At 43.7% G+C, this 144179-nt stretch overlaps 2 protein-coding genes across 6 annotated transcripts; one reads left to right on the forward strand and one right to left on the reverse strand.

Annotated features, from left to right (window-relative positions):
* Positions 1 to 16553: 16553 nt before the first annotated feature.
* Positions 16554 to 89723, forward strand: CNNM1 (cyclin and CBS domain divalent metal cation transport mediator 1). Of its 5 annotated transcripts, XM_086377182.1 has the most exons (12): positions 16644 to 18246; positions 45895 to 46038; positions 49497 to 49637; positions 51857 to 52026; positions 53937 to 54036; positions 54381 to 54428; positions 57849 to 57911; positions 70013 to 70176; positions 83269 to 83425; positions 83585 to 83734; positions 85798 to 85899; positions 87093 to 89723. In XM_086377182.1, exons 1-12 carry the CDS (start codon positions 16683 to 16685, stop codon positions 87170 to 87172), a joined length of 2883 nt encoding a protein of 960 aa, XP_086233308.1. In that variant the 5' UTR covers positions 16644 to 16682; the 3' UTR covers positions 87173 to 89723. The 5 variants fall into 5 exon arrangements, 4 of the variants coding, with proteins under 4 accessions (XP_086233311.1, XP_086233310.1, XP_086233307.1 ...); XM_086377181.1 differs by lacking the exon at positions 57849 to 57911 and having other exon boundaries at positions 16556 to 18246; XR_015155165.1 differs by lacking the exons at positions 53937 to 54036; positions 57849 to 57911 and having other exon boundaries at positions 16554 to 18246.
* Positions 89724 to 96141: 6418 nt separating this feature from the next.
* On the reverse strand, positions 96142 to 120518 carry GOT1 (glutamic-oxaloacetic transaminase 1). Its single transcript, XM_086377186.1, has 9 exons — positions 120329 to 120518; positions 111041 to 111222; positions 103180 to 103303; positions 102616 to 102728; positions 102288 to 102392; positions 100971 to 101121; positions 100720 to 100885; positions 99860 to 100002; positions 96142 to 96952 (listed from the first exon to the last, which is right to left on the reverse strand). The coding sequence occupies exons 1-9, from the start codon at positions 120444 to 120446 to the stop codon at positions 96813 to 96815; spliced, it is 1242 nt and encodes a 413-aa protein (XP_086233312.1). The 5' UTR covers positions 120447 to 120518; the 3' UTR covers positions 96142 to 96812.
* Positions 120519 to 144179: the final 23661 nt, after the last annotated feature.

A 144179-nucleotide genomic window follows, 5' to 3' on the forward strand; every position in this document is an offset into this window, starting at 1 on the left:
GGGATTTTCTTCTGGGGGGGGCTTAAATACACTGTGAAATCAGGTAATGTTGATGGTAACACAACTCTGTGAATATATTTATAACCACTGTATTGTATACTTTTTTAAAGGCTGAATCTGATAGTATGTGGATTATATCTCACATTATATCTCACATTTTAAAAATTAGCAAAACACTCGAACGGCCCTTCACAAAAGTGTATATATAAATGTTCAACACCTGAAAAGATGCTTCACCTGAAAAGATGCTCAACATCAGAGATGTGTGATTTTTTTAATAAAACCATAATGAGATGCCACTACACACTACCAGAATGGCTAAAATGAATAGGACAGAAAATACCAAGTGTTAGTGAAGACAAAGAGCAAGGGTCAACAAAATAAGACTCATTACTGCCTTATTCATAAATAAAGTTTTATAAGAATGCAACCATACTCATTCATTTATATACTGTCCATGGCTTCTTTGGTGGCTCAGAGGGGCTTCCCTGGTGGCTCAGATGGTAAATCATCTGCCTGCAACGCGGGAGACCCAGGTTCGTTCCCTGGGTCGGGAAGATCCCCTGGAGAAGGAAATGGCAACCCACTCCAGTACTCTTGCCTGGAAAATTCCACGGACAGAGGAGTCTGGTAGGCTACAGTCCATGGGTTGCAAAGAGTCAGACACAACTGAGCAACTTCACTTTCTTTATTTCTTTCTATGGCTTCTTTCATGCTACAATAGCAGACCTGAGTGTCTGCCATAGGATCACATGGCCCATAAAGCCTAAAATACTTACTATCCAGTTATTCAATATATAACCCCCAACCCTTGACGTAGAGCAACCAGAGCTCTCATACATTGCTCCTGGGAGTGTAAATTGGTACAACCACTCTGGAAAACTATTTGGTTTATCTACAAAAACTGAACAAATATATACACTACAAACCCCTACAGACCATGGGGTCGCAGTATCAAACCCAACTTAGCAACTAAACAACAACAACGAACAATTTCCTGTGGCTGCTGTAACAGATGATCATAGCTTTGTTGGCTTAAAACAAAATAAACTTATCCTCTCATAGCTCTGAAGGCTCAGAGCATTAAAACTTTCTTCTGAATTACACTGTCATTACAATTAGTATCAGCATGCAATTGAACAAAACAGTATAAACATAATAAAATTTATGTAGATACAAAACCTAAGAAAAATTGTATTTGCATCATATTTCTTAGTGAGATGAATGTAGCTTTTATTTTATGACTTCATGCTTTTACCCACAGTAACAATTGCTTTGGGCTTCCCTAGTAGCAAAGTCGGTAATCGTTGCTCTACAAAATCAATCCCTTTCCTATATTTATTTATTTTTAAATATAAATTCTGAAAAAGCTTGTTTACATAAGTAATTAGGAATAATCATTTTGCTATGGCAACAGCACGTAATTCTTTGATCTCCAGACTTATTTGCCAAAAATCCTATAGTGACCTATTACTAAAAATTACTTCTAATTATCTATCAGTTAACAGCTACATTAGGTCCTCCTTCTACTTTGTTGAAAGAAAGAACTGCAAACCAACTAAATCAGAAAAAGATTTGTGGTCGAGTGATTTGGGTCATTCACTTTCTCAAGATCATCAATTTACCTTCTAAGCACCATAGCAAGATCAGGAATGGATTAAAAGTATGCAAAGGCAATGAATTATATTGTACTACAGTCCATAGGGTCCCAAAGAGTCAGACACGACAGAAGTGACTGAGCATGCACACATAGTTGTCAAAATATTTTTTAAATTAATGAAAAAAACATTAAATATGTTTCAGTGTCAATGTATTGAATAAAAGATAAGGTGGCAAGTCAAATAACTCAATTTTATAGTAGTGAGCAAAAATATTTCTACATACCACAAAATGAATGACATCTGTGATTTGTGATAAAGGTACAGGCACTTTTAATATCACTTGATTTCTATTGATGACAGTCTGGGTACTGCTAATATTCCTGTGGTTACAATCACTTTCATAATTGATAAAGATTAAATATTCTATTTATATGTTAAACAAATGTGATTTTCTTTCCACAATAGTTCACAGGACCCCCAGAATTCTAAGGTTAAGAACTCCTGGTTTGATGGAAGGAAGGAGGTAGTGAGGAGGAGGAGATGAAGCAAGGAGAGGAGTGAAAATCGAGGGCAGGAAGACAGGATGGAGGACAAAACTGAATGAAGAGGAGCAAAAAATAAATACAGCTACATCTCTGGACTCCGGCTAAGCAAATACGCTTGGAGATTCGCAGACAGTACTTGGAGTTACTTCTAAGGTGATTTTATACTAACGTTTTACAAGTTGTTTCTTCAGCTGAGTTCTATCCACTTAGTCCCATAAAGGGTCACCCGATTGCATCACATCTAAGTCTAAATACAACCACTATTTTCCATGATCTTCCAGAATGGTGAGTATAAATTTGATCCCCTCAGGGCCACACCCCAAATCTTGTGCCCTCAGTCCCCATCCCCTTCACTAACAGGGAGTCCATATTTTCTTGGTATACCCCCTCTTCCATTAGTCCCTCTCGGAGTCCTCAAAAGAGGGTGCTGCTCACCTGTCTTCTGAGTCGCCACTTGCTGCTCTCGGACCTCAGCCCAGGGTCCCTCAGCCTACGGTCGGGTGTCGGCTCATGCCCTCCTCTGTCCACCGACCGTGGGACTCTTCACCACTGCTGACAGGGAAAAATACCCGCCTCGCGGGTTCCTCTTTTTCGCTCCCCTACGCCGGCTTTCCCTTTTGTTCTCAGCCCAAGGGAGAGCAGAGGGTGAGGTCCGAGTCAAGCGTGGGGTGGCCGCTTGCAGCAACGCCCGCAAGGCTCGGTGGGCTCTTCCTCACTCACCGGGTTTCTTCCCCTCAGGGGGCGCCAATTAGAGGACCATCGTTCTTCCGCAGGCTTCCTCGGATTCAGTTCCATGTTCTGGGCGCCCCAGAAAGTCAAGCAGAGGCGGAACACGTGTTGGAAAGTCACCACATGTTCGACGACCTGTGGAAAGTTCCTGCACTTTCAGTGACACGACGCAGGACCGTTGTTGGCTGTGAGGAGGCTCTGCGCTGCTCTCGCCGATGATGAGGCACCGCGAGATATTCTGGGCTGTGAGGGGGCTTCTGGCTCCGCCCAGCCAAAAAAAACTGGTCCACCCGCAAAGAAAGGCCACGGAGAGAAAACCGTAGGAGCAAAGCAGCGCCAAATTCCGCTCATCCCAGATCTCTCTCTCTCCTGAGCATCATGACTGCCTTTGAGTTCTTTTTAGGTTGTGCTTTGAACCTCCCCAGCAAGAGATCCAAACAGGAAAATGACAGCAGTACTCCTTTCTCAACCCCCAGTATTAAGTTTCTAAAACTTGCAGAATAGGATCTTTTTGTTCGTTTATACAAGATATCTTACCAGTGCCTCCTATATGCACTGGGGATGTAATGATGTATAAAATAGACCAGCCTCTGAAAATCACAGAATTAAAAATCTCATTAAAGAGGTAAATAAACTGGAACTTATAATACAACAAATAAGCTACATGTCAGAGGAAGAGAAAGCCTTTATAGGACTATAAGACAAGGGCTTTTAACCCAGACTTGGGGAATCTCATAAAGCTTAGAGAAACTTGAAAGATAAAATATGAAAGATAATAAAAAGGGCTTTTCCAAGCCAAGAGAGTGGACAGAGAAAGTTTCAAGCATAAGCAACTGCTTGTCATAAAGCCTAGAGACAAGAAAAATCATAGCTCCCTGGAGACAATAAAGGACATTCAGTATGCCTGACTGCTGGGGCAATGCAAGCAAGCCATTAAGAATATTGGCTCTGGAAGTAAATCATCTGAGTTCAAACCCCAGCTCTGCCACTTATCATCATGGAGAAGCAGGGTGACAAAGCAAAGAGAAGGCAGTTCATGAAGGACTTTGATAAGCCACATATGAAAAATAGAGAGCCTTTGGAATCAGAGGGTTGATGTAATCAGATTTGTTTTATGAATACCTATCTCTTCCCAAACAAAAGCTAAGGCAATTCATCACCACTACACCTTCCTTACAAGAGTTGCTAAAGGAATTTGTTTAAGCTGAAATGAAAAGACACTAATAAGTAATCAGAAAACATGAAAGCTTAAAATTAATAGGTAAAAGAAAGCATATAGTGAGATTTATTATACTCTAATACTGTAATGATGGTATAAATCACTTTGAACTGTAAAATGACTGTAGGGAATGGTATTTGATATCCTGTGATAAATAATAATGGGAAAAATATGAAAAAGAAAGTATGCATGTATAACTGAAGCACTTTGCTGTACCATAGAAATTAACACAACATTGTAAATCAACTATAATTCAATATAATAATTTTTTTAAGATAAAATTTTAAAAATATCAATCTCTGATTTGTGAAGACTAGAGTCAGGGAAAAAGGAGTTGAAAAATCCAAGGTTATCAAGATTGAACCAATGAAAGCTCTCGTAGGTATGTTTTTATTCAGGCTAATAAAGCTGTTAAGGCTGTTAACGTTAACATTCACCTCAGTTCAGTTCAGTTCAGTCACTCAGTCGTGTCCGACTCTTTGCAACCCCATGAGCTACAGCATGCCAGGCCTCCCTGTCCAACACCAACTCCCGGAGCCTACCTAAACTCATGTCCATTGAATCAGTGATGCCATCCAACCATCTCATCCTCTGTCGTCCCCTTCTCCTCCTGCCTTCAATCTTTCCCAACATCAGGGTCTTTTCCAATGAGTCAGCTCTTCGCATCAGGTGGCCAAAATATTGGAGTTTCAGCTTCAACATCAGTCCTTCCAATGAACACCCAGGACTGATCTCCTTTAGGATGGACTGGTTGGATCCCTTTGCTGTCCAAGGGACTCTCAAGAGTCTTCTCCAACACCACAGTTCAAAAGCATCAATTCTTCGATGCTCAACTTTCTTCACAGTCCAACTCTAACATCCATACATGACCACTGGAAAAACCATAGCCTTGACTAGACGGACCTTTGTTGGCAATGTCTCTGCTTTTGAATATGCTGTCTAGGTTGGTCATAACTTTCCTTCCAAGGAGTAAGCATCTTTTAATTTCATGGCTGCAATCACCATCTGCAGTGATTTTGGAGCCCAAAAAAAACAAAGTCTCACTGTTTCCACTGTTTCCCCATCTATTTCCCATGAAGTGATGGGACCAGATGCCATGATCTTAATTTTCTGAATGTTGAGTTTTAAGCCAACTTTTTCACTCTCCTCTTTCACTTTCATCAAGAGGCTCTTTAGTTCTTCACTTTCTGCCATAAGGATGGTGTCATCTGCATATCTGAGGTTATTGATATTTCTCCCGGCAATCTTGATTCCAGCTTGTGCTTCATCCAGCCCAGCGTTTCTCATGATGTACTCTGCATATAAGTTAAATAAGCAGGGTGACAATATACAGCCTTGACATACTCCTTTTTCTATCTGGAACCAGTCCATGGTTCCATGCCCAGTTCTAACTGTTGCTTCCTGACCTGCATACAGGTTTCTCAAGAGGCAGATCAGGTGGTCTGGTATTCCCATCTCTTTCAGAATTTTCCAGTTTATTGTGATCCACACAGCCAAAGGCTTTGGAATAGTCAATAAAGCAGAAGTAGACATTTTTCTGGAACTCTCCTGACATTCACCTCACATCTATGAATAATAGTGATGTTGTTGTTCATTGTTGTTCAGTCACCCAGTTGTTTCTGACTCTTTGTGACCCCATGGACTGCAGCACGCCAGGCCTCCCTGTTCCTCACCATCTCCTGAAGTTTGCCCAAGTTCATGTCCATTGCATCGGTGATGCCATCCAGCCATCTCATTCTCTGACACCCTTCTCTCCTTCTGTCCTCAAACTTTCCCAACATCAGGGACTTTTCCAATGAGTCACCTGTTTGCATCAGATGACCAAAATACAGGGCAGTTATCCCCTTCACGGATCACTGCCTTTTTGTGGTGAAGAAGTTTGTGTCACTCAAGTTATGAGCCATGCCATGTAAGGGCACCCAAGATGGACAGGTCATAGTGGAGAGTTCTGACAAAACGTGATCCACTTGTAGGAAGGAATGGCAAACCACCCCAGTATACTTGCTGTGAGAACCTCATGAACTGTATAAATAATAGTGATATGTCCAAATAATTTCAGTGTAATTGAAATTACACTGTGTGCTAAAATTACCATGCGTGCTAAAACTTTCCAGTTTGTTTTTGGCTGGCTTGGAATTTGGTTTGTTTGGTAAGAGATAATCTGAAAATTAAGAAAATGTTGTCCCTGTTGGCTCTATCCAAACATGCCTTTCTCATTTTGTAACACCAGGTTGTCACTGACTCCCACATTCTTGATCTCACAGTTTCACAGAGACTGCGGCACTTGGATGCTCAATGCAAAAAGTCCTTTGACATATTTTGTTTAGTCTGTTTGGTCTAGCTAAAAGGTATTTCTCAATTGTCTCTCTAAAATATGGGGTTATATAGGTCTTGTTTTGGCCCATATTAAATTTCTGCCAAAGCATATGCCCTTAATTATTCTTATCCCAGCTCACTTCCCTGCTTCCTAATGGTCCAGAAAAATATGTCCTTGCTTTACTTCCTCTTAGCTTCCTTTGCCTCTCACAAGACTATATCACAGAAAGTTCAAATCTCATTTCACCACATATTTAACCTTCTGTTTTTGTTCCTGTCCCTCTTCCTATATTGCCTCTTTTCCTCATTATCCCCAAAAGGAATGACTAAAGATCACACATTCTCAAATATGGAAGCAAATTCTCATTTACTAGAATTTCTCATAGAGGAAAAGGTTATAGTGTATAACTATCCAAGTAATTAATCCATTGCCAATTTTCCAGGCAGATGAGCACAAGGCAGTCAAAAGTATTGGATGCTATCTTTGACTATTCCATTAACTTCTCAGACCCTGAGCAAGTCACACTGCCAAAATTCAAATCCTGTCCCTAGAACTTTCTGTTTAATCTTGGGCAATTTAACTTAACTTCTTTGCACTTCATTTTCCCCATTTGGAAGGTGGAGATAATCATAGTTTAATTTCATAGGGTTGTTGTGGGGATTAAATGAGCTGATACATGTCAGACACTGAACAGTTTCAGAAATAAAATAAGAACTCAATATACGTTAGCTACTACTTCATTCAAGGCACTGGACATATAAGAATGGGTGAGATAGAAAAGGTCCTTACTCTCCTGCATTCTACGTCCTTATAGAAGAAAAAGATAACAAACAAGTAACTAAATGCAAATAATTACAAATTGTGATAACACTATTAGCAGGATGATGGAGTGGGGATGGAGCCTTTAGACAACATGGTTATGGAAGGAAGAAAGATGAGAAGGAATCAATAATGCAAGGAACTGGAGAAATAAACAGGAAATGCAAAGGCCTTGAGGTTGAAAAGATCTTGGAGAGTTCTAGAAACAGCAGGAGGTGGAGGAGGAAGGCACATTGTGGCTGAACATTGGTGAGCTCAGTGGAGAGTAGTACAAGTCAAGATTTAGGTAAAGGCCAGATTCAGTAGAACAGTTTGGGCCCTGATAAAAAGCTGAATTTATGCTAAATGCTGTGGAATCCATTGGAGGGTTTTAATTAGGAGAATAATATCAGATCTATATTTTAAGAGGAACCTTTCTAGATCTCTGTGGGATCCATAGCTCAACAGCAACCTGCCTAGCTAAAATCTTGGCACTGCCCAGAAATTTAATTAAAGGTCAGCAAAAGTCATCTCCAAAGTCCCTCCCAGCTCCAATAATCAGTGGTTCTATGCTGAACTTGAAATGAAGAGACTTTTGATTTCTCAGCAGCATAATCTAAGTGCAGCTTCCTTATTCCTTTTTCTCTCTTTACTGTTGGCTTTGAATGGTTGAGTCATTTCAAATGTATGCTTTTAATTGTTTCTTGTTTCTTGCCTCCAAATTCCCAAATGCTAATCAACAATTTTCCACTAATGAAGTGTCCAAAACTAAACACAGCATCCCAGGTGCTATCTCACTAGGGCCAAACAGAAAGAGCCATTATCTCCCTGCTTTGTGACAAGAGGTCAGTGTCTTATTTTTCTCACAATATTATACAACAGACATGTATCTAATTTGCCATTTAGCACCACCCTTGGGCCTTCTATAGACATTACTATTTTCCAGGTGTTGCCCTCCCCATGAAAAATTTTCTTTCTGATTACTTTTCCCTAGATACTTCAACTTGAAATTTTCCCAAGCTGAGGGTCATTCTATTTGCCATATTGCTAATGTTTTCTGTAATTTCTTTGGCTTTCCTGGTGTTTGGAGCATATCCTCTTTTGGAGTCATCTGCAGATTTCATTAGCATGTTTGTGGACAGGATGTAGCTAGAAGGGAATTGTTGAGGGATCCATCTTCTGTCCCTTATTAATTAGGAACTGCTTCTAGAAATAGAGAAGGAGCCCCGTCATCAAAAGTAGAAATTGCCTCTGCTCTTTTCTTTCACACACACCCATGCACACATGAATGCCCCCACTTGAAATTCTTCTCAATTCTATGAATTTCCCTCTCTTAAAATAAAAACTCCTTGCCATGATATAGAACAAAACCTCTACATCAGGGTCCCTGACATAAGAAACATGGATGGCATAATGCCACCAGAATGGCACGAATGCCTGCAGTTGTATTCACCACATATTCACATGATTATGTCCTTGAGTACAGGTGCAGTTCTCTAGGGAAAAGGCCCATAGCTTTCATTAGAAATTCACAGGAGTGTGTAAATCCAAACAAGAATAAAAGCCACTCTTATATCATCTTTTGTCAAAAAGTGAACCAACAGTCAGCTATATTGGAACCACAGGAGATGCTTGTTAAAATGCAGATTCTTGGGTCCTATTCCAGACTCACAGAATCAAAATAGGGACGTGCATTTTTTAATAAAATGTAAATTATTTTTGAATAGAAAATGTATATTAACTGTACAAAATTTAAAAGGTCAAAAGGGAAAGGTCTCTCCTATCCCTGTTTCCCAGCGACCAGTTTCTCTTCAGGGAGGCAACCACTGTTAACAGTTTCCTATCTATTCTGCTGCTGCTGCTGCTAAGTCACTTCAGTCGTGTCCAACTCTGTGCGACCCCATAGACGGCAGCCCACCAGGCTCCCCTGTCCCTGAGATTCTCCAGGCAAGAACACTGGAGTGGGTTGCCATTTCCTTCTCCAATACATGAAAGTGAAAAGTGAAAGTGAAGTCGCTCAGTCGTGTTCGACTCTTAGTGACCCCATGGACTGCAGCCTACCAGGCTCCTCTGTCCATGGGATTTTCCAGGCAAGAGTACTGGAGTGGGGTGCCATTGCCTTCTCCGATCTATTCTTCCAGAACCTGTCCAAAAAAAAAAAAACACTCCCAAGAGATTTTTATGCATAAAAAATTTGAGAATCATTGAGCTACGAAAAAAATTAATGTTTGAGTGCATTAAAGACTATCTTAATAAGATTTACTTTCTCTCCTGCCCATCTGAGAACCAGGTTATCCTGGAAAGCAACATCAAGCCAATCACATATAAGTAACTTTCAATCCGCATCCCCACTCAGTAAAGGAAATACCTTCAATATTAATAATATTTTTTTCTGTTTGACTGAAGGTTATTGCCCCTGGGTCCAACTCTTTGTGACCCAGGCTGGTACCCCGCCACTGTATTACTTGATTCAGGTGTTGAATGAACTGATCAGCTGACTAATCAGTTAAGCCTCTGACTGCCCAGAGGCTGTGTAATCATTCCCCTCAAAAGCTCTTGACATTTTTAGGGGGATAAATCTCTCTTTGCCCTGCAAAGGGGCTTCTCTTATTAACTTTTAGAAATGCCTCTATCTGAGAAATGCTGTGCACACAATTAACTGTTTATTATAGATATTAACAAATCCAGGCTGTTTTACCCCTGCTCTATCAGGGAGCTCCCTCTCCATGTGGGTTGGTGCAGGGCTTCAAGCCAAGTAAAGCGTGAGTTAGTGTTTTCAGATATGAAGCACTGTTGAATATATGTCCTAGAAAAGAGCAGGTGTACTTTAATGCCAGCCTCAAACTTCAGCCCCAATCCATTCAATTTCACACTGAAAGGCTAACAAATATATAAAGAGATGCTTAAATTTGTTAGAAATAAAAGACAGGCAAGTTGATGTTGTTGTTGTTGTTGTTTTTATGAAAAAATACTTCATGCCCATTAGCTTGGCCGGATTTGAAAAGTGAATGATACTAAGTGTAGGCTAAGATGTAGGAAAACAGAAAACTTCAGACATTACTGGTTAAGGGAAATCTGGCTGTACTGAGTAAAACTGAGTATATGTATACACTGTGACCCAACAGTCCCACAGTGGGTACATATCAGAGGAAACCCCCACTGATCCAGAAGGCAATGGTAAGGATGTCACTGTGGCATTGTTGGTGGTAGATAAAAATTGATGGCAATCTAAGTGTCCCTCTCTAAGGGACATTAGAATGAAATTAATGTTGTGGCAATGCAGTGTGGAAGAGCATTGAGAACCATCATATCAGTCATAATTCAGCAACATGGACAGATTTTACAAATGTAGTGTTGAGTGAAAACGTGATAAGCAGAACAAGTTCTACAGCACTTCTAATGAAAATTAAAAGCACAGGCAGAAAGTGGACCAGTGGTTGCTAAAGGCTGGGTGAGGGGGAGAGAAGCATCTAATAAATAAGGGCCTCTTTGGGGAGGTTTCTGAAAATATTCTGGAATTAGGTAATGATGATGGTTGCACAGCTTTATGAATATACTAAAAACCACAGAATTGTATATCCTAAAAGGGTGAATTTTATGGTATGGGAACCATATTACAATAAAAGAAAAAAACACACAAACCAGTATTTTCTAAAAGATTTATTTAGTTACGGCTATACTGGGTCTTCGTTGTTGCTCAAGGGCTTTCTCTAGTTGTGAAGAGCAAGGGTTACTCTCTAGTTGTGGTACACGGGCTTCTTACCGCAGTGGCCTCTCCTGCTGTGAAGCACAGGCTCTAGGGTGCTGGCTTAGTCATTGTGACACACAGGCTTAGTTGCTCTGTCCATGGCATGTGGGATCTTCCTGGAGCAGGGATTGAACCCGTGTCTCCTGCATTAGCAGATGGATTCTCAATCACTGGATGACCAAGGAAGCCCCAAACAATATTTTATACTTGTTTTAAGGACACATCAAAAAAGTTGGAATGGCTGCCTGAAGCAGGAGGAGATGGGATTGGGATTAGAATGTAGTGTTTTTGTTGTTAAGTTGCTAAATCGTGTCCAGCTCTTTGCCAACCCCATGGACTACAGCCCCCTGGGCTCCTCCATGGGATTTCCCAGGCAAGAATACTGGAGTGCATTTTCATTTCCTTCTCCGGACATCTTCCAGACACATGGATTGAACTCATGTCTCCTGCATTGGCAAGCAGATTCTTTACCACTGAGCCACCAGGGAACTTTCAGGATGGCGTGGAGGAGGACTTTACAAAGCCCATGAACTGAAAAAGATGATTTACTCAATCCTCTGTGCTTGTGGTAAAACCAACAAATAATCAACAATAACAACAGAATTCAGAGGTGGGATGCAGGAGGAAATGGCAACCCACTCCAGCATTCTTGTCTGGAAAATCTCACAGACCGAGGAGTCTGGCGGGCTACAGTTCATAGGGTCGCAAAGAGTCAGACATGACTGAGCACATATGGACTTGGAGGTGGGGAGGAAAAAGGAAAAACATGTTTACAATTAGTTTTAATGAGGGAAAACATGTTATAATGATGAATGAAAAGAAACAGAATACTATAGTTGTAGAAATATATGTGACTATGTAAGACGGTGTATGTAAATGGGCAAAGATACGACAGGTAGCTGTAGTAGAGTATTGTGTAAAATTGTGTGGTACAGTGGCAGGCATCTGCCCTTGGTTGTATAATCTTGGCTAACATGGTATTTAATCTCTCTGTAGTTTAGCTTCCTCATATAAAGTGGAAATAATAATAACACCTACTTCCAAAGGTTCTTCTGAGAATTAAATGAGTTAGTTTATGCCTAATACATAGTAAGGGTTAACTGGTACCGTTTTCTTAACTTTTTAAGCTGTACTCTCTGAACTCAAACTGTGTATCCAACTGAGCACCACTACCCACCAGCAACAGGAATTTCGCAAAGTTACCCAATCTGAGCCTAAGTTGTCTCATCTGTTGTGAGAATTAAAAGGGATAATGTACTTGGCACATGGTAAGCACTTGATAAATGTCAACAAATTATATTCTTCAGTTCAGTCAGTTCAGTTCAGTCACTCAGATCAGATCAGATCAGTCGCTCAGTCGTGTCCGACTCTTTGCGACCCCATGAATCTCAGCACGCCAGGCCTCCCTGTCCATCACCAACTCCCGGAGTTCACTCAGACTCACGTCCATCGAGTCAGTGATGCCATCCAGCCATCTTATCCTCTGTTGTCCCCTTCTCCTCCTGCCCCCAATCCCTCCCAGCATCAGAGTCTTTTCCAATGAGTCAACTCTTCGCATGAGGTGGCCAAAGTACTGGAGTTTCAGCTTGAGCATCATTCCTTCCAAAGAAATCCCAGGGCTGATCTCCTTCACAATGGACTGGTTGGATCTCCTTGCAGTCCAAGGGACTCTCAAGAGTCTTCTCCAACACCACAGTTCAAAAGCATCAATTCTTCAGCACTCAGCCTTCTTCACAGTCCAACTCTCACATCCATACATGACCACTGGAAAAACCATAGCCTTGACTAGACGAACCTTTGTTGGCAAAGTAATGTCTCTGCTTTTGAATATGCTATCTAGGTTGGTCATAACTTTCCTTCCAAGGAGTAAGCGTCTTTTAATTTCATGGCTGCAGTCACCATCTATAGTGACTCAGTCATGTCCAATTCTTTGTGACCATTCTCAAGGATATTATTAATACATTGTCATAGTTTTAAAAGTATTACAAAAAAGAAGATACAAAATATATGTTTCATGTTCTTCCTAATGTTTAAGTTCTTCCACTTTCATTTTATTTCATCTTGGGTATAATCTGCCCAGGCTTTCCTCTTTGGCCTAGGTTATATACTTGCATGCACTTTGAACATCTCTTTCATAGGAATAACTAACTAATTAGATAGGTAAGCAATTTCTGGTTCACATCTGTCATTCTTAGGAGAATCTAAACTCAGTGATGGCAAGGATTATTGAATATTAACAAGTATTTATTGAATGAATGAACAAGTAATTAAGCAAATAAAAGCATTTTAATACATATATTCTGAAATATCTTAGTCATGAGGTTAAAGGCAAGTATCATTTCCTCCATCTCTCTGAGAACTGAGGAGTTGCCCACTTTATAAGCTAGAAAGATAATCAACATCCAGATTCTGGAGAACTGTTTTTGGCAGCTCTTCCTTACTAGAATCACACTGCCTGAATCTGTCCCCAGGAATCGTTTCAGCTACAGTAAAGCTTTTGAAACCCAGTACTTTTCCAGAACCTCTTGTTCAGAAAAGGAAAAGTACTCAGTCTCTTTAGATTATCTTCACCTGGTGTACATTAGTCCGTACTCACTGATTCATGAAAGGATAAGGACCTTAAAACTGTCTTTCATTTCACAGATAAAGAAATGGGTCCAGAATTGTGAGTTGACTTTCTGAAGCCTAATACCTGTTAATATTAAAAAAATATGCTTATCAAAGAATTTTTATTACATTAGGGAAAATGTTCCTGATATGTTAAGTGATAGAAGCAGACTAAAATTGTATGCATAATATGTATTCAATTATAGATGTATGTGTTCTTCTCAGTTATCTATGTGGAAAATAAAAAAGGAAATGTGTCAAAATATTAACTGTTTATCTCTGCTTGGTAGGGTTATAGTTTATTTTTATGTAAGCTTTTCTGTATTAAAACTTTGTTTTCAATGGGAATGTAATACTTTATATTAGACATTTAGGTTTTTTAATTCCTAATTGAATATTTTTGATAGCTTCTATTTTGGCACATGTCAGCCCTATGGAGCGAGGGAGCATCAACCTAGAATTCAAAGTTTTACCAGTCATTTCACCCGATCTGTAAAATGGGTACAATTACATCTACTTCACAAGGCTGTGTGCATGTATGTGTGTGTGTGTGTGAGATAATAAATATGGAATCCCTTTGTAACTCTAAAGCTTGCTAAAGGTGTCAGCTGGTATTATAATGATGATAAAGTCCTGTGACCTAAAAGAGGTGAGAGAACCCTTATGATAACAGGTAACTTTGTGCTGAGAGAGGAGGGAGATCTAAGTGTGAGGACAAAAGTGAGAATGTGTTTTTTTGCCTTAAACAATCACATGCCTGACACCTCCACCCTTTCCTCTACATTTCCAATAAATGCTTCAATGTTCCTTCTCTAGATTAAACGTTTCTTCAGTTCTCTAAGCAGTCCATGCAAGAGGCAGCTTGTAGCACACAGGATCTATGTATTTTAAGGCAATGGCAGCTTTGCTTCACACTCCCTCCCTGCAGAGTGTGAAAAGCAGCCTATGAGACCAGAATGTGAGCAGCAGCCCACTAAGGCCTATGTAGTCACAGACAAGGAAGGAGGGGGGCTATTTCCACTCTGGATGATAAGAGTTTGTTATGAAAAGAAGGTAACTTTGAGTCTGCACCATATTGAGCTTCATCTTTTGCAAGTCTTTCTCAATCAGTATCTTTGAAATTCGATGAAATATTTCATATATGATTTTTTTTAATTAGAGGTGCCAAAGGTAGTATGCCAAAGTATTGTTACTTTTATATTTTAAAAGGTAATACAGACCTGTGGCAAATTTACCCAAGAGAAATGATAACATATGTTCACACAAAAATTTGCATACAAACATTTGTAGCAGCTTTATTCACAACTGTCAAAAGCTGGAACTAACTCAAATGTTTTTTAACCGGTAAATGGATAAACTGTGATACATCTATGTAATAGAATATGGTTGGTCACTCAGTCGTTTCTGACTCTTTGTGACCCCATGAACAGTAGCCCACCAGGCTCCTCTGTTCATGGGATTCTCCAGGCAAGAATACTAGAGTGGTTTGCCATTTCCTTCTGCAATGTAATAGAATACTACCCAGCTATAAAAAGGAATGAACTATTGATAAACACAGCAACATGTGTGACTCTCAACTGCATATTGCTAAGTAAGTAAAGGAAGCTAGAGCCAGAAGGCCATATTCTGTATTATTTCATTAATATGACATTCTGGAAAATAAAGCTAAGGAGATAACAAATCAGATCAGTAGCTGCTAGATGATTAATAGAAGTGGGGTGGGGGGAGGGCAGAGTTAACCACAAAGAAAAAGAGTGAAAGTTGGAGGATGATGGCACTATTTTTTTTCTTAAATATTTATTTATTTGGCTGCCTCTGGTCTTAGTTGCCACTTGTTATCATGTGGGATATTTTGTTGCACCCAGCGGGCTCCAGAGTGCACGAGGTCAGTAGCTAAAGTATGCTGGTTTAGTTGCTCCGCAGCATGTGGGATCTTAGAACCCACGTCCCCTGCATTACGAGGCCGATTCTTAGCCACTGGACCACCAGGAAGTCCCCATGGCACTAGTATTTATTGTGGTCATTATATGAACATATGTCAAAACTCATAGAATAGTACACCAGGGGATGAATTTTACTATATAATTGTTTTCAAAATGCATAAAAGTAAAATAAGGTAACAAGCCCATGGTAAATTCAAACAATACAAGGAATTCAGTAAAAAGTCTCGCTCCTAGCTCTTTATGGTGATAGAATAGTTCTGCATTTTGATTCAGAAATGATTATATAAATCTATACATGCAGTAAAATGAGACAAAACTCTTCAATGCCAATTTCCTGCTTTTGGCATTGTATTGTAGGCTTGCTCCCCTGAGTTGAACTCTGTTACAAATTTCTTGTGTATCCTCTGCATACTAAATCTATTATTTTATATATGTATATGTGTACATAAACATTTATACTTATATATTTTTAATACAAACAGTAGCATATGACACACACTGTTCTGCACCTTGATATTTTCAACTATTACTTCAGAGGTATTTCCATATCACGAACACGTGGAGCCACATCAATATTTTTCCTGCTGCATAGTATTCCATCACACAGTGGAATCACAACTTTATTCCACAATTTCCAATCAATGGACATTGGGATCTTAAAAAGGATTTAACCTACGTAATCTGTAAATTTTTAAAACATGAAAGGTCAGCTGAAATTGAGACGAAACACACAGATTCAAGACTTGTCTCCAGAATATCTTTTCACCAGGAGGGGGAACGCAAGAGGCAGGAGGAGAAGCGAAATGCTGGGAAATTTCCCTGGCCAATGGTGAAGTGGAAGGACCAGCCGGAAATTACTGCCGGGTAGGAGTTCGCCCAGGGGTGCCCTAATGCTCTAGTAGGAGGCCATGCTCCAAGACCAGCTTTCCCTAGGCTGCGACTCTGGGTACTCAAGTGGGTCGGGGTCACAGTGCAATGATGCATGACCATCTCCAGCTTCTCGTGGGGACCCACGGCCCGGGCTGGGTCTGAACCCCCACGGCCTCCGGTTCACGCGCGCGGGGGGGCATACACGTGGTGACCTGCCCGGGGCCGGGTTCCCGGCTTCGGCTCCTCCTCCCTCCAGCTCTCGTTCGGCTTTCTGCAGTATCACGTGCAGCCGCGCCGGGTGCAGGATGGCGGCGGCCGCTGCAGCGGTGGGTGTCAGGCTCCGAGACTGCTGCAGCCGGGGCGCTGTGCTCCTGCTCTTCTTTTCCCTATCCCCTCGGCCCCCGGCCGCCGCCGCCTGGCTACTGGGCCTGCGGCCCGAGGACACCGCCGGAGGCCGCGTGTCCCTAGAGGGGGGCACCCTGCGCGCCGCCGAAGGCACCAGCTTCCTCCTGCGCGTCTATTTCCAGCCCGGGCCCGCGGCGCCCGCGGCGCCGGTACCTGCACCCACCTTTTCCCCGGGGGAGAACAGCACCGGAGACTGGGCTCCACGGCTCGTGTTTATCGAGGAGCCTCCGGGAGGGAGCGGCGCGGCGCCCAGCGCTGTGCCCACGCGCCCCCCGGGGCCGCAGCGCTGCCGCGAGCAGAGCGACTGGGCATCGGACGTGGAGGTCCTGGGGCCCCTGCGACCCGGAGGCGTGGCGGGCTCAGCCCTAGTCCAGGTGCGGGTGCGGGAACTCCGCAAGGGTGAGGCGGAGCGAGGCGGCGCGGGCGGTGGCGGGAAGCTCTTCTCCCTGTGCGCCTGGGACGGGCGCGCCTGGCACCACCACGGCGCCGCCGGCGGCTTCCTGCTGCGCGTCCGCCCGCGGTTGTACGGCCCCGGCGGGGACCTGCTGCCCCCCGCTTGGCTGCGGGCGCTTGGAGCACTCCTGCTGCTCGCCCTGTCTGCCCTGTTCAGCGGCCTACGCCTGAGCCTGCTCTCGCTGGACCCGGTGGAGTTACGGGTGCTGCGGAACAGCGGCTCGGCCGCCGAGCAGGAGCAGGCGCGCCGAGTGCAGGCCGTGCGCGGCAGGGGGACCCATCTGCTCTGCACCCTGCTCCTGGGCCAAGCCGGAGCCAACGCGGCCCTGGCGGGCTGGCTGTACGCCTCGCTGCCGCCGGGGGTCGAGGGCACGGGGGAGGACTACGGCGACGCGGGAATTCACTTCCCGTGGCTGCCGGCACTCGTGTGCACCGGCGCGGTGTTCCTGGGAGCCGAGATCTGCCCCTACTCAGTGTGTTCGCGGCACGGGCTGGCCATCGCCTCGCACAGCGTGTGCCTGACCCGGCTTCTGATGGCGGCCGCCTTCCCCGTGTGCTACCCACTGGGCCGCCTGCTCGACTGGGCGCTGCGCCAGGAGATCAGCACTTTCTACACGCGGGAGAAGCTGCTGGAGACGCTGCGAGCTGCGGACCCTTACAGCGACCTGGTCAAAGAGGAGCTCAACATCATCCAGGGCGCCCTGGAGCTGCGCACCAAAGTGGTGGAGGAGGTGCTGACCCCCCTTGGGGACTGCTTCATGCTGCGCTCCGACGCGGTGCTGGATTTCGCGACAGTCTCCGAGATCCTGCGCAGCGGCTACACGCGCATCCCCGTATACGAGGGCGACCAGCGGCACAACATTGTGGACATTCTGTTTGTCAAGGACTTGGCCTTCGTGGACCCCGACGACTGCACGCCGCTCCTCACCGTCACCCGCTTCTACAACCGGCCCCTGCACTGCGTCTTCAACGATACCCGGCTGGACACAGTGCTGGAGGAATTTAAGAAGGGTGAGCATGTGGTCTATCTCCTCCCTCCACTCTTCCCCCCTTTAAAAGTATTGGAGTGCTTGCGTGCTCAGTCGTGCCCGACTCGGTGCGACCCCCCAGGGATCGTAACCTTTCGTAAACACGTGAGGCTTCAGGTACCCAGAGCAGCTTCTCTCCTATGGTACCAAAAACTCGAGGAAGGTCCTACCTCATGGCTCCCTGGGTCTTTTCATTGCACTTCTCCCTACCTTCCTTGAGGCTGATTGAGTCCCTGCCTCTTCCCCTTTATGTGGTTCACACGATTCACTGCATGCCTCATTCATTCCATTCCAGTATTTTTTCAGGGCCCACCAATTGTCAGGTATTGTGCAGGTAGGACTCAGGGCTAATCCTTGGGGGACACTGCATAGCTCCCCATTGCAGGAGAAACTTCTAAAGGTTCCTGTAACAAGTAGTCTTTGCCTTGAACTCTACACTCTGGGTGGAAGTTCGCCATTTCCAATTCCAGAGCAAACTCCATTGCTGGACAGCTCCAGCAGCTGACAATGTATTTCTTACTAGGAGCAGAAATTTATGTCTCCAGAGCTTCTTTCTGGGTCCTAGTTTTGCCCTTTGAATCACATAGCGCAAGCCCCAGGCATCTTAGCTATTCTTCCCCCATATTGATCTTTCCATCAGCTGTCTTGGACACAGACCAAGTACCCAGGTTGGAGATTAAAAGTTAACTAAGGTAGTGACATCCTTGGACTTCTGGAAACTGTGGTCTCATGAAGTAAATTAAAGTAGATCTAGATCTGAGGAAATATTCTGGTAAAAGAAACCACTAAAAAACTTGCATATCCAAATGAATGGAGTTTCCTTCAGAGCAGTCACATCCCCTGCCCTTGTTGTCATGCCTGTAACATATTTACTATGTATCTGGCGTTTGCCTTTGGAAACTGTCTTCTGAGGTTGAGAATGATTCACTCCAGAAAAATCAGCCTGGAAGCTTTAGGGCTGATCTGCTTGACATTACAGTTTGACTGGTCCCCCTGGTTAACCAGAGTTGACCCAGAAGGACCCTGGGTTGTTTTTGAAAGTCAAATCTACCTTCATGAGTCACCACTGAGAGCTTTCAGAAGACCGTCTCACAGACCCTTAAAGCAATTCAAGAAATGATTTGAAAACAGTGACACAGTTAGAATAAGTGTAGAACCTCCCAGAATTTTGAAAGAGGCATTCATCTATACATATGAGTTGGCATGTTTATTGAAAACAAAGCAAAGCAAAAAACTAATCCCTTGACTTTAGAATCTGGTTGCAAATGTAGCTGCCTCTGCCTAGCAGAAATCTCACTTGACTGCGTGTTTTTGATATATTTTTATGTTTGTCAAAAATTCAGTCTCATTACCTATTTTATCAGCACAGGTATTCTTTGTATATGAAGAATTTGCATTCAGAGAGTAATCTGTGGTCTTCCTCCTGCCACAATATTTTTAAACAAGTAAAATTGTATTGAATATCAAAACATAACCTGAGAAGGGGGAAAAAGTCAAAAAAGCTACTTTTGATCTCAGATTTGGAGACAGAACAATCCTACATTTTGTGTTGATCATGAGAAGGGAAAGGAAATGTACATGTATTGCAGCTGTTTTAACCCAATCTGGGCTACTATCTCAGCCTCTTCTGTTTCCCCCCAGTCCTTCCATGACTCAATCCCACTGCACTTGGAGGTTCATCCATCCAGTCTTTGCATTTTTCTGACATTTTGTGTACCCTCCAGAACACAGTCTTGGTTCTGGGCATAAAAGTTATGAAAATTTGTATTAATTTACTACGGTTGCCATAACAAAATACCATAGACTGAGTGGCTTAAACAACAGAAATTTATTATCTCATAGTTCTGGAGGCTGAAAGTCCAAGATTAAGGTATCTTCAAGCTTGATTTCTTCTGAAGTCACTGTTCTTGGCTCACAGATGGCAGCCTTCTTGCTGTGCCCTTACAGAGTGGCCGTTCGGGGTGTGTGTGTGTGTGCTTATCCCTGGAGTCTCTGTGTGCGTGTGAATCTCTTCTTATAAGGACACCAGTCAGATTGGATTAAGGCTCACCCTTGTTGTTGTTTGGTCACTAAGTCGTGTCCAATTCTTTTGCAACCCCATCAACAGTAATCCACCAGGCTCCTGCATAGGATTTTCCAGACAAGAATACTGGAGTGGGTTGCTATTTCTTGCTCCACGGGATCTTCCCAGCCCAGGAATTGAACTCTCATCTCTTGAATTGGCAAGGAGATTCTTCACCACTGAGCCACCTGGGAAGCCCTAGTTCAGTCCAGTTCAGTCACTCAGTCGTGTCCGACTCTTTGCGACCCCATGAACTGCAGCACGCCAGGCCTCCCTGTCCATCACCAACTCCCGGAGTTCACCCAAACTCATGTGCATCGAGTCAGTGATGCCATCCAGCCATCTTCATCCTCTGTCGTCCCCTTCTCCTCCTGCCCCCAATCCCTCCCAGCATCAGAGTCTTTTCCATTGAGTCATCTCTTCGAGTGAGGTGGCCAAAGGTGGAGCGTGAGGTGGAGCTTCAGCTTCAGTCCTTCCAAAGAACACCCAGGACTGATCTCCTTTAGAATGGACTGGGAAGCCCTAAGGCTCACCCTATTAGCCCCTTTTTAATGTAACCACCTCTTACATGTGATTGGGCTTCCCTGGTGACTCAGATGGTAAAGAATCCACCTGCTAGTGCAGGAGACATGGGTTCAATCCCAGGGTCAGGAAGATTCCCTGAAGAAGGGAAATGGCAACCCACTCTAGTATTCTTGCCTGGAGAATTCCATGGACAGAGGAGCCTGGCAGATCCATGGGCTCTCAAAGAATCAGACATGACTGAGCAACTTTCACTTTCTACATGTGATAGCCAAGATAGTGTTCATTGTCATGCACTGCTAGACAAGATTTTTTTTATTGAGGCATAGTTGATATACAATATTATATAAGTTTCAGGCATATAACATAGTGATTCACAATTCTTAGAGATTACATTCCATTTATAGTAATTGTAAAATATTGGCTATAGTCCTTGTTTTGCACTATATATCCTTGTAGCTTATTTATTTTATACATAATAGTTTGTACCTGTTAGTCCTCTGCCCCTATGGGACCCCCTCTCTCTTTTTTCTCCCACTGGAGAAATAAACCCTCAGTTTATTCTCCGTATCTATAAGCCTTGTTTCTTTTTTTTTATAGTCACTACTTTGTTTTATTTTTTAGATTCCACATATAAGTGATATCATATAGCATTTGCCTTTCTCTGCCAGACAACATTTTTAATGAAATTCCTGGGAACTCATTTCTTCATTAATTATTTACTGGGCATCTATATAGAGCTAGGGAACAGGGGAGACAATAAGATTGCCCTAAGAATGGTAACAGTCTCCAAGGAGGACAGTGTTAGAATAAAGGCAGTCTCCTGAAGCAGAAATTGTGCCTTTCTAACCACTGTATCTCTGGCACCTTGCACTGTGCCTTGCGCATAGTAGGTTGCTCGAAAAAGTCAGAATTAATCAGATATGAGTCTTGTTGCAGAATTTCTAAATCTGGTCTTAAAAAGGCCTGGTAGTGTTCTATCAGCAAGTGGTTAGTTTGCAATTAGGTAGATCTCCAAAGAGAAGCAGGTAGTTACACCAAGGAAAATATTTCCATGCCCCCTTAGAACCTCCCTCCTTCCTCAAAGTATGGTCCATGAACCAGAATCATGGGCCTCACCTGGGACCTTTTTAGAAATGCAGATTTTCATGCCTCACTCCAAATCCACTGAATAAAAATCTGCATTTTAGCAAGTCCCCAAGAGACTCACGTGTACATTAAATTTTGAGAATCATTGCCTTATGAGGAGCTTATTAACAATGATTGGTAGATTAACTTAGAATAGAATAAATATAAGGTATAATTATTAAGGTAGGTGTTCTCTGACTGCAAGCCATATAATACAGTGGTAATTTTTTATAAGAATTATGTTTCCATCATAGGTTAGGAGAGGAAAACTGAATTGAACTATCTTTCTTTATCTTTAAAAATAACATTTTAGTCAAGTCATAACAGCCCTTCCATTTCTCTCACTCCCTTGTACTTCAGGGAATTTAACTGCCTAAACAGATCCCTTCGGAGAAGGCAATGGCACTTCACTCCAGTACTTTTGCCTAGAAAATCCCACAGATGGAGGAGCCTGGTAGGCTGCAGTCGATGGGGTCGCTAGAGTCGGACACGACTGAGCGGCTTCACTTTCACTTTTCACTTTCATGCATTGGAGAAGGAAATGGCAACCCACTCCAGTGTTCTTGCCTGGAGAATCCCAGGGACAGGGAAGCCTGGTAGGCTGCTGTCTATGGGGTTGCACAGAGTCGGACACAACTGAAGTGACTTAGCAGTGACTTAGCAAACAAATCCCTTAGGAGGTAGGAGAGGAAAACAGTCAGTTTAATAGGAACAACAGTTACCATTAATTGAGCGACAGCTCTACTAGGCACCACACCAAGCTCTTTATATACTCAGAACAACCCTCCTGGGTAAGAATTATTAACTCCATTTTACAGATGAAGAAACTAGAGCTCAGACTGATTACATGACTTGCTCAACTTTCCAGAGCTAATAATTGCCTGAATCATGATTTGAACCAGATCAAAGGACCGGAAAGCCTATTTTTTCCCCACCACATGTCTTATTTCACTTCCCATCCCAAAACTCCTGCCATCCAAAGAGTTCAAAGCTGGTCTTTCAATTCAGACTTGCTGCCCGTGACTGATTCACCTCCTGTTTCTGCAGGTTGGAAATGCAGCTTTTTATAATTACATTAATTGCTAATATGCATTTTACAAAAAATTTCTACCTCTCTTATCTGTAAAACAACTCTGTAGGTGAGGACCATAAGAATCAGAAGTTACTTGCTCTGCCTAAGATCATCACCTGGTTGGTATATTCCAAGGCCCAGATTCAAGTCTGGGTCTTGTAACTCCAAAGCTCATATCCATTTAAGATTTTCTCTATATATTTCTTAGGAGTTCCAAGTCTTTAGACATAGATGAAAGGAAAGCAAGCATGCTAGCTTTACAAAAAGGAACAATATTTCTCCCCACTAGACTGTGAATTCCTTGAGGGCAGAGAATGAATCTTACTTACTCTATGTACTCAGAACAATCACAGTGGCCCTCATGACTTCTTCTTCTTTAGTCACTAAGTCGTATCTGATTCTGTATGACCCCATGGACTATAGCCAGTTAGGCTCCTCTGTCCATGGAATTCTCAGGCAAGAATACTGGAGTGGATTGCCATTTCCTTCTTCAGGGGATCTTCCCAACCCAGAGATCGAACCCACATCTCCTGCGTTGGCAGGCAAATTCTTTACTGCTGAGCCACCAGGAAAGTCCTGGCCATCATGGCAAGAGCTTGAATAAATATTTATTGAATAAATGATCTTAAATGGCTGATTTCAATTTTATTTCTGTGTTTGAGTGAGGTGAACTTTAAGTACAGAATAATTAGTGTTGTTCCATTGACCGTGACCAATCTTTCCTCCTCCCGGGTTCTCTACCCCAGTTAGTGGCACCACTGTGCCCACAGGCTACCAGGCTAGAAATTCTCTCCTTCCCCCCACCCTCATCCTATTAATCACTGTCTGCCACAGTGATTTCAGGCTGCCACAACAGATGTCAAATTGAATGGCTTAAACAACAGAAATTTATTTTCTCACTTTTCTGGAGGCGAGAAGTTCAAGATCAAGGTTCCAGCTGATTTGGTCTCTGATAAGAGCTGTCTTCCTGGCTTGCCGACAGCTACCTTCTCACTGTGTCCTCACGTGGCCTTTACTTAGTGCACACGCACAGGGAGACAGAGAAACAGCCCCGGTCTCTCTTCTTCTCATGAAATTACCCATCCTTTTGGATTAGGACCTCACCCTTCTGACCTCATTGAACCTTAGAGGCCCACTGGGGGTTGGGGCTTCAACATGTCAATTTGGAGAGGGGAAAGGACACAAGCATTCAGTCCATAATAATCTCCAAAGTCAGCCCCATATTTGAACAAAGTCTGCAAAAAAGTTTGCTAATATTGCATATTTCTTTTACTGAATACCTATGCATAACTTAGTCCACTATTTATTCCACTTAGGTTATTCTTTAATTTTATTAAATAAATAATATTGTGTAGGCACAGTGGAGAATACTACCAACAGGGACCCTGTCTGAATGGAGCTTTCATACTAATACAGGAGACAGAAATTAAACAAATGAGATAGGAATTAAGAGCATAAGCTTTGGTACCAAACCCCACTGGGTTGCATCCTGGCCTTGGGCAATTTATTTAACTCTTTGCTTCATTAGCTGTAAAATAAGGATAATAATAGGATTATTTTTTACTCTATTTTTTTATTGAAGGATAATTGCTTTACAGAATTTTGTTTTCTGTCAAACCTCAACATGAATCAGCCATGAAGTGAAGTGGCTCAGTCGTGTCCGACTCTTAGTGACTCCATGGACTGTAGCCTACCGGGCTCCTCCATCCATGGAATTTTCCAGGCAAGAATATTGGAGTGGGGTGCCATTTCCTTCTCCAGGGAAACTTCCCGACCCAGGGATCAAACCCGGGTCTCCTGCATTGTAGGCAGACGCTTTATTGCCTGAGCCACAAGGGACGACCCATAGGTATACATATACCCCCTCCCTTTTGAACCTCCCTCCCATCTCCCTCCCCATCCCATCCCTTTAGGTTGATACAGAGCACCTGTTTGAGTCAGGATTATTTGAAATATTAAGATAATATTAAGACAATATTGCAGCAGCAGAAAGACAATATTGCATAATACAGCTTATTTAGTAACTGTCATATAATAAGTGCTAAATAAATGTTAGCCCTGATTACTAAATATAAGCACAAATCTATTACATACTCATTTGTGCAAATGCCTCCTGAGAAGTTCTACGTCCTCCAATTTTTTTTCCACCTTCAAATCCATCCTCTCCGGAGCCAATAAATAATGCCTAGTGTCATTATCCTCTGCTTCAAACACTTCTGCAGTCCTCCCCACTGCCTGCAGGATGAGGTCTAAGCTTTCCCCTTAGGACCTGCTCCCAGCCCTCCCCTGCGGACTCATCACTCCCACAGCTTCATGCTCCAGCAAGACCAAACTTCATGGCCACACTGTGCTATTTCTTGCCTTTGTCCCTTTACTCATGCTGTCCTCTTTGACAGAAATATGCATCACCCAACTAGTCCCTACTCCAGGCAAACATACTGGAGTGGGTTGCCATTTCCTACTCCAGGAGATCTTCCCCACCCAGAAATCAAACCCTGGTCTCCCGCATTGCAGGCAGATTCTTTACCATGTAAGCCACCAGGGAAGCCCAATTCCTACTCTAGCCCCTCCTTTAACACACAGCACAAGAGCCACCTTCTCTGTGAAACTTCTGTAAACCTCAGATTTGGCCAACTTAATTCTTCAAAATCTCCATTATTGAACTAACGGGGTATTATTAGTGTCTGTTGAAAAGTGCCAGCCATCCATATAAAGAGCATCTGCAGGGCAGAGGCTGTCATATCTACCTTTGTAGCTGTAGCACCTAACAATGGATATGACACAGTAAGTTTTCAATAAGTCTTTATTGAATGACTGAATGAATGACTGGAAGGAGTTAAACTTCAATATAATGGAAGGGATCTGCAGAGCTCTAGTAAATGAATCATTCATTATCTTCAGTCCAATCACTTTGGACCATGCAGAAGGACAAAGTCAAAGTTTAAATGTTAGGGGAAAAGTGTTATGTATTTGTTTCTTTGAGCTTCCCTGGTGGCTCAGTGGTAAAAGAATCTACCTGCAATGCAGGAGCTGGGTTCAATCCCTGGGTTGGGAAGACCCCCTGATGGAGGGTGTGGCAACCCACTCCAGTACTCTTGCCTGGAGAAATCCATGGACCAGAGGAGCCTGGCAGACTACACTCCATAGGGTTGCACCGTCAGACACAACTGAAGCGACTAAGCAGCAGCAGCATTATGTTTCTTTACTTCTTTAGGTAACAATTTTTTAGCCCTTCCCAAACACTGTGCTAAAAGTTGGGTATATGAGGCACAATCCCTCCTCTCAAGGAGCCTTCAGCCTAATGGGAAAACAGCTTTCCCCTTTGAAAAGCTAGAAAGCAGCCTGAACTGGTCTTTCCCCCCAACTTCCTACAATGTTACATTTCATGAGTCATAGCTTAACATGTAAGTTATGTGGATAAGACAGACCTGTACATAAATCGTTAAAGCAAATGTGAAAGTGAAATTCTCTCAGTCATGTTCGACTCTTTACAACCTCGTAGACTATACAGTCCATGGAATTCTCCAGGCCAGAATTCTGAAGTGGATAACCATTCTCTTCTCCAGGAGATATTCCCAACCCAGGGATTGAACCCAGGTCTCCCACATTGCAGGTGGCTTCTTTACCAGCTGAGCCACCAGAGAAAGCAAAAATGAAATAATAGAAATACTAATGTGCAATGAGACTATGGAGAAGACAGTGATTATGATAGGGTTATTTTGCTTTTATAAAATTTTTACTAAAGTTTTAAGTTTCTATACTTATTCACTCTAGAAAATTGAAAACTGTAGAGCAAAGTATGAAAATTACCAGAAGATAATCATTCTACTGTCTGGAAATAGTAACTTTTAATATTTTGCCATGATAAGCATGTTGCATGCAATAATAACATTAATCAAATTCTTAAACAGGATAAAAGAAAAACCCTCTGGTCTTACCTTCTTCCAGAGATCAAATATCTCATTCTAATCTGAAGAGTGATTTTTTGATGAGGTGGTATTATTTTCACAGTAGTCTCCTTGAGTTGAGTTCTATAATTTGGAAACACTAATTCATAAAACACAGCCCTAGAAATTTATTGAACTTAATTTCTAAAATTTACTCTTCTATGTATTGGATTGTTTTTAGGAGAACACTAATCTTGTATAGATAACACGTGGAAGGAAAAAAGCTTTGTTCCAAAGTTGAAGGCCTCTGGGTACTGTAGCTCCAGTATCTAACTTGGTTAAACAATACAGCTCTGTCTTCCTAAACAAAAGACGGCAAAATCCATGTAATGTTGGGTTACTCGATCTGTAGGCAAGCATAGCCATCTAAAATTATGTAAATGGCCTATTGCTGTTTTCAAAATCGGCCTTTGTTCATTGATTGATTCATTCATTCATTCAATTAATATTGAATTCCTGCTTTGGGCCAGGCACCTGGGTGGGACTTGGGAATATAGACGTGAACAAGAAAGACATTGAGCTGCAATTATGGGGCTGAAAAAGGTCCACTTCAGTTTTTGGTCTACTGCATGTGATTTGTTCCCTAAAGTACATCCAACCAGCCAGTAAGTACTTCTGGCACAGACACACTGTGTAACATTTTCACTGGGGAATAATCTGAAAAGTCAGTATTCTGCGTCATCACTCCAAATTCTATTGTGAGCTATTTTAGCAGAAAGAATAGTCATCCCACTGTTTAATTCTATAAAAAGCTGCCAAAACATTAATGCCCCTTTCTTTGTCTTCTATAGAAGAAAATAAAAAGTTATTTCACTCAAAGGTATATTTCACCGATATAATTAGAGGTAATATGCTTTAAAATGTGTTAAACATTGCTATATAATAATTAGTAAAACTTAGAATAAGATGTTTACCTTCTAAACAATAACTAGAGTAACAGTAAACAAAGCATAGTCCATCATATCCAGGGAGGAAGAACAAAAGAAAAGAAGGAAAAGTGAAAATAATTAATTATACAAGGTGCTAAACTTGCTGATTTATATTTCTTTCTTTACAACTTTTCATTATGATTGTTTTAATACTTTTATGCAGTAGTCTTCTTTTTGGAGAAGGCAATGGCAACCCACTCCAGTACTCTAGCCAGGAAAAAAGGACGGAGGAGCCTGGTAGGCTGCAGTCCATGGGGTCGCTAAGAGTCGGACACAACTGAGCGATTTCACTTTCACTTTTCACTTTCATGCATTGGAGAAGGAAATGGCAACCCACTCCAGTGTTCTTGCCTGGAGAATCCGAGGAACAGCGGAGCCTGGTGGGCTGCCGTCTATGGGGCCACACAGAGTCAGACACGACTGAAGTGACTTAGCAGCAGCAGTCTTCTTTTTTTCTTTGCCTAGCAGTAGATATACCAGGTAACAAGAGAATCTGAACTGAAAGGAGCACTGAAAGACCTGAGAGAGAGTCTAATTCACACTTTTTTTTTTTAGATTTACTTATCCTTTCTAGGACATAACAGCCTTTGTTATCAGACCCTGTTTATATCTAATCTAAACCCCACAGCCTGCAGTCAAATTCTGTTTCCTCTTTTTATCATGTTTTGTGGGTCCTCTTTTACTTGGAGGACATAGTAGCTTGCCTTGATTCTATTTTTTAACAACCAGATAGACTTAGTCATGTTTCTGGCTCCCTTAAAGCATTTGATGTCTCAGGGCAGGGGTTCTGTTGATTTTTCTATTGTTGTTCGGCCACTGAATCATGTCCAACTCTTTGCAACCCCATGAACTGCAGCACACCAGGCTTCCCTGTCCTTCACTATCTTCCGGAGTTCGTTCAAACTCATGTCCATTGAATTGGTGATGCTATATCACCATCTCAACCTTTGTTGTCCCCTTATCCTTTTGGCTTCAATCTTTCCCAGCATCAGGGTCTTTTCCAAAGAGTCAGCTCTTCACATCAGGTGGCCAAAGTATTGGAGTTTCAGCTTCAGCATCAGTCCTTCCAATGAATATTCAGGACTGATTTCCTTTAGGATTGACTGGTTGGATCTACTTGCAGTCCAAAGTACTCTCAAGAGTCTTCTCCAGCACCACAATTCAAAAGCATCAGTTCCTCGGTGTTCAGCCTTCTTTATGGTCCAACTTTCACATCCATGCATAACTACTGGAAAAACCAAAGCTCTGACTATGCAGACCTTTGTTGGCAAAGTGATATCTCTTCTTTTTAATACAACTGTCTAGGTCTGTCACTCAGTTGGTAAAGAATCTGCCTGCAATGTGGGAGACCTGGGTTCAATCCCTGGGCTGGGAATATCCTCTGGAGAAGGGAAAGGCTACCCACACCAGTATTCTGGCCTGGAGAATTCCATGCACTGTATAGTCCATGGGGTCGCAAAGAATTGGACACGACTGAGCTTTCACTTTTTTTTTTCCACTGTTTTTTTCACTTTCACTTTTTCAGGTGTCACAGCTTTCCTTCCAAGGAGCAAGCGTCTTTTAATTTCATGGCTGCAGTCACTGTCCACAGTGATCGTGAAGCCCAAGAAAACTAAAATCTGTCACTGTTTCCACTTTTTCCCCTTCTATTTGCCATGAAATGATGGGATCAGATGCCATGATCTTAGTTTTTTAGTGGTGAATAGATTTTTCTAGTACTCATAAACTGTTTTACCTCTATGTCCATATTTAGAGATTCCTGGACCTTTAATAACAATTTCAATCCCCTATTTCCTGCTATTCCTTTCCAAACTAGATTCTTCTCAATTCTTCCTTCCATTCTTCTCTTTCTCCCTTCCTTCCTTCCATATGACATTATTCTCTATGAGGCCTCCAGTCTTCCTGGTGCTTGCAGTCAAGTAAGGAGATACACACTAATAATAAACAATTACAAAGGAAGACAAGTTATTTGAAGGAAAAGTATAGGGAGCTCTGAGAGCATATAATAGGGGGTCCTGACCTGGTCTTACAGGTAAGGATAAACTACCCCCTCCCCAAGTGATATTTGTGCTGAATCCTAAAGGGTGGAGAGGAGTTCACCAGAGCTTTCCAGAAGGGAACAGACCTGCAAAGGCTCTGAGGAAAGAGGGCCAAGCGGGTGTCCTGCAGGGTTCATGGGCCATTTGACACCCAGTGGGGAAAGCACCACCTCTGCCAACCAGTCTTCTTTCTATCGACGTTATCAGAATGCTGAGCTACCAGGGCTCTGGGAGGTGGATTTGAATATAAATATCCAAGAGCATGAAAAGAGGAAGGACCCTGATGGAAATGATACAGAGCAGCCTGGGGTACAGACAAGGGCATCCAGACAACATCTATGGGTGATTGGGGGCCTCACCCCCTGGGGGTGAGGGGGGTTGGCTGCTAGGGAGAACTGATTCCATGGAAGGATCTGGGAAAACTTCTCTGAGGAAGTGAATGAAGAGGGACTCTCATAAGCAGTTATGAAGGGAAAGAACATTTTAGCTGAGGCAGGAGCTTGAGCGAGAAAAGGAAAGGGAGCCGAGAGGACCTTCAAAAGCTGTTAAAGCTGTGATTATATTGTTCCTTTTCTTCCAGCAAAATGGGAAACTAGGCAGATCGAGACGTTTGTCAAACATAATTTATGTTCTCTCCAAGCGCCAAAACTGTATATGTTAACCATTTTTGGTGGTGATATTTCTAAAATGTTTTAAGCCCATTCCTGCCTGCCTTAATAAAGGATCCTAAATATAACAACCTTTTCTTGATGACGCATGATCATGGTCATGAGAGTGTAGTTATTTTATGCTGCGTTGTAAATCAGTTCTCTGCTCTTTTGTTTTTCTCTGTCCTCTGGCTGTCAGCTGCTGGTTGTTTTTGAGTCAGCCTCAAGCAAAGCCCTGTCCCCACCTTGCTCATCACAAAATCATTCTATTTAACTGAGAAACCAAGTAAATACATGGGTTGGGAATCATATGCCTGACGTACAATAGGCTTCAATAAATATTTGTTGAATAAATGATTAATTAGGCTTGGACTGGGAGTCTCAGGTATGGGGTTGGTGTACAGACCTAGAATAGTTCCTCCTGGGACCAGACTCAAAACCGTGCGAAGTCACCTCCAGATAATGGGTGGTTACGCTGCTATTTTTGCAGTGTTGCTTAGCAAGAACAGACTGCCAACCAGCTTAGAGTCTAGTGACTAACACCTATTTTCTTCAAGGCCTGGTGATGCTGGTTACCATGGTGTTCTGGGTGACATGGCTGGCTTTTTTTATAATTGCCTTTTAGTGGCTCGAGTAGTTTTTTTATGATAAATGCATTGATTATTTCTGATGAAGTAGGGCAGGATTACTACAAAGTACAGACTTTTAAAAAAAAACTAGAAAAAGGGACTGTTTTGCTTTTCCAGATTAAGGTGGTTGCTGCAGGACTGGTAGGATATTTTTTGTGTTGCTCTTCCTGATTTGATAGAAAGTGATTTGATTTGATTGTATAAATTTTTTTTTTAAGTCTAGCTTGTGTCAAGGTAATATTTCTTATCTTATTCTTTAATATTAAAATATAAAACTTAGGAGTTCAAGCTCCTTTGTAAACTTAAGAGGCTATAATTATTGGCACTGTTAAAATTTTGGTATGTCATATATCATCATACCAGAGGAGGACATGGCAACCCACTCCAGTATTCTTGCCTGAAAAATCCCCATGGACAGAGGAGCCTGACAAGCTAGAGTCCATGGGGTTGCAAAGAGTCGGACGTGACTAAGTGATTAAGCAAAGCACATCTCATGACAAAGAAGCACCCTGTTAAGCCAAACTGGTTTTGTGGCCCAGGACTGTTTAGTATAGAATTTTAGAGCATGAAAAATGACCTTGGAGATCACCTGAACCCATCCTTTAATTTTTTTGTAATTTTTATTTATTTATTTTGGCTGTGCTGACTCTTGCAGTGTGTAGGCTTCTCATTTCAGTGGCTTCTCTTGTTGGGGAACACTGGCTCTAGGCATGCGTGCTTCAGTAGCTATGGCTCACTGGCTCTAGAATGGGGGCTCAACAGTTGTGGCGTAAGGGCTTAATTGTTGCAAAGTATGTGGAATCTTCCCAGACCAGGGCTTGAGCCCGTGTCCCCTGCATTGGCAGGAGGATCTTATCAACTGCACTACCAGGTAAATCCCCCCGTCCTTTAATTTTAAGGCAGAGAAAGCTGAGGCCCAGAAAAGACAAATTATAAAAATAGCGATGATAATCCCTTATAGTTGCAAAGCATTTACATTTGCAAAGATCTTTTCAAACAGTAATTCATTTTGTGTTCACCACGCATGTGAAGTCAGTAGAATTTATCCCCATTTTGTTGAAGAGGCACATGGGATCTGGAGACACAAGTGTCCTGTTCAGTGTTAATGACAGAGGCAGAACCAGAAGCCACATCTGTGATTCGCTGTCTCAGACCATGGATCCACAGCCAGACATAGTCACAGGAACCTGGGCCCCGCTCTTCTGTTTACTAGCTGTGTGACTAGTGCAGGTCACTCCACCACTCCAAATGAGGCTTACCTTCCTTCTTAAAATGACAATATTTTAAAAACAATCCTACATTGTAAGATTAACATGAAGGCTAAAGATTATGCTTATATAGTACTTAAGACACTCCCCCACTTGCCTTTCACCTCACTGATCTACCTAAATGAATTCTATCTAGTTAGTTATTTTGTGTAACAAGTGCTTTCCCTGATTCAGCCCATATGGAAGTCATTGTATACAATAAGAAAATAAGAATGACAGCTGTTTACCTTGGATAGGGCCCAGAGACCAAATTGATTGTGGAAATTTCCTTGCATTTCTTTTATCCTGTCATCAGTTAGGTTTCCTTCTGTATCACTGTGACCTTCCTCAGGCACAGTAAATAAAAAAAACATAATCTACAAACAAATATCATACCAGATCAATGAAAGCTCTTAAAGCTGCAGTTCAGTTCAGTTCAGTCACTCAGTCGTGTCCAACTCTTTGCAACCCCATGGACCACAGCACGCCAGACTTCCCTGTCCATCACCAATTCCCGAAGCTTACTCAAACTCATGTCCATCGAGTCGGTGATGCCATCCAACCATCTCATCCTCTGTCATCCCCTTCTCCTCCCGCCTTCAATCTTTCCCAGCATAAGGGTCTTTTCAAATGAGTCAGTTCTTCGCATGAGGTGGCCAAAGTATTGGAGTTTCAGCTTCAGCATCAGTCCTTCCAATGAATATTCAGAACTAATTTTCTTTAGGATGGACTGGTTGATCTCCTTGAAGTCCAAGAGACTCTCGAGAGTCTTCTCCAAAACCACAGTTCAAAAGCCTCAATTCTTTGGCACAACATATTTTGATAGAGTTAGTGGGAAAGAAGGCAACGTATATACCCCAAGCCATGGAGGCCTCTAATGGCAGGAAGAAGAGTTCAGAAATGATCTTCCCCGGTTACCTGTCCATGTTACTGAGATGGGGAATAACCTCATGAATGTAGTGTTTGGGGGCAGTCAATCTGTTTTTACTGGATAGGATTGATTACAGCAGAAAAAAACCAACAGGAGAACTGGGTAGGATATTGGTGCAATTCTCCAGGATACAATGAGAGTATGGAAATTAACTATATACTTGCAATTGGAAAGAGGGAAATATGAGGCTTCATTGCCTTCTGGACACTCCTGCTCAGTCTCCTTTTCTGTTCCTCCTATTTCATATTCACTGATACATTGTCAGCACTTGGGACAGGACCTACCCCTATCAGACACTCAAATATCTATTGCTTGAATGTTGCATTTCTATAACCTCTGAATGTTGGGAGTGCACAGGGCTGAGAAATAAATCTCTTTGTCTTCTCTTACTCCCTTTGTTTATTTCATTCATTCTCCCAAAGATTACCAACCTAAACCAGACTTAAATTTCTAACTGACATTTGACATCTCCACTTGGAGGCTTAAAAGGCATCTCAAACTTCAAACTATCCAGAATTGAACTTCTGCTCTCTTTGCTAAATCTACACTCTGCACAATATGCCCCAACTCCCTAAATTGCAGTTCCATTCTTCTAGATTTTCAGGCCCAAACTTCGCTGTCTCTTTTGCCACACATCCAGTCCCTCATATGTGTTCTGCTTTCAACATATATAGAGAATCTGTCTACATCTCACTACCTCCAATACACCCTGGTCCATGCCATGAGCCATCTCTCATTTGGATGAATACCAGAGCTGTGAGGTCTCTCTGCTTCCACCTCTGTCCACTTTGTGTCCACTCTTCAAACAGCCGCTGGAGAGATTCTTTTAAAATGTAAGTCAGATCATATCACTTTTTTGCCAAAACCAAACATAGACACAAACACAAAACTCTACAATGGCTTTATCTCACCCAGAGTAGGAGCCTAAGTCCTCACAAAGACCTTTCAGGCTCTATCTATCAAAGTGACAGATACCCCACCCCTTTCCTCCTTGACCTTGGCCCACTACTGTCCTCTTTCACTTCTGCAACCGTTCCTCAAGCACATCAGTTACACTTCCAAAATTCAAGGCCTTTGCATCTTATGCTGCTGATATGCTCCAGGTATCCACAGGGCTCCCTAACTCACCGCCTTTAGATCTGTATTTATATACCAGCTTCTCAGGGAATTTATCTGGCATCCCTTGCCTGAAACTGTACTACATGGTCACTCCATCCACACGCTCCCTCACCAGTCTTCCCTGCTGTGCTTCTCCCGTAGCCAGAGCAATAGAGTTCATATATCTATCTGCCTTATTATCTCTCACCCCACGTACTAGAATGTAAGCTACAGGAAGAAGGTGATTTTGTCCATCTGTTCATTGCTGCATGTCCAGTGCCTAGATGAGTGCTTGGCACATAGTAGTATTTAATAAATACCAGTTGAGAGAATGAAGAGGAGAAAGAATTGGAAGTTTTTTGGGATTTTTTTTTTTCTAAATAGGAACAAAGAAAAAGAAGGTAAAAACTGATTCCTGGGTTACAACTCCTGGGTTAGAGCTGAAGGTGCCGTTTGTTATGGTGGAGAGGGAGGGAGAGTGGGGATAGTGGGTCTTGGAAACCGTGTGTTCCTATTTGGATAAGTGATTTTGACAAGACAAGGGGAAAGCTCAGGCACAACGTCTAAAACAAGATGACAGTTCAAAATAGACTCTGATGTTAAGATATAAATTTAGTTCAGGAAAGAAGTGATGGTGACATTGAAAGGCTCTGTTGGGATTTTTTTTTTAATTGATTATTTGGTTGCATCGGGTCTTAGTTGCTGTATGCAGGATCTTCAGTCTCTAGTTGAGGCTCACTGGCTTAGTTGTTTACAGCATGTGGGATCTTAGTTCCCCAACCAGGGATCAAACCCACATTTCCTCCATTGTAAGGTGGATTCTTAACCACTGGACTACAGGGAAGTCCCAGGGATATTTAATCCAGAGGAGAGAGAAGAGCAGAGGATCAGGGATTGGAGTGGAGGTTCTTAACTGCAACTGCCCACTTTAGAGTCACCTGAAGATGTTTTGAACATCCCAATGCCTGGACCACACGCCAGACTGATTAGGTCAGAACTTTCCTGGGTGGGACACAGGTCTCAGTAGGTTTTAAACTCCCCAGCTAATTCCCACAGGCAGCCAGTGTCAAGACTCACTGAGCTAAAGTCTTTAAGATATATTTATCTTTATTGTGCTTGTTGTTTAGTTACTAATTTGTGTCCGACTCTTTTGTGACCCCCTGAACTGCAGCCCGCCAGGCTCTTCTGTCCATGGGATTTTTCCAGGCAAGAATACTGGAGTGGGTTGCCATTTCCTTCTCCAATGTTTACCTTCAGGTGAGGATAAAGTAAAGGAATCCACAATGGGAGCAGAAAAATATTAGTCATAAGGGCAGAAAGAAAAACAGGGTAGTCTTGGCCAGCTCTTCTCATACTCAACTCCATAAGGATCAAAAGAATCACCTGAGATCTTGAGGATCTACAGATCATGACTCAAACTGCCAAGCTCCCAGGTGATCCTGTGACGCCTGGTTCAAGGGCCACACTGAATAGCAAGTGTCAAGAGCAGTGCTTCTCAAACTCTAATGTACATAAGAATCACCTGGGATATCATTAAAGCAGCTGTCTGGACCCCACCCACCAAGATCCAGATTCTGTAAGTCAGGAATAGAACCCAAGAACCTGCATCATTTTTTTAATTCATTTATTTTAATTTAAGAATAACTGCTTTACAATATTGTATTGGTTTCCGCATACATCAGCATGAATCAGCCATAGGTATACATACGTCCTTTCCCTCTGGGACCTCCCTCCCACCCCTTTGGGTTGTCACAGAGCACTGGTTTGAGCTCCCTGAGCCATATCGCAAATCCCCGCTGGCGATCTGTTTCACACATGGTAGTGTACACATTGCCGTGCTACTCTCTCCGTTCATCCCAGCCTCTCTTTCGCCGCTCCCCCATGTTCACAAGTCTATTTTCTATGTCTGCGTCTCCATTGCTGCCCTACAAATAGGTTCCTCAGGACCATCTTTCTAGATTTCACATATATGTGTTAATGTAGGATATTTGGTTTTCTCTTTCTGATTTATTTCACTCTGTATACTAGGCTCTAGGTTCATCCACTTCATTAGAACTGACTCAAATGCAAGAGCCTGCACTTTGAATGAGGTGATATGCAATGCTGCTGGTCCCGCACTTCAAGTGTGAGAGAGTCACCAAGACCACAGAAGGAAGAAGAGGCACTTGGGGCTTCCCTGGTGGTCCAGTGCTCCCAGTGCAGGGGACCCGGTTTCGATCTCTGGTCAGGGAACTGGATCCCTCAGGCTGCAACTGAGACCTGGCACGGCCAAATAAATAAATAAATTTTTGTTTTAAAAAAGGAAGGAAAGAAGAGGCACTCAATACTGCCTACCAAGTGAATAAAAGATATTGTAGGGATACCAGAAAGAATAAGAATGTAGCAAAGCCACTAGATTTTGCAAGGTGAAGGTCATAAGTGAGGCAGAAACCATAAAACCATAAAATGATTTCTGCTTTCCTTGGTTCTCTATTTTCAAGCAGTAAGCTTTCCCCCGGCTTCTGTATTTTATCTTGGGAACAATTACCTTACCAAAGTGCGGTAACTATTTTTGAAAGAGAGAGAAAGCAAATCAATTATTTGATTTTCTTTTCAAGGCATTGGAGGTATGCTAATAGGGTACCTGGGAGCTCTTCTCTGTGGATATGCCTAAACCATCTAGAAGCTACATTTATTAAGGACCTTTGGAGGTTATTCCAACTTCTTCAAATACCAGAGAACAGTTGTAATGTTGCTGACACTTGTAACTTTCTTTAGGGCAAGGTTTCCAACCTTGACACTCCTTATGTTGAGGCTGTTGGAGAGCAACACTACATGCAACCATTAGATGCCAATATCATCTCCTGCCCCAAGTTGTGACAAGCCAGATTGTCTCCAGATATTGCCAAATGTTCCCTGGGAGGCAAAAATCAGCCCCAGTTGAGAACCACTGCTTCAAAAGCAATGTTTGAAAACCTAGTCACCCTTCTAAGAAGTCTGACTTATAGCTTGGGCATGTTGATGCCAGGTGGTAAAGACAGAGCACTACCAGTAACCAGTACTAGGACCACCCTTTGGATTCTTGAGGCAACAGAAAAGACTAGTTTGACTTTCAGAAGTGGGAAATTTTATTGACCTCACTTATACCAAGAGCCTAATAGATGGTGCAGTACTTCAAACTTGTCTCATTGGTACAAAAGCTGGATGTATGATACAGGATGCTTGGGGCTGGTGCGCTGGGATGACCCAGAGGGGTGGTATGGGGAGGGAGGGGGGAGAGGGGTTCAGGATGGGGATCACATGCACACCTATGGCGGATTCATGTTAATGTATGGCAAAACCAATACAATATCGTAATTAGCCTCCAATTAAAATAAATATATATTAAAAAAAAAAAGAAACCTCTTTCCAGGCTCAGCATGAAAGAGTCAGCTGCCACTCTATGCCCTGTAACAAAATACCATAACCACCACATCATATGAGAGAAAGCATTCATCAGCTTGCCACACAACTATCATTTGTCCAGGAGGTTCTTTCCTCTCCTTTCATGAGTACTTAACATCCTGTGACTTAAACCAAGTACACAGAAAAGATGAGGATTGTATTAGAAATCTCAGTGCTTGTTTCTCTTCCTCAGTAGAGGTCATCAGACAAATAACCAGAGTGCCATAGAGCCTACCTATAAACCAGTGGTTTTCAAACTTTAGCCTGCATCATAACCAGCTAAAAGCTTGTTAAACCACTGATCACTGGACTATACCCCCTGAGATTCTGATCTACTAGGTCTAGAGTGGGGCCTAAGAATTTGCATTTCAAGTGATGCTGATAGTCCAGGGACCACACTTTGAGAACGTGACTGGAAAGCAAGTAATAATTCTCAGACTTGGCTGAACATTGGTATTACCTGAGGAATGTTTTTAACTATTGGTGTCATGGCCCCATCCCAAACAAATGAAATCAGAATGTCTGTGCATGAGATCCAGTCTTCAGAGTGTATTTATTAGTTTCTCAGATGATTCTTGTATAGAGCCAGCATTGAGAAACACTGAACTAGGTGGAATGTATTCCAAAGCACTGGGGTACCTCTACCCCAGGTGGCCCTGCTTAATGGAGGGTTTTAGTATGACTTAATCCCATATTCTTACCCATTATGCTTCTTTGAGGATTACTTCTCCAGTTTCACCAAAATCATCCTAACACTGTGGTCCAAACAAGTCTTAAGCCATAGGTGCGTATTCTCTACTGCATGTTTCATTGAGCTGTAGACAGCAATGGAGCTGAAGATTGCAAATCAGAGTCTGAGAGGAAGTAGCCTGCTGCTACTGCTAAGTCACTTCAGTCGTGTCCGACTCTGTGCGACCCCATAGACGGCAGCCTACCAGGCTCCCCCGTCCCTGGGATTTTCCAGGCAAGTAGCCTGCTGCTGCTGCTGCTGCTAAGTCACTTCAGTAGTGTCCGACTCTGTGTGACCCCATAGACAGCAGCCCACCAGGCTCCCCCATCCCTGGGATTCTCCAGGCAAGAGTACTGGAGTGGGTTGCCATTTCCTTCTCCAATGCATGAAAGTGAAAAGTGAAAGTGAAGTCTCTCAGTCGTGTCCGACTCTTAGCGACCCCATGGACTGCAGCCTACCAGGCTCCTCCATCCATGGGATTTTCCAGGCAAGAGTACTGGAGTGGGGTGCCATTGCCTTCTCCCAGGCAAGTAGCCTGCTGCTGCTGCTGCTGCTGCTGCTAAGTCACTTCAGTCGTGTCCGACTCCGTGTGACCCCATAGACAGCAGCCCACCAGGCTCCCCCGTCCCTGGGATTCTCCAGGCAAGAACACTGGAGTGGGTTGCCATTTCCTTCTCCAATGCATGAAAGTGAAAAGTGAAAGTGAAGTCACTCAGTCGTGTCCGACCCTCAGCGATTCCATGGACTGCAGCCTACCAGGCTCCTCTGTCCATGGGATTCTCCAGGCAGGAGTACTGGAGTGGGGTGCCATCGCCTTCTCCGGGCAAGTAGCCTAGAGGGCAGCAATCAAGGCTTAAGGAGTCTACAGCTGCTGGAAGCCAGGAAAGGCATGTCAACAGGCCAAATCATCAGGACAGGACTGGGACTTCTGCTGAGGCTGGATACCAGGAACATGGCAGGGATTCAAGCCAGTAGCTACCAGTTCAGAAGTAGAACGCTACTAAACCAGAATGAAATGTATTCTTACAACAGAGACAGATGTTGCCTTAATTTCTAGAAAATGCATTGCAGTAAGATCCATTGTTTCCTTATCTTTCAATTCAATCCAGAGATTTTCATCTGTTGGTGTTCAGTGCCATGGTAGTATGGTCAAGGGACATGTTAAAATACCTCATCAAGTGGTAGCATTCATGAGTTTTCTGTTTAAAGAATTGCCTTTTGCCTGATTGTATCTTTTTTTTTAAGTGCATGCAGGCTTTCTGTAGTTGCAGTGAACAGGCTTCTCATCTCTCATAAGAGAACATGGCTTCTCTTATTGCAGAGGGAGGGCTCTAGGCACATGGGCTCAGTAGTTGCAGTGGAGAGGCTTAATTACTCTATAGCATATGGGTTCTTCCTGGACCAGGGATCGAACTCGTGTCCCATGTACTGGCAGATGGATTCCTAACCACTGGATCACCAGGTAAGCCCTGAGTCTTTATATCTTAATCAGATCAAATAGGGCCTTGGAATTAGCAAACTTAAATTTTTTCACTTTGACTATTTTTAGCAAAAGGAAGGGTGATTCTTCCAGGGACCCAGTTGCTTTGGACTTACCTATAGGCTGGGAGTGTACAGAGCAAAGTACTGAGCAAAGCGCCCTCTGCAGTTCAACATGGCGTTGCTGTCCTCCATGTACCATCTTGTTTACAGTAACAATCCTAAAGAAATAGTCTTTTTTAATTCTTCAAGTGAAGTGGGCACCCAATGAGAGAGAATCCAGAAGTTGAGAAAGAAGCTATCTTGCTTCAAAATATGCATAAGACACTTGTATATGACACAGTTCCTATTGTCTCTCAATAGATTCTGGAGAAAGCAGGGCCAAACATCTCTAATTCACAAAATGAAGGGTTCTCACAATTCTCAGGAAATCTTCTCACAATGTCCATGACTCTCCTGTACCCTGTGTGAAACATCTTAACAAATTGTTAGTTCTATGGAGAAGGCAGTGGCACCCCACTCCAGTACTCTTGCCTGGAAAATCCCGTGGACAGAGGAGCCTGGTAGGCTGCAGTCCATGGGGTCGCTAAGAGTCGGACATGACTGAGTGACTTCACTTTCACTTTTCACTTTCATGCATTGGAGAAGGAAATGGCAACCCACTCCAGTGTTCTTGCCTGGAGAATCCCAGGGATGGGGGAGCCTGGTGGGCTGTCGTCTATGGGGTCGCACAGAGTCGAACACGACTGAAGCGACTTAGCAGCAGCAGCATATAAATGTTAACGTTCATCATCATTAACCTAAATTGTTTTCACAGTTCAGTTTAGTCGCTCAGTCATGTCTGACCCTTTGCTGCTCCATGGACTGCAGCATGCCAGGCTTCCTGTCCATCACCAACTCCCAGAGCTTACCCAAACTCATGTCCATCAAGTCGATGATTCCTTCCAACCATCTCATCCTCTGTCATCCCCTTCTCCTCCCACCTTCAATCTTTCCCAGTATCAGGGTGTTTTCCAAGGAGTCAGTTTTTGGCATCGGGTGGCCAAAGTATTGGAGTTTCAGCTTCAGCATCAGTCCTTCCCATGAATATTCAGGACTGATTTCCTTTAGGATTGACTGGTTTGATCTCCTTGCAATCCAAGGAACTCTCAAGAGTCTTCTCCAACACTGCAGTTCAAAGGATCAATTCTTTGGCATTCAGCTTTCTTTATAGTCCAATTCTCACATCCATACATGACTACTGGAAAAACCATAGCTTTGACTAGATGGACCTTTGTTGGTAAAGTAATGTCTCTACTTTTTAATAAGCTGTCTAGGTTTGTCATAGCTTTTCTTCCAAGGAGCAAGCATCATTTAATTTCACGGCTGCAGTCACCATCTGCAGTGATTTTGGAGCCCAAGAAAATAAAGTCTCTGGCTGTTTCCATTGTTCCCCCACCCATTTTCCGTGAAGTGATGAGACCAGAATCTATTATCTTAGTTTTTTGAATGTTTTTCACTCTCCTCTTTCACTTTCATCAAGAGGCTCTTTAGTTCTTCACTTTCTGCCTTAAGGGTGATGTCATCTGCATATCTGAGGTCATTGATATTTTAAATTTCTTTCACAGATACCCAAATTTCTAGTAAGTTGGAAGGAAATTGAAATCAATAGGCTAGTGGTTGTTAGAAGGAACTTGAGCAATTCTGCTAGTCTGTAGAGGGACAGCATTCACAGAACCTCATAGAAGGACATCAGAGGGGATTAACCAAGATTGAAGCCACTCCCTCAAGTGTGCCATTTGCAAGTAAACACAGCACTCATCCATGGGAGGAGACATAAAGCATGTTAGAAACAGTTTTTGCCCAGCAAAAGATAGAAACACTTGTGAAATTTGAGCCTCCACTGCCGCAGTTTTGAATACTCATAGGTCATCGCTCAGGGTTGGTAAGATCTCTAAGAGACATGAACCTTCTCCATCCCAGGCCCACAGCTCTAGCACTTCTGGGGCCCAGGAAGAGGAAGAGTGTCAGGAGTTGCGTCTCCAAGGCCAGCTGCTTTGAGGGAGGGACCTGGGGTATGTGTGTCATGGGAACAGCTGGCTTTCTTGTCCCATTGTCAGCTCAGAACAGGGGTATGTGATTATTGATTCCTGTTCCAGTCTGTCCCCAGGAAACAATGACTTCCTTCATTTGTTTGTAGATCTCTACAGGCACTTGACGGAATCATAAAGGCTGATTGTGAATTATAAAATATTTCTAAATAGATTACACAAGTACATTGTCTTGAATATCATATAATTAGGACTTGAAATCATTATTCCCTGATGATCATATAGTTTGTCCTCAAATTGACCTTGAAAGGTGTAGACCAAAGGTGGATTTTCACTTGGAAGTTGGGACACTTCTTGTGAAACAACATAAGATGTTGATTTATTTAATCCCATTATATAAACTAACCTCTGGGTGGCAGGAAGTATGGCTGTATTATATATATTCTGGGCTCCACATAACAAAAAATTATCCAATTATAGAAAATAATTTTAAGAAATCACTTTTCCAACTTTTTCCATTATGCTAGTCATATGCTAGCACGTGTTAGCAGAAAAGTGAGAGCAGGTGCCAGAAGTTTAAGAACATGTGTTTAAAAAAAACAATTTTAAATTGAGCACATCCTAACAATTAACATAATCTAATTTAAGCTACAAAACACTTCAATCCAATTGGGCAGGATGTAGTTGTTTCAAAGGATAATTTTAGAACCACTGATTCAGTTTAAATGTTAATTTAAACACACTGTATTTTAGTTTTTAAAAAGGGTTTTGTCTGGTTTTAATATCATGTATTACATAAACTGTGGACTTTTATTCAGTCTTAGCTCAGTTCATCAGGCACTTATTGACTGCCTGTTGTGTAGAGAAAACCCTGACTAAGTGTATGAGCCTTTGTCCTGAAGAATCTTACAATCTGAGGAAGACACGTAGGCCCAGTAGAGCAGGCGTCCCCAGCCTCCAGGCCGCGGACTGGTACCTCCTGTCAGATCGGTGGCAGCATTAGATTAGAAATAAAATACACCGTAAGTGTAATGCACTTGAATTATCTCAAAACCACCCCCCTCCCCATCCATGGAAAAATTGTCTTCCACGAAACCAGTCCTTGGTACCAAAAAGTTTGGGGACTGCTGCTGTAGAGGACACATACATTTTAAGTTATGAGAAGCAGCAAATTGTGATAAGTGCTTTAATGGAGTTATAAAGGAGACAGAATGGGAAAAGGAGATGGTGTGAGTGAGAACCTGGAAAATGGACGTGGAGGAAGTTAGGAGCTGGAGGTAACAGGGTTCCTCTGGAGTACGGGATATTTGGAGGATGTGGTAGGGCATGCAGTTAGAAAGACAGGGAGGTGCTACATTTTGCAGTCTTGAGAATACCAAACTAATGAGCCTAGATTTGACTTTGTGCGCAATAGGGAGGGTGTTTGAGTGGGGGAGTGGCCTGATCAAGTCAGTTTGGGAGTAAGTCGCAGGATGAGTTGAAGGTGGAGAGGAAATTAGAGACTATTTTTGAGTGATATAGATGCCATCTGTCTCGTTAAAAATCCCAATAAGTAGCTGTCTTGCGATTTGAAGTATTTGATACGTAAATTCATGTTGTTTAAATTTTAATGGTTAATTATGCACTGGCAAGCTTACTAGTCTGATATTTCTAACAGTGGGTGAGCAAAAGCTTATACAGGGTAGCAGTGATAAGGCATGAACTTCCTTTTTTTGGAGAGGGGCAAGAATAACATCTGAATCCGTACCCTAGATAGTCTCCTAATTTAAGAAGATGTTCTCTTAGCCAAGGAAAAGAACCACCCAGATTGTCCTCTGAGAAACAGATCCAGAAAATGCATCTATCAGTGGATGAAAATAAACCAAGGTGAAGCAGGACTCAGGTAAGACAGTCTCTAGATTAGGACCGAAAACCAGTTTACCTGGGTTCACAAAGTGTAGCTTTGCCACTTACAGACTGTAACTTTAGGCTTATTAGTTAACCATCTGTGCCCCAGTTGTTTCGCTTGTAAAATAGGAATAATAATGGTACTTGTCTCAGGGGTTGTTATGAGGATGAAATGAACTGATACATGTAAAGTGCTCCAAATAGTACCTGGCATGTAGTTATCTCAATAAATGTTAACTGTTGTTAGTCAGCTGCTGGGCAGTAAGTTAACTGCCTATGACATATTACAGTTTACACAGTGCCTTGATGGAAAGCACTATGGAAACCTCCCTGCCCCTACTCCCTAGTGACTATCTGTGCAACTGATCCTGGACACATCCACTAGGCCATTTGAACTCCACAATCACTTGATGGAAATTGATTGTCCTAGTTACTGCTGCTATTAACAAGCCACCTCAAAACTTGGAAGCATGAAACAACAGCCATTTTATCATGCTCACAGATTCCTGAGTCAGGAATTCAGTGGGAGTTGCTTATCTCTGCTTCACAGTGATTGTGCCCGTGGTTAGAAACGTCTCAGATGATTGGGGAGAATGCCAGCAGGTGGGGCAGGATCCACCGCCATAGAAGGCTTCTTCTCTAACCTGTCCAGCACTTTGGTGGCATGGTGGAAAGGCCAGGCTTAGCTGGGACTGTCACCTAAGCACCGACATGGGTCCCCTTCACCATGGTGGCCTCACGGTAGTTGTCAGACTTCTTTAGAGTGTTTCTGCAGCAGAAGCTATATGCCTTTTATGATGCATTCTCAGAAGCCTCATTGCAGACATTTCTCTGTTCTCTGGGCTTCCCTGGTGGCTCAAGTGGTAAAGAATCTGCCTGTAAGGCAGGAGACCCGGGCTTGATCCCTGGGTGAGGAAGATCCCTTGGGCTTGGAGAATTTCATGGACAGAGGAGCCTGGTGGGTTACAGTCCATTAGGTCACAAAGAGTCAGACACAACTGAGCGACTAACACTTTCACTTTCCCTGTTCTCGATTGATTGAAGCAGCCACAAGCCCGAGGGAGTTGATTAGACCATGCTTCTCAATGGGAGGCATATCAAAGCCTCTGGGAGCCATATTGAAAATCACCATTTTAGTATTATCTTCTAATGCTGGATGAGAAGCTTGAGATTCAGTACAGGTTTAACATACTGGTTTGTCCAGGGTGAGTTGCACAGATAGTCACTAAGATAGTTAGGGATGGGGGCGAGGAGGTTTGCAGGCTTCTAACCTACTTCTTCTAACTCCAAATTCTAATTCTCTCAATTAGATTATTCATCCTCCTTCAGCTTAGATATACTTCTTAATATAGGAAAATTACAGGAAAAAAAATTAAATGGCGTTGTGTATATCAGGTAACTTTCTATTTATTTATTTATTTGTGGCTATACTGGATCTTTGTTCCCACACATGGGCTTTCTCTAGATGCAGCACGAGGGCTCTAGAGCACAGGCTCAGTGGTTGTGGCACACAGGCTTAGTTGTTTCGAGGTATGTGGAATCTTCCCAGACCATGGATCAAACCCATGTGCCCTGTTAGGCACACAAATTCTTAATCACTGGACTACCAGGGAAGTCCAAGTAACTTGCTTCAAAAGCGATAGTGATATAAAAGTATAAAGTTTGCATTTATAAGAGGTTGTATACAGACTTCATGTTTTAAAGAGATCCTGGAATGGGTTCAGTGGTTCAGTCCCAAGATTGGTCAGAGAGCAATTTAGTATCATTTTCTCAAAAGGAAATTTCTCTGAAAATATCCCAGATGCTTAACTGTGACTTCCTTTGTCTCTAGGAAAGTCTCACCTGGCCATTGTCCAGCGGGTGAATAACGAGGGAGAAGGGGACCCCTTCTATGAGGTGATGGGCATCGTCACACTGGAGGACATCATAGAGGAGATCATCAAGTCAGAGATCCTGGATGAAACTGACCTCTACAGTAAGTGGCTCTTGTCCAAAGCCATCATATTTTCCTGTGAGGTTCTCAGAGCTGGCTTAATTTAATGAACAGTGTGAAAGGGGGTCAGGACAAGCCCCAAGTGTTGCTGTGTGTGCCCCAGGGGCTGGCATGGCAACATGCCCCAGCCTGAACCACCGATGAGTCACTGAGAGTATGCTAGCTAAATGTTTATCAAGAGAGAACCTTTAGGAACAGAGCCAAGACTATGAAAAGGAGACCTCCTGGCCTTTGGATGGAGGAAATGAAGTGCACCTCAGATGACCTCTCTGCCCTTGTTTCTGTCCCCTGTGTTGTTCCTGGCTTGTCTCTTTGTCCACCTGGACATAGACCCCAGCATCCCTGGGGGTTCCACTCATGATTCACTCACAGCAACATCAGCGTGCTGTGGAGACTCATGACATCACCCAGCACAACCTAAGCCAGACCTAAGTCGTCCTTTTAGACGCTGCTCTTGTCCTGTGTATGTTTCAACCCTGCTGCCTGGTTCCCCTCCTCCTCCCTTTCACCCCTGGCTCTGGTCTAGTCTCCTCACCCTCCTCCCCAATCCTCCCAGGAACAACACAGGTTCCTCCCTGCGATAGTGACTGCTTTCGTTACTGAGTCTTATCAAAGCTTTGCTCACAAACATTACAAAGGCCTGCTTTCCTCAAAAATGGGAGTGTTATCAAATCCATGGGAGTCCCTAGGCCAGTAAGTGTCCCCTCCTCCCAGTTTCATCAAGTATAACAGCAGTCCCCATCCTCCCCTCAGAGAACCCACTCCAGATCTGTGTCCTTGGTTTGCTGGGGGCAACTGTTCAGAGACAAGCTCCTAGTAGAAAAAACTTCAAGACGCTAAGGCAGTGAGTGGTGCAGAAAGAGTGCTTCCCTTTGGGGTGAGAAGAGATCAGATCAAGGTGGGCCAAGCCTTGATGAAACTTAGCAGGAGCGTCACAGTGTCTGCTGTTGCAGTGGAGCCCCGGCCCAGCTCATTACCTTAAAATAGGGGCTGATCTCTCCATCCCCCAGTCCTTTTCCCCTTCTCCACCTCTGACTATCACTGTGCTCTAGATTTAGAAATCCCAAGTGTCTCAATAGATATATTGGTGAAAATATTCACACTAAAGTGTTAGTGGCTGATGTTAATAGTAGTGACAGCAGTCTAAGTGAGTAAGCTCTTCCTAGGGCATTTGTTTCAACAACCTGATATTCCAATACTCACTATTAAAATCGAAGGAATGGGGACTTCCCTGGCAGTCCAGTGGGTAAGACTCCATCTTCCAACGCAGGTGGTATGGGTTCAGTCCTTGCTTGGAGAGCTAAGACCCTAAATGCCTCATGGCCAAAAAAACAAAACATAAAACATAAGCAATTTTTAACAAATTCAATAAAGACTTTAAAAATGGTTCACATCAAAAAAAAAGTATTTTAAAAATAAATAGAATAAAATAGAAGGAATGAAGAGGGAGATCAGAGGAAACTGATTCTCCGGTGATTAACTATTTGGTAGCATTCTGATGGAGGATAGAGAGGGAATATTTAGACGAACACGTCATATAAATCAGAAGGTTACTTACCAGTAATGGAAAAGAGTGGTCTGATAGATATCTTTGCTGCTCTCTTGCTAAACCATCCCCTCTCTAAAAGAGAGGGTTATGATTTTCCCATTCTTATAAATAAGCATGAATCCTTAAGAACGGTGAGAAGGCTGAGGAGCCAGGACTACTGTGTTGCTTCTCCCCAGATCCTGACCCCCAGGACAGCTGGGCCTGGATCTCACTGTGGGATCTCACCATTTGTGGCAACCAGACACAAGGAGCCTTAAAGCCGGGGCCGGAAGTCCAAGGCAGGCCCACAAAAGAGCAGTGTGAAGGAGGGCACTTTCTTCCTTCTAGAAGGGAACTCAGTCATGTGGCAGAGCGAAATCAGAAGGAGGGGGAGAGTCCCAGGGAGCCCGTCCCCTGGAGTTCTCTCCCTTTCATTTCCAGTGTGTCTGTTCAGCCTGCACTGAGTTCCCTGAACCGCTGTTTTGCTCCAGGGCAACTTTAGAAAAACCCTAATCTGCTTCTCTGCTTCCCTAGCACAGGTTAAGATAGGTTAAAGTTTCAATATTTTACTCAGTACTAAGGGAAAGCAAGAGACATATGACCAAAGAAAACCTACCCTTTATCCCAAAACAGATTTTTATTGATTTATTTGGCTGTGTCAGGTCTTAGTTGCAGCACTCAGGATCTTTTTAGTTGCAACATGCAAACACTTTGTTGTGGCATGTGGCATCTTAGATCCCTGACCAAGGGTCAAACCTAGGCCCCCTGCCTTGGGAGCGTGGAGTCTTAGCCACTGGACCACCAAGGAAGTCACCCCCTGGAAAAAAAAAAAAAAATATATATATATATATATATATATATATATATTTAGAGAGAGAGAGAGACAAGATTTTAAAAAGCAGAGAGAAAAATTAAACTGGAAAAAGCAGAGATTTTTTTCAATCAATAATCACAATAGTCCTGCCTGAGGCCCACCCGGAGAACTCACCTTTATGGATTATAGAGCTAGTTGCATTTTTCTCCTTTCCTTTATTTCCCCCAATTCTCTCCCGGTGGAGGGGCCAGGGTTGAAGCAAGAGAATTGTGAGTGGAAAGAGGAGTGACCACCCCCCACCTCCTTTGGGTGGCATCCGTCTGTACCGCTCGGAGCATGGTTTAAATCAGTGGGAAGACACGAGGTGAGTCCAGCTCTGGGGACAGGAGTATGGCCGAGGCATAAACCCCCAGGCCCTGCCAGAGTCCCTGATGCTAAGAACACAAGTCCCTCGTGTGTGAAGTCCTTTTTGTAAGCATACAGTTATTTGTAAGCATTTCACAGATAGATTCTGATGGGAGTCTTATAATAACTACCTGAGATGAGCAGAAAAATTACAATTAATCATTAACCTTATGGGGCTTCCCTGGTTGCTCAGACGGTAAAGAATCTGCCTACAATGCAGGAGACCTGAGTTCTATCCCTGAGTTTCGAAGACCCTTGAAGAAGGGAATGGCTACCCACTCCAGTATTCTTGCCTGGAGAATCCCATGGACAGAAGAACCTGGCAGGCTACAGTCCCTGGGGTTGAATACAGTCGGACACGATGGAGTGACTAAGCATGCAGACACTAAACTTATGAGCAGAAGAGTTATGATTAATCACTAACTCTATTGTATAAATTAAAGCACACAAGACTGTGATGCTTAGAGATGCTGCACGGCTCATAAGCAGGGGAGCCAGCCCTAGAAGCCTGAACTTTGGAGCCCCAGGCCAGCCTTCCACTTTTCCACTGTTCACCACTTCAGTGCGATTAATACAGAGACTTGTTGACACTTTCCAGAAATCCCCATGGTCCCAAAGGACCTGTCTCAGGTGAAACCTCCAAAAATCAACAGTGACTCTGAGATAGTTGCGATCTGTCCCCTGTCCCCACAGCAGACAATCGGAAAAAGCAGAGGGTCCCACACAGGGAGAGGAAGCGGCACGACTTCTCCTTGTTTAAGCTTTCCGACTCGGAGATGAGGGTGAAGATCTCGCCACAGCTTCTGCTGGCCACACACCGCTTCATGGCCACAGGTATGATGACCCTGCCCTCCTGCATCTCCACCCCAGGCAGGCAAGGCAGCTCTGGAGGGCGGGACCCAGGCACCAGTCATCCTTAACACCTTGCAACGAGTCCAGTGCAGGGACTAAGAACCTCTGTTCCAGAAGAGGAGGTTATCCTTGGGCAGGGGCAACAGGACCCTACATTTGCTCGTTTTCAGCCTCCGATTTTCTCAGGGTAAGTGAGTATGATGCAACTCTGCTTTTCTCTCTTCTACTTGAGAAAAGAGCTGAGGAATCCACCACTGCACTTTCCCTTCCTCTACCTGCTTCATGGTGGGGGTTGGTGGCCCAGAGGGTTCATCTGGGAGGGACAGGCGATGTCCTATGTAGCTACAAAGCCCTGGGGGCCCGGACTCTCCAGGGGCCATGTAGGCCTGTGAGCTATGAGTTCTTCAAATACAGACATGGATTGTGAATCCCAGAATCTTTAGAGAAAAAAAAAGAGAGGATCCAAAGATAAACTTCTCCTTCTTGTAAGAAGGTAAAATTGTCTTTGAGCTGTCTAATCTCCTCATTCATGCCTAATTATGTGCTGACCTAGAACAATCACACACATTAGTAAGTTCACTATTTAATTAATCCAGCATGTATTTATTGAGTGCATAATGAATGCTAGTACTATTCCAGATGCTAAAAGGTAGAAAATTTTAAATTGGAGCTTCTTTAGGGTTTTAAACGTGTAATATAGTTCTGACTTTATAGTTCTAATATAGTCTTTCAATGACTACAGATGTCAACTGGATATCTGATTTCCTAGAACAAAGCAGATGTATCTGTAAATATAATGATATGCCATAATATAATAGTATAGTATAACATAACATAATAATATAGTATATAATAATATCTATTAATATGTAAAGACAATGCAATGATGCTTCTTATTGAGAACTTTCCACTTAAATAATTAAGTGTTCCTGTTAACTTGAAATTTCATTTCAACTCAACAGATATACATCATACAAATAAGTCAGATTAAATTCTCTGTATTTCATTTGATCATAGCATTAAAACAAAAACATTTTTAGCCATGTTCACATGGCTTACTTATCCATGTCTAACTCCAGCTGCTTTTTAAACCACTTTATTGCAATATAGTTGACATACAAAAAATGGTACATATTTAATGTAAACAACTTGATGAGCTTCGAGATACACATACATTCATAAAACCATCATCATAATCTGTGCCATAAACATCACTTCCAAAAGTTTCCTGCCACTTTCTATATGTGTTATTACTATTCGTGTGTGTGTGTGTGTGTGTGTGTGTGTGTTAATATAAGATCTTAGCAAAATTTTAAGTTCAATTCAGTTCAGTCGCTCAGTCATGTCGGACTCTTTGCGACCCCATGGACTGCAGCACGCCAGGCCTACCTGTCCATCACCAGCTCCCGGAGTTTACCCAAACTCATGTGCATTGAGTAGGTGAAGCCATCCAACCATCTCACCCTCTGTTTTCCCCTCCTCCTCCCACCTTCAATCTTTCCCAGCATCAGGGTCTTTTCAAATGAGTCAGTTCTTGGCATCAGGTGGCCAAAGTATTGGCGTTTCACCTTCAGCATCAGTCCTTCCAGTGAATATTCAGGACTGATTTCCTTTAGGATGGACTAGTTGGATCTCCTTGCTGTCCAAGGGACTCTCAAGAGTCTTCAGTATAGCATTGTTCTTGGGCTCTATATGCTGTGCAGTAGATCTCTAGGATTTATTCATCTGGCACAACTGGAACTCTGTACCCTCTGACTAATATCCCCATTACCTCATTCTCCCAGCCCATTCTACTCTCTGTTTCTATGAATTTGACTATTTTAGATTCATCATATAAATGGTATCGTGTAGTATTTGTCCCTCTGTGCCTGGCTTATGTCACCTAGCATAACATCCTCCAGGTTCATCCATGCTGTCACAAATGGCAGGATTTTCTTCTTTTTTAAGTCTATGTGCAGCTTTAAATAAAGTCAATGAGAAAATTAATAACAAAATTGACACTGTCATAACAGTGACCTGAAATGCCAGTGCAGGTACCCATATCCCCAGAGGGCCCGAAGATGCACACTTGGGCTTAAGACACCCCCCGACCCACCCACCTAAGGGAATTGCAGGATGGAGCGTGGAGCATGAATGGCTCTGGTTATGTCCACCCTGACTCCTCCCTGCTGCTGATTCCTCCTGCCTTCACCCTCCCCTAGAAGTGGAGCCATTTAAGTCTCTGTACCTCTCGGAGAAGATCCTGCTTCGGCTCTTGAAACATCCCAATGTGATCCAGGAGCTGAAGTTTGATGAGAAGAACAAGAAGGCCCCGGAACACTACCTCTACCAGCGCAACCGCCCCGTGGACTACTTTGTGCTGCTTCTGCAGGTGAGTGGGAAAGCCTTGGACCCTCCAAGGGCAAGGTAGGACTTCTCCAGGCTGACGAGGAATGCCCATGCCTCCTCCGAGCCAGGTTCCAAGGCTGCCTTGGGAGCAAGGCCAGTTGGGGCGGGCGTTTGTCCATGACTCACAGAAGGAGACAGGTGTGACTGGCTGGCATCCTAGAGTGATGGGGTCTTGATGGCATTTAGTCTGATGTCAGCAATGTTTGTGGTTGGGGGTGCAGTGGGTAACTCCCAGCCGAGGGGTTCTGCTGCTGAACTTCCTAAACTGGTGTCCTACAAAATCCCTATCACCTCTTGTCTCTGCTTGGCCATGCCCAGGAATGCAACTGTGCAATGCCTCCCAAATTTCAGGCACTCCTTGTTTTAAGCTCTTCTCTCTGTCGAGCTAAAACCTCACCATCTCTGATTTCCACCCACTGGTCCATGCTCTGCTCTCTGGAGGCACATGAAACAGGTCCACTCTCTCTGCCACACTTCAACTGTTGCAGTCCCTTAATCTTCTCCTTAAAGGCGCTATGAGGGAATAAACAAGCAAATGAGAGAGCTGCAGCATCTTCCTGGTACTCACATGAGTACAGTCACCCACCCTGCCCTGAGTGGGTGTAAATAAGCGGAGAGGCCTGTTAATAAATGTCAGGCAAGGTTCCAGCCCCGCCTCCTGGCCTGGCTCCACCATTAGCCCCGCCCCTATTCACAGTCTCTTCCCAGTAGAATCTGGTGAACCCTAAATACAATGATTGTCTTAAAATCTTAATTAAATTCACAGTGACTTAGAAAGGGCCTCTCTGTTACAGTCCCCCTGCCACCTGTCTGCTCGGACATGGTATATGCCTCAAACCCATCCTTCCAGATAACCTCGTTAAAATGCCTTCTTCTCCAGAAATGGAGTCGCATTCTTTACTGTTGGAAATTGAGAAGGGTGTTTACATTGTTTATATAACACAAGGAACGCTAGTAGAGTCTTATGCCTAATATAAACATAACCATTTTCAAATAAATCTTGGCGGGGGTAAAATATAGGGGCAAGAGGGTAGGTTCAGAAATTGGAAAGACCTAGTTTTAAAATTCCAATATTGGTACTTGTTAACTAACCTTGACTCAGTTATTTAATCTTTATGAGCCTCAAAATTGATTCATCTATAAAACTGGGGGTAAAAATAGTACAGGCCTTGTAGGGTCTGGGATGGATCCATGCAGTGCATACACACGGTTTCAGACCCCTAATAGCATACCATATGCTCAAGCTTCTCACAGAATCTGGCTTTATCTCAGCTAGAGATAATAGAGATCGTCTATCGGAGAAGGCAATGGCAACCCACTCCAGTACTCTTGCCTGGAAAATCCCATGGATGGAGGAGCCTGGTAGGCTGCAGTCCATGGGGTCGCTAAGAGTGGGACATGACTGAGAGACTGCACTTTCACTTTTCACTTTCATGCATTGGAGAAGGAAATGGCAACCCACTCCAGTGTTCTTGCCTGGAGAATCCCAGGGTCGGGGAGCCTGGTGGGCTGCCATCTATGGGGTCACACAGAGTTGGACACGACTGAAGTGACTTAGCAGCAGCAGTCTCAGACTATACCACTGGAGCAGTTTATGGGGTTTATGGGGTCCTGAGCTAGCTGGACCTGCCTCAGAAGGAGCCATTAGAATCTTCAAGGAAAGCTTGCATGTTCATGACTGGATACTGCTTTATTAACTAAACAAGAACTTTACTGCCAAGGGCTCCTGAAGTTAAAGCTGCTGTTTCAAAACATATCTGGATGGAATTCACATTCTCCTGTGATAAGATTTTAGGTCCACTTATTATCCAAACAGAAGTACTTAGGGTCATCTTCACTAAAAGAGCTGGAAGTGCTTGTCCACACCCTTAGCACACTACCTTCTTTCTCCAGGGTAAAGTGGAAGTGGAGGTTGGTAAGGAAGGCCTTCGCTTCGAGAACGGAGCCTTCACCTACTATGGTGTCCCAGCCATCATGACCACTGCTTGCTCAGGTATTCCAGTTTCCAAGCCATAGCTTATTGGGGAAGCAGTGGGATAGTGGAGAAAATGCATCTGGGTTCCAAGTCATGACTCCTGTTATGGACCCCGGACAAGCCTTTTACCTTCCCGGACTTTAGAAGTGGAAGTACATAGTAGACTGTAACATTATCCAGTGTTAGGGATGGATAGTGGTAATTTTCAATATGAAAAAACACATTTACTCTTTACTTCCACCTGATTACCTGTTTTTGCAGGGTTGATTGGTGCTGTGGGTGGGGTGGGAGAGGGAGAATTCCTTTAAGAAGGTGTGTTTTCTGAATTGCCTCTGAAACACACTGCATCCTTCTGTCCTTAGATAACGATGTGCGGAAGGTTGGAAGTCTGGCTGGATCCTCTGTCTTTCGTATGTATCTCTCAAACCCCTCCCTCGTCCTCCCTGCCGAGGTCCTGCCTCAGCCCAGGCTGGGGACCCGGACCAACCACTCTCAGCCTGGGCTGGGACTGACACAAATGCTGGCAGCCTCTTTGTATGCTCTGCCAGGAACACTGCTTTCTGCCAGGTACCCGCAGACCACAGGGCAGGGGGCGGGGGAGCTTAGTTTCTGAGAGTCTAGAATGTTTTCTGCTGCTTCTCTGCTCATGTGCAAAATGATGAATGCCCAGCGAGGGAGGTTGTGAGGGGAGGCACCATTTGCTGTCACCTGCCAGGGAATGCAAGCAGGTGGTTTTGTGTGCTCTGCTGGAGGTTGAACCATTCCTTCTCTGCTGTGGTAATTCACCCTCTGTCCTCTACTTGCAAACCGTAATATGCTATTATTGTGTCTGTGGCATTTAGTAAGCAGCAACAGCAAGATCTTAGGATGTAAAGCCCAGGCTGGCACATATATTGCTCATCTGCTTCTCTTTGCTCATTGACCACATCTCAGCAGGTGGGGAGGGGTCTGCGGCTGGCCATGCATGCTGATGGCAGGGGCTGGCACAGGCTTCTGGTGGGTGTTCTCTGCCCCTTCTGTACTCTACCTTCTCTCTGCTGCCTGCATCAGTTATCGTACTTGTGTTTAGAGGGCATGGCATTTGTTGTGATACAAGTGTGATCCAAAAAGCATTATTTCTCTAGATTTGTCTTTGATTGACCAGTCTGAATTTTGCATTGCTTTCAGCTCTTAGTATTTATGGTGGCCATTTTAATGCCAAATGGGTGTTTTTTCTCATCATAAAAAAAAAAAAAGAAAATCTTCCATAGTGCTTTATATTGGGATTTATCAGAGGGTCCCAAAGCTTGAAATCACAATCCACGGCACCTGAAAAGTAGGTACTGTTTTAACAGAGAAACTAAAGAAATGACCTGCTCCGAATCACCTCAATGCAACTATTTACTCAGTGCATTCCAGTGGCCTGACTTGTTCAAACAGCACAATGAAATACAGATCTTAGATCCAACATGTTCCAGGATGTCATTTCTATGTGGGAATATTGGGACAATTTACAGTGTAATTTCCCATCCTGGCCCAACAGAGGACTTAAAAGAAATTGAAATAGCTGCCCACACCCAAGGAGTGGTCCCACATATGTGGAAGGAGGGCTGTAACAAAAAACCCTGGTATGTTGTTATATAAACTGGCAAATGTCAATTAAGGTTGGTGAAGGAAGCATCAGTTCGCAGAACAAGAAGTCAAGATATGGGAGAGGGATGGTCTACAGGACCAAGTAGACCTTGGTTCTCTAAAGGAGGTCTCCACCAGCCATCACATTGGTCCTTGCTCAAGGTAGAGTGACTACTGAGATTCAAAGTGTTACCTAGATGTGTTGGCCTTTACATAAGACCAAAAGAAGTGGGGACTCTAGGGGTAAATTGCTGCGTAAAGGTCCCAAGCCCATCTAATTTACATGACTTTCTTTCTTTAAAAAAAATTTTTTTTAAGTAGTGGGAAAATGTTATTTGGTTCCTCCTTCCTTCCTGTCTCTAGTTCTTCCTATCAAAATCCATTTTATCATTGAGACAGAATAAACCTGCAATAGTAATCTCTCCTTCAAAACTGGTTAACTAAAAAGAAATGTTAACCTCTCTTTCCCTCCCCACACTTCTGAGCATCTTTATTTATCCATCTTCAGGAGGAAAAAGAAATCAAATTAGCTTGTAGGGATATAGAGACATTTTCCTTTCTCCCCCACGAGCCCTCCACATCTAATAGAGTTAGGTGTGGATAACTGCCAAGCCCACCACCACTACCCCCCTGCCCCTGCTTATTCCAGGTCCACCTCTCAGCCCAGGTCCAGCCACCCAGCATCTTTCACTGTCCAAGAACCTTACTTGTAGGTCAAGGAAGAGCTTAAGGCTGGACCACAAAGTGGTGGATTCTTGTAGGGTCTCAGTCTACCTAACTAGTCCTTGATGCCAATCTGGAGCTTTGTCAGCCTTGAGGGTGATAAATGAGATGATGAGTTTGCCAGAACACTGGCCCTGTGACCGATGCCTCAAAGTTGAGTCTGAGGTTATAAGTCAATCCCTCTGCTTTTCCTGTGCTGGGTGAAGGAAACACAATCAGTATTGTCTCCTTTGTCTTGGTTCTGATTGCCAGGGAACCCAGGAGGACCAAAGTGAGCCTGGTAATCTGGAGGAATGGGGTCTGAGCTCAGCGTGACCAGAACAGATGCCCACAGGGGTGTGGAAGTGGGAGAGAACAAGTCTCCTATTTGTTTGACTGAGATATATTTAATTTGTAGGCCAGAAGTACTAGGATTCTTCTCGAGACAATGGGGTTTCTTATTCCAGTGTGTCTTGCAACACTAGGGGCCCATTTAAATATTCCTTGACAAAGAATGTGATTTCTTGACAAAATAAATGATTATCAGGTAGGATAAGGCTCTCCCCTCTCCCCTCTCCCCTTTACACTATTGGGTAATTTCAGGCAAATCATTGGGTGCAGCAACTAAGACTGCCAAAGCCACCTATTTCAGAGTGCTGTCACCTGCAGACTGACTTCAGTTTCTTGGAAGGGACTCTGGGAATGATCAGATAAGAGGGATAAAGACAGATTGCCTCCCGGACTGCTGGATCAGGATCAAGGTCGGTGAAGGACTGGAATATTACTACACATTCCACTCCACCCAGGCCCCAAGTGATAGCCAGCACCATTTCAGACTGTGGGGAAAGAGAGCGAAGGAAAAGGGGATAGGAAGAGAGGTTCTTTGGAGCACTTGTACTGGCTAAGAAGTGACTATGATTTAGTTTATCAAGTTGATTCACATGAAGATTGCTAGAAACTGCCCTTCCTGTGTCCCAAGGCTCCAGCTGTGCACAGTTCCTCCCCAGCACTGTGCCCACAGAGGGAACTCCTATGAGTCCGAGGCAGAAGATAGCCTCCTCTTCCTCGAGGATGCCCCCCCTAGCAGGAGCTTGCACTTTGCTTTCAGCCCTCCCGCAGGTGAGAAACCCTAAGGCAGTCGGGAGGGCCCCGAGGGGATGCAGTGCTGGGCTCCCAACACATGTGCTGGCTCAAAAAGGCGTCTCAGACGGAACACTGCCCACGCGTACTCCCTGCTGGGACACTGCCTTTCTTGTCACTGGTGGGTCTCATCCCCTCTGAGATTATTGTGCATCTTTTTGGAAGAACTTCAGCAAAATCTATTTATTTTCTTCTTTCCGGAGAGTGACTTTGTGAGAAGATGCGATTTCCATGTTTCCAGAGGCAAGACTCCCTTTGGCAGAGAAATGGGATGTTGTGAAGATCCAGGAGCAGACTGTCTCACCCACTTTGCTCTTTGTCTCTCTCCTTTTGTGTTTATCTTCCCCTTCACAACTCACAAATCCTTGACTCTTTAGTGCCCGTCTCTGTGTCTCGTACCTTCGCCTTCAGCAGAGGGGACTCTCTGGCAGGCTCCCCAGGTAAACATGCATGGGGTCTCGGTCTCCATAGATCCATGGGGTCTCCATAGATCCATGGGGTTTACAAGAGGCCTTTGGTCTCTGTCACTGTCCCGCATGAAAACTAGCCTCTCCCAACAGACACGCCCAGGACGTAGGCATAGCACGATGCATTGCTACTACTCACTGGTACTCACTGCCCAAGCGTTGCTGGTGCAGCAGTGTCACTTATGAACTTAGCCCCCAGGGATATGCCTGTGTGCATCCATGTGAGAAATGGGGAGGGCTGGAGAGGAACGGTCTGAGTTTTTCCTTATCGTTTGTCTGACTGCAGAAAGGAGGGATAAGAGGTGCAGCAGATGAAAAATGGGAGAAAACAATGAAAGGCTATGCTTTATTTCCATTTTTCCTCTGTCTTTTCCTCTACGTGGTCTCTGACCTCAGTTAACCACTAACCCCACCTCATCTTCCTTGAAATGTTACTATGTAGTGACCATAATCGCTCTGGCTCTGCTCACACAAAGGATGCTATATTAAAAACTTCAGAACAGCTTTTCATTAGGTTGAACCTCTCCTGTTAATGAAAAGTTACCGATTTCCTTTTAATCAGGTAAAGCAGCTCCATACTATAACTCTAAGATGGAATAGAATAGAATAAATCTGAATAATCGGTTAAGAACTTGTTTCCTTTTTTCATCCCTAGAAGTTGATCTCTTAGTTTCATGGAGGAAATAATGACCAAACTAAGGATTTATTTAAGTTACCCTGAAGTTAAAGCACAATCCACTTCCCCACACCCTCTACATCTGTCTTCCTTATTCCAATGCTATGGTAGTGATTCTGAGGCCCCACCATAGCCTCATCATCAAGAAATCAATTGTATTTCACTGTGTATATAGTAGATTCTCAACATTCAAATAGGCTGAGACCTAAAACCCCCAAATTTGCAACTTCAGAACTATTTATGTTGACTTCTACGTTCTCACAAATCACAGTTTTCCATCAAAAGCCATCTGGTTCCCATGCTTATCTGTATAAAACAAATTAACCACCTTCCCCAATTTTATCAGTTTTCTCTCTTCATGGTGATTTTCCACCAATAAATAAAATTTTTTTTCTCACTTTGTGGGAGCTCATGCCTTTATGATGACTACAGGAGAATGGCCCATCAGAGATGCCATTCTGGTGCCCTCACCAGCTGAGTGGTCACTCCCACATGCCAGCAAAATTAGAAATGACCACATCATGGACCTTCAAGATCCTTCCCACGTGGGGAGTCTTGATGAATGAATAACGTGCTCTTTAGTTTCAGCAGAAAGGGAAGATGCACATTTTTAAAATATTTTCAACTAAAAAGATCAAAGCATTAAAAAAGAAGAAGAATGAAAGCATGAGAGCTGGAATATACTTTTTAAAAATCAACCCTCAGCTCATCAGAAAACCTAGTTAATGAAAACTTCCTACTTAAAAAAAGGTTAGTTCTAGTTCATCAGTATAATCCTATAATTGAGTATTTACAGTCATTCTTACTTCTGTTCCATCTCAGCAGAAGAAGAAGCCTCACTCATTGGATTTACAGAAAGCAGTTCTGGGAACATTCTGGCCCCATACTTGATTTATTATACAGATGCATTAATTTACATATATTATGTCTTCAGTTCAGTTCAGTCGCTCAGTCATGTCTGACTCTCTGTGACCCCATGAATTGCAGCATGCCAGGCCTCCCTGTCCATCACCAACTCCCGGAGTTCACTCAAATTCATGTCCATTGAGTCAGTGATGCCATCCAGCCATCTCATCTTCTGTCGTCCCCTTCTCCTCCTGCCCACAATCCCTCCCAGCATCAGAGTCTTTTCCAATGAGTCAACTCTTCGCATGAGGTGGCCAAAGTACTGGAGTTTCAGCTTTAGCATCATTCCTTCCAAAGAACACCCAGGACAGATCTCCTTCAGAATGGACTGGTTGGATCTTCTCGCACTCCAAGGGACTCTCAAGAGTCTTCTCCAACACCACAGTTCAAAAGCCTCAATTCTTCAGTGCTCAGCTTTCTTCACAGTCCAACTTTCACATCCATACATGACCACTGGAAAAACCATAGCCTTGACTAGACGCACTTTTGTTGGCAAAGTAATGTCTCTGCTTTTGAATATACTATCTAGGTTGGTCATAAATTTCCTTCCAAGGAGTAAGCGTCTTTTAATTTCATGGCTGCAGTCACCATCTGCAGTGATTTGGGAGCTCAAAAAAATAAAGTCTGACACTGTTTCCCCATCTAGTTCCCATGAAGTGATGGGACCAGATGCCATGACCTTAGTTTTCTGAATGTTGAGCTTTAAGCCAACTTTTTCACTCTCCTCTTTCACTTTCATCAAGAGGCTTTTTAGTTCTTCTTCACTTTCTACCATAAGGGTGGTGTCATATGCATATCTGAGGTTATTGATATTTCTCCCAGCAATCTTGATTCCCTCTTGTGCTTGTTCTAGCCCAGCGTTCCTCATGATGTACTCTGCATATAAGTTAAATAAGCAGGGTGACAATATACAGCCTTGACGTACTCCTTTTCCTATTTGGAACCAGTCTGTTGTTTCATGTCCAGTTCTAACTGTTGCTTCCTGACCTGCATATAGGTTTCTCAAGAGGCAGGTCAGGTGGTCTGGTATTCCCATCTCTTTCAGAATTTTCCACAGTTTATTGTGATCCACACAGTCAAAGGCTTTGGCATAGTCAATAAAGCAGAAATAGATGTTTTTCTGGAACTCTCTTGCTTTTTCCATGATCCAGCGGATGTTGACAATTTGATCTCTGGTTCCTCTGCCTTTTCTAAAACCAGCTTGAACATCTGGAAGTTCACAGTTCACGTATTGCTAAAGCCTGGCTTGGAGAATTTTGAGCATTCCTTTACTAGCGTGTGAGTTGAGTGCAATTGTGCAGTAGTTTGAGCATTCTTTGGCATTGCCTTTCTTTGGGATTGGAATGAAAACTGACCTTTTCCAGTCCTGTGGCCACTGCTGAGTTTTCCAAATTTGCTGGCATATTGAGTGCAGCACTTTCACAGCATCATCTTTCAGAATTTGAAATAGCTCAACTGGAATTCCATCACCTCCACTAGCTTTGTTCGTAGTGATGCTTTCTAAGGCCCACTTGACTTCACAGTCCAGGATGTCTGGCTCTAGGACAGTGATTACAGCATCATGATTATCTGGGTTGTGAAGATCTTTTTTGTACAGTTCTTCTGTGTATTCTTGCCACCTCTTCTTAATATCTTCTGCTTCTGTTAGGTCCATACCATTTCTGTCCTTTATCGAGCCCATCTTTGCATGAAATGTTCCCTTGGTATCTCTGATTTTCTTGAAGAGATCTCTAGTCTTTCCCATTCTGTTGTTTTCCTCTATTTGTTTGCATTGATCATTGAGGAAGGCTTTCTTATCTCTCCTTGCTATTCTTTGGAACTCTGCATTCAGATGCTTATAGCTTTCCTTTTCTCCTTTGCTTTTTGCTGCTCTTCTTTTCACAGCTATTTGTAAGGCCTCCCCAGACAGCCATTTTGCTTTTTTGCATTTCTTTTCCATGGGGATGGTCTTGATCCCTGTCTCCTGTACAATGTCACGAACCTCAGTCCATAGTTCATCAGGCACTCTATCAAATCTAATCCCTTAAATCTATTTCTCACTTTCACTGTGTAATCATAAAGAATTTGATTTAGGTCATTCCTGAATGGTCTAGTGGTTTTCCCTACTTTCTTCAATTTAAGTGTGAAACTGGCAGTAAGGAGTTCATGATCTGAGCCACAGTCAGCTCCCAGTCTTGTTTTTGCTGACTGTATAGAGCTTCTCCATCTTTGGCTGCAAAGAATATAATCAATCTGATTTCGGTGTTGACCATCTGGTGATGTCAATGTGTAGAGTCTTCTCTTGTGTTGTTGGAAGAGGATGTTTGCTATGACCAGTGGGTTCTCTTGGCAAAACTCCATTAGCCTTTGCCCTGCTTCATTCCATATTCCAAGGCCAAATTTGCCTGTTACCCCAGGTGTTTCTTGACTTCTTACTCTTGCATTCCAGTCCCCTATAATGAAAAGGACATCTTCTTTGGGTGTTAGTTCTAAAAGGTCTTGGAGGTCTTCATTGTTATGTCTTACTCCCATCTTTTTTTTTTTTTTGGTTACACCACATGGCAGGCGGGATCTTAGTTTCCCTACCAGGGATCGAACTCTTGCCCCCTTCAGTGGAAGCACAGAGTCCTAACCTTTGGACCTCCAGGAGAGTCCCTGGAAATTAAGAGGGCTTTTAAGTTTTAAAAGACCTGGTTATTTTGTTTAAATCCCCACAACCACCTTAGGAGATGGGCAGAAATTGTTTGGGGACAATAGGTAAGAAAACAACTCTAAGAAATTAAGCGGTTGGGTCAGTGTCAGACGTGTAATTAGGATGCGGAGGGCTGAGGACCAGAATCCAACTCTCTTAGGCCTTGTTCTGTTGCCTGGGACCTTACTGTGTTTCTGAATGTGGGCCTGTTGTGCCCTCTAGAGGGCTGTGACTTGTTTGCATTTTGAAAGCAGCTGTGCTAATCAACTATGGTATGTACTCACCTTGGATTGAGGCTGGTGGTCCCTACTCCAAATATTGCCACTATTACTCATAGGCAGTTTCCTTCTAGCTGAGCCTGAGGGTGAAATAAGGAGAGCAGAGTGTGTGGGGATTACCTCCAGAGTATGCTGCGATATGTGATTAGCCAGATTTGCAGGCGTTTTTATTTAAAACCACTGAGAGTACACAGCCCCACTACAGTTACCATTCCCTCTCCCCGGATTCGTTCCTTTTGTCTTCTCCTGATGGTAGAGATGATTTCAAGTTCCCCATGACAGTCCTTCTGAATCCATGAAAGAACAAAAGCAAGAGAGAGGCCGCGAGCAAGAGTCCTTGTTCAAAGCCCAGTTGCATTTGTAATGTACTTTGAGATCAGTGAGGATAGTTTTTTCCCCAGAATATAAAGGAAGAACCTAAAAATAATCTTTTTACTTTGTGAAATGTGGTAAGTGGAAATATTCCTTTGGGTCGGCTCTTGCGTAGTCAACATTTGGGAACCATTAAAGCTCCATGTAATGTGAGCGAGTTCATCTGGGCTCCTAACTTGGGCTGATTTGCAGAGTTCACATTGCAGCTTTGACAGAGAGCTTTTGGCATTTGGTTTTCTGATGTTGAATAGTACCCCAGAATGATGAATTTTAATAATCCTAGTTTGTACTCTTATAAGCCTGTGTAATTAAATTCCCGCATCCAGTTTAGAAAGCACAGATGGCCTGTGGCATAGTGATGATGACCAAATCGGGTTGTTCCTCTCTGTCCCTCAGTGAGACTTGGAAAGATGTAAGCAGGCAGCTGATGAACCCTACCTCTTCTCACATCCCCAGACTGAAAAGGAGAATGAGGCGTTCTTCTGTGTGTGGCTCCTGTTCCTGGGATAGAGTTGTGAGAGCTCTGGGCACAGGTGTCACGAGTAAAGCAAGAGTCGCAGAGGTGTGTCTAGGTTTTCAGGGCCCCTGCCTATCCGTACAGAATGAGGGGAGATTCCATCCAGCCCTGACTTCTCTTTAAAATCCTCTTCCACCCCTTCTCTCACCACAACCCGATTTTACCCCAGTGTCTTCTCCACCCAACCTCAGTAACTCCAACTTGCCATCCAGGACAGATGTACCTTACAGGCAAACCACATGAAGTCTGCAGGATTGAGCTTGCCACACTTCTCCACCCAAATTGAGAGCATGATGTAAGAGCAAGATGGGCGAGGGAGATGTCAACAGCTTGGCCTGAACCCTATTGAGGGATCCTGTGGTCAGTTTCATGCATCACTGCCCAATCCGTCGCCTCTTAGACCTCTTTGCCCTGTGCTTAGAATTTTTCTTCTCTCTTCACTCCCCCAAGCTGCGCCTCTGTGCTCTTAGAAAATGCCAAGGGGAATTATACAACTTGAACTAGTTTGCCATGCTGCTGGGACACTCGTCTGTTACTGATTTCTTCTCTTTTTTTTTTTATTAAAAGCATTTCCATTTCCCTTGCTCAAAAACTTCTGAGTGTATGTGCACAATTACCAAAATGCCGAGTCATCAGCGTCCTACCTATTGAGGAATGTCAGGCTCTGGGACACAAAATCATTGATCTTGCACAACAGTCAGATGAGCTGGGACTTTCTTTGTCATGAAATGAAGATTCCTTTTTCATTCTAAAGATGGCTTTTATAGACCCAACCTTTGTAAGACAGCTGTATCTTTTGCTGTAGAGAATCCTTTGGGATATTATGAATAAACCTTCAATAGCATTGTCTTTACTTAAAAAACCAAGAAACATGTTTTTCCTCCCAGCACAACAGTGATGTTGCTTGTGTTTGACTTGTGGGCCCTATGAGTGACAGCAGGGTGACATGCCTGCCCTGGGTGCCAGTGAAGACGAGAGCTTTGGGAAAAACAGGGGTGAAACTGTTTCCTGTTTTCAACAGCAAGTGGAAGTGATTCAGGCAGAAGTTAATTCTGTTCAGTTCAGTCGCTCAGTCATGTCCAACTCTTTGCAACCCCTTGGACTGCAGCATGCCAGCCTTCCCGGTCCATCACCAATTCCCAGAGCTTGCTCAAATTCATGTCCATCGAGTCGGTGATGCCATCCAACCATCTCATCCTCTGTTGTTCGCTTCTCCTCCTGCCTTCAAGCTTTGCTCAGCATCAGGGTCTTTTCCAGTGAGTCAGTTCTTGGCATCAGGTGGCCAAAGTATTGAAGTTTCAGCTTCAGCGTCAGTCCTTCCAATGAATATTCAGGACTGATTTCCTTTAGGATTGACTGGTTTGATCTTGCAGTCCACGGGACTCTCAAAAGTCTTCTCCAACACCACAGTTCAAAAGCATCAATTTTTCAGTGCTCAGCCTTCTTTATGGTCCAGCTCTCACATCCATACATGACTACTGGAAAAACCACAGCTTTGACTAGACAGACATTTTTCAGCAAAGTAATGTCTCTGCTCTTTAATACGCTGTCTAGGTTTGTCATAGCTTGTAAGTAAGCGGAAGTTGATTAGTAGGCACCATATATTTCCCTATCAGCCTCACTGAAGCTGTCTTGAATGATGACATAAGGGATGAGAATGTAGAACAGAGATGTGGGGTTGTGGGGCACAGGTCCCACCAGGCAAAGTGGAGGATTATCAAGGAGCAGTGGTTATCTCTCAGGGTAACTGAAGCCACAAACCCCTGCTCACACCCACTCTCTTTGTTCCAAACTGAGTTGAGGACAAAACCTACCAGATCAAGGTGTGGTTTTCCAGACTCTTCTTGCACCAAATAAGCCACACTCCTGCAGGGCTGCCTGCCCCCTTTTCCAAGACAACCAGACCTGAGGAAACACTACCAAACGACTTAGTCAGCCACCACCTCAGAACAGCCACAGTGGGTCTGGGCAAGCCAGACCTTGTCCATTTACTTCAAGGGACCAGGACCAAATGTGAAATGCGTCTTTTTCTGCCCAATACTGCTGCTCTTCACAGTCACATTGGTGCTTTATTCTGTTCTCCACATCACCATCACTGTCCCTCTCGGCCCCTGGTCACTCCAGTGTCACCTGGCTGGTAAGTAGGACTCCAGGCCTCCTGGTTTCACACGCTCTTATTAAATAGACAAACAGAAGGTTCTGATGTTTCCTGAGGCCTCTTCCTCGAGTTATGGGGCCGTGGCAGTGCATTCCTGGAGTGTCCTTCTGCCCACCCCTTACTTCAAGAAGTCAGTCTACCAGGAATGACTTAGGTTGCTGGAAAAGGCTTTCTGATTCCAGAGTGACTAAAAGGTCTGAAACCTTTTTAAAAACAAAATTTAGATTCTAAATAAAAACTCCTTCAGGGACTGTTAGGTGCTGATTGTTCATTCCATCCTTCTTTAATGAGCACCTACTCTGGGCCAGGCACTGTGGTAGATACCAGATATACAACAATGACCAGAAAAGACAAGGTCTCTGCCCTCATGGAATTTAGCATTGAACTGAGCAGACATTACAAATAAATACAAACATGTAATTAATTAAAACTTGTGAAAAGTGCTTTAAAGGGATGAACAGGGGACAGTGATAGAGGAAAATAGGGGGAATATTCTTAAGGTGGCCAGACCGGATCTTAGAGAAGAAGAGGAAAATAACAGAATATGAAAGACTAGAGATCTCTTCAAGAAAATCAGAGATACCAAGGGAACATTTCATGCAAAGATGGGCTCGATAAAGGACAGAAATGGTATGGACCTAACAGAAGCAGAAGATATTAAGAAGAGGTGGCAAGAATACACAGAAGAACTGTACAAAAAAGATCTTCACAACCCAGATAATCACGATGCTGTAATCACTGTCCTAGAGCCAGACATCCTGGACTGTGAAGTCAAGTGGGCCTTAGAAAGCATCACTACGAACAAAGCTAGTGGAGGTGATGGAATTCCAGTTGAGCTATTTCAAATTCTGAAAGATGATGCTGTGAAAGTGCTGCACTCAATATGCCAACAAATTTGGAAAACTCAGCAGTGGCCACAGGACTGGAAAGGGTCAGTTTTCATTCCAATCCCAAAGAAAGGCAATGCCAAAGAATGCTCAAACTACTGCACAATTGCATTCATCTCACACGCTAGTAAAGGAATGCTCAAAATTCTCCAAGCCAGGCTTTAGCAATATATGAACCATGAATTTCCAGATGTTCAAGCTGGTTTTAGAAAAGGCAGAGGAACCAGGGATCAAATTGCCAACATCTGCTGGATCGTGGAAAAAGCAAGAGAGTTCCAGAAAAACATCTATTTCTGCTTTATTGACTATGCCAAAGCCTTTGACTGTGTGGATCACAATAAACTGTGGAAAATTCTGAAAGAGATGGGAATACCAGACCACCTGACCTGCCTCTTGAGAAACCTATATGCAGGTCAGGAAGCAACAGTTAGAACTGGACATGAAACAACAGACTGGTTCCAAATAGGAAAAGGAGTACGTCAAGGCTGTATATTGTCACCCTGCTTATTTAACTTCTATGCAGGGTACATCATGAGAAATGCTGGGCTGGAGGAAGCACAAGAGGGAATCAAGATTGCTGGGAGAAATATCAATAACCTCAGATATGCAGATGGACACTACCCTTATGGCAGAAAGTGAAGAGGAACTAAAAAGCCTCTTGATGAAAGTGAAAGTGGAGAGTGAAAAAGTTGGCTTAAAGCTCAACATTCAGAAAACTAAGGTCATGGCATCTGGTCCCATCACTTCACGGGAACTAGATGGGGAAACAGTGTCAGACTTTATTTTTTTGAGCTCCCAAATCACTGCAGATGGTGACTGCAGCCATGAAATTAAAAGACACTTACTCCTTGGAAGGAAAGTTATGACCAACCTAGATAGCATATTCAAAAGCAGAGACATTACTTTGCCAACAAAAGTGCGTCTAGTCAAGGCTATGGTTTTTCCAGTAGTCATGTATGGATGTGAGAGTTGGACTGTGAAGAAAGCTGAGCGCCGAAGAATTGATGCTTTTGAACTGTGGTGTTGGAGAAGACTCTTGAGAGTCCCTTGGACTGCAAGGAGATCCAACCAGTCCATTGTGAAGGAGATCAGCCCTGGGATTTCTTTGGAAGGAATGATGCTAAAGCTGAAACTCCAGTACTTTGGCCACCTCATGCGAAGAGTTGACTCATTGGAAAAGACTCTGATGCTGGGAGGGATTGGGGGCAGGAGGAGAAGGGGACAAGAGGATGAGATGGCTGGATGGCATCACTGACTCGATGGACATGAGTCTGAGTGAACTCCAGGAGTTGGTGATGGACAGGGAGGCCTGGCATGCTGCGATTCATGGGGTCGCGAAGAGTTGGTACGACTGAGCGACTGAACTGAATGACTGAAAAGTGAGTGCAGGGATTGGGGGGTAAAATGAGGGGAGAAAAGGGGGCATGAGGGTAAAATGAGCAGGAGGGGAGAAGGGGAAATGGCATCTACTGAGGTGGGGGAGGCTTACATGATTGAGAATCCCCAAGGGGGCCAGTAGGCTGGAGCAGAACAAGCATGGTGGGAAGGGAGCCCCAGGAGGAGATCAGATGGGAAAGCAGGGGTCAAGCCGTGGCGGGGTTAGTGCTTAGGGTCAAGTCATGGGGGCTTAGATTCAACTGGAAGTTGACTTGTGTATTTTTTTTAATATTTATTTATTTGGCTGCATCAGGTCTTAGTTGTGGCACTCAAGCTCTTTCGTTGCAGCGCACGGACTCTCTAGCTGTGGCATGCGGTCTTGGTTCCTAGTCCCCCACCAGGAATTGACCTGTGTCCTTTACATTGCAAGGCAGATTCTTAACCACTGAACCACCAGGGAAGTCCCCTGATTTGTGTTTTGAAAATGTGCTTTTGACAGCTGAGGTGAGAACAGATTATGAGATTATAAATGGGAAGACCAGACTGTGGTCTAGGCAAGAGTGACGGTAACTGGGACTTGAGCCGAAACAGAGACCTGATGTGGGGCTGATGGATTGGCAGGAGTCGCAGGAGACTCCCAGGTTTCTGGTTCAAGTAACAGTGTATATGCGGATGACACTTAACTGAGAAGGGAAACACTGAAGGTAGAACCCTTAATTCTATACTCTGATCAAGGCAGTGATTATTCTGGCTCTAATGAGAAAATGATTCAACATATTGTCATTTTAATCTTTCCACAACAGTAACAGCTTGACAGCTAATCAGACCGGCAGACCTCCGGAAGACACTCCAAAGAGATGCTAATCATTTTGATGGATGGCAGCATTATCTTAAGAAACAGAATTAAATTCCTAAAGTTCTTCCCTGAAGGAACCAAGGAGCCTAATCTCTTAACAATCAGGCTCTTCATTGGCACCCCTGAACTGACTGTGTCAGGAGAGGGCACAGCTTCCCACTTCTCTTTCTTGGGAAGAAATGCAGAGTGGTGTCAGAGGGATGCAGAGCGGTGGAAAGGGCTTTGCAGTCTCACTCAGGGTTATTCTGTGGTGGAGGTAATGCTAAAGTCACCTTAGAACCTCTCTTCTATTGATCCTGGGAGGGCAGTTCCCAGTCCATTTTGAAACCAAGTGATACGGTCATAATTGAATGTTCCCAAGAAATTGTTCTTGAAAATGGAAAGAGAGACTGACTCAGAATATTCAGGAGGCCTTTGACCAAAGGCCTGGAGCATTGTTCCAGCCTCTGGCCTGTGAGCCTAAAGAAAGCCCTGCCTGAGAACCATCCCGCAGGGGGCTCCACTTTGGCCCTCCCCAGCTCCACCTCCTCTCTGCGGGGTGAGTAGTTCGTGGAGCCAAAGGGATGTACCACCCAGAGCTGTGTTTTTCCTTCTAGACCATATTTCAGATACAAGAATCCTGAATTTTCCACCCAGACAGCTCTAGGAGACCAGGCCGGGAAGCCCTAGGGCAGGGCAGGGTCTCCCCCTACAGCCTATTTTCTGGCACAAAACTCTAAGGAGCCTGACCTGGCCTACTAGGTTGTCAAGACGGTGTTATTTGTCAAGGAGAAGTGTAGAGCATATTTTAACAGTTTATTGATGTGATTTAAATATCTATCCATATGGTTTGTGGGCCTCTGCTGGTCCCTGCCTGGAGGCAGGCCTGATATTCCCTCTGAAATGCTTCACCACAGTGAGGGCTGGTTATCTGTGCTTGCCAGGTGGTTTTTAGGGCAAACCTAAGGCTTCAGCCTTTCTAAAAGAAGGTTTGTGAATGGAGTTTATATAAAATAACTCACTTTGGTAAATAAAGGGTCTCATGGTCTGGGGTCGCCACCCACATTCACAATGGGGTCCTCATCTCCTTCCCTTCCTTACCCCTGAACCAAGAAGGGCAGTGGGCCACCCAGCTCCTCGCTGGTAGAGGTCATGGGGAGGGAAGGAGCCTGAGCCACGTGGAGCCCCGAGGTCTGAATTTGATACTCAGAAACGGAGCAGCAGGGCACTTCCTGGGCTCTGCGGGGAGAGGTGAGGGCCCCATGCTGCCATCACCTAAATGTCCTGCGGGACCTCAGTAAACCACACCCCTTCCTCTCTCTCCCTCCTTCTCCTCCCACCACTGCCTCCCCACCCCACCCTCCTTGCCTTTCCCCCATCTCCTCTCTCGTCTGCAGTAAACCGGTCCCCTTCCCGCTGCAGTGGGTTGAACCGCTCGGAGTCTCCGAACCGTGAGCGCAGCGACTTTGGGGGGAGCAACACCCAGCTGTGCAGCAGCAGCAACAACCTCTACACACCCGACTACTCGGTCCACATCCTCAGCGACGTGCAGTTCGTGAAGGTAACTCTGCAGAGGACCCTCCCCCACCCCAACCCTGCACCCTTCTATTCCCCGTTCCCCATACCTCGGCTTTCTAAAGGCCCTGGTTTTAGTCAGTTGTTGTTTTTTTTTTCCCAGTCAGTTTTATTCTGTTCATTATTTGTCACTATTATCGTTCCTTTGTTCATTTGAACCCTGGTTGTTCATGACTGTCTCCCCATTTTTCATGTGGAGAAACTGAGGCAGGAAGAGATAGGGAATTAGCTTGCCTGAGAGAAGTTGCCAGCAGGACTGTTTCCTTTAGTTGCCCCATCATTGGCACAAGGTTGATGTGGTTTATTCAAGATACATTTGCAGGGGATTAATAAACCAAGCATATAGGAGCGTATCCCTGGCAAAGGAAATGGCAACCCACTCCAGTATTCTTGTCTGGGAAATCCCATGGACAGAGGAGCCTGGCAGGCTACAGTCCATAGGGTCACAAAAGAGTTGGTCACAACTTAGGGACTAATCAACAACAATATAGTCTTGTATAGTGGCTTCCCAGTGCCTCCATGCGTACTCCGTGGTGTTTGACTCTTTGTGACCCCACGGACTCTAGTCCACCAGACTCTTCTTTCTGTGGGGATTCCCAGGCAAGAATACTGGAGTGGGTTGCCATTTCCTCCTCCAGGGGTCTTCCTGACCCAGGGATTAAACCTGCATTGCCTGCATCTACTGCATTGGCAGGCAGATTCTTAACCACTGAGCCACATGGGAATCCCAGCTATGATCTTACATATGTATCAGGTTTCACATATTATTATCTAGAAATCTAAAACACAATGCAGTCTGTGAGCTGAAAATCTTTGTAGTAATTATCATACCACCTTGCCCTGTCCCTGAACTATCTGAAGAGAATCACTTTGCAAGTATGAGAGAGGCAGCAATGCTTATCACCTTGTAATTAAGGAAAGCTGTTTCTTCATACCCCTCATTGAGTTTAATATTAGACAAACACATTCTAAGATTTCCTGCTTTCTCTTGCTTTGATAGGTTTTATGTTGTTGGTTTTGTTTGCTAGCCTTCCACAAATCATTACACACTTGGCCTGAGATCAGAAGGGAACCCATTTACCTGAGTCCAGCTGAACACCCAACGTGCTCACTCGGTGACTGTCGTCCCGGTTACAGGGGATGAGGGTGTGCTGAATCACAAAGGTGGGAAAAGGTCCTTTCCTTCTGTTCAGAACACTCACCCTGATAATTTGAGGGTGGTGTGTGCTGACTGGCTTTCTGTGTTCCATGACTCTGTAGACACCCTGAACTAAAATACACATCGTTGATAAAAGTAACCCTGGAGAGTTACCAGAGGAGGGGCTGTACCTGTGGAATGGGCTGGGGTAATGACTGTTGGTGGCGTGCCCTGTGCCACGCACTTTAAGTCCTTGATCTGAATTATCCACTTAGTCCCACAACCACCTTAAGAGGTAGGTACTCTGTCATCCCCACTTTATAGATGAAGTAGGAGTTTGTGGGGGGCTTCCCAGGTGGTCTTAGTGGTAAAGAACTCACCTGCCAATGCAGGAGACGTAAGAGATGCTGGTTGGATCCCTGGATCAGGACGATCCCCTGGAGACAGAAATGGCAACTCACTTCAGTATTCTTGCCTGGGAAATCCCGCAGATAGAGGAGCCAGGCAGGCTACAGTCCATGGGGTCACAAAGAGTCAGACACAACTGAAGTGACTCAGCACACATACACGTGGGAGTTTGAGGAGTATAACATCTCATAGCTGGGAAGTGGCAGAACCAAGCTGCAAGCTGCAAGATTAAGTCTCTCTGTCTCCAGAGTCCAAGCCCTCAAGTCACTGGGCTTTGAGAGAGTTCGGGGAAATCAGAGCTGATGGAGCCAGGGGAAAGTGCTTTAGTAACTAATCCAACAGTATGCATGGTATGTATGATTGTGGACACTTTAACTAGTCTATCGTGACAATGAGGTTGAACCTCAGAAAACCACAGCCCACGATTCTGCTCCCTTTTGCCTCCAGCCCTGAAGCCCTGTAATTGTAGACCGTCCTCAGAAATGAGGTAAGAAAAAGTGGGAGGAGAGAAATTCTGCTGTGCTAACTCAGTGGTTGGTAGTACTGGGCACATGGTTTGTGGGAAAAGAAATTGAATGTCATGATATGAGTCAGTGGCTCAACAGGTAGCTACTGACTACTTGCTCGTGCTCAGCACTGTCTAGGCATCAACAAGATACTGTGGTCAACAAGACTGCAAGTTCCTGCTTTTCTAGAGCTTCCAGGCTCATAGGAGGAGAAAGGTGATAAACAAGTAACCACATCAGTAACCTAGGTTATTTAGGAGAGTGATGAAGGCTCTGAAGGAAATAAATCAGATCATGGGATAAACAGTGCCTGGGCAGAGTTGGCAAGGAGGCTGCTTTATTTATTTTTTTTTTTTATCTGCATGATAGATTTGCTAAACTGCCTTAATAGCAATTTTATTCATCTTAAAATCACTTCTTTCAATTTTTAAATGTCTCTCCATTCTGCCTTTCCAAATTCTGATATTCTGCAATATACTGAACTCCCTCCCCACCACCATTCCAAACCTTTTGTAAAAAAAGATTTGTTGTGAAATGGAAACACATTTTTTTAAGAACTAGAAGGTCCTCTAATTTCCATTCCACTAACATTTATTTGGATAAATATTAGGAGTTCACTTCTCTGACTTTGTTTCCTCCTCTGAGATGCAGGGATAAATGCTGTCTTCTATGTAAGCTGTTGAAAGCAATTGCTTAACATATGTGAAACTATATGGTAAACTGTAATGGAGTAAAATTAATATGACATATGATAAAAAACAATTGAGTTTTGCACTTCTCTTGGATCTTTGTAGTTTTTTTTTTTTTTTTAATATAATTGATTCACAGTGTTCTTTAGTTTCAGGTATACACCAAAATGATTCAGTTACACATATTATTTTCAGATTCTTTCCCTTATAGGTTATTACAGAATACTGAGTAGAGTTCCCTGTGCTATACAGTAGGACTTTGTTGCTTTTCTGATTTATATATAGGAGTGTATCTATTAATCTAATATCCCTAATTTATCCCTCTCCCTCTTTCCTCTTTGGGAACCATAAGTTTGTTTTCTATGTCTTTGGGTCTGTCCGTTTTGTAAATAAGTTCATTTATATCATTTTTTAAGATTTCACATATGTGATATCATATGTATTTGTCTTTCTCTGACTTTGTTCACTTAGTATGATCATCTCTAGGTCTATCCATGTCGCTGCAAATGGCATTATTTCACTCCTTTTAATGTTCAGTAATATTTCATGGTATACATGTACCACATCTTCTTTATTCATGCTTTCATTTCTTGGCTATTGTAAATAGTATTGCAATGAATATTGGTTTCTTTTTTTTTTTTTTAAGAATAAATTCTTAATATCATCAAATATCCAGTGATGTTTAAATTTCCAGTTGCCTTACACACCTCTTTTTTTTTTCCTTGCTAATTTTCTGTTTAGTTGATCTATCCATAGGTGTGAGTGGGGTATTAAAGTCTCCCACTATTATTGTGTTATTGTTAATTTCTCCTTTCATACTTGTTAGCATTTGTCTTACATACTGCGGTGCTCCCATGTTGGGTGCATATATATTTATAATTGTTATATCTTCTTCTTGGATTTATCCTTTGATCATTATGTAGTGACCTTCTTTGTCTCTTTTCACAGCCTTTGTTTTAGAGTCTAATTTATCTGATACGAGTATTGTGACTCCTGCTTTCTTTTAGTCCCTATTTGCATGGAAAATCTTTTTCCAGCCCTTCACTTTCAGTCTGTATGTGTCCCCTGTTTTGAGGTGGGTCTCTTGTAGACAACATATGTAGGGGTCTTGTTTTTGTATCCATTCAGCCAGTCTTTGTCTTTTGGTTGGGGCATTCAACCCATTTACGTTTAAGGTAATTACTGATAAGTATGATCCCGTTGCCATTTACTTTATTGTTTTGGGTTCGAGTTTATACACCATTTTTGTGTTTCCTGTCTAGAGAATATCCTTTAGTATTTGTTGGAGAGCTGGTTTGGTGGTGCAGAATTCTCTCAGCTTTTGCTTGTCTGAAAAGCTTTTGATTTCTCCTTCATACTTGAATGAGATCCTTGCTGGGTACAATAATCTGGGCTGTAGGTTATTTTCTTTTTTTTTTTTTTTTTTCTCTTTTTTTTTTTTATAGGAGCTTTATTTTTTATTTATTTATTTATTTTTTTGGATAAAATACTTTTATTAAATCTACTGTCTGTATTTTAATACTGTTAACTGACCCTCAGTGTCCTTTTTAGCACTTTTTCCTTCTAGTACAAGATCTAGTCCAGGATCAGATATTGCATTTCATTGTCATGTTGATAAAGTCTCTTTTAATCTGGAACACTTTTACAGCCTTTCTTTGTTTTTTATGATATTACTTATTAGGATTTGTCTTACATACTGTGGTGCTCCCATGTTGGGTGGATATATATTTATAATTGTTATATCTTCTTCTTGGATTGATCCTTTGATCATTATGTAGTGACCTTCTTTGTCTCTTTTCACAGCCTTTGTTTTAAAGTCTAATTTATCTGATACGAGTATTGTGACTCCTGCTTTCTTTTGGTCCCAATTTGCATGGAAAATCTTTTTCCAGCCCTTCACTTTCAGTCTGTATGTGTCCCCTGTTTTGAGGTGGGTCTCTTGTAGACAACATATGTAGGGGTCTTGTTTTTGTATCCATTCAGCCAGTCTTTGTCTTTTGGTTGGGGCATTCAACCCATTTACGTTTAAGGTAATTACTGATAAGTATGATCCCGTTGCCATTTACTTTATTGTTTTGGGTTCGAGTTTATACACCATTTTTGTGTTTCCTGTCTAGAGAATATCCTTTAGTATTTGTTGGAGAGCTGGTTTGGTGGTGCAGAATTCTCTCAGCTTTTGCTTGTCTGAAAAGCTTTTGATTTCTCCTTCATACTTGAATGAGATCCTTGCTGGGTACAATAATCTGGGCTGTAGGTTATTTTCTTTCATCATTTTAAGTATGTCTTGCCATTCCCTCCTGGCTTGAAGAGTTTCTATTGAAAGATCAGCTGTTATCCTTATGGGAATTCCCTGGTGTGTTATTTGTTGTTTTTCCCTTGCTGCTTTTAATATTTGTTCTTGGTGTTTGATCTTTGTTAATTTGATTAATATGTGTCTTGGGGTGTTTCTCCTTGGGTTTATCCTGTTTGGGACTCTCTGGGTTTCTTGGACTTGGGTGATTATTTCCTTCCCCATTTTAGGGAAGTTTTCAACTATTATCTCCTCAAGTATTTTCTCATGGTCTTTCTTTTTGTCTTCTTCTTCTGGAACCCCTATGATTCGAATGTTGTAGCGTTTAATATTGTCCTGGAGGTCTCTGAGATTGTCCTCATTTCTTTTAATTCGTTTTTCTTTTATTCTCTCTGATTCATTTATTTCTACCATTCTATCTTCTAATTCACTAATCCTATCTTCTGCCTCTGTTATTCTACTATTTGTTGCCTCCAGAGTGTTTTTAATTTCATTTATTGCATTATTCATTATATATTGACTCTTTTTTATTTCTTCTAGGTCCTTGTTAAACCTTTCTTGCGTCTTCTCAATCCTTGTCTCCAGGCTATTTATCTGTGATTCCATTTTAATTTCAAGATTTTGGATCAATTGCACTATCATTATTTGGAATTCTTTATCAGGTAGATTCCCTATCTCTTCCTCTTTTGTTTGGTTTAGTGGGCATTTATCCTGTTCCTTTATCTGCTGGGTATTCCTCTGTCTCTTCATCTTGTTTAAATTGCTGAGTTTGGGAGTCCTTTCTGTATTCTGGCAGTTTGTGGAGTTCTCTTTATTGTGGCGTTTCCTCGCTGTGTGTGGGTATGTAGAGGTGGCTTGTCAAGGTTTCCTGGTTAGGGAAGCTTGTGTCGGTGTTCTGGTGGGTGGAGCTGTATTTCTTCTCTTTGTTCAGTCGCGCTGTGGGGAGGGAGGGAGGGATGCTGCAAACAAATGACACTGGCGTGCGCTCGCAGTGCCTCAGCCACACTGGGTCTGCCCCCGCTCACGGCGCGTGTAGCCTCCCTGCCCACACTGCTCAGGCTCTAGATTGTTCCGCCGGGAACAATCCGAGGCTGGCCCTGGGTTGCATGCACCTCCCAGGTCCAAGCCGCTCAGGTTCAGGCACTCAGGTAGTCCTCAGAGGCGCAGACTCAGTTGGGCCTGCGTTTTGTGCTCTTCCCAGGTCCGAGCAGCTCAGGTGATGAAGTGTTGGGCGAGCGCCAATGCTGCGACTTATCGAGGAGGCTGCTTTAGAAATGGTTATTAGAGCAGGCTGAGAAAAGGACATTTTTTGTTGGGACCTGGAAGGGGCTGTGGAGAGAATGTTCAAGACAGAAATGACAGAGCCAGGAAAGAGTTTGGTGGTCCGAGGATATTTGGCCTGGCATGTTATGTGCAGACAGAGGCTGATCTGAGTTGGGAATAGAGTGTGGGTAGCAGTGTTACCTGGCATCTTTAGGCCAGAGCACAGGGTCTGGATTCTGTTTTAAGTGCATTGGGAATTTTTGTTCAGTTCGTTTCTCATGTCTTTCCACTTGTCTTAGTCTATTTTAGCTATTATAACAATTACCATAGACTGGGTGACTAAGACCACCAACATTTATTTCTCGAAGTTCTTGGAAGCTGGATCTCCAAGTTCAAGGTGCTGGTCAATCCAGGTGGTATCTGGTGAGAGTCCAGTTCATGGTTTGAAAATGGCTGTCTTCTCTGTGTATCCTCATATGGTGGGAAGGAGCAGGGAGAGGGAGAGACAGAGGAAGCAGGCTTCCTTCTTATAAGGGCTCCCTGCTCATGACCTAACTACCTCCAAGGCTCTACCTCCTAATGTCATCACCTTCGAAGTTAGAATTTCAGCGTATGAGTTTTGGAGGAACACAAACATCCAGTCCATACACCATTTGTATCATAAGTCGAGAAAATCCATATGAGGCTTTGGAGAGAAAAGTGAAGGAAATTTTGAGGTGTCATGTGTAATGAGCAACTGTGATAAGCCCAGAGTTTTCTGAAAGATCTCTGGGAGTGCACAGCTTAGAGAGCACTTTTAGGAGATGGATTTAGCTATTCCTCAAAATGGAATGTGTTAGGATGAATGAGTGAGTGAGGGAAATTGCTCAGTCATGTCCAACTCTTTGCGACCCCATGGACTGTAGCCTACCAAGCTCCTCTGTCCATGGGATTTTCCAGGCAAGAGTACTGGAGTGGGTTGCCATTTCCTTCTCCAGGGGATCTTCCCGACCCAGGGATCGAGCCTGGGTCTCCCGCATTGTAGGCAGACGCTTTACCATCTGAGCTACCAGGGAAGCCCTGTTAGGATGAATACCCTACACTAAGTTTGTAAGGATTTTCCTAAAACTTACAATTGATCTCACATAGCTCATGTATCCACTCCTAAAAACAAATGAAACATTCTATAAATAACAGGGAACTTAAAAGGAATGTCTCTTTCCTGACAGTGAGCCAGTGGCATGCTGAGAACTCCAAATCCGCGGTCAGTTCTCAGGTACAGGTGTTATCCTTTATCTCAGGCCAGAGGGCCTTGCTGTGACTGGGGCAGCAGGGCATCACTGCACATGGTCCTTTTGTCTACCTAGATATTCTGAAATTGAGAAAGCTACATGTCAGAAGTAGAAATTTAGGGAAGGCTAGAAACCTAGTAAAGTATTATTCAGGAATCTCTTTCAACTTGTGGTTCAAGTCACTTAAAAACTTCAATTGCAATGGGTTGTTCTACGGAAGGGAACATTGTAAGTTCAAGCTCTTGTTTAACATAAGGGTTTGATTTTTCTGTTTTGTTTTTTAATATAAGTTAAGATGACATTTTTCTCCTGACTGAATGGACTTTTAGGGCCATGTTCAGGTTGCTCTTTTACTCACCTCCTCAAACCCACATTTTTTTTTTAATACAAAGAGAGTTTTTGAGAAAGCTCAGGGGTGATTTCACTGGCCAAAGCCCCTGTGACTGGCTGCAGAGGCTTTTCCTGTCCAACGGACTAACTTCTAGAACTGTTCATTAAGTCCAGGAGTAATTTGAGTTCAATATAAAATTAGAAAGAAAGGTATATCCAATATCCAGTGAGTATCTGGGAAAGGTATTAAAGCCATGATTGTGTCTGTGTGTGTTTGTGTGTGTGTGTGTGCATGCGTGCTCAGTTGCTTCAGTCATGTCCAGCTCTTTGTGACCCTACGGACTGAAGCCCACCAGGCTTCTCTGACCATGGGATTATCCAAGCAAGAATATTGGAGTGGGTTGCCATGCCATCCTCCAGGAGATCAACTCAACCCAGGGATCGAACCCTCGTCTCCTAAGTCTCCTGCAGTGCAAGTGGATTTTTTACCACTGAGCCACTGGGAAAGTCCCAAAGCCATGATTAATAGGCGTTAATAAGTTATGAAGGTACCAAAGAATCTTTAGGAATTCTTTAATGTATTCCATAAATATTAATATCATCTTTAAATTAAGAATATTTGGCAGACATTATATAGTGAATTGTAACCATGGCCCAGATGCCCCATCACCATCTGGAGGCAGAATCTCTAAATTGCAAAATTGTGTTTTGAGGAATTAATTTCTGTTGCTGTTTAGTCGCTAAGTTGTGTCCAACTCTTCTGGGACTCCATGGACTGTAGCCCGCCAGGTTCTACTGTCTATGGGATTCCCAGGCAAGAATTCTGGCATGGGTTGCCATTTCCTTCCCCAGGGGATCTTCCTGACCTGGGACTGAACCCTCATCTCGAGTACTGGCAGGTGGATACTTTACCAATGAGCTACCAGGGAAGCCCTTGAGGGATGAATAAACCACCCAAGAGTTGAAAATGTAAGCAGAACATCATAAGAGGATTGGAAACATCACTCTGGCTGAAAGGTGAACTTCTGGACGCGTTGACTGCTAAGTCAAAATGTCCCAAAGGGTACCCTTAACTCCTGTTAGTTTCGAGATCAACTGATCTCCATTTCTTTTGTAATTTAGAGGACAGTTGAGTGGTCATGTATGGATGTGAGAGTTGGACTGTGAAGAAAGCTGAACGCTGAAGAATTGATGCTTTTGAACTGTGGTGCTGGAGAAGACTTTTGCAAGTCCCTTGGACTGCAGGGAAATCCAACCAGTCCATCTTAAAGGAGACCAGTCCTGGGTGTTCATTGGAAGGACTGATGCTGAGGCTAAAACTCCAATACTTTGGCCACCTCATGCGAAGAGTTGACTCATTGGAAAAGACTCTGATGCTGGGAGGGATTGGGGGCAGGAGAAGGGGACAACAGAGGAGGAGATGGTTGGATGGCATCACCGACTCGATGCACATGAGTTAGAGCAAACTCCGGGAGTTGGTGATGGACAGGGAGGCCTGGCGTGCTGCGATTCATGGGGTCGCAAAGAGTTGGACACGACTGAGCAACTGAACTGAACTGAACTGAACTGGGTTCTTAATTGGCTACAGTAAAAGACAACTTGAACTCAAGCTATTGCTAAGAAATGGTAGCTACAGTAGTGAAAAGAGAATAAGAACATGGTGTCCTTTGAACAGTGGTTTCATTCGCTTGGTGCCAATCAGTAAGTATTTGGTAAGCAGTTAACGATGGTTCTAGGCACCATGAGCTGTACTCAAGAAATGTAATTGGGGAAAAGAACCATAAGTCAAACGACAGTGACCAATGCAGGGAAGCATCTAACTGATTATGAAATCCTATGACACTTTAAGCACTGTATTGGCTGGAGAAAGCACTGGGCCTTTAAGAATTAGGAAGGAATAAAAGGTGAGTGAAGGCAAGGCCAAGAGGGAGAAGGAAGGAAGGGGTATGGGAGGCAAGTGAGCATGGCGCACTCAAGGAATGTAAAAGAGGGGCTAAGCCGGACCAGAGGTTCTGTGCTGGCAAGCAGCGGGACACTGGGGCCGTGCCAGGCTGGACTGTCGAAACTGGGCAGAGCTATCTAGTTGATCTGCTGGACCGTCAGTGTCTGATACAGAATCCAGTGGCCATAGGTGGCTGTTGAGCACATGAAATGCGGCTCATCCAAACTGAGGTTTGCTAGAATGTAAAATACATATCGGATTCCAAAGACTTGATACAAAGAAGAATGTAAGATTCCTCATTAATTATTTTATATTGGTGACACATTGAAGTGAAGCTATTTTGGATATGTTAAGCTAAATGAAATATATAAAATTATTTCACCTGTTTGCTTTTACTTTTTTAAAAACGTGACGACTAGAGAATTTTAAATTACCTATGTGGGGGTTTCCCTAGTGGTCCAGTGGTTAAGGCTCTGCACTTTCAATGCAGGAGGCATGGTTTCAATTCTTGGTCAGGCAGCTTAGATCCCACATGCTGCTCGGCCAAAAAAAAATTTACCTATGTGATCTCACATTATCTTTTTCTTGGATAGTACTGTGCTAGGTAGAAAAGGCTCCACAGTTGAACAGGAGGAGGGAACTGACAAAAAGTGATGCTTGGATCTAGAAATGCAGCTGGAGAGATTTGCTGAATACATTTGGCTAGTGCCTTCTCAAATTTCTTTTAAGGTGGCACTTTGACGCAGATGGTAAAAAATCCACCTGCAATGCGGGAGACCTGGGTTCAATCCCTGGGTTGGGAAGATCCCCTGGAGAACGAAACAGCTACCCACTCCAGTATTCTGGCCTGGAGAATTCCATGGACAAAAGAGCATGCAGGCAACAGTCCAGGGCATGGCAGAGTCAGACACAACTGAGCAACTTTCATTTTCGTTGACATCATATTTGTTTGTGACTTTTCTAACTTAAAAGAGAAGCATTGTGAAAGCAAGGCTGTGAGATCCCTAGAGCAGGTAACCAAGGCATTGCCCAATGCCTTTGTCTTGAATAGGCAGTGTGTTTTATACCATAGTTTTTAGGCAAAGAATCATTTGGTCTTTAACTAAAAGTGAAAAAGTAAAAGTGTTAGTTATTTAGCCATGTCCAACTCTTTGGGACCCCATGGACTATATGTAGCCCTCCAGGCTCCTCTGCCCATGGAATTCTCCAGGCAAGAATACTAGAGTGGGCAGCCATTCCCTTCTCCAGATCTTCCTGACCCAGGGATTGATCCCAGGTCTCCTGCATTGCAGGCAGATTCTTTACCATCTGAGTCACCAGGGAACTAAACTGGAAGCCAAATCTAAACTAACTAGTTAAAAGAACCCAAATAGAATAATATCAAGTGCTTTGTTGAGCTTACCAAGAGTCATTTAGGACATTTTCCTGTTGTTTAAGCCAGGAGAAATTTCAAGACTCCAAAGAAAGCGTCACCTTTAGAAACCCATGGTAACATTAGAAGACTGAGTTTTGATAATAACCTTGGCTCAGACCATGTATCCTACTTCTCTTCAGTCATCTGATGCCTGCTGCTGCTGCTGCTAAGTCGCTTCAGTAGTGTCCGACTCTGTGTGACCCCATAGACGGCAGCCCACCAGGCTTCCCCGTCCCTGGGATTCTCCAGGCAAGAACACTGGAGTGGGTTGCCATTTCCTTCTCCAATGCATGAAAGTGAAAAGTGAAAGTGAAATCGCTCAGTTGTGTCCGACTCTTGGCGACCCCAGGGACTTCAGCCTACCAGGCTCCTCCATCCATGGGATTTTCCATGCAAGAGTACTGGAGTGGGTTGCCATTGTCTTCTCCCATCTGATGCCTATGGGCCCCCAAAATAACATAGCAATTTTGGAGGGACCTCCCCTAAAGTTTTGTGAAAGGCAGCCTAATGCAGCCAGATGCATTTACAATGTACAGAGGTGAGCTCAGATGCTTTCCCCTGGACAGCAAGCGTAAAGGCCCTTTAAACTGAAATGACCAGATTGCAAGGGCAGATCCTGCCCATTATCAGACCCTGGAGTTTCTCCTCAGAGAACCTGGAATTCTACAGTCCCACCTCGCTTTCCCTCTCCCTGGCCCCTGAGGATGAGTAGCACTTTCCCAAGCAGAATGCACATCTCAGTGCTGGAACTCTGAAGGCTTGCTAACTGTTAAAGCTTAGGCAAATCCCCAACCTTTCTGAACGTCATTTCCTTATTTGTAAAATGGGCATCACAGGACCTCTCATGCTTACCCCCCTGCAGCCATGGTGCCCAAAGGAGATAACGCATTCCTGAGTGCTCTGTAAGCCATAATGCACTGAATGGATGGAAGGTTTTATTCTCATATTCCAATGTCTGTCTGCAAAAGCAAACTCTTCTGCGTAACATTAGCACTTCACCAACATCTGAAAATCAAATCATCAGTTCCATCTCTTTAGTATATTTATAGCACTTCCAGTAATACATAGGATTTCCAAAAATAAATAACTCAATGATGTTTTAAATAAAAAGTTGAGATTACAAGCCAATTTGGTGCAAATACTATCAGGAATGAGTTTGTTACTGCAAATAAATAAATTTGTGAGCTTCCTGTCATAAAAGGAAAAAAAGGAAACCTAGTGGATATTTGAGTCCTCATTCAATATAAAGAAGTATACAGTGCATCTACAGAAAGGAGCTTCTTCCTGGCACTACTTTCTTGAAGGATTTATCAAATGGATTCCTATATGATTATGGAAGTCATTAGAAAAAACAGTAGTAATAAAGTGACTTCATCCGTGGTTTTGCCAAAGTTTATGTTCTTCATATGGAGGTTTCTTATTTCAGCCTCTACACAAGTTGGGGATCTTGTTCTTGCTGAGTCCCCATTGACTGCCCGTTAAGAAGAGGGCCCTTGGCAACAACATAAGCCTGTGTTTTAAACCTCTCCATGGGCAACCACCTGCTAACTGAAAGGCCTTCCATCCTCTCCTGGGTCTCAGGAGAAGGTTCCTCCATGTGTAAGAGTCCAGAGCCAATAAAAATGAACAGAAGAACGCTGGTGGCAAAGGGGTTCCCTCTTTGCCCCTTAACTGCTGGGCCCCAGAACATGGATCCCAGACCACCAAGGCCAAAGGTTCCAAAGAACCTTACTGGGGGTGCTTCTGAGCTCAGGAAGGTGAGCCAGGTCCAGGGAGGGGTCTGCCCAACTTCTGACCTCGACCCACCTCTCTGCCTCCATCTTCCAGGTCACACGGCAGCAGTACCAGAACGCGCTCACCGCCTGCCACATGGAGAGCTCACCCCAGTCCCCCGACATGGAGGCCTCCACGACCCGGGGCACACCCCAGACTCCCAAGGATGACCCTGCTGCCACCCTCCTGAGCCACCGGAGCAGCCTGCCGTGTAAGCTGGTTGGGAGGTGATGAGCCCGGCCAGGGACTGCCCGCCTCCCTCCTCGGCCCCGCCTCCGTCCTCGGCCCCGCCCAGAGCTGCAGTCTCGTCCGCAGGGAGCCCCAGGTCTCCTCCAGAGCAGGGAGGTGACACACTTACTGTCCTCCCCAGGCAGCCGCTCAGATGGGCTGAGAAGTCCCGGCGAGGTCGTGTACCTGAGGATGGAGGAGATGGCCTTCACCCAGGAGGAAATGACCGACTTTGAGGAGCAGAACACGCAACAGCTCTCGCTGTCTCCTGCCGCTGTGCCCGCTAGAGCAGGTCAGGGAGGGAAACTGAGTCCCGTGGGAGTAAAGGGGGAATGGGTCAAGGCCGTTGGGTCCTGGTATGGCCCTAGGTGATCCAGGTGAGGGAAGTCTGGGACCAGAGCCCCCACGTAAAACTCCCCACTTCCTTATGCTACCAGGGAAGGAACATTAAGGCTTACTATGCCTCTCCCAGGCATCAGATCCGCGGTAGTTTGTTCTCAGAACACTGTTAGCTAGGTTTCCACCTGGATTCAGACCTCGGCTTCCCCATTTAGGAGTTCGGCAACTTTAGGCAAGTTACTTTAACCTGAGACTCGGTTCCGTTAGCTTAATAGATATCTTTCCTTATGTTTGTTTTTTAGTCGCTCAGTCATGTCTGACGTTTTTGCGTCCCCGTGGACTGTAGCCCACCAGGCTCCTCTGACCATGGTGTTTCCTAGGCAAGAATACTGGAGTGGGTTGCCATTTCCTTTTCCAGGGGAACTTCCCAACCCAGAATCAAACTTCCCTGCATTAGCAGATGGGTACTTTACCACTGAGCATCCAAGGAAACCAATTCTTCCTTATGTTAATAGATAAAAATCACGGTGGCTACTTCATGAAGTAGTTTTGAGCAGAAATGAAATAACATTTATAGGAGGGCGCATCCCAGTACTGATACTGTGCTCCCTAAATATTAGGAAGTTATTATTCGGCCTAATTTATAGATTAGGAAGGGCTTCCATGGTGGCTCAAGACAGTATAGAATCCGCCTGCAATGCAGGAGTCCTGGGTTAAATCCCTGGGTTGGGAAGATCGCCTGAAGGAGGGCATGACAACCCACTCCAATATTCTTGCCTGAAGAATCCCCATGTACCGAGGAGCCTGGCAGGTTACAGTCCTTGGGGTTGCAAAGAGTCGGACACAAATGAGCGATTGAGCACGTAGATTAGGAAACTGAGGTCAGCCTTTGCTCTTACTGGCAGGGCTCTTCCCTTTCTTTGAGTCCCTGAGACTAGCAGTAATCTGTAGGATCTGTCCTGATCTCTGAGATCATAGCACCTCCTATGGAGACACTGAATACTCCTGTCTTGACTGCAGTGTTGCTCCAAGCTCCAAGCGTCCCACCAGTCCTGAGATCCTTCTATACTTGCCTCATCAAGCTAGTCATCTCCATGTATTCTGCCGCCCCCTACACCAACGACCCCAAGGCCAGCACCCATCCCGCCTCCAGACCCACCCCAGTCCGAAAGTCTGAGATCCCCCAGGTCCAGAGCAGTGGCCTGACAAGTGCTCACAGACTTTTGAAGTCAGTGAGACAACGTGTTTGAACTTGTAGCTAACTCAGAAAATCAAGGATATGCATAATCACAACTCCAGGACCTGAATTTAGAATGATGGTTTTCCTCCTGTGCACACTGATTTTAATAGCTAACACATGTAGCAAGAAGTTTATATCAAAGGAATGAGAATAGAGGAGATGGGCCAGTCTTTGGAGATTATTCCAGTCCATCCTCCTCGTATGACACAAAAGGGCCTACGCCCGGAGAAGGGAAATGACTTGCCCAGTCCACCACACCATCTGCCTCCCCAGTGAGATTCAGAGGCATTGGTGGTCAGGGCCTGGGTCCCTTTCCAGCTCTCAGATCAGGCAGTTCTCTGAATCCCCCCTGGGTTTGGTGGGAGAAGAGAGCACATGAGCTTAGTTGTTACTGAGCCCTGTGATTTTGCAGGGTCCGTGCAAGGAGAGGAGTGTGAGGTGACACCCGGCCTGTGCTCCAAGGTGCTTCTTATCTGGCAGATACTGAGTGGAAATGCTCGTGTTCCCGTCTCTGTCTGACCTAACAGTGCTTGGAAAGTTGGATTCCTGCTCCTCTTCTCTTGTTTCTTAGTTCCTTTTGTGGCCCTAAAAAGCCTCTTGCTAAGTAATTAGAGCCTTTTTCTTCCTGGACATCCCTTCTATGTTACAGCCACCACTGCCTTGGCTCTGGTTTTGAGCTTTCACCTGCCAAGGAACATTGACAAAAAACACCCTACCTGGATCCCTGGGTGTTCAGGTGGAAAGGCTTGTGTTCTTTCTTCTTTTCTTTTTCTCAGCATCAGATAGTGAATGTTGTCATATCAACGTGGACACAGAGGCCAGCCCCTGCAGCAGTGACTTGGAGGAAACCATGGGCAGGAAGTTGCTGAGAACCTTGAGTGAGTACTTCTTTACCAGGATGAAAACCACCCACCAGCTGGTTAGTATGAAAACATGCTAGGATCTTACTCCTGAAGGAGAAACCATTGACTCCTTTTGGGAACCCTAATGAGCTACAATTGTGGAAACCTGTAATGGGGTTTGGGCAGGTACTGCACCCTTGATAGTTTGGGCATCTGTGCCATTCAGTGGGTAGTTGTCTAGGGCAGGAGTCTGTAAACCATGGCCACAGATCAAATCCTGACCTCCTCCCCTGCCCATTCCTATAAAAAATAAGGAGGCTTCCCTGTAGCTCAGGCAGTAAAGAATCTGCCTCCAATGTGGGAGACCTGGGTTTGATCCCTGGGTTGGGAAGATCCCCTGGAGAAGGGAATGGCAACCCACTCCAGTATTCTTGCCTAGAGAATTCCCCAGACAGGGGAGCCTGGCAGGCTACCGTCCATAGGGTCGCAAAGAGTCAGACACTTTCACTTTGACTTTGTTGGATTATAGAACCCACTAGTCTTTGATGGCCACAATGGCAGAGTTGGGTAGTTGCAACAGGGACCAAATGGCCTGCAAAACCTAAAATACTTACAATCTGGTCTTTTAAAGAAAATTTGTGTTCAGGAAACTCAATAAAAAGGAGAGCAATATCCTCTGTGGAAGGAAGTCAATGGCAGGGAGAACAAGGTGAAATATAGTCCTTTCCAAAAACAATGGAGCTGGGAACAGAGTACCCTTCCACCCCCACATACCCCAGTGCAGAGGGAGGTTGCCTCTGATCTAGAAAGTGCAGGTCCCTGGGGATGGCTCCCAGCTACACCGCCACCTCTGGCTCAGGGACATCAACGTCCGTGAGACCAGTCTTCTTTCTGAGGGTGTCCGGCAACCATTTGAGCTGACGATGAGGAGGCATGCTCCTGGGACACCGTGTGGGCCTCGCTCGATCCCGTCCAGGAAATCTCCCTATATTGGCACTAGTCTGGACGTGTGGCTTTTTGGAGATGTCATCTCAGGTGGAAGGTGCATTCTAATCCTTCAAGACGTGCATATGCTGATGTCAGCACCTGGAGACAATGCAGGCTACTGCCAAACTATCGAGGGCTTTGTCTCCATTCCTGCTTCTATTTTGAAGAGCGCTTGGGCCCCCGAGAGAGTACTCATGTTCTCCCAGCCTTACAGACTGACCCTTAGAAAATGTGTTTTTCAGGTGGTCGAAAAAGGAAGAGGTCACCAGATGGAGAGAGAACCTCTGAGGAGAACTCCAACTTAACGCCTCTCATCACATGACAGGGCTGTTGGTGTCCACTGGGGGCGTGAGATTCCAGAGCGCTGGGGAGAACCCATCCTCCCGTCGTCTGCTTCTCCCCAAGGCCTCCCACTGGTGACAGAGCGTACTGCTTTCTTTACCACCTCTTCACCCCTAGCCATCGGTGTGGCAGATTTTCTCTCATCGCCTCCAGTTTGACTCAGAGCCTTGCGGTGGCCGTGACGGAAGGAGGTGCCTCAGTGGAACATGCTGGAAATGATCTCGTCCACAGCACAGTCTGGGACTGCAGAAGAAATGACCCCAGGCTGACAATGCCACTCTAGGCTAACCCCTGATGCACTTCCTGTTCCTTGGTGTCCCTTGGCACCATATTCATGCTTCCCTTAGCTCAAAAGGTGCCACTGGCAGAGAACAAAGGAGGCTGGGGCAGCAGGTAGGAGGGGTAGTTCGGGAGACACACCAAGAATTTCTCCAGAACATTAGAGCAGCGGGACTCAGTCATGCTGCCGTGTGACGTTACAGGACAGAAAACTGTTGGTGACCAGTTTCCTGTTAGAAGAGGGTTCCAGCAGCCTGGGAGGTGTGTCTCGGCTGGAATGAAAAGAATGTAAGATGGACCCTCAAGTCACTGTATTTCCCAGGGACACATCTGTTTTGGCTCCTGATTAGTAGTCATCAGTCCATCAGTAAATCTGCTCTGGAAGAGGAGGAGCAAGAAGAAGAGAAACCCATTTGGGAGCCAGAGATGGAACTTCAGGTTTTAAATTTTAAAATATATATATATATATATGTGGAAAAGTTTTAGCCATGACAAACCAAAGAGTGCCCAGGTCAGCCAAGAAGGATGCAAGCTCTCACGTGGCTTCAGTGTGTATTACACAGGAACATGGAAGAATCACTCTTCTTTTTTTGTCCATTCCCCCACCTCCACCCTTTTCTCCACTCCGTCAAGTCAGCTGAGTGTACTTTATTCTGAGAATGTACCAGATCTCTGAATAAAGTACCAGAGAGAGCTGGTACATTGAACAACCATTTTCACCTGATGTTGGGCTTCCCTTGTGGCTCAGCTGGTAAAGATCCGCCTGCAATGCAGGAGACCTGGGTTCGATTCCTGGGTTGGGAAGATCCCCTATAGAAGGGAAAGGACGCTCACTCCAGTATTCTTGCCTGGAGAATTTCATGGACTCTATAGTCCATGGGGTCGCAAAGAATCCGATGCGACTGAGCAACTTGAACCTCGCTTCGCTTCACTTGGGACAGGTGCAATTCCAAGCGTGACCACCAGATGGCAGGATGACTGCACGAACCTGCTTGAAGAGTAAACTGATCAGAAACCACAGAGCCAGCCTTATGGAAAATGTGGAAGTGAAGGTTGTCTTTGGGACACCTGTATCCCTTTCTGATGTATATCCCACCCATTGGGTTCCCTCGATCAGGGATCCAGTGATCCAGTGCTCATCTCAAAACCATTCCCTAACTTTTCTCTGGGGATGTAATTCTCAGGCTTCCCTCATCTTCCTCCAAAACCATTACTCCCACCTCCCTATACCCATTCAATCAATAATCACATAGAGGGTGGAGAAACTGATCATTCCTCTGGGTTATTTGCATCTCAAAAGAAAATGCTTACCCACGGGAACATTTACCTCAGGGGTTCTTAACTTGGGGTCCGTCACTCCAGGGGGGTCCATTGTTGGACTTAGCGGGTCTATGAAACCCCTAACTGTCAGAATTTAGTGTCTGCCTTCTTATGTGTGTTTTCCAGAGGGTAAAGCTTTCATACGATTCTCAAAGTTCTCAGACCCGTCAAGTATTAAAATCCACTATTTTAACTAGTGGAACTTTCAGCCCAGAGTTTCTGCAATGCAGAATGAAGTGAATACTGCGTAGTTTGAGACAGATTTTTAGTTGTAAATGGTCTTCCCAAGTGTCCATCAAATCGATGGCGAAAGCTGGCACCCACCAAGTGGAAATCGTCAGAAGTCCTTGGCATACCCTATGGTATTGTACAGCGTACACCCACGTAACTGGGTCCCCACCAAACCCCAGCAGGTGTCTGCAGACAGGAGGGGCACAGCATGTGGAAGTGGACTTTGCCTTTCTCAGCAGTGTGTTATTGACTTCACATCCTTTGCCTGGCCCTGCCTGAGGCTCAGCAGTGCATGACTTCTCGTAAATAACACAGCTACCACCCACCCCCAACACCTACCCTTGCCTGGTAGAAACAGCCAAAGTGTCAGCCCTTGGTGCTGGGTGCCTCTGACCCAAACCGATGAATGCTGTTTCAAACAAGGTCTGCAGTCACGCAGTCTTCTTGCCCAGCTGGCCACTGACCCAAGGGTTGCGCCTGGCTGGTCTTCCTTTCATTACCCCTTAGGTCACTGCTGTTGCTTTACACCCGTCTCTTTGCAAAACCCCTAAAGAGCCTGTCACCACTCCTCTCCCTTTACCCCACCCCATCCCAAGATTTTCTTCAGGTTAAAAAAAAAAGAGGATTTTGAAATAAAGTATTTATGAAGCCTCAATACATTGTAAATAATTTTTAAATAAAATAAAAATCCTTTTCCTGGACTATGGCTGTTTTCCTTGCCCCTGCATCTCAGAGTTCCAAAGTAGTTTTCGTATGAGATGTAGGGTGGGGTGAGGCACACACATAATTACCTTACCTGAGGGCCACCTGCCTGAAGAGGCACCCCTCTCAAGGCCAGGTGTGAGGTTGCAGGTAAGGTTACAGGAAAGCCCTGCGCTCTGCTTTGGGATGTCAGATGGGTAAGATCTTGCAAGAACAAATTTCAGAAACGGAAAGTAAAACCCAGATGAGAAGCCAGAGTGTGACTTTAGACAAGAAACGAGCATGAGGATGAAAATGAGAAGTGCTGGCATTTTTCGGAGCCCTGTGTTTGCGAGGCACTGGACTGGGTGCCTTCCCAGTTCAAGGTCTTAGCGGCCAGATCCAGTCTAGCGTTTGAAGCAATGTGCTGGTCACACTTCTGCAGGCTCACTTCTGCAGGCCCTTTGGAGAGGAGCCATAGTAGCCCAATTCCAGTGATTTCCAACCAGAGGCTGGGAAAAGGAACAAGGGAGCAGGGAGGGCTTATTGAATAGTTATAAACCAAGACAGGAACAAGGGGACAACCAACAGGTGGGCAGTCACTGAGGTATTGATGGATTTTGTGGAAGGTTGGAATCTCTCACCTACTACCGTCTCCAACCAGCACACAGGACAATTACTGAGCGACCTGCATGAGAACTGCTTGCGATTCTTCCCAGGAGCTGCCACAGGCTGTAAAGTTCACTGTGCACGCATGCTCCGTAGTGTTCGATTCTTTGAAACTCCCTGGACTGTAGCCCACCGGGCTCCTCTGTCCATGGTATTCTCCAGGCAAGAAAACTGGAATGGGTTGCCATTTCCTACTCCAGGGGATCTTCCCAACCCAGGGATCAAACCTGCATCTCTTATGTCCTCTGAATTGGCAGGTAGGCTCTTTACCACTAGCACCAGCTGGGAAGCTCCTAAAGTTCATTAACAGTAAATAAATGATGTGATGTTAATTGCTCAGTCATGTCCGACTCTTTGCAATCCCATGGACTATAGCCCGCCAGGCTCCTCTGTCCATGGAATTCTCCAGGCCAGAATACTGGAGTGGGTAGACTTTCCCTTCTCCAAGCAAGGCAAGAAAATTGGAATGGGTTGCCATTTCCTACTCCAGGGGATCTTCCCAACCCAGGGATCAAACCCAGATCTCTTGCGTTGCAAGCAGATTCTTTATCATCTGAGCCACAAGGGAAGCCTTAAATAAATGATACTTATAGCTATTTTGTTGGGGGTTTTATGTGAACTTCAAAGATAGGATCGGCCCAACACTCATGCACCTAGCCTTCACCGCTTCCTGGCCATGGAACCTTGAGCAATTCATAACCTATTTCACAGACTGTGACACAGCACAGGGACCATGCTCCTTCCCAGGGTGGTTTTGAGAAAGAAACGAGTGTGCCTACATGTAGAGGCACACGGAGAGGCCCTGCAGTAAAGAACCTTGTGTAACTGGCTAAGGCCAGCTTTTCCCAGACTTGCCCAAGGCCATTCGTGTGAACACTAGCGGGAAAAAGGAACACACTTCAGGGAATAGACATGTAAGAAGAGAATTAAGAAGGCCAGATTCTCATGAGATTGGGACTTCTTTATATGCTAAAAACATTTGCACACTTTGGTAAGTATACTTTGGCTTAAAGAAGTGTTTCCAACTGGTTTTTCATTAGCAATCCCCCCAGAGAGAAATACTAAATTCAAATTCTCCCCAACAAGAGAAATTATGATTTTGATAAGATACCCAGAAATAAGATTTTGTCAAGTAGGATTTTGCTTTGGAAGGCCACAGAACCACTTTAATATTTTAGACCTTCTTTTGCCCTCATGAACCAATCTTTGCCACCTTAGAGGTCCTATCACCCCTGTTGAGAATTCAGTTTAAAGCTGTTTGGGAAGACAGAAGGTCTTTCTACCTTCTAACAGAAGGTAGAAATCACTGGACTCCAGTTTTTCTCATTCCCTTATGAAGGGCAAGCATTTTTAAACAGAAAGGAGAACAAATACTGATAGAAAGGAAGATAAAATGAAAGGTAATGGAGAGATGAGTGTGAGGTCATATCCATTCGCATCCTCCAGACCCAGTCACACACCGACATGAGTTCTCTGAAGGACTCTGGGGAACCAGCCGGGTGGTGAAGGATCTAGAAGCCATAATCTGTGCGGAAACACTGAAGCATCATGGAGGGTGGAGTTTCACATGGAGAAGCAAAAGCAAGGAATACCAACTACTACTCTCAAATATTTGGAAGGTCATCAGTTAGAAAGTACCCAGAAATTTAGTGTGTGTGGTTTAAAGGAAGGGAGGAGGGGAGCCAGGGGATAGGGTAGATGGAAATCAAATTCTGGATCAAGGTAAAAGACCTCTTTAATGAAAATGCTCCATCAGTAGAATGGGATTTTTCATCAAGTATCGAAAGAACACAACCCCCCACCCAACCCAGTTAAAAGTGGTGAGTCAGGGACAACACAGAAGAGACCCTTGCATTGGGAGAGAGAGGCTGCAGCTGATGACTTCTAAAATCTTGATCGGCCCCTCAAGACTGTAGCATTTTAGGGACTTCCTTTGCAGTCCAGTGGTTAAGAATCCACGTTTCCTCTGCAAGAGGTGCAGGTCTGATCCCTGGTTGGGGAACTAAGATTCCACATGCAGCACAATGCAACCTTTTTTTAATTTTTTAAAAATTAAAATAAACAGACTGTAAAATTTTATTGTTTTTGTCTTGAGGCTGGGTAAGTACAGGGCTTGCAGGCCCGTGGAGTGCAGCCCAACACTGAGTGTTCCCGACCTGCTGACTTAACAAGATTTATAGGATAGTGCCATGTACCTATGCTCCAGGAGCTCCTGAAGGTTGCTAAGCCTCAGAGTGATCCCCAGGCTGAGGCATTGGGTGCCCCTCCCCTGGCCCAGAAACTTCCCATTCTAAGACAGCCCAAGGAGTGGGTATGAGATTCCTCTGGGTTATTTGTGGTAATCATGAGGACCAAGATGCTTCCCTGGCAGCTCAGACTAAGATCATGGCATCTGGTCCCATCACTTCATGGCAAATAGATGGAGAAACAACAGAAACAGTGAAAGACTTTATTTTCTTGGGCTCCAAAATCACTGCAGATGGTGATTGCAGGCTTGAAATTAAGACACTTGCTCCTTGGAAGAAAAGCTATGACCAACCTAGACAGCATATTAAAAAGCAGAGACATTACTTTACCCACAAAGGTCCATATATAGTCAAAGCTATGGTTTTTCCAGTAGTCATGTGTGGATGTAAGAGTTGGATCATAAAGCTGAGCACTGAAGAACTGATGCTTTTGAACTGTGGTGTTGGAGAAGACTCTTGAGAGTCCCTTGGACAGCAACGAGATCCAACCAGTCCATCCTAAAGGAAATCAGTTCTGAATATTCATTGGAAGGACTGATGCTGAAGCTGAAGCTCCAATCCTTTGGCCACCGGATGTAAAGAACTGTCTCATTGGAAAAGACCCTGATGCTGGGAAAGATTGAAAGCAGAAAGAAAAGGGGATGACAGAAGATGAGATGGCTGGATGGAATCACCAACTCGATGGACATGAGTTTGAACAAGCTCCAGGAGTTGGTGATGGACAGAGAAGCCTGGCATGCTGCAGTCCATGGGGTTGCAAAGAGTCAGACATGACTGAGACACTGAACTGAACTGAGGACTAAATAATTCCTGAGTGCTAAGTAACGTTAGAGTCCCCGATTCCAGTGACTTCCCACTGTCCTCTGTTCCTTCCAGAATCCTCCATCGTGACATGAGATTTGTCTGAACGATGCTTCCAGCCACTGCTCATCGGGTAAGGGAATGGAGAGGAGCTCTCGCCTTGCACCGAGGGAAAGTCTGCTTCTAGTGTAACTGGGTTCTTGGGGAGGGATGTGTGCTCTTCCCTTGAAAGGCAAAGGGGTTGCTGTGCCGTTTGACAAGTCAGGAACCCGGAGGAGATACATGGTGTCCTATTCCAGGCAGACACTGAAGAAGGAGCTGGTGAGGGATAGGAATTGGTGAGGAGTGTCTTTCCTCTTCCTGTGAGGGAAGAGTGAAAAACTGGACAGGTATTTTCAGGAAGGGAGAGGCAAGTGAAGGAGGCGGCCCTGGATAAACGTGGTCACCTTGTACCTTTTTGAGTCACAAAGGGCAAAGATTCAGATGAGGCTCCAGAAAGACTGAATTCTGACAGAGAACTCCCTCCCTTGGCACTGAGGGAGTCACAGGCCACGCTGTGAGACCCCGAGAGCTGCTCGGTACTCACCCTTCCTGCTGTAGGAGATTCAGAGAGGAAGGCCCGGCAGCAGGATTAAGGAACAGGTTAAACTTGTGGACTCGAGCCAGACTCCCTGGCTTCAGATCCCTAGCACCTGTGAGTCACGTGACTGATACTGGTATTAGGCAAGTCCCTTGATTCACTGTGCCTGTTTTCTCCTCAGTGGAGGGTGATGGTAACATTAATGCCCACTGCATTGATTTATCATTGAGGATTAAGTGAACCTACATAGATATATATAAAGGGCTTGGAATAGTGCCTGACAATAAATCATATTCAATGAAGTCTTTCCTCAGACCTTTGTTTTTGAAACATTTAGTTTTATTTATCTGGCCGCACCAGGTCTGGGTTGTAGCACAGGGAGTCTGCGACCTTAGCTGTAGCACGAAAGATCTTTTAGTTGCAGCATGCAAACTCTTAGTTACAGCACATGGGGTACGGTTCCCTGACCAGGGATCGAACCCGAGTCTCCTGCATTGGGACCGTGGAGTCTTAGCCACTGGACCACCGGGGAAGCCTCTCAGATTTCCCTTAGATATGTACTTTTTAAAGAAAATATTAGTTACAGGTGAAGCATCTCACCGTCTTACTCCCTTTCACCTTTCCGAGATTGAGGTATACCTTTCCTACCTATATTTTAAAATTTATTACATACGTATGTACTCATAAGCAACCACAGTGTGCGGCACATTTTAAGAGATGATATCATAAATGACATCTCATTTCACCTCTCATCCACTCAGAACTAACCATGAGCTTTACCCTCACTCACACACACAGCTCCGGTACCATGTCCAGTCCTGAGACTGGCCCGGATGTGCTCTTCACTGTGCCCTGGTCACTGTCCAACCCTAAGCCTCTCTCCATGTGCACATGTGAGTTTCTCTAAAGTGTGTACATAAACTGCTTATGACCCCTTGAATGTACAGTACATACATCCTCAGCTTTTCAAAATGCTGCCAAAATGCTCTCCAACATGTTTGTGCCACATTTTCCATTTCCCCAATCTGGTAGTAAGTGTAAAATGGTATCTTGCTACTTTAATTATATTTCCATTATTCTAGGAATGTTCAGAGCCTTTTCGTTGTTTATACTTGATTTGAGCTTTCCCTCTGATTTACCCATTCATGTCCTTGGTTCATTTTTTTCTAGTTATTTGTATTTTTCTTTTAATGTTTAATATGTAGGATTTTAAAAATTACAAAATCCTGGATTGTAATCCTTTGTAACTCAGAATAGTAATCCTTTGTCAGGGACATGCATGGCAAATATATTCTTCTAGTCTGGAAAAAAAAATCTATAGGATTTTATAACAACTCAAAGGCATCCTAAAAAGGATGCCTGTCAACATAACAGATCTTGTAGCAGGATAACATAGCAGATCCTGTTAACATAACAAGAGTTATTTTTCAATATTTTAAAATGCCAAGTCGTAGCCCTCTTGTTTGAGGTAAGGCTGAAATTCTACTAAACTATCATCTGGAGAGGGCCTTGGACTCCCTGGAAAAATACGATCTATGTGTAAGTGGCTCTAATCGTTTCAATAGACTGAGGTACTCCAACTACAGAGGGAGGGATTAAGTTTTAGAATCACCCTGAGTGATGTCAACCCTTCTATGAATCCAGAAGTTCAGTTTCTTGTGTAATATGAGACGATGCTGCTGCTGCTGCTAAGTTGCTTCAGTCGTGTCCGACTCTGTGTGACCCCATAGACAGGAGCCCACCAGGCTCCCCCGTCTCTGGGATTCTCCAGGCAAGAACACTGGAGTGGGTTGCCATTGCCTTCTGCAATGCATGAAAGTGAAAAGTGAAAGTGAAGTCGCTCAGTCATGTCTGACTCTTCGAGACCCCATGGACTGCAGCCTACCAGGCTCCTCCGCCCATGGGATTTTTCCAGGCAAGAGTGCTGGAGTGGGGTGCCATTGCCTTCTCCGATATAAGATGATGGCTGGCCCCTGAAGGACAGAACTGACAAAAGGCTGTGGGATGGTGAGTTCACAAAAGGAGGCAGGCCACAAGAATACATTTTAGTATTTTCTTTGGCAACTGGTAAGTCCCACCATCGCATTCATTTTAAATTGTGGGTTACGACCCATTAGAGGATGACAAAATCAAGTCCATGGGTTCGATCAGCACTTTTACTTTTATTACTTCAGTGAAATGGAACATGACTGATAGAACAGAAGACGGAATCCACTACGCACAGTAAGGGTGAACACTGTTCTGTGAAACTTCCATCTCAGTTAAAGGTGTGGGTGACACATAAATACATTTCTTACCTTGGTCACCCTAAAGAACTCAAGCGTAGGGCTAGGGACACAACCATGCAGAAAGAGCAGGGAGACAGACACTCTGGGTCGAGATGAGGAGTTTTAATGACACAGCCAACACCCACAGTCACACTTGGCTCTTCAGACAACTTCATCTTTGGGACTCGACTTGATGCGAAGTAAACCAACACACGGGAGCACGTGAGTGACATGGGCAGTACTCCTGATTCCAGCGAGGGGGCAAGACATTTAAGTTTCATTATCAAAGTACCTTTTTATTCTTCAAATAAAAACCTTAATTTGCTCTGACCTCCAAAATGGCTCTAATCCCAGGCCCCTATTTCTTTTCAAGAGATGTGCTTTTCCTGAGGGGCCAATTTAAACAGAAGCCACTTTACCAGAGGAGCCGTCTCTGTCCCTCAGTAGTCTCTAATCTAGTTGTGATGTTTACAACCAGGTCTGTGCAGGCAGGGAGCACATGAAACAGAGGACCGCTTTGGTGGTGCTGGTGTGAGTGCTGTTTCTTCACTGGATTTTGGTGACTGCTTCATGGATGGAGGTGGCCACGTACTCTAGATTTTTGGTGGTTAAGCCACACATGTTGATCCGACCACTTGGCAGCAGATAGATGTGCTTTTCATTGATCAGATACTCAACCTGCTTGGCTGTTGAAAACCAAAAAAGATATATAATCAGAGCAGAAGGAATCCTTTAAGCAATGGAGGTCCAAAGAGTCCATTATAGTGACAATTTCCTTCTTTCCCCCTTCACAGAGAAGCAAAACTATAGGAGTTATTTTGTTAGGTTGGCATAGCAAGAAGTAACTAATGCTCAACAGATTCTGGAAGCTACTCTCATGAGCTAAGTTTCTAATCCCCAGAAAGCTTAACATGGTTTTTCCTGATGGGAATTTTAATCTGGGACTACCTGTCCATCAAACCTTGAATGTTACATTCACTGGGATAGCCCATCAACCCAACCAAACCCATAGACTCAAGACCAACCCACGATATGAAAAACTGTTAAGAATCACTTCATTTATCTGTTTCTTCAACTGTATTTGCTTAACTCTGAGCACCTAGAGCAACTTCCCTTTGACACTTCATTTTCACAGTACACTGGACAAGGCCCTGAGATGAGAGCTACTGGATAAATGTTGTGTATGTGAACTCACAGGCTGAAAACTGCAGAGACCTCTCAGGCCTGGCGCATCTCAACTGTCATTCACACACACCCAGGAGGGCTTTCCCCTGAGTCTGCAGAAACGCTTGTGGACAAAATGGGAAGGGACTGTCTGTACTTCCTTTCTGCCATAATCTCTAGAGCTTTTGTGATTTATTGTAAAAGCCATTTAGTGGATTTTAGGTGATTTTTTTCCCCTTAAGTAATTAGCACCCTTAAGACACCATCAGTTTGAGAGAACAGGATAATATTAATAGTTATGGACTGAATGTGTCCCCCCAAAGTTCATATGTTGAAGCCCCAACCCCCAATATGATGGTATTAGGAAGTGGAGTCAGGTTTAGATGAGGTCATGAGGGTAAGCATGTGTGATGGGAGCAGTGACCTCCTAAGAGGAGACCAGAGAGCCTACTCACGGACGAGCTCTCTCTTTCTCTCCCCTTCTCTCCCTCCCTCCTCCACCCCATGTGAGGACACAGCAAGAAGACAGCCATTTACAAGCTAGGAAGAGAACCCCACCAGAACCTGATGGTGCTGGCACTCTGAGCTCAGATTTCCCAGTCTCCAGAACTGTGAGAGATAAACCTCTTGTTTAAACCACCTAGTCGACGGCATTTTGCTACAGCAGCCCAAGCAGACTAACGTGGTAATAAAATCATAATCATTAGAGGAGCAAGCACTTGTGCCAGGCAGTGCTCCACTCCCTTTATCTTAGCTCAGTTATCACCCCCTTTTACAGATGGCATAGATGGAAGCTACGTGACCTTCCCAAGGCCCACAGCTATTCACTGGATCTGGAATTTTGAGGTAGGCACTGTAACTCCCAACAGAGCATGCTTGTTAAGCCCATGCCCCAGGGGTAGATGTGGATACAGGACTTCCACCTTCATTTTTTAAATAGAAACGAAACTCCTCTACTTTTGTGGGGGAGGGGAGTACCACACTTGAGAAGTGAGTAAAAGTTAGGGACTCCTTCCCTAGAAAAAGGGTAACATACACAATTTTAACAACATCATTTCAGGATGAAAGCCCCTGTTCTGATAGATGAAATGTAGTAAAGGAAGCTCTGCAACATGAGAACGGTAAGAACGAGGTGGTGTGCACATGGAGTTCACTGTACAATTCCTCCAGCTTCTCTGTATGTGTCAAATTTTTCCTAATAAAATGTTGGGAGCACACAAAAAAAAACCCTTCTCTTTTTTTTTTAAAGGGAGGGGTGGGTAAATGATGCCAAGTTCTACATATACAGCTTTATGTTATAAGCTCACGTCTATTCTCAGCATTTTCCAATCCATAATAAAACTAAGTCCCTACGCTGGACAGCAGGACAATATGGATATGTTATGGGACGACATCTCCACCTTGTGAGCTTTCAGAATATTACTACTAAGCCATTTCCATTTTACTACTACTACCATTTCCACTACACTTAATATCTTAAAAATTGTATAAGGATGATTTTCCTTAGCCCAGTGTACTAATTCCCCACATCAGGATGGTGAGGACACGCAAGGTTAACTAAGCTATCCGTTTACTTTCTTACGTAGCCTCATTTTACCCAAAGTATCTCTGTGGGTCTACAAAACATAATCTCTATAATCTCTACCAATTTTTTTCTGAGCCCAATTCAAACAGGTGCACTGATGGCCCTTGTTTAAAGGACCTACCAGCACCTCTGACAGTTCCTTACAACCCAAAAGCACATATCTGTCTCTAGAGCCACTCGGACACAAGTGCCACCCAAGGTCATATCTGCACCCTGTGAACAGTGGCTTGACTTGAGGTGCTTGGGAATAATTTACTAAATGATGCATCCTCTCTCATCAGACGGGATGGCCCATCGCTGATATGCTCCACTGATGGCTGACCAAGATCATGTGAGGCTGCCTACTAGACTTTCAATCGGCTTTGAATTCCAACTACAAATCTAATTTCTTTTTTATAAAGACAGAATGTTATAACCTAGGCAATGCTTGGAGACTAGGAAAGACCTGTTAAGAAATTAAGTCCCTGGAAAATCATAGGTAATGTTTATACTTAAGATTAAGGACAAGCCAAAAGGTGCTTGAGCATTTATAAAAGACGTTTCATAAATCAAGGTTCCAAGGTACATATCCTATTACTTCCCAGTCAGCCCTGAGCCACTTCCCGAGCCCACCAAAATGAAGATATCTGAGTTATGATCAGGACAGTGGGCCACAACAATGCTCTTCTGAAACCCCAGGGGTCCAGGAGATGGAGGGGGGGGCCACACTGAGAAAATCAAACTAGTTCCAGTCCAAAGTCTGGCTGACCAAATGGGCGACGGCTCAGGGAGCCAAGCCCAGGAGCACTGCCTGTGAGGAGTGCCGTGTCCAGTGGTGAGCGTTCCAGGTAGGCGGGCCACTTACGGTTCAACCCGGTGAAGCTGAACATTCCGATCTGCTCTGTGATGTGGTTCCAGGTTCCTGGGGTCTTGAGGGCTTCTAATCGTGCCCTGAGCTCAGATCTCATGGTCAGAATGCGGTCTGCCATTGTCTTCACGTTACCTGTCCTGAGTGGACAGCAATATGAATACCAACACAGGCAGCAGAGATGGCACACAACAATATAAACATTTTTTAAGTGTCATCTAAACTATAAGCTAAAAACAGAGTCAGAACCTATCTATTATGGTGTGTTGATGCCTGGATGGGTAGATAAGGAGACCAGAGGCATGGACTTACTGGACAGAAGGGAAGGACTATATTCACTGATGGAGTTTATGGCCAGTAGACTGGCTGTAATACCACTTATGTTTTAACTCACACTTCAGCAAGATGCTGCTCAAGACAGAATAATATATTTTATCAGGCTTAATTAAGTAGAGATTGCAGATTCAGCTACTACACAACAATTACTCTGTTTCAAGGACAGGATAAAATACATACAAATTAGATAAGAACGAAGAGCCCCCAAACTGTTGCACGAACTTAATGCTATTCTAACAGAAATCCCTCCCTGTATTTCCTGACTTTAAGAGGAGGAAGCCTGGGAGGCGGGAGAGGAGAGGAAACTCCCATTCACCCAAGGCCTCCTTCCTACATTCCTGATTCTGTGTTACACACACATGTAGATGCCAGCCCTATTTTAGAGAAATAACTGACACTCAAAGAGGCTCAAGCAGTTTTGTCCTGCCTCTGCCAAAGTAAAAGGAAGAGACAGTGAGATGTAATGGGACAATCTCTGTTCTGCATCCCCACCCCTCACCCATCGGGCGTGAGCCCCTTACCATTCATTAAAGAGCTCAGGATCAGACAGGGTACGTGCCACGATCCGTGCTCCCTGAGCTGGGGGATTGGACCATGTAATTCGCACGATCTTCTCCATCTGGGAAAGGACCCGCAGGATGCTATCTGGTTCTTTGGCAACCACAGTCAGATTCCCCACACGCTCATCTAAAAAGAAGGACAGGTGTCAGCCCTGGGGCTCCAGCGGGGGTGGGGCCGGGGTGGCTGGGCTGTAACGCAGGAGAGCACTCACTGTAGAGCCCGAAGTTTTTGGAGAAGGACTGGGCACAGAAGAGCTCAAACCCTTCAGACACAAAATAGCGAATGGCCCAGGCGTCTTTCTCCAGGCTGCCAGATGCGAAGCCCTGATAGGCCGAGTCAAAGAAGGGGAACAGAAACCGGCGCTGCAAGGAAGCAAAGCGAGTCAGGGCAGGAAATGTTCCTGGAACCAACCTCAGACACAGGCCTTCCTTCCCCAAATGATGCCTGGAAGGACCATCTCATTCTGTCTGTTCCTCCTACATCTTTCCTTTCTGTATCCAACTCCACTTTATGTCTGTTTCTCTGTTCACCTAAATACCAACCAACAAATCTAATGACATCAGTAAAGCTCATTTCTTTAAGTACATAGTCCTAGAGAGTCATGATGCTGCTCTGCCAACAGGGCACAACTGATCATGTCACTCCAGGATATCAAAGGTTTCCAGGGGCTCCCCACCGCCCTCAGAATCAAGTCTGAGGCTTCAGCGCAGGGCCTGGCCTGTCACTCAGCCCCTCCCCTGGCCTGTCACTCAGCCCCTCCCCTGGAACTCTAGCCCATAGCAAGAATTACTTTCTCTTCCTTAAATAGACCAAGACCTCTGTCTTGGGCTTTTGACAGTGTTCTTCCCTCTGTAGGAAACTTCCTTCCCTGTCAGCCCCAACCTATCCTCATCCTTCAAAGCTAAACAGGGAAACCATTTCTTCCAGGAAAGCTTCTTCTGCTACCATCAGCCCTCCCAAAGACACACACTCCCCAAAGTCTGGGATATGTGCCTCAACGGCACCCCATCAACACGGCATCTCCCCGAACAGGCCACACTCTCTGAAGGTAGGACCGCCTCTGCTTTGCTCACTATTGTACGCCCATGGCCCCTGGTACATAACAGTTTATCAAGAAGCATTCTTTAAATACGTTAATGAATACACACACACACACACTCCCTGAGCTAGAAATTACAATGTAGAAAGTTATCCCAAAGAAATCATAAAAAGGTTTATTACATATATTGTTCACAAGAATAAGAAACCTGGGCTCTAAACAACCATCAGGTGATTTAATCAATGTGTAACGTGACACACTTAAGCATGTATAACTACACTAAAAATACTGAAAAAGAAAAGAGCCTGACATTCTGTATACCAGATTGCTATCAGCGGCTTTCTTTGGGTAATGGAATTCATAGTTAATACTTACTTTCTTCTTTGGGCTTTCTCCATTTTCCAAATGCTTCAGTAAACAGGTACTTCTTTTGAATACATCAACTGTTAATACACACCACTGTAAGAGCGGCTCTGAAAAGGCAGTTACCTTCATGACGGAGGCGATCTGCTTCCACTGCTCCGGAGTCGGGTCAGTCCCAGTCGGGTTGTGCGCACAGGCATGGAGGACAAAGATGGAGAACTCGGGAGCTTTCTGGGGAGAAGGAAGCCGTGTCAGCTCTGACGCCAGCAGGGACGTGGTGGGGCAGAGTCAGGGGCACACAGGACAGGCACTCCCTCCTAAGTGCCATTTCAGAAAAGAGCACCGGCTTGGGGAGGATGCTCAGACTCTTCACTTATCAACTGATCCAAAGACTGTCCCCCACTCTGCCTGAAACCTTGGCATTCTGTCCACTTTTTCTCTTCTAATCACCCACCTCCAAATCATTCAGGAAACCCTGGAGGTCTAGTCCTCTCTTCGCTGCATCCCAATAGTGATAGGACCGAATGTCTTTAAATCCAGCGGCAATAAAGACACCATTATGATTCTCTGCAAGCAAAGGGGTAAAACGTTAAATGTTTTACAAACACTAGGAGGCATAAACGGAAAGGACACAAGGCAGCTTCCAGGGCCGTCACAGGCTCCACGTCTACTGGGGGACACGAGGTGAGAGGTTAAGATGGAGAGGAATGACTGTAACCAAGAACAAGTTCAACCAGTTGTCGTCATGCTGATTTACACCCCACTGCAGAGGGATCTCCCTCCTCCGGGAAGGTTCAACATTCACTAAAACACAAGTTCGCCAAGACTCTTGGGAAAAAGCACTGCCAATCTGAACTTAAGCATCAGGTTACCCATGTCCTGCCATAATCCGCTGCTCAAGCCATTCACCGTTAGTTGATCCAGGGCTGGCATACATTTTCAGTGTAAGCGGTGAGACTTGTGGGGATAACTCCCCTGGCTCCTCTGTTTCTCCTCTCATTACAGCTACAGGACTCACCCCAGGTTGGCGAGGACACATAGACGGGCGTGTCCTTGTTGTTTGTTCCATTGTACCAGCGCGCCAAGAACTCAGCTCCGATTCGAAGTGCACCTGTTCCCCCCAAGCACTGCACACCTCCTACCTGAAAGAGAGACAGCAGGGTTGCTGGTCATTTAAGGGTGAGGTCAGATAACATTAGGGAAAATACAGTAATGATGAGCACTTCCTTAAATGTGTTCTCTCTATAAAATGTCCTAGGTACACGAAGAAGTATTATTTGCCCACGTTTACAAATAAGGAAACTAAGGTTAAGCTACTTTGGCCACCTGATGGGAAAAGCCGACACATTAGAAAAGACCCTGATGCTGGGAAAGATTGAGGGCAGGAGGAGAAAGCGACGACAGAGGATGAGATGGTTGGATGGCATTACCCATTCAATAGACATGAGTTTGGGCAAACTCTGAGAGATACTGAAGGACTGGGAAGCCTGGCGGGCTGCAATCCAGGGGGTTGGAAAGAGTCGGCCACGACTGATCTTCTGAACAACAACAAAGGCTGAGAAGTGAAGCACTTTCCTCAGTTACCAGCTATTGAGCGGAAAGGCCAGGTGTTCACCCAGGCAGTCTTGAAGTCTGACTCCCAAGGGAGCATCCCTCTGAACAGAGGTAGAGGACATACCTAAGCCACGTGAAGTGTGGCCTTCAAGGCAAACTCATTCCTTTGCACCCATCCCAAGATCAAAACTGCCCTCCAACAATAGCCTGTAAAATAATGTTCTGAGCTTGCCATCAACATCAATCTGCAATGCCCCTTCTCATCGCTATAATGAAGGCTTATTAATCCTTAGAAATGTCCTCATAGAACAAAGGTACTATGCATACACTACTTTTCTCTCCTCAGGCTTAGAATGCCCTCACTTGAGCAATAATTAAAGTCCTATACTTTGCCTTTTACAAAATACTTTCACACACATAGGCTTCCTTGATAGCTCAGTTGGTAAAGAATCAGCCTGCAATGCAGGAGACCCCGGTTCAATTCCTGGGTCGGGAAGATCTGCTGGAGAAGGGATAGGCTACCCACTCCAGCATTCTTGGGCTTCCCTGATGGCCCAGAGGGTAAAGAATCCACCTGCAACGTGGGAGACCTGGGTTCGATCCCTGGGTTGAGCAGATCCCCTGGAGAAGAAAAAGGCTACCCACTCCAGTGTTCTGGCCTAGAGAATTCCATGGACTGTATAGTCCATGGGGTCACAAAGAGTCAGACACGACTGAGCGATTTTCACTTCACACACATACTTATCTGACCTTCACACAGCCCTATAAAATAAGTACTAGATCCCCAATTTATACATGAGGAAACTGACTCAGAGAAGTGGTTTGCCAGAGGATTTATAGCTGGTGAGCAGCAGAGCTGGGCACACTTCCAGATCGCCTCAGTCTACGTCTAGTCACGGGGCCCCACTTCTGTTGTTCTGTCTGAACATCTTTAATCCTGCCCTTTCACAATTCTAACTGGAGAAATGTCATAAGTTACATATTGTTTAAATATCTAAAGAAGAAAAGAGAGAAAAAGATCACATAAGGAAGTCTATCGACAAAGAAGTATACGTACCAGTGTAATAACAGCGACAACCTCTGGGGAGGGAGCTAGGAGGTGGAATAGTGGTCAAAGGGACTTTGGCCTAATCTATGTTTTTTCTTTTTTTTTAAGATAAGGAGAATCTATTCATGCATTAGTTGGAAATTTTTTAATAACTAAAAAATTATATTTAGATGTTCTGCAATTTGCTGTAAAATAATTCCACTTTGGTGACCAAATATAAACCATTGTTGAAGCTAGCTGATGGATCCATGGGGGTTTGTTCATTACATTGTTTTATCTACTTTTATATATGTTTGAAATTTTCCACAAAAAAAGGAAAAAAACAAATCTTTGTAGATAAAGAAAAAAAGCTTCCAAAATCTTTTTTTTAAAAAAACTAGCATAAAAAAAATAAATAAATAAAATAAATAAATAAAAAACTAGCATAAGATCAATGCAAGAAGATGACAAAGCAAAAAAGAGAGCTCTCTTTCATGAATATGGATATTAATGTCCTAAATAAATATTAATAAACACTATGTATCCAAGAGTACATTTAAAAATACCCCTTGGTCAAATGAGTTATCCCTTGAATATGTGATTATTAACAAATATAGGAGTGAGTCAGTTTTCCTAGGCCTCTCCCATGTATATGTGTCACTAAACTTTGATTCTCTCATGTTCAAAAACGAGAGAAAAGAAATATTAAGTCTGCTAGATAAAGAAAATGGTCACCAAATGACCATCATAACAGGAGAGAAAAATAGAGCTATGTCTGATATAAATGCTCAGTAAAACAAGAACCAATGGAGACATCCTAAAAACAACTTGAAAAAATTTTGATTCAGCCATGTCATGATGAACACTGAATCATGAGCAGAAATCCCCTGTAAGCTCGGAACCATGCAATGATACCAACTGTCGCTCTTATTCCCCACTGCTCTATTTTTATTCAGAGATTTGAGCATCTGTGAGAGAACACTGAAACATGAAACAGAAATGAGACTGACATTCAGGGAAACAAGGAATGAAGCACGGCATCCACTGCAAGAAGCAAAGGCCGCGGATGCGAGTGGAAAAGGTCAGTGCACATCCGACACAGCTCCTCACAGGAGTCGCCCCCACCCCCGCCCCCGAACACCAGACTTTCCCATTAAAGGTTTCGGCTTCACAGTGTGATCTACCTGGATTTCTTGTGCAAATGGCTACCAAGGGTCATGTAACCCAAATGTACATTTTTTTTTTTCATTTCTCATCAACTAAGTTGAATGTCAACTTTATTCCTTATTTCGTATTTCAAACACCTCAGCACCGTGCGTGTTATTTCCTATACGAATGAGCAAGGTTTCCCTTGAATAGGGTTTTTAAGTTACCATGGATATGTGACAGGGGCATGTGGATATCAGTGAAGACATTCTCAGGCATAGGTTTTATTTTCTGTGCTCAGCTTCCAACTCTACCCTTTCTCACTCTAGAAAGCAAATTCGTTAACTAAGAGAAGTCAGAAAGTCAACTGTTGCTGTTTAGTCGCTAAGCTATGAGCGACTCTTTACAACCCCATGGACTGTAGTCCGCCAGGCTCCTCTGTCCACGGGATTTCCCAAGCAAGAATACTGGAGTGGGTTGCCATTTCCTTCTCCAGGGATCTTCCCTACCCAGGGATCAAACCCATGACTCCTGCTTGGCAGGTGGATTCTTTACCACTGAGCCAACTGGGCTTCCCTAGAAAGTCAGTACACTAGATTAAAAACGTTTGGAAGAGATAAACCCACTTCACTAACATTAACCAATCCTTGACATTCATGATGTATATGACAGTGACATATCAAATTCTCAAGAAATTATCATTCTCTCTAAAAATATATTGTACGCTAGATGAATTCAGTGAAACGCTAGTTGCTCTAAACTGTACCGACAACTAGCAGGAACAAACTTTGGGTGAATCAATAGTATGTCAATTTGATCATTCTGTGAACTGATTTTTGGCAAACTGCTCTAAAGCCCAAGAAAGTCTTGTATTTGGTATGAAGGAAAAAACCATAATAGCAAAGAAAATAAATGCAAACTTCAAAGGGAGCAGGCAATGGGGCCTGGGTGGCTAAACAGGGGTATCCAGAACAAGAGAAATGCAGTTAGGACTTGGCAGAAAACTATGCCAGTGTATAATCTGTACTCCCAACTTAGCCACACTGCCGGAAGGAATCCCTACTTGGCTCTAGAACGCCTGTCCAAGGTCACGATTTGCTGATGTAATGACTTCCCTGTGAGGAGCAGGAGAGCCGTTTAGGAGCCACTTGTAGTCAACGCTATGATGTGTTGATCTGGGTGCCCCCAGTTAGTTGGGCGGTATCTGGCACGTGGCACTAAATAAACATGGACTGAACTAGATGAAGAAAAAGAGTCCCTGATGCTGGGAAAGACTGAGGACAGAAGGAGAAGAGGGCATCAGAGGATGAGATGGCTGGATGGCATTACCGAAGCAATGGACATGAACTTGGGAAAACTTCGGGAGATGGTGACGGACCAGGAGACCCAGCGCACTGCAGTCCATGGGGTCGCAAAAAGTCGGGCATTACTGGGCGACTGAACAACAATAACAAGGTGAGAGCCACAGAGAAAACCCCAAATCTCCGAGAGGCAGTGGTCCAAGCCAGGAAACTGTGATGCCATCTCATGGTTCCAAGACCTCCTACCCGCAGGGGCCCAGTAATTTCAGAAGCTGAAATGTTTATCAGCTGAGATGAAAGTTGGACATTTAGTCCAGATTCTAAGATCTGAAGATGGAAAAGCAGTAGGAGGCGGTGACGAGTCTAGAAAACAGGGCTCCTCAAAGTGGTTAACGGACATGGTAATGTGAAATCTTGAGAACAGTCTAAGAAAAGACGTGATTACTGTTTGTTTTCTGGTTCCTTCTTTCATTCATGCCTCAACTCCTACAAGTTTTGGCTCCAATGTCATTTCTATTTCTACCACAACCACCCTAGTTAAACTTTCACTCCAACCCTCAGCACTCCTAATACACCTTCCACTGCCCTATTTTTTTTTTTTTTTTTTAGCATTTATCACCTTTCAATATACTATACTGTGCTCCTATTTATTATGTTTAATCTTGGTTTCTCCCCACAAAACTGTAAGCCAGGCAGAGACCCTGGGGTGTTTTGGTCACCACTGTGCTCCAGCATCTAGAACAGTGCCTAGTGGTAAGCACTCATCTGTTAACTGAGCGAATGACGGAACTCAAACATCTGAGGTCTCTGAGGTGCCAGGCTAGGAGCTAAGTGCTGAAGATCTACGAGGTCAGCAAATAAGCCATCACTCCTACCCTGGAAGAAGTTAGGGTCTGTGGGAGGGATAGGCTTACAGAACTGTACATTAAATCCAGAAAGCACTGCTATTTCCCCAGCGATGCAGTCCTGTGATGACTCAGAGCACTCAAATAGCTAGCTCCACCTGAGAGAGCTCAGGATTCAACATGGAAATAATGAGGCCTTGAAGGACTTGGAGGTGGGACTGGAGAGTCTGAGAAGTAAAGGAGGCATTCCCAGCAGAGGGAACAGCTGAGGCAAAGTGCCAAGTCATGGCAGGGCCCAGCGGGTCTAGAAAGCAGCAGGCTCTTCGGACGCCAGGACCTGGGAGCAAGAGTAACTAACTGGAAGAACAGGATGAAGCCTGGCTACAAAACACGCAGCATGCCCAGGGCAGAGTCTGCATTTTACCCTGTAGATAATGGAGGAGACACTGTGTGTGTGACAGGGGAAGCAGGTGACAGGATCAGCTTATTTTTTTTTTTTGCTGAGGAAGATCATTCTAGCTGCACTGTGCATTATACACTAGAATGGGGAAGAGACTAGAGGCCAGAGGCTATTATGAGAATCCAATCAGATGACAACGGGCTGAACAAGATAGTCACCTGGGGGAGGTTCAGGGAAAGAGGAAGTACTCAGAACTCAGTATCAATGGGTACCTAGGGTGTTGGACATGCCAAGAGGGTACCCTAAACCATTACCAAAAAAAGAGAGTAAAAGTCTTCAAATGTTTACGGACTGCCATTCAAAGTTGTTCTATGATCAAAAACACAACACAGGATGAACTAGACTAAGAGGAAGGGCTCTGTTCCACCAGCAACAGCCCTGGGTATTAAGTGAGGAAAACGGGGAGCACTGGGCAGGGGAACGAGCATCTATCTGCCAGCATAGTTAACAAGCATGTACGAAATGTACAGTCTTGGAGGAAGAAGCTTGCCAACACAGAATCTCTGTTTCCATTTGTTAACAATTGAGTTTAAACTAATTTATCAACCATCTCTCAAAAGATCACCCCCAGTTACCAAAGTTCCCTATTTTCAAACTTCATCGGGACTCTCTCTCTTCCTCTGTGGAAACCCTGGATTTTCAGAGCAACTGCCCAATGCTAACCATAATCTCTACCATTTCTATCCTATGTCTATCAGTATTCCTTCACCGTCTCTCATACCAATCCAGATAAAACCCTCATCAAGTTAATTATTGATACTTACCTAATCATTAATCTGAATTCCAAGATCTTCATCCAGAGCCTCCCTGTCTCCTCCATTATCTAAGAGTGAGCAGTGTTCATTTTACCCTGCCGTGTGCTTATCAGGGCGTGTGGGTGACAGCATGAGAATAAATCAATGACTCCAAGACATGGTCCCTGTCGTACATGAAGGCTGCACCTGCATGAAGGCTGCTCCAATGGCCTGACACTGGCCCAGCAGAGCAATAGGGCAGTTGGTTTAAATTGCACAATACCTAATTGGACTATTGCAAAAACCTGAGCTCATCCCCCTCCTGCACTCCAACCAGGTCCATCTTCTTCAAATACCCTTATTGGGTAACTCCTCTGCGCAAACCCTCAAGGGGCTTCCCCTGCCCTGGCTGCCAAATCAGCCTGCCTGATCTATCCAACATGTTCCCAGCTCTACTCAGGTAGGTCTTTTTACAACCTAGACCTGCTTCGGAGAAGGCAATGGCACCCTACTCCAGTACTCTTGCCTGGAAAATCCCATGGACGGCGGAGCCTGGTAGGCTGCGGTCCATGGGGTCGCTAAGAGGCGTCTTCACTTTCACTTTTCCCTTTCATGCATTGGAGAAAGAAATGGCAACCCACTCCAGTGTTCTTGCCCAGAGAATCCCAGGGACGGGGGAGCCTGGTGGGCTGCTGTCTATGGGGTCGCACAGAATTGGACACAACTGAAGTGACGCAGCAGCAGCAGCACCAGACCTGTTTACCTCCAACCTTTGTCCCTGGACTCCTAGTGTTCTAGACAAATATTCCTTTCTCTTCCTCTGCACTTCATGGTTCTCAACGTTGGCTGTCCTTTGGAGTCACAAGGAGGAGCTTTTTAAAAATACCCTTGAAGGGAAGGAATTGGAGGGAAAGGAAATAAAAGGGCAGAGGAGGGTGGTATGGGATAACGAGCCTGGTATGGGATCCTGCCACCAGTATGCTTTTAAAACCACCTAGGTAACAGAGTCAGAGTACAGAACCAGAATGAGCCCTGGTCTCATTCCCCAAGGTTCAGCTCAAGCCCCACCTCCAGACTCCACCAGTCTCTCTCCCTGGATTCCTATAACACTGATAATCTCTATCCCATTACTTTCTGTCACACACAGCCTCTCGCCAAATGTATTCTTCCATGATCTCTAGTTACACATAGACTATGTACCAGGAAGCACTTAAATGAGAGACGCTGAGATTAAGACTAGAAGAATCAAATATTAGAACTGGCAGGATCTTGAAGCATCTAGACTAGTGGCTCTTAGACTTTGGAGGGCCACAGGCTCCTTCAGAAACTCTGATTAAAGGTATGGAATACACATACACACAGAATTCTGAAATTCAGAATCTGGGGCGTTCAGAGGTCCCTTAAATGATTCCCTATGCAAATACTCCTTATGGGACCATGAACCATAAACTAGTCTTTCTCTAACTCATAGATGAGTCGTAGGGGCTGGAGGGGCTGCCTTTGGTCAAAAGTAGTGGCAGAGCTGGATCCAGACCCTGATGTCTTGATCATTCCATTAAACTCCCTTGGCTTGGTATTCCCACTGACTACTTCAAACCCAGCAGCTGAAATCTGACCATTTCTTGGGCAAAAGTGTACAACTAAAGAACCTATGCGTTATACAAAAGCATGTTACTTCCACAATCAGGTTCCTGAGGTCACACTCTTTAAACCCTTATTCACTGACAGTTCAATAGACACGATACTTAATTTTTAACCTCTTTTTACCCTCACAGCTTCTAAAGAGAAAACAGATCCTCACCCAAAACTCACCCGCTTCTCTTGCAGAGCTGGGCTGTCATCCCCAAGGGCCAGGCGGGAAGCACAAGTTCGGAACTCTGCCAGGCCCAGGATGGGCAGATACTCATGGTTTATGCTGCTGTCGTTAGCAATCCTCTGCTCCACCTTCCTCACGACTGGCAAAACCCAGGGCTGGCTATCATCGGTGCGATAAGCTAGGACACAAGAAAGAGACATACAACAGGGGAGCCTTAGGCTTGATCCAAGGAAGAGTCTGGAACTGTGAACAGGGGGAGTTCTACCACCTTCCAATCAAAGCAGAACTGTGCTGCTCACTCACTCACTGCCTGCTTTCAGCAGGCACCAGACTAGGTGCTGGACAGGCAGAAGGACAGATGTGATTCCTATCCTTCTGGAAATTACAGCTCTTACCTCCAACAAGTAGAATGCTGAAATAAAACTGGGATATGACAGAGTCCGACTGAGTGACAGAGTACACACAAAAGTACTTAGCAAATTAAAAATAGCGTACAAATGCTAGCTATGTCAATATTACTAGGGCACTGAGGTCTCCAGGCCACTGGCCCTGCAACCGCCTTCTTCCTGCATCTCCCCAGGAGAAGGGTTCGGTGCTACTTTAGATGAACGCCTCACCTGCAAACACCAACACGGAGAAAGAGGGCACGAGAGGGAGGAACTGTAAAGCAGAAATGGGACAGATGGCAAGGAGACACTCTGTGACTGAAGATTCCAACAACTGGTTACACAATCGTCCAACATCCAATTTAAACACATCTTTGTCCTCTTGCTGATTTTTGATAACAGCCAGTGTTTACCAATTTGACTGTTCTTACCACTCACTTCCTCAGCTTCACACTTTCACTGATGTAAGTTTAACTATTTCATAACGTTTAATAGTGATTAAAGCACATTTCTAAGCATTTCTTCTATGCTACAATTATTTTCAGTCTACTTTGGGTTACCCCTATCACTGACTTTTTTCTCCCTATAGTATCTTATGATCATTCTGAGATTACAGCTTGAGAGGACAGCTGCTTTGGCCTGTATCCAAGCCAGTGACCTCTCTGAGCAGGATTCCTGACAGGAATTTGCTTCTGCTGGAATGTTTAGGTCTCCAATAAGCCTATACTTTGGCAAAGGATGGTGAAACTGACATTTTTAAAATAATTCTTATCTTGATTTCTGCTCAGCTTTAATCCCTGACTTTTTTTTTTCTAATCACTTTTTAGGGTAGTTGATGTTTTTTGAACAACACATTTTGATTGCAGAAAATTTAGAAAAGCCTAGAAACAAAATAATAAACATTATAATTAACACGTAATTCCAGCACCCAGAGATGAGGAATATAAAAATTTTGGTGTATAACCTTCCAAACTTTACATGAGTATACTCTTTTATAAATTATGTATCAATTTTATATAGAATTTTCAGCATGCTTTTTTCCACTTGTTAAATGTATATTATGAATATCTTTCATCACCATTAACTACCTAAATCTCTGTACTATGTCTATATTCTTTTTAGAGCTGCATAACTGATAAATGCACCATAATTTGTTTATTCAGACTCCTGCTGATAGACACTGGAGTTGTTTCTAATCCTTGGCTATTAGAAAACAATTCCTCAGTGAGCCTTGTACACACGTCATCTTACATGTACGTAAATACAGCTGTAAGAGGCAGGGTTGAAAATGGAAGAGTAGGTTGAGAAGTATGTGTATTTGTAGCTTCGTTGTTGTTTTTGCGGGTATACATTAGTTTACTACTTTCAACCGATTTTCACTTCCAACACATGACAAATATGGTTAAGACAACTGACTGGAAGAAACTGGTAGCAATCGATGAACAGTTTAAAGAATACGGTCCTTTTAAATGCAAATATGTTACCTTTAAGCATACTTTGTGTTATCTGTAGCTTTGATAGACACGGCCACCTGGGCTTTTTTATGGGGATTCCATCAGTTTACTTTCCTACCGTGTGTGTTAGTTGCTCAGTTGTGTCTGAGTCTTTCCGACCCCAAAAACTGCAGCCCGCCAGGCTCCTCTGTCCATGGCATTCTCCAGGCAAGAATACTGGAGTGGGTAGTCATTCCCTTCTCCAGAGGATCTTTCTGACCCAGGAATCAAACCCGGGTCTCCTGCGTTGCAGGCAGATTCTTACACTGTCTGAATCACACATTCCTACCATAGGTTAGGGATTTTATCAGCTTACATTTCTACCATGAGTGTATAAGAGTGTCTGCTTCCCCACATCCTCAGCCACTGAGTGAATTTTTGCCAACTTAAGAGTGCAAATGCTATTTCAGCGTAGTTTAAATTTGCCTTTCTCTTAGCATAGAAGTACTTGGGCATTTTTCATACACATGAGCCATTTACAACACAATTTTAGTGGCTAGACAATATTCCTTTCTACATATAATTTAGTAACTGTTTGTGTTACTTTTGATTATTTGCTAATATAAACAAGGTAACGAATATTTCTGTATCTTTATACACATTCATGAGGGCTTCCTTAGAAAAACTTCTAGATGTAAAATTACTAGATCAAAAGTCAGACAACAAATAAGACTTAGTAAGATATTTTGATTCTGTGTCTGTCTTCTATTCCGTCCACTAACCCTGTCCTCCAGGAATGTGTCATCTGCAAATCTGATAAGCATATCAAGCCAGTAATAAAAATGTGAACAGAGTTCCAGACTGACACAGCCACGAATCAACAACCAGTCTCTGGGTAGGTGAATCTGATGCACAATACAGTCCTATCAGTCACACGAGACCCACTGGCCCACCAAACTAACTCCCTTTCAACGAGTTCAAAAATCCTGCTTTATCAGGCGAGGTTTGGTCTGGTTTTTCAAAGAGATACCGAAATAACTTACTCTCAAATAATCACTGTCCCTGAAAGAGATCACCCCATCTATGATCACAATGCTACCATTGTTCTAAATATTCCTGGAATTATTCTCTTGGAATTGTCTTTAGAGGCATTATTATGTCTCATTATTCTGCATATCCTCAACTGTCCCATATTTTCATCCTTTGAACATAAATTTAATCTTTGAAAAGAGTACTTACATTATGCCCAGCAGAGTAGGCGGGTGAATGGACTGAATAATATGAATGGAGAACAGCTATAAAAAGATGGCCTCCTCTGTGGGTCCAACATGCTCTAGAAAAGAAGGTTTCCAGAAAACTCTGGGCAATAGCAGTATATCCAGACTACAGCACTGAGGGGATACTATTTAGATGTACAAGAATATGGGTGCCCATAGAAAAACTAATTCTATTATGCTTCCCATCTATGTTTAGAAGATTTCTATTAATATATTATATAATTACGCTACATAGATTTATAAATCATGTAAATCATGTCATTTATAAATCATGTATTATAAATAAATAAAATATGAAAAATAAAGAAAAAGTCCTAATACGAATGCTCTTACCAGTAACAAACATACTCCATGCAACTATAAAAAAATCCTGTTATATGACTGGAGGCAGGAAGGCACTGGGTCCATATTGTGACAAAAGAGAAATTGGCCAGTTCACACCTCTGCTTCCTTCTTCACTGTCCAGGCTCCCCCAGATTCAGTTCTAGATTTGTTCTCAATGCCTTGTCTAACTGTCCTGCTGAATGTCCTAACTGTCCTGCAGTCACTCTGAGTTGATCAGAGCAGTGAGGAAGAGGCATTATCAACAACCACTGTTCTTGCTCTGCCAGAGGGATTCTATTCCTGTTTGTTGGACCTATGAGCTTCTCATTCATTCTTTCATTCTCTCATGTGTTTGACAGGTACTCACTGAATCCACCATGAACCAGGCACTGACTAGAAAAAGCTACGCAGAGATGAGTAAGATAAAACAAGATACTGTCTGGTCTCCCCCCAGGAAACACAGCATAGAGTCCTTAATTCTCCTGTAAGTGATCAGGGAAGATTTTACAAAAGACAGAGTATGAAAGATGGTAAGAGTTTCAAAGACAGACAAGGAAAGGGGGCATTCCAGGCAGGCGGAACACTTGTGCAAGGTCCCAGGGGCTTGGAGAGATGAGGTTTATGAGGATCTGCATTTTCGTGGCTCGGAAATAAGATCCATGGAGAAGCAGCAAGGAATGGCTCAAGGAGTCTTGGGAGTCTCTTCTAAGGAACACTGTCTCAATGGGGAAACCACTGAAAGCATTTAAGTGAGTGACATGGACAGCTGTACATTTAAACAGAATCATTTGAGTGACATGATGGAAAACAAACTGGAAGGAGGACAGAGGTAGATGGTTAAGTAAGGAGGTTTCTGCAATAATCCACAAAGGAAATAATGATGTCCTAAATTAAGGCAGCAGCCACAGGGATAAACAAAAGGGGACACATTCACGATAAACTTATGAGGAAAAGAAAAGACAGAACCTAACATCCGCTGGATCATCAAAAAAGCAAGAGAGTTCCAGAAAAACATCTATTTCTGCTTTACTGACTATGCCAAAGCCTTTGACTGTGTGGATCACAATAAACTGTGGAAAATTCTGAAAGAGATGGAAATACCAGACCACCTGACCTGCCTCTTGAGAAATCTGTATGCAGGTCAGGAAGCAACAGTTAGAACTGGACATGGAACAACAGACTGGTTCCAAATAGGAAAAGGAGTACGTCAAGGCTGTATACTGTCACCCTGCTTATTTAATTTATATGCAGAGTACATCATGAGAAATGCTGGGCTGGAAGAAGCACAAGCTGGAATCAAGATTGCCGGGAGAAGTATCAATAACCTCAGATATGCAGATGACACCACCCTTATGGCAGAAAGTGAAGAGGAACTAAAAAGCCTCTTGATGAAGGTGAAAGAGGAGAGTAAAAAAGTTGGCTTAAAACTCAACATTCAGAAAACGAAGATCATGGCATCTGGTCCCATCACTTCATGGGAAATAGATGGAGAAACAGTGGAAACAGTGTCAGACTTTATTTTGGGGGGCTCCAAAATCACCGCAGATGGTGACTGCAGCCATGAAATTAAAAGACACTTACTCCTTGGAAGAAAAGTAATGACCAACCTAGATAGCATATTGAAAAGCAGAGACATTACTTTGCCAACAAAGGTTCTTCTAGTCAAGGCTATGGTTTTTCCAGTGGTCATGTATGGATTTGAGAGTTGGACTGTGAAGAAAGCTGAGTGCCAAAGAATTGCTGCCTTTGAACTGTGGTGTTGGAGAAGACTCTTGAGAGTCCCTTGGACTGCAAGGAGATCCAACCAGTCCATTCTAAAGGAGATCGACCCTGGGATTTCTTTGGAAGGAATGATACTAAAGCTGAAACTCCAGTACTTTGGCCACCTCATGTGAAGAGTTGACTCATTGGAAAAGACTCTGATGCTGGGAGGGATTGGGGGCAGGAGGAGAAGGGGATGACAGAGGACGAGATGGCTGGATGGCATCACTGACTGGATGGACGTGAGTCTGAGTGAACTCCGGGAGCTGGTGATGGACAAGGAGGCCTGGCGTGCTGCGATTCATGGGGTCGCAGAGAGTCGGACACGACTGAGCGACTGAATGGAACTGAACTGAATGACCAAATAAATAGATGTAGAATTGATGAAAGTGTCACCAACGACCTCCAAAGTCTCTCCAGTCTGAATAAAGACTGGTGGGGGTGAGGTGGGAGAGGGGGCAACCAAGTAAGCAGAAGAGAAAAAGAAAAGATGGGGGGGAGGGTAGAATTCACGTGTTGTCTAAATACACTGAATTTGAGGTGGTTGTACAACGTGTCCAGCAAACTGTAGCAAGTATGGGTCCAGCATTCAGGGAAGTAGTACAGGATGGAAAAAGGTTTTATAATTACAGACATGGACGGTGGCTGAAGCCACAGTCATAACAAGAACTTACTGAATACTTAGTACATACAGGGCACTGTGCTAAACACTTCACCTTAAAAAAAAAAACACAACTGTCATTTAAGTCTTATAACAACTCACAAAATAATATTATGATCTCTATTTTAGGGATCTGGAAACTGAGGCCAGAAGTTTCCCCAAGATCATAGGATGATAAGGGCTAGGCTGCCATACTATTAAGTGCATGGATCCCTGTGTTTTTTCTAATGAGCAAGAGATGTTCAGGGAAAGCCTGAAGCCAGCAGGCCCCAGGGGACTGACTGTGCAAGAGGTCTTTCTACCAGCACACCCACCCCAACTCCATGCACCACTGCCTTCTCCCCAAGGACCAGCTCTTAAGGAGTCACACAGGTTCAGGTGAGTACAGTGGTCTCAATTTCCAGAAGAACATGGAAAATTAAGTGATTAAACCATCACCTCCCCTTCCCTCATCCATCCCCATCCAAGAGCCCATGAACATATGCCTCTTTAAGGTCCTTCTCCAACTAGGGTCCCTGGGAAAGGGCCGGGGGTACTTGATACAGCACATCTCACCCACAGTTTTATTTGAAAATGCTAGGAAACCACATTAAAAACAACAAATATAAAATCAAGCACAGTTTATCTGGAACAAAACAAAGTTTACATGATAAACGGACTGGAGTCTGTGAAGAAATGTCTTGCTTCAGGCTACATCAGGCTAGACACATATTTCCCCTGCCCTTAAAGTTCTGAAACTTAGCATCATATTCAACACTGGAAAATATGATGCTCTGCTCTGTTACTACATGGAAATTATGCAAATAGTAACAGCAAGAAAAATTCCTGGGGAAACTACCTGCAAGTGGAATGAGCTAACAAGATTAGAGTTGCAGCTCATTTTAAATGCCCAGCGTCACTAGAACTTGAACTGGATAACTTCCATTAGGCTTTATCTTAACTTAGAAAGAGGAAAAAAAAAAAAAAAAGCATCTTTCCCAAAGTCGGCAAGATTAATTACATTTCCTTCACAAAGGATATACTTTGGGATGTGTATAAACAGAGCCAGGACATAAGAAAGCCATAAAGAGACTTCTCACAATACTATACTTTAATGAGACCCTTATCTGAACACTTACTATCCACACACAAAAAAAAATGGGTCTCAGTGATCAATAAAAATAACATTTATATAGCACTTTTCATTTATATGTCACATTTCACACATAATTATTTACTTCAAAGTCATCTGATTAGATCAGTAACATTATTATCCTATATTACAGTCATGTAACATGCTTGTGAATCTTAAGAGTAGAATTTTAGAGGAAGATCACTCCTTTCTGGCTCCTCACTTAATAGACAGAGTCCCGCCTGGGATGTTAAATAACACTCCCAAGGTCACATCACTGGACTACAGACCCAGGCCTGTACCCAAGTCTTCTCACTCTTCTCACTACAGTGCACTGGCTCCATCTGGACCACCTGAAGCTGCCCAAAATAGAGAAGGGGACAGAGACCCAGGTACCTGACATGGCCTATAATCCCAGCTCTCCCACTTACAGCCTATGACCTGCACCAAAATGTTTCATCAATCTGGGCTTCAGCTTTCTTACCTCTAAAACAGTAATAGTAATAAACAACCCTCCAGAGTCATCCTGAGCACTTAAACCATTTGCTTCTAATAAAGAGAAAGAATTCCTCAGTTCTCACATGACAAAGGCACTTTCACAGTTAAAGTGACCCCAATCTGGGCCACAGAATGCGCTTCTGAGTCAATCACTTCTGGCCTTAGCAGGCAGGGTACTTAATTCTGCAAGGGCAATATATTTCTGAACCAGGGTTATTTCATTTTGCAGTTCTTGAGCTGAAAATTTTTACTAAACATCTTTTATGTGACCCACCCAAAGAAATGCCAAAACAACCACAGTAATAGCTAGTACTTACATAACTCCTACTTAGGTGCAAGACACTGTTCTAAGCATTTTAAATGCATTTAATCCTCACCAAAAGCCTGTAGGATAGTTCAAAGGTAACTGAGCAAATAAAATCTGAAGTTTTAAAACGATGTATTTAGATTAACATCAATACTAGTTCATCATGTTATACCCAGCTCTGAAGAAATATCTGGAGGTTCTGGATTGGTTTTAAATTAAGAGCTTGAATAGTGCTCATTTCAATTCAATTCAAGGTCTTTCAATATCACCCCCACTTTGCTGCCTGCTAAAAGCATCACTTTCCCTCTGTGGGTGAAACTATGTACAACTGGCTTTTTATGCTTTATTATGGAAAATTTCAAATATATACAAAAGTTGTGAGAATAATATAATGGATGCCCATGTACCCATTACCCAGCTTCATTACCTGCTGCTTCATTACCATGTACCCATTACCTGCTTTTTCCTCACCCCTACTCCATACTCCCTGGTGAAAACTTTAACAGATCCTTTGAACAGAATCACTGTGGGACACCTGATTCTGAATCTCCTTCTTGCCACTTCTTCTCTTCTACAAAACACTTCAATTTTTCTCTTTCTGAATTTCTAGTCCTTCTATTCTGTCTGTTCCCTAGCACAGAACACGATCCTACTCATGCTCTTTTCCTTGGCTTGCTTTGTATGCCCTTGGGTAAGTGTCGGTGCGGCTGCAAACATCCCAATGACGTTGATAGAAATAACAAATTCAGAGAAGATTAGGAGTTAAAGGAACTTCAGAGGCACTCCAGTCCAGATCTTTTTCTTGGTAGTAATAAAAAAAGAACCCAATGCTCTCAGCTGTCCAAGGTCCAAGAAATACACGCAAGAAATGATGACAAGGATGTGTGGAAAGTAAGCTTCTACTGTCCACATTCTTTCCTCTCTTTTCCACCATCTCTACCCATTCCCACCACAGCCAAAACATTCTTCCCAGATCCCAAGGGAGCATTATCCTGTCTCAGAAGCATTTTAGATCTTTATTATTTCACTTAACACCTGCTGATTTTAATCTCCTTGGGGCTAAAACCAAGCTTCAGTCTTTCCTGAACAAGGCTTGGTAAAGTACCCGACTGATACCTTGTAGTCACTCAAATATTCACTGACCCAGACCAGAGCTCTGTAGGGCTAAGAGGTCTCCTTTATCCACTCCCCTGTAGCCAGGACTCCAAGCCTATCAGGCTTATTTTTCTCCTTCTCCTTTCAATCCCTGACTGCCCCATTTCTTGAGAGGCAAAAGAATGCAGTGAAATACACAATGAATACACAATGCAGAATCAGAAAACATGAGTTTGTGTCTTGACTGCTACACCTATTCTGTGTGTTCACAGATACATCTCCCTTTTCCAGGGACTCCATAAACAAGGGGCAGGTTGAACTAAGCCTCGGGGATCTTGCCTCGTCTCCAAGCTAGACCTCGGCATCTCCTACGGTCCCCACAGCCCGCTCCACTCCCACGCTGCTCACATTCTTAGGCACTGCATCCTTACCTCCCACTCCCAGGTTGACCTTGCGGGGGTCCGGATCCTCCCGGAAGTCAGCAGTTAGCTTAAAGACAAGGACCGGCTGGGCCTGAGGAACCTCGGTAAAGATTGATGGAGGCGCCATAGCTAGAAAGCAGGAGTCGACTGAAAGCTTCCACTCAGCGCCTGGATCCTCTCGGTCCGGTCCAACCGCGGCGACTGGAGGAGACTCTCACCTTCACCTAGCCGGCGGGGGCGGGCCCGCGGCCTCCAATGGTCGAGCCGCGTCCGGAGCTTGGCAACGCGGTTAACCAATCGCGAGCTTCTGACTCAAAAAGACAGGCGGGCGGGGATGATATTAGCCAATCAAAGAAAAGACTCTTATCTGAGCCGGTAATGATGCAACCAATGCAACGTACGCTGGCTGGGAAGGGGCGGGGATAGGGTTGATTGGCAGAGCATGCTCCTATCGCTGAGGCCGTTGTTCCTTAGCCCTCCCGGGGCTGAGGGGAGGAGCCAAGCTGCGTAGCGAGGAGGTGGCCTCCTCGACCTTCAAGGGCCAAGAGGCCAGAGAGAGGTAGCTGACGGGAATTCTGGAGGACTGGCCTTCCAGTACCCGCGAAGCTGGTATTCTCGTTGCCAGGCCCGGGAGTACGCACATTCCTGACCCAGCCTGGCCCGGCTCGGTTGGCAGCTAAATCCGGCCTCTGCGCACTGGACGTGAGTCCTGGGCCAGGACGTGCAGCTCTGGAGCCCTCGTGGACGACCTTGACCATCTCGATCGGCTGTTTTCCCCAGAGAGAAATATTAGTGGGCCACCTGCCTTGGTTTCAGACAGGGGGCCATCCTACTAATTGGAGAAGTGTCCAGGAATTCCTTTCTGCCACCCTTATAGTTTGAGATTTTTGCTCCCCTTCCCTTACTGAGAGCTTGGTCCTCAAGGACCTTCCGGATCCAGGCGCGGCCTCCCCCTCCAGCTTTTCTCCCACGCGGGCACTCAACCACATCTTGCTGTCGTCAGCTGGCCGGTACTCAAACTGTGTCTTCTTTTAGTCAGGCTGTTCCTTCCTCCCCAGCCCCTCTCTTCAAGATCCAGAGCAAATGCGTCTTCCATAAAGCTTTGCTTTAACCCTCAGTCTGCTTAAAATCCGTCTCTCTTTCCTATGCTTCTGTATCTTGTTGGCAATATTTTAGAAAACGCCCAGTTAAAACCCAGCTCTGGAGGCAGACTACTTAGGTTTAGAGTCTAGCCCTACCACTTACCAACTCAGGTAAGTCTAGGCAAGTTATTTAATCTCTCGGGTCCTGCTCAGTAAATGGAGACAATAGTACTTTCCTTAAGAGTTGTGGGGATTATATGAGTTAATAAATATCAAGTGTTTAGTTGCACATAGTAAGCACTCACTAAATGTTGGCTATTATCATTATTGCACATCTGCACACCCTTGGCTAGAGATCTTAGTCTGTATTAGTCTCCCTTAATTTCTTGCACTTAGTAAGTATTCAATAAATGGTGGAAGAGCCTGTGCTTTTGGTTTTTCAGGAAAAAACGCAATACTTCAGCCTCGCTTCATTGGATAATATGACAAATCTCAAAATGAATCTTTCATTCAAAGTAACAAAGCCAGAAGACCTTTGTGCAACAGCTGCCAACCTTTGTATCATTTGCTTTTTTTCAGAAATTTAACCTCTAGTTTTAAAGGTAACTGTCCACAGTGTTTCATTGACAGCACTTTCCTTTAAGATTGCAAGTTCAACACTGAAGGTGAAATGACAATGAACTTTACGTGCTTCCCTAAGCAGAGGCAAAGGGCAACTGCTGAGTGGGATGTTCTATAGCCCAGCCTTCCCAAAGTTTGATTTAAAAGTATGGTCTTCACAGCACTGGCCGAAAATATCATGGTCACTACTTACGTCATTCACTGAGGGGAAAACAACCCTAGGTTACCTCAACATTATCAACTTAGCTAAGCCAAAATAAATATTGATTGGCAACCTAAACATCCTCATAACCAAATCAGTGCTGATAAGGGTAAAGTACCTTAAGCGGTTTTTCTTCATGTCTTCATAATATCTGTTCTGAGTTTTAGAAAGGGACAGTTACCGGGTGTTAGGGGAGGACATTATGTATTATGTGGGATTCAAGTCTCAAGCTTTTTTCCTCGTGAATATGTTTCTTGGAGATTAAGTTCAGTACTCCTGTCTTGAGCCCTGCAGGCTGCCCCTCTAACCAAACTCTGTGTATTGAAGTAAACAAAATGCTTTCCAGGCCATCGCTAATTTTAACACTTAGAATGGATTTAAGACTGCCTCCCCGCCAATGGATAATTCAAAGGATTCTTGAGAGGCAAACATTGCCCAGACAAATAGGCAGCCAGGGAAAAGAGTCCAGGGAAAGGGCAGTGAGGGTCAGAAGGAAGATTGGCAGGTATTTCCCCTGCCTCCTGACTTCATTAGGATTATCTGTTCAAGAGACTGTCTGTACCTACCATCTCCCTTCTGCCTTTTTCTTTTTTTTTCTTTTTTCTTCAAAAGAATTGAAAGGGAAGAGGTGGGAACCATACAGCAACAACTTGATCAGGAATGAATCCCTTTAACAATATACTCGCTTGGAAATCTGAAGCCTTCAGGGCTAGACAGCACTGCCCCGTAGTGTAAGAGGCAAGCCAGGGCAGCAGTGGGCACTGCATGGACCTCTAACTAAATCTACATCTGCTTATTGCAGTTAATCTTGCTCCTGATACCCAGATCTACACTTAGCAAGAAGTCAAGGGACAGAGGAGTTTATCACACTTTGCACTCAAGCACAAAACACTTTGGAATGATTGTGTTTGAGGGTATGCTGTCATAAAGGGTAGGATATTTAGAATCTAAGTTGTGTGCTAAACAATAAAAATCAAAGCTGTAAGAGGAGATCTGTTCAGTAGTCACCATGTGGCTAAATTGTGGCCGAGAAGGTAAGAGTAGAGGTCCTAGGCTGATGCTGTCCTCCTTCTGTATTGAGATTACGCTTGCTAAGGAAAGTGAGCGCTTATCAACCACTCTCTTCAACTTAACTCATTTGTTTCCTGGGTGTGTCTTGGTGGAACCATCTCCTTGCATCTCTCCCCTCACTTCTCTCCTCTCTCATATGCTTTTTAAAGTATTTATTTGGCTGTGCCAGGTTGTAGCTGCAGCGCACGGGATCTTCAGTGGCATTTGAACTCTGCATCGCAGCACATGGGATCTAGTTCCCTGACCAGGGATCAGACTAAGCCCCCTGCATTGGAAGCTTGGGGTCCTAGCCACTGAACCACCAGAGAAGTCGCTCCCTTCCTGTGTATGACTTCTCTTCCCACCTGCACACATGGATTAGACCAAGTGAAGGGCTCTCGCTGTTTCCTGTTTCATAGAAGGGTGTGTCTAGTGAGGCCTGGGGTGGACAAGGTCTAACATTAGTTCCTAAACTAGGCACCTACATGGGCAGAACTTTTTAAAAACCTCTGAGGCCTTTGTATAACAGAGATATCAACAAGACTGAAAAGTATGGCTGGGCTTTATCTACTTGTTAATGTAACTAAGTTCTTGAGCCCCATTTAAAAATTGTTGCATTATGTAATTTTTGTACATTACTTAAAGGAGCAGTGTAGTATAATGGTTAAAAGCATGGCCTCTGGGACTAGATTTCCCCTGTATACCTCAGTTCCCTTACCTGTGACACAGAGATAATAATAATTCTACCACATGGGATTGCTGTGAGGATGAAATGATTTAATGTTATTAAACGATTGACTCTAAAATGCTTAAAATTGTATTGGACACTTAGTAAGATCACCTTGCTGCTGCTACTGCTAAGTTGCTTCAGTCGTGTCCGACTCTCTGCAACCCCATAGACGGCAGCCCACCAGGCTGCCTCATCCCTGGGATTCTCCAGGCAAGAGCACTGGAGTGGGTTGCCATTTCCTTCTCCAATGCGTGAAAGTGAAGTCGCTCAATCGTGTCCGACTCCCAGCAACCCCATGGACTGCAGCCCACCAGGCTCCTCCATCCATGGGATTTTCCAGGCAAGAGTACTGGAATGGGGTGCCATTAGCAGAAAGCTAATGACAATACTCCAAATGAAAGGAGACCAAAAGATCACAGACCTTAAAGTCAGAATTAAATTTCCTCCCTTTGCGCTGTTTCTCCCTAAATGCACCAAAACACAGCCTCTTACCTCTAGAGCAATGTCTTAAGCTTCCCCCCAACCCAAGTTGTAATATCCATTTTTTGTTGTTAGATCATGTCCTCAAGTCCTACGCTTTGGTACAAATTGAAGGTAGATAAAGAAATAATGATGGAAACAAATTCAATGTATTTTCCAAGAACACATTTCTTTTTTTGTTTGTTTGTTGTTGTTCACATTTCTTTTAAACACCTCCGAAAGGGATAGTGTAAAACATTGTAATAGATTGTCTTCCTCTATCCCACATGGCTGGGTTGTGGTGTGGGGTGGCAGGCAGATATCAAAGTGTATTGTGAACATTTAAACATCCTGCAGTAGAGGGCAGCACGGCCCTTCTTTTGCAAAATGTTGAGCACTCGTGAGAAAGAAAATGAAAAGCAAAGCTCTTGACCGCTGTGTGTGTGTTTGTAGTAGTGCTGTGTGTGTGTTTGCCTGTTTGCAACCCCATGGACTATAGCCCGCCAGGCTCCTCTGTCCGTGAGATTCTCCAGGCAAGAATACTGGAGTGAGTTGCCATTTCCTCCTCCAGGGAATCCTCGGGACCCAGGGATCATACCTGCAGCCCCTGCAGCTCCTGCATTAGCAGGCAGATTCTTTACCACTGAGCTACTTTTACCTAATACTTAAAAAAAAAAAAAAAAAAAATTAGAGTATTTCTCCTGTTTAGGTGATTATGTAGAAAGAATGTCAGAGCCTGTATTGCCCTGAAGTAACTGGTGAAAACACAGGTTTTAGGATATGGGTTCTGTTCAGGATATGGGTTGTGTCTGGCAAAGATAAACAGTAGCTTGACCCTGGGCAATCAGATAGGGTTATTGTATGAAAAGACCTAAGGCTCTGCACTTTCTGGGTAGAAGTCAGTTCACTGAACCAGCAGGATGTGGTTTAAGAAAATGTGTGTAACTCATGTGGTCTTAGCTCTGAGAACTGCTTTTAAATTAGAATTCACTGACTTTATTCTGCTACCTGTGTTAGTTTTCCTTTCTGTCACACCTGGGTTAGATTAGAATGATTTTAACTATACCGCATGTATTATGACTTTAAAGAATGATGTCAGAAGTGATGGGTAAGGAATGTCTGTCATGGACTGCAGTTGGCCAAACGGCTGTGTATATCCAGCAGTGAAACTGCAGACTTGCATGTTAGTCCTCATTCAATTGCAGTTTGATTTGAGTTTCTCTATGCAGTAAATAGTAAGAAAAAGAAAGATTCCTTACTTTATATTAAAAGTTACTTGAGGGACTTCCCTGGTGGTCCAGTGGGTGACTCCGAGCTTCCAATGCAAGGAACCCAGGTTTGATCCCTGGTAGCAGAATTAAGACACCGTATGCTGTGTAGCATAACCAATAAATAAATAAAAATTACTTTATATTCTTTGGCATGATGACAGTGAGGAAAGAATAATCGTAGTTCTAACAAATACATAACCACAGTGTCCCTAGCACATTTGTATTCTGCTCTAACCCTCAAAACTTTCAGGCAATAAATCTTCAGTGCCAGCTTAAAAAAAAGCCCACTAGGAGTAAGAACTGGAAAACACTGGATCTAGTTCCCAGCTCTGCCATGTGAACTCGGAAAAATTACAACCTCTGAGCCTTTGTTTCCTCATCTGTTAAATGGAGATAATGCCTCCTAGATCTGGTAAAAGGGTCAATTTGGAAAATATACGTTAAAGTGCATTGAAAGCCGTTTAAGTACCTAACATTTCTATCACTGTAGTCAGATTTCTGCTTTTTTAAAACTCCTATAAGAATTTGTGTCTCTCTTCTCATTTGGTATCATTACACTGCCTGAGACTGTACATTTTCATGCATACTCAACTATTTTCTCCAACTTGATTGCTTGTTAGTTCCCTGAGGACTGAAATCACCAATTATATTTCCCGGTATCTTCCACCACAACAAGATATTTGATACATAATAGGTACTCAAATACTAGTTGATTGATTAAAAACATACACTATTATGCAGAATGAATTCTTTAATTATGGTAAAAAAAATAACATGCAACTAACCATCTTAACCATTTTAAAATGTATAATACAGTCGATTTAGCTACATGCACATTGTGTGCAACAGATCTCTATAACTTTTTCACCCAGAATTAATTCTTAATAACCATCTTCCACATCACCTGCTTTCCAAAGCATGTCTTTGTTGATTGGGCAAAAACAGGAAAAAAATATAGGACTTTCACTCTGTGGATAGGGCTGTGAAGAACAAGGTAATCAAAAGACTTCTACTCTGTTTTAAACTCTCATTCCCCTCATAGAGGTTCTGCCCTGGTCTCTCCCCAACCATTTTCTCAGCCATTTTCTATAAACCTGGGAATATATGCAAGAAATGGGAGGCGCCTCTATAAAATGCTTTCACAAGTCATTTATGTCTAGCACATAATTAAACAGTTATATGAAGGAAACTTACCACATTAAAACAAACTCACTTTATTATTATTTGATTTTCAAAATATGTGACTTCTGCTAATGACTGAAAACTAAGTACTATTGTTAATCATTATTGCTATCACAGCAGCAATTTTTTGAGATTTAAATATTTTAAACTAAAACAAAATAGTGAAGATAGTGGAGATCTTTCAAACATTACTGGGGTGGAATAGACTCTCCCAATCATGACATAATCTCAGAAGCCCTAAAGAAAAAATTGATGATAGATACCATAAATTAAAATATGAGGACTTGGAAAAAATACTTGCAGCCTGCTTGTCAGTCACATCTGTTAGATAGTCAGAGCTTCATTGTATCAATATAAAAATGAATTGAGGATATAGAGAAATCAATCAGGAATCAATACAAATAGCCAATAAATGGACCAAAAATCATTCTTGTTATAAAACTGAAACCACACCAATTTATCCATTATTGCTTATGAGACTGACAAAAATATTTATAAATATTGTTAAATCATGTTGAGAGCGTAGGGGTGTAGGCACTTTCGTGCACTATTGGTGAGTGTCAATAGATAAAAACCTCTTCTTAGAATGCATTTTGGCAATATCAGTCAAAATTAAAATGCATATACCATTTCACCGAGCAATTTCTCCTCTTAGGAATCTATCCTAAAGACTTCTACATAAGTTTACAAAGATAGATAGGCATAGAGATATACAACTATGCATTACAGCATTGCTTCAATAGAAAAATGACATATTTTCCAACAAATATATTGTTTTATAACCTAAAAAATCAAGTTATTGTTGAAAAATAACAGATTTGAAAGTGATTTCACAAGAATACAAAATTAAGACAGTCTCTAACAATGATAATTAAGTAGAACAGACACGCAAAAAAATAGTTCTACAAAGCTCTAGGAATGTAGTAATTTAAAACTTCAGAAGTTATAAGAATGTTTTAATAGAGATTAGTGAGATACACTACAATTTAGAGCTGATCTGGAAATTGAGGGCGCTATTGAAAATCATTTAGTAAAATAATAATTTTTAAAAACATAAATCCCAAGATGCTGTGCCTCAGGACCAAAAACAGCCCCTGACATCTAGTGGACACTCAGTAAGTACTGGCTGAAGGGATGCGGAAGGCTGATGTCGCCGTCAGAATTGTCATAAAAACTGAGGCAAAACTGCTACAGATTAGTGCTTGATATATCGCAAGTGTTCAGTAGATACTAGTTCACAACTTTCCCGGGAGCCTGTTGGTGCTTGATACCTGCTTGGCACATTACAGGAGTTTGTTTATTTAAAACCATGTGCATAGTGCTTACAGGCTTCCCAAGTTGCTCAATGGGTAAAGAATCCACCTGCAATGCAGGAAATGCAGGTTTGATCCCTGAGTCAGGAAAATTTCTCTGGGAAAGAAAATGGCAACCTACTCCAGTATTTTTGCCTGGAGAATCCCGTGGACAGAGGAGTTGGTGACACTGCTGAGCGACTGAGCACACCTGCACATGTTGCTTATTATACTCCAGGTACTGTCCTAAGAGCTCAATAAAAACTAGTTCATTTAAATTACAAAAACAATTGAAGTAGGTGGTCTTATTATTCCATTTAACGGATGAACAAATTGAGGCAAAAAGCACTAGAACAATTTGCCAAAAGAGGGACATCCATACAACGGTGAGATAAGAAAGCCTTCCTCAGTGATCAATGCAAAGAAATAGAGGGAAACAATAGGATGGGAAAGACTTGAAATCTCTTCAATAAAATTAGAGATACCAAGGGAACACTTCATGCAAAGATGGGCACAATAAAGGACAGAAATACTATGGAGCTAACAGAAGCAGAAGATATTAAGAAGAGGTGGCAAGAATACACAGAAGAACTATACAGAAAAGATTTTCATGACCCAGATAATCACGATGGTGTGATCACTCTCCTAGAGCCAGACATCCTGGAATGTGAAGTCCAGTGGGCCTTAGAAAGCGTCACTACGAACAAAGCTAGTGAAGGTGATGGAATTCCAGTTGTGCTATTTCAAATTCTGAAAGATGATGCTGTGAAAGTGCTACACTCAGTATGCCAGCAAATCTGGAAAACTCAGCAGTGGCCACAGGACTGGAAAAGGTCAGTTTTCATTCCAATCCCAAAGAAAGGCAATGCCAAAGAATGCTGAAAGTACCACACAATTGCACTCATCTCACACGCTAGTAAAGGAATGCTCAAAATTCTCCAAGCCAGGCTTCAGCAATACGTGAACTGTGAACTTCCAGATGTTCCAGCTGGTTTTAGAAAAGGCAGAGGAACCAGAGATCAAATTGCCAACATCTGTTGGATCATAGAAAAAGCAAGAGACTTCCAGAAAAACATCTACTTCTGCTTTATTGACTATGCCAAAGCCTTTGACTGTGTGGATCACCACAAACTGTGGAAAATTCTGAAAGAGATGGGAGTACCAGACCACCTGACCTGCCTCTTGAGAAATCTGTATGCAGGTCAGAAAGCAACAGTTAGAACTGGACATGGAACAATGGACTGATTTCAAATTGGGAAAGGAGTACGTCAAGGCTGTATACTGTAACCCTGCTTATTTAATTTATATGCAGAGTACATCATGAGAAATGCTGGGCTGGAAGAAGCACAAGCTGGAATCAAGATTGCCGGGAGAAGTATCAATAACCTCAGATATGCAGATGATACCACCCTTATGGCAGAAAGTGAAGAACTGAAGAGCCTCTTGATGAAAGTGAAAGAGGAGAGTGAAAAAGTTGGCTTAAAACTCAACATTCAGAAAACTAACATCATGGCATATGGTCCCATCACTTCATGGGAAATAGATGGGGAAACAGTGGAAACTGTCAGAGTTTATTTTGGGGGGCTCCAAAATCACTGCAGATGGTGACTGCAGCCATGAAATTAAAAGATGCTTACTCCTTGGAAGAAAAGTAATGACCAACCTAGACAGCATATTAAAAAGCAGAGACACTATTTTTCCAACAAAGGTCCATCTAGTCAAAGCTATGGTTTTTCCAGTAGTCATGTATAGATGTGAGACTTGGACTAGCACCAAAGAACTGATGCTTTTGAACTGTGGTTTTGGAGAAGACTCTTGAGAGTTCTTGGGACTGTAAAGAGATCCAACCAGCCCATCCTAAAGGAAATCAATCCTGAATATTCATTGGCAGGACTGATTCTGAAGCTGAAACTCCAGTACTTTGGCCACCTGATGCAAAGAACTGACTCATTGGAAAAGACCCTGATACTGGGAAAGATTGAAGGCAGGAGAAGAGGATGACAGAGGATGACATGGTTGGATGGTGTCACTGACTCAATGGACATGAGTTTGAGTAAACTCCGGGAGTTGGTGATGGACAGGGAGGCCTGGTGTGCTGCAGTCCATGGGGTTGCAGAGAGTCAGACACAACTGAGTGACTGAACTGAACTGAACTGATACCATGGTGGGGATAGGAATGTAGGTAGTCTGTCTTCAGGGTCCCTGCTCCACTCTGCCATGTGGCCTCTGGTGTCAAAAAATTTTCCTGAATGAAAGGGTGAATGAGATGCTCTGATTTGAGATATCATATTATGCTTTTATTCCAGGGAGCAAAGAATATTTTATGTTAATGCATACCAAATATTAATCTGATAATTTCTCCTTAAGTTAAATTGTATTTTTTAAAAAAAACATTTTAAATGTATTAGTGGTTCATTCATTGTGTTTAAAAAGACCACAGGAAGTCCTTATTCTGTAATGAAGTCCCTGTATTTGCTTTCTGACATCATATTAATTTCCATACAAGAGTTCCAAGTTCTGAACAGAAAAATATTGTGCTCTAGAAATGGAAGAGGCATAGGAGTTACAAAGAATGGCATCACAATGTCAAAATTATTTGAAAGGGGTACGCTGTGTTTCAATCTTCCACATGACTGAAGGAATGGATCTCCAACTTTTCCAATCAGGAATCTTTCTTCCGAAGCTAAGCTTTGTCAACTAAAAAAACATGTACAACCTAAAAGTCAAGTGTTATGTTTCATTCGGTGGGAGTGTTTAGGACTTCAAGCCAGGGAGGCAGCAACTCTCTAGGAACCCTGAGAAAACTGCTCCAAGGAGGTGAGCAGGGAGCTAGGATATATAGGAGTTTCACAAAAAGGGCAGGTAGTAGGAACAAAAGATTACTGTTAATTAAAGAAAACTACTAATAGAAATTGCAAGTTAAGGAATCTAGTGTTTTTCTATATGGGAAGATGCAAGAGTCTGAGCACATTGAAATCATTCCTTTGATATGTACTCAGCTATCTGGGGCCAATATACTGTGTTTTCGCATCCTGAGTTTTCACAGAGCTCACCATAGAGGGTAGCTGCAGTCTAACGGCAGGTAGATGGCTGGTATTCTTTTCCTTCCTGAGTTTCCTCGGGGTTCACCAGTTCACCCTGGGCTGTGGCCCCAGTCCCTGATGACAGTGAAGTCCTCTGTTTATTAATATGGCAGGCAATAATACATTTATTAGCTTTGTAAACTTGAGAGCCCTTTTTTAGTTTTAATTTTAGTTTAACTCAGTTTAACTTCATCTCATAATAGCACTGTTTCTTTTCTTCATTATTTTTCCCATTCACTTATTCATCATATCAATACTTATTAACCTTCTGTTAATACTTTGTGCCAGGCACTTCACTAGGTTCTAAAGACAACATGGTGAGGGAATTCCCTGGCAGCCCAGTAATCAGAACCTGGTGCTTTCACTGCCATGGCCTGGGTTCAATCCTGGTCGGGAAACAATAAGATCCCACAAGCCATTTAGCAGGGCCAAAAAGAGATTACATGGTGAAAAAAAAAGACAAAGTCCCTGTCCTCATGAATTCGCTAATCTAATGGAGAAGACAGACAATAAAAGCAAGGTACAAATAAAATTACTAAAATTACAGCCATAGTGAGTGCTGTTTGTCTTTTCACGGAAAAGGAACTGAAAGCATATAATAAGGAATTCATCCAGTTGAGGCCAGTTCTTTCCCCCTCAGAATGTTCCCTCCAGTATGGATGGCATTCCCCTTCTAATTCCCACCCCAGTAGCACCTCTCAGACCTCACAGCTTGCACACATTAATTTTGAATTTCTGGAATCTGTTTTGGTGGCCAATATTTTCAAGAGAAAATGGACCATTAAAATAATACCTTTATCATTGTATTAGTGCTCCTAGCTTCCAATGATAAAAACACAAAATAGTATTTAAACAATCTAATTTCTATTAGTAAGATACAAGTATATTATCTTTGTGACTCAGTTAAGAAGTGTGAAGCAAGTAAAAAAGTGTATTGTGAATGTCATAGATTTTTATTAATTTAAAGAAAAAAACAAACATCAAGAAAAAGGAAGGATCAGAAACACGTACCTACATGCTTATTATTTTTATTCTACACAGAACAAGAATCTCTAAAGGGTGAGAGGAAAACTGATGACAGGCACTGCCCAAAGAGGCCAGAACTATCCTAGATCATGAGTGGGTACTGCCAAGAGACTTGCGGTGCCTACTTCATGTCTGATGGGTATGACAGCCAGTGCTGGGCCGCAAAGTCTCCTCTGGAAGACCACTGACCAAGAGAGTAAACGATGGGCAGAGGCAAGTCAAGTTCAGAGTTAGGCCTCTGGTTCCCAGGGGAAGGAGTGGGTTGCAACTGAGGTGAAAGGCTGTGGCATGAGCACGTCAGGACCCATGGGCCACCATCAGGATTCCCCAGAAGGGACAGTTACAGAGACAAGAAACAGTACTGGGCAAGCTCCAAGATTATAGCTGGTATGACAGCCAATAGTCTTGGAATGCTTTTAGTACCATATTCAGGATGTGCCCCTGTCTAGGGCATGGGATTCCAAGATGGAAGGTATCCTTGTTTAGCTAATGTAGACGAAGAGCTTCTTTGCCCTTCATCCTTCCCCACCCTGTATTCCCTTCTCCTTTCATCCTTTTATTTGTCATGCCAAGTGTCCATCATTCTGATGACACTCAGTTTCTTCTGTTGAATTGGGTTCTCCATTGTATGTAGCTTACTACCTTTTACCCAGGTGCTTACTAATAATGAGTACAGTCCTCATCAGCAACATCAGTGTCACCCACGTGCTTGTTGGAAACACAAAACCTCAGGCCCCACCCCTGACCAACTAAGTCAGAATATGAATTTTTAGAAGATTCCCAGACTTTTACTAAGCACATTAAAATTGAGAAGCATCATTTTTACCCCCATCAGCTTCCTGGACTGTTTCATTCCTGGCCTACCTTGCTCACAGCTTCAAATCCAAGATGCTGAGATAAAAAAGGAAAGCATTTCCAAAGATTAAAAATGTTATGTAGCTATTAAACATCAAATTTATTTTCACCTGGATAACTTGATTCACTCAAGCTGTTTTCAAAGTAAATGATTCAAATTTAATCAGTGACTATTTGATAGTCTCTGATTGCTTCCATAGTAATTGTACTACCTTAAAATGCTCTAGAGTTCTATTTTGTTTGATGTATAGATCATGATTCTCAATCCTTGCTTCACATTAGAATTTTCCAGGTTTTTTTTTTTTTTTTCCCAAAAAAATCCAAAATGTACACCCTACTCTCAAAGATTCTTAATCAGTGGGTCTGGGTGCAGCTTGGGCATACATTGTTTTTAAAAGTTTATAATAGCAAACACATTGGAAAAAATGTTGATGCCCACCAGTTAGTGAGTGATTCCCTAAGAAGGGTTCATCCCTATAATACAGTACTGTGCTGATGTGAAAATGAATGAGGAAGACTTATATGTACTGCCATTAAAATATCCCCAAGATATATACACTATTTGGGTTTTATTAAGTTACATAACAATATGTGATATATGATCTCATTTATGTGAAAAGATGAGTGTGCATATATACATACATGTGTATATAAATGTTTAGAAAGATGACTGAAGGATACTTACCAAACTGTTGACAGTGGTTACCTCTGGGAAGAGGAATGGGAGGGAAAGGGACTTTTTACTGTGTAAACTTCTAAATATTTTACAAGAATGTATCCATGCACTACTTGTGTAAATATTCCAAGTGCATTCCAGGGCTATTGGTTGTCATACCATCTGTAATCCTGGATTACAGATTATTTAAGATAATTATGATTTTTTTAACATTATAATCTTGAGTGTGTAATTTTATAATAAATAATAGAGTGACTTACAAAAATAAATCTATAATTCCTACACCAAACAAAAACGGCTAGTGTACCAAGGTTTTTGCTGTTAAACCTGTTGCTTTTCAACTCTGGGATTACTGGAATTGGGTTGCTCTGACTTTTCCAGATACCTTCCCATCCAATGTTAACACTTGGCATTGACTCAGACCACTTCTCTGGTTCCTTGGAAAACTCACCCGTGCAAGCAGATCCTACTTCTGGAGTGATCTCTGCACGAGCACTTTGCAAAAGTGGGACAAGCATTTTTAGGCCTTGTCCCAGTCCTAAGAATCACTAGGGAGAGAAGGCTTCGTATATCTCAGCCTTGCTGAGAGCCAGGTCTCCCCCAGTTTACGCAGCTGAGAAGGGCACACTGATGAAGCTACAGTGTGAGGGCAGTGCATCCTTTCTCAGGCAGTTTTCAAAGTCTGCTGTGATGGCTCTTCCTCTTTGAAATGGTGATTAAGCACTGGAAGTGTATAATGAGGGAAATTACTTATGAATCTGTGCCTCTCAGCCCCAGGCCATTTCTCTTTCTCTGAGAGAAACTCAAAGATTTTTACCCTAATAGTATTGGAACAAAGTCAGGGCAGAGGCAAGCTGGTGGGGCCCTGCTGACAGCTTGTTAGAAACTGTCCCTCTCCCACTCCCCCCTTTCATTCCTTCAAGTTACAAAGCTTGACAGAGTTTGATGGGAAAACCAAGGCGGTAACATCCCCCGCGGCAACCCAGTCCCGGCTCATCTCTCTTTGACAGATAAGGAGAATAGATGTCACCTACAAAACGCTTCACTCAGCGGAGCCAAGTGCACCAGGATGGCCCTGTCGCCCTCGCAGGACCCACAAGAGGAATCCAGGCACGGCCCACAATTGAGATTTCTCTACAGAAAATCCTTTTAACCGGACACTCCCTGAAAACCAAATGCCCACTCGAGTTGCCCTTAGAAAAGGGCAGAACATCTAAAAATTCAAAGACAGTTATGCTTTGATTTACAAAAGTCTTTTTGAGGTTACACCTTCCACCTGGTCTTTGAGGGCTGGTGATCATGTAAGATCTGAGAAGTCTGGGGCTTCCCTGGTGGCAAAGTGGATAAGAATCTGCCTTAGTGTGGGGGACACAAGTTTGATCCCTGATCCAAGAAGATCCCATGTGCTACAGAGAAACTAAGCCCATGAGCCACAGCTGCTGAGCCTACATGTTGCAACCCCTGAAGCCCACATGCTGCAACTTCTGAAGTCCATGTGTTGCAACTACTGAAGCCTGGCCTTAGAGCGCTGCCCCGCCACAAAAGAAGCCACTGCAATGAGAAGCCTGTGCACCACAACAAAGAGTAGTCCTCGCTCATTGCAGCTACAGAAAGCCCTCGCACAACAGTGAAGACTCAGCACAGCCGAAAAATAAATAAGTAAATAAAATGTTAAAATACAATCCGAGAAGTCAGTTTAGGTTCTGTGCAGTCTGCTGGGAAGGAGAGTATGACAAAACAAAACAAAACAAAACAAAAACACCTCTCCATTTCAGATGGCAGAGGCTGGGGTGCACTGGGATCAACTCAAGTTCTCTGACTCTACTTTGGCCACCTGATGCAAAGAGCCGACTCACTCGAAAAGACCCTGATTCTGGGAAAGACTGAAGGCAGGAGGAGAAGGGGACGACAGAGGATGAGACGGTTGGATGGCCTCACTGACTCAATGGACATGAGTTTGAGCAAGCTCCAGGAGTTAGGGAAGGACAGGGAAACCTGGCGTGCTGCAGTCCACGGGGTCTCAATGAATCGGACATGATTGAGTGACTGAACAACAACATGTCTCAGACAAATCTATGAAGCTTGTTTAAACTGCAGATCCCGATTCAGTAGGTATGGAGTAGGACCAAAGAACTTGCATTTTAACAAACTCTCTAGGTGATTCTGGATGCAGGTGATCCTGGGGTCTGGCTTTGAGATGCACTGCTGTTACCTGCTGCTATAGGATGGTGCCTCCGCAAGGGCTTCCAATGGTGCTTCCAGCACACCTCCTGGGGGACCTCCTCTTCCCCTCCCCTAACAAGCCTAGGGCGGTTCCTTGGCAGCTGTTCCTGTTAGAGGTGAAGCCAGCCATCCTTAGGAGTCTCCTGGAGGAAAAGATCGAGCCCACCAGCAGAGGCATCTCTGGGACACCAGTCTCTCAGGGCCCTTTCCAGAAGGCAACTTCAACAAAGTCCTACTGAGCCTGAAGCTGCCACCCAGACATAGTAGTTGTTGATTTTAACCAATTGCTTTTTATTAGCTCACACGATCTTAAACCTCATTTTGCATCAGAATGACCAGGGGCTCTTTGTAAATGTCCATGGACCCAAGCCCTGTCCCAGAACCAGCAATGGAGATAGTTGATGGATAATTTAACAAGCTACTGGGCGATGCCAATGCACACCAAAGCTTGAGAACAGACATCAGAACAAAAGCAACAACCATAGAAACATTAAGGTCCAACCACTGTATTGAAAAACTGAAATCTACACTATTAACACCAAACACAGTTGAATCTCCTCCCTTGCTGTCTCACAGTTCCTAATAACTTTCCACTCGAGCATTCAAACACCTTCCTAGAGGGGAAAAGATATCAGACTACCTAACTTACTAAACACAAATACTCTGTGGTTTAAGTGAAATCTATACACAGAAATCTAAAGTTTTAAAACTAGAGATTATTTTTATCATTACAAAAATTATAGTAATAATAATAAATAATGTTTATTATGCTATTACTATGTTACAGAAACTGTTCTAAGCATTTTCTAAGTGTTAAATTATCTGATATTTACTAAGCACTTGCTTGGTAATAAAAACAATTATTTCATTTAGTCCTTCATTTCCTCTAAGCATTTTAGATGGAGTCACAGAAGGTAACAGGAAACTGAGGCACAGACGAGTTAATCACTCACCAAAAGTTGCACGGCTGTTAAGCAGTAGAACTAAAATTTGAACCCAGATCCCGATTCTTACCCATTATATCACCTTGCTCACAATTCTTACCCATTATATTACCTTGCTCATGTTAACAACGATAGGGCTTTATTTAACAAATATCTATAATTAGAGGTTTCTCTTGAGAAACCTATATGCAAGTCAGGAAGCAACAGTTAGAACTGGACATGGAACAACAGACTGTTTCCAAATAGGAAAAGGAGTACGTCAAGGCTGTATATTGTCACCCTGCTTATTTAACTTATATGCCTAGTACATCATGAGAAATGCTGGGCTGGAGGAAGCACAAGCTGGAATCAAGATTGCAAGGAGAAATATTAATAACTTCAGATAGACAGATGACACCACCCTTATGGCAGAAAGTGAAGAGGAACTAAAAAACCTCTTGATGAAAGTGAAAGAGGAGAGTGAAAAATTTGGCTTAAAGCTCAACATTCAGAAAACTAAGATCATGGCATCTGGTCCCATCACTTCATGGGAAATAGATCAGGAAACAGTGGAAACAGTGTCAGACTTTATTTTTTTGGGCTCCAAAATCACTGCAGATGGTGATTGCAGCCATGAAATTAAAAGACATTTACTCCTTGGAAGGAACATTATGACCAACCTAGATAGCATATTAAAAAGCAGAGACATTACTTTGCCAACAAAGGTTCGTCTAGTCAAGGCTATGGTTTTTCCAGTGGTCATGTATGGATGTGAGAGTTGAACTGTGAAGAAAGCTGAGCACCGAAGAATTGATGCTTTTGAACTGTGGTGTTGGAGAAGACTCTTGAGAGTCCTTTGGACTGCAAGATCCAACCAGTCCATCCTAAAGGAGATCAGTCCTGAGTGTTCATTGGAAAGACTGATGTTGAAGCTGAAACTCCAGTACTTTGGCCACCTCATGCCAAGAGCTGACTCATTGGAAAAGACTCTGATGCTGGGAGGGATTGGGGGCAGGAGAACAAGGGGACGACAGAGGATGAGATGGCTGGATGGCATCACGGACTCGATGGACATGAGTTTGAGTGAACTCCGGGAGTTGGTGATGGACAGGGAGGCCTGGTGTGCTGCGATTCATGGAGTCTCAAAGAGACGGACACGACTGAGCGACTGAACTGAACTGAAATGAAAGACTATCAAGTGTCAGTATTGGTGGCATAACGTTCTAAGTATACAGTGACAAACAAGACAAAAATGGTCCCAGCTTTCTGGGGTTCACGATCTGATGGGCAAACCAGATGTGTAAACAGGTCATTCAATGCAGTGTGAAGAGTGCAGTACTGGGAAACCACCAGGGTAGGTGCTAGACCAGTAGGCTACAGCTGCTGCTGCTGCTGCTGCGTCACTTCAGTCATGTCTGACTCTGTGCAACCCCGTAGACGGCAGCCCACCAGGCTCTGCCATCCCTGGGATTCTCCAGGAAAGAACACTGGAGTGGGTTGCCATTTCCTTCTCTAATGCATGAAAGTGAACGTGAAGTCGTGTCCGACCCTCAGCGACCCCATGGACTGCAGCCCACCAGGCTCCCCTGTCCCTGGGATTCTCCAGGCAGGAGTACTGGAAGTGGGGTGCCATTGCCTTCTCCGTAGCCTACAGCAGGAAGACCAAACAGTTGTAAAAGTCCAAAGTTCAAGGAGCACATAACACGGTTAGTGGAAGAAATGAAACATAGTTTGGTCTGAATGGAGCAGAGAGAGAAGAGGGAATGTATCAGTGATGAGATTGGAAAAGTAACCTGGCCCAAGATATTGAAAGACTGACTATGTTATGCATGTTAAAGGGTTTTAGCATGAGGGAAATGGAGATCCATTAGAAGGTATTAGGCACAGCATGAAACTGAGAAGAGAGATTTGGTCTTATCCATTGCCTTTTATGTTAACAGGCATACAGTAGTAACTGAAGCCATCAGAAGATAATATCACCCAAGGAAGGGAGAAGAGGGCCTCGGACAGCAGCCTTGGGAACACTAGCATTTCAGGAAAGTGTTGGAAAGAAAAGGAGGAGACCCAGGAAAAAGATTCAGAAGAAGGAGAAGGAAAACAATGAGAGGTGATTTAATTTGTTCAAGATCACAAAGCTAGTAAGCTGCAAACTTAGAATTCAAAATGTCTGCATCATTCCAAAGCCACACTCTCTAAAAAAAAAAAAAAAAATGTAAATGTCTTCTGTTTGGCTACACCATGCAGCATGCAGGATCTTTATTCCTCAACCAGGGATCGAACCTGAGGCCCCTGCAGTGGAGTCTTAATAACTGGACCACCACGGAAGTCCCTCCAAAGCCACGTTCTTGACCTCAACATCTCTTAAATATTGTTCTCCCTCACTGCCTGGTGATGCAAAAATTCTATTTATACATGTTTTTCCCAGCATCCTTTTAAATAACAACAACGAGATTTGTCGAGGAATTTGTTCAGTGCATCCTTGAGTTGCATTCAGGAAGCAAACACAAAACACACTTCTTGTCACCTCCTCATGGCTCTCAGTGTGCCCTGCCACATCTCTGGTGGGACACACTCTGGTTCTACCTAAGAACGCCCCTACAGCATAACCATGCACAGTTCATCGGCAGGTGCTCAGGAATTCTCTTCAGAAGTCCTTCCATGAGGCACAAGGGGCATATACAAATCCAGGAACCACTCTGGGTATTCATAATTAAGTGAAGAATATACAACAGTTCAGAAGTTATAAAGTTATTAAAATTATAAAAGTTATAAAATTATTAAAATTCTCTCCTGTCTCCCCAAACCCATGGTCTATAACCCATTCCCAGGAATACCATTGTTAACAATTTAGTGTATATATCCTTAAATACATATTCTCCACATGTACAAATTTTTTAATGAAAAGAATCATATTATCTGTATCATTCTGAGAACTGCTTCTTAAACTACACAGTGGCATCTCTTCACATCCGTGTATACAGCTTTTCCTACTTTACTCTTTCCACATACCTGTACACCTTCTGAAGGTGCCATTATTGCTTTAATCAGTCCTCTATTGATGGTCGTTTGTACTATTTCTGTTTTGTTTGGGGGCCGTTTTTCTTTTAGAGAGTGTGAGGTGGCCAAAAGAATGTTATCTGGGCTTCATTTTGGACTGAGCATTTTTCTGAATTTGCCCTTTTTCCCTTTTTGAGTTTGCTGGCTGTTTCTCTCCTGCTGTTCTCTCTAATCTTACTAATACTCTGTTCAAGGTATGTTTGTTGCTTTAAAGATCTCCCTTCCTTACAGAGTCTTGGGTTCTTTGGAGGAGTTAAGTTCAGCAAATAAACAAACTACCATCTTGACTTTACTCTCTTATTCTAGAGGATTTCGGAGACACTGGAAGAAGTTCTCTTGTTATCTGGGAATCAGCTTTAAAACCTCAGATTATGTTTGTGCTTCTCATTTCCTTTTTAACAGTGTATAGTAAAGATGGACCAAATATGTTTAAATTGAAGGCATATCCTTTAACTTCAAAGTTTACTGGCTCCTACAGTCTATTGGGAGGCAAAATTAGTGTAAGGGAAACAAATAGAGAGCAACTGAGTGTTAATTGTGTGTTACAAGTCCCTGGACACCAGAAAATCAGGGAGGAGAGAGCTGGCAGAACTCTCTGCCTTCAAGGGGAAGGTGGAACTTGAGCTGGGTTAGGAAGCAGAAGGTAACATTCTGAGAATTCTAGGCAGAAGATGTGAGGATTTTCAAGTACAGTGTAAATGTTCAGACCATTTTTTTTGGCCACTTTGCAAGGAACTGGGGTCTCACCCATACCTCCTGCAGTGGAAACACAGAGTCTTAACCACTGAACTGCCAGGGAAGTCCCAAATTTTCTTATCCTTTTATTATCGGAAATGTTCTTAGTTTTTATTTAGGGTCTGCTTAACCCCCTGAGAACATAAGCCTGATGAAGGCAAGGACTGGGTCTTAACACTAGTGAATCCTGGTTCCTGGTACAGTGCCTGGCACATAGTGGATGTCAATGGATTTATAAATGAACAAGTGAACAAACAACCGTGGAGTGTGTAAGGAGAGGTGAGAAAACTGGCCTATTTGGAAAGAAGTGTCTTTCCTTAGGTTGGGAAGATCCCCTAGAGGAGGAAATGGCAACCCACTCCAGTATTCTTGCCTGGTGAATCCCATGGACAGAGGACCCTGGTGGGACACAGTCCGTGGGGTCGCAGAGTCAGACACGACTGAGCACACACATAGGCACATCTTTCCTCGAGGAGTAGAGGGCTCTCTGACTCTCCAACAGATCGGTAGAGAAGCAGGTAAGTGGACCCGAGTGGGATTCAAAAGCCAGGGGCAATTGGAACCAGCTGAACAAGGTGTAATGATTTCCAAGGTGGATCCTACGTAGATTGCCACTGGGCCCTTGAATCTGAAATTAAATTAAAACACAAACAAAGGAAAATTGATCTGCATAACCTCTTAGACTCTATTTGGTCAGCCAACAGTTACACTTTAGGAAAAAAAGGAAGAAAAAAGTTTGTTCAGTTCTACCCTTCCCTAGATTAGAACACAGTAAAATGTCAATATGATTATGGTAATTTATTAACACTTACCATGATTGTATTCACTCTTTAAACAGATAGGTTCACTGTTATCTCATATTGAACTAGTCATTGACCAAAAAATGTTTTGTTGGTTGTGTTTTGTTTTTTACATAAACTGTTGTTTTGTAGGTCTTTGCATCCCATACTCGTAAATTGATTAGTGGACCTAAATGCACTGCTTCACATTCCTGGCGCATCATCTCTCTTATTGATTTTAGGCCATCTTTCACCTTACGGAATTCCTTTTAAACCTTGATCCTATCATCAATCACAGTAGTTGCTCCTTTTAGCTTGGTGTCATCTATATATATGATCTGCAAATCTCCAAGGATTAGGATACCTGGAGATCCTCTGGAGAGCTCTAAGGGGCAAGGTGTGTTTACCAGCTGATACACCACCAGCCGTGTGTAAAAAAGAAATGACATCTGGCTCTAGGATGACATTAGGCTCATGGGTACGTGGGGCAAAACTTGAGGGTAGTTGAGAAAGGAAAAACTGTTGGAATTCCAGGTTAAAGCCAGCCAAGATCAGAATCTCCAGTTTAAGCAGAAAGTTTTCTTCTAGGAAGCATCATTTTAGATTCCTAAAGAGGGGAAAGTATTATCAGTTCGACAAGTTTTGAGGCAGACAGCGAGGGGGAAAGGGTGTGTTCAGCTCAGAAGCAAAACGAGGGATGAGAAAAGGATGACCAACCAAGTCATTGTGAGCCTCACTCCTAGCAGGTAGATATTATTAAAAATTCACTTAGCATCATGGGCTATTTGGAATAATCTTCCCTTCCAGTTCTCAGGGAGAAGTCCTACTTTGGGAGTTTAAGATGTTTCTCCCCCTCCAGCCACAATCCAAGAAAGTGAAGAGGAACTAAAAAACCTCTTGATGAAAGTGAAAGAGGAGAGTGAAAAAGTTGGCTTAAAGCTCAACATTCAGAAAACTAAGATCATGGCATCTGGTCCCATCACTTCATGGGAAATAGATGGGGAAACAGTGGAAACAGTGTCAGACTTTGGTTTTGGGGGCTCCAAAATCACTGCAGATGGTGATTGCAGCCATGAAATTAAAAGACGCTTACTCCTTGGAAGGAAAGTTATGACCAACCTAGACAGCATATTAAAAAGCAGAGACATTACTTTGTCAACAAAGGTCTGTCTAGTCAAGGCTATGGTTTTTCCAGTAGTCATGTATGGATGTGAGAGGTGGACTGTGAAGAAAGCTGAGCACCGAAGAATTGATGCTTTTGAACTGTGGTGTTGGAGAAGACTCTTGAGAGTCCCTTGGACTACAAGGAGATTCAACCAGTCCATTCTAAAAGAGATCAGTCCTGGACGTTCTTTGGAAGGACTGATGCTAAAGCTGAAACTCCAATACTTTGGCCACCTCATGCGAAGAGTTGACTCATTGGAAAAGACTCTGATGCTGGGAGGGATTGGGGGCAAGAGGAGAAGGGGATGACAGAGGATGAGATGGCTGGATGGCATCACCGACTCAATGGACATGAGTTTGGGTGAACTCCAGGAGTTGGTGATGGACAGGGAGGCCTGGTGTGCTGCAATTCATGGAGTCGTAAAGAGTAGAACACAACTGAAGCGACTTAGCAGCAGCAGCAGCAGATTCCTCTGTACCTCTCCTCACACTCTGCCTCTGTTGTAAAATCAATTACAATTGGCTTACATCTCCAGTTCTGGGTACATTTTCCATCTGCTCCATACATGCACACCCTCCGACTGGACCATTCCCCACTCCCCACACCGCCCCCACCCCTTCCTTCTCCCCATTAACTTTATCTTCTTAAGCAGCTCAGGAACACAGATGTTTTCACCCTGTCCCTCTGCACAAGGGTATTTTCCCAGTGTCTCTCTGTGTGTATGCTCCAGGCACAGCCTCTCTGGGGAGGGAGAGAGTAAATGTTTTCATTCCAAACCCTCAGGGTCAGGTCTTGTTTGTCTAAACTGTGTTTGTTGCCATAATTATCAGATTAGCTGATCTCTGGCAGCAAGTTGGGTGGGGGGGCAAGGGAAGGGGGGTATTAACCCTTTGCAGGGTGGTTGCTGTGCTTTGTCACGGGAATACTTTGAGGAGGAGCTGTCATTTCTCTTCTAACCTGGAGGATTCGGCTAGAATTCTTTCCACCAACCCTAACAGCCCTCAGTAATAGTCTGCTCTAAGTCAATCCAACCACCCAAAGGGCTGCACTGCTGGGATCCAAAAGGCATTTAGCAGAGTTGGAAGGTTGAAAGGGCATCTCTCCAGGGATCTGCTGGGGAAAGAAAGAAACGGAGCTTAGAGAGAATCTAGATAAGTAACTCAACAAGGGGTATCAGCATCTCTCAGACTGAATAAGGAAACCAGGAGAATGCACTGGACGTCTTCAGCCTTCCCCACCCCTGCCCCCCTCACCAGGCCCCATTTAGGTTTGTTTGGGGGTTTTCTGTTGTCACAAAGAATACCAAGATCGTTTGCACCACTGCAGTTTTAACAAAATCAACGGTCTCCCCGTGTAAAGACATTTCCAAGCCTTTGTCATCAGACTGAAATCATTTTAAGATTTTCTCATCTTCCCTTGCCTCCCACCCACAGCACCAATGAACTGCTG

Source organism: Bos grunniens, chromosome 26 (genome assembly GCF_055505025.1).
Source record: "Bos grunniens cultivar Pamir isolate PY7600 chromosome 26, Bosgru_T2T1.0, whole genome shotgun sequence".
Taxonomy (NCBI): domain Eukaryota; kingdom Metazoa; phylum Chordata; class Mammalia; order Artiodactyla; family Bovidae; genus Bos; species Bos grunniens.

What these genes read in the sequence shown, in the direction of transcription:
- CNNM1 (XM_086377182.1), top strand. Translation starts at nt 16,683, where the DNA reads ATGGCGGCGGCCGCTGCAGCGGTGGGTGTCAGGCTCCGAGACTGCTGC. An exon ending in GGATGAAACTGACCTCTACA is followed by an intron (nt 46,039 to 49,496) that starts GTAAGTGGCTCT and finishes CTGTCCCCACAG; the next exon opens with CAGACAATCGGAAAAAGCAG. An exon ending in CATGACCACTGCTTGCTCAG is followed by an intron (nt 54,037 to 54,380) that starts GTATTCCAGTTT and finishes TTCTGTCCTTAG; the next exon opens with ATAACGATGTGCGGAAGGTT.
- GOT1 (XM_086377186.1), bottom strand. Translation starts at nt 120,446, where the DNA reads ATGGCGCCTCCATCAATCTTTACCGAGGTTCCTCAGGCCCAGCCGGTC. An exon ending in GGTCAACCTGGGAGTGGGAG is followed by an intron (nt 111,223 to 120,328) that starts GTAAGGATGCAG and finishes CTTGTGTCCTAG; the next exon opens with CTTATCGCACCGATGATAGC. An exon ending in AGATCGCCTCCGTCATGAAG is followed by an intron (nt 101,122 to 102,287) that starts GTAACTGCCTTT and finishes GCTTCCTTGCAG; the next exon opens with CGCCGGTTTCTGTTCCCCTT.